Here is a 144,179-nt window from a genome sequence, read left to right on the forward strand (position 1 = left end):
TGATTATGTATGTATGTCACGGTTTTAAACAAGGGAAAAGAAGAGAGAAATATGTAGTGAACCGAACTTTTCCATGTTTATATATATATATTAAATGAAATTGTTATTTACATGATTAAGTGTTTCCAACATGTTAAGCAATCAAACTTGTTAAGACTTGATTAATTGAAATAGGTTTCATATAGACAATTGACCACCCAAGTTGACCGGTGATTCATGAACGTTAAAACTTGTAAAAACTATACGATGACATATATATGGTTATATATATAGTTAACATGATTTTATTATAAGTATGTATCTCATTAGGTATTTTAACAATGAGTTATATACATAAAAATGAGACTATTAATTTAAGAAACTCGAAAACGATATATATAACGATTATCGTTATAACAACGTCTTACTAGGTACATATGAATCATATTAAGATATTGATACACTTGGTTAATTATGTTAAATGATAAGTAAATATATTATTAAGTGTATTAACAATGAAATACATATGTAAAAATAAGACTACTAACTTAATGATTTCGAAACGAGACATATATGTAACGATTATCGTTGTAACGACATTTAACTGTATATATATCATACTAAGATATATTATATATCATAATATCATGATAATATAAAAATTTAACATCTCATTTGTTATAATAAACAATGGGTTAACAACATTCAACAAGATCGTTAACCTAAAGGTTTCAAAACAACATTTACATGTAACGACTAACGATGACTTAACGACTCAGTTAAAATGTATATACATGTAGTGTTTTAATATGTATTCATACAATTTTGAAAGACTTCAAGACACTTATCAAAATACTTCTACTTAACAAAAATGCTTACAATTACATCCTCGTTCAGTTTCATCAACAATTCTACTCGTATGCACCCGTATTTGTACTCGTACAATACACAGCTTTTAGATGTATGTACTATTAGTATATACACTCCAATGATCAGCTCTTAGCAGCCCATGTGAGTCACCTAACACATGTGGGAACCATCATTTGGCAACTAGCATGAAATATCTCATAAAATTACAAAAATATGAGTAATCATTCATGACTTATTTACATGAAAACAAAATTACATATCCTTTATATCTAATGCATACACCAACGACCAAAAACACCTACAAACACTTTCATTCTTCAATTTTCTTCATCTAATTAATCTCTCTCAAGTTCTATCTTCAAGTTCTAAGTGTTCTTCATAAATTCCAAAAGTTCTAGTTTCATAAAATCAAGAATACTTCCAAGATTGCAAGTTTACTTCCAAGTTTTCTAAATCCATTCCAAGTAATCATCCAAGATCAAGAAACCTTTGTTACTTACAGTAGGTTATCTTTCCAATACAAGGTAATAATCATATTCAAACTTTAATTCAATTTCTATAACTATAACAATCTTATTTCGAGTGGAAATCTTACTTGAAATTGTTTTCGTGTCATGATTCTGCTTCAAGAACTTTCAAGCCATCCAAGGATCCTTTGAAGCTAGATCCATTTTTCTCATTTCCAGTAGGTTTATCCAAGGAACTTGAGGTAGTAATGATATTCATAACATCATTCGATTCATACATAAAAAGCTGTCTTATTCAACGTTATAAACTTGTAATCACTAGAACATAATTTAGTTAATTCTAAACTTGTTCGCAAATAAAGTTAATTCTTCTAACTAGACTTTTAAAATCAACTAAACACATGTTCTATATCTATATGATATGCTAACTTAATGATTTAAAACCCGGAAACACGATAAACACCATAAAACTGGATATACGCCGTCGTAGTAAAACCGCGGGATGTTTTGGTTGGGATAATTAAAAGCTAAGAAGAACTTTGATTTAAAAGCTATACTTCTGGAAAAATGATTTTTCTTATGAACATGAAACTATATCCAAAAATCATGGTTAAACTCAAAGTGAAAGTATGTTTTTCAAAATGGTCATCAAGATGTCGTTCTTTCGACTGACATGACTACCTCTACAAAAATGACTTGTAACTTATTTTTCCGACTATAAACCTATACCTTTTCTGTTTAGATTCATAAAGTTAAGTTCAATACGAAACCGTGGCCACTGGAATCACTCAAAACGGATTAGAAACGAAGAAATGGCGAGTAAAACAAGATTGATAAAAACTACTCATTTTACCTACGTGAAAGTTAGTAATAAATCTATTCCAACCATAACCTAATCAACTTATATTGTATATTATGTAATCTTGAGATACCATAGACACGTATACAATGTTTCGACCTATCATGTTGACCCATCTATATATATATTGCGGAACAACCATAGACACTCTATATGTGAATGTTGGAGTTAGCTATACAGGGTTGAGGTTGATTCCAAAATATATATATAGTTTGAGTTGTGATCAATACTGAGATACGTATACACTAGGTCGTGGATTGATTCAAGATAATATTTATCGATTTATTTCTGTACATCTAACTGTGGACAACTAGTTGTAGGTTACTAACGAGGACAACTGACTTAATAAACTTAAAACATCAAAATGTATTAAAAGTTTTGTAAATATATTTGGAACATACATTGATATATATGTATATATTGTTATAGGTTTGTGAATCAACCAGTGGCCAAGTCTTACTTCCCGACGAAGTAAAAATCTGTGAAAGTAGGTTACAGTCCCACTTTTAAAATCTAATATTTTTGGGATGAGAATACATGCAGGTTTTATAAATGATTTACAAAATAGACACAAGTACGTGAAACTACATTCTATGGTTGAATTATCGAAATCGAATATGCCCCTTTTTATTAAGTCTGGTAATCTAAGAATTAGGGAACAGACAACCTAATTGACGCGAATCCTAAAGATAGATCTATTGGGCCTAACAAACCCCATCCAAAGTACCGGATGCTTTAGTACTTTGAAATTTATATCATATCCGAAGGGTGTCCCGGAATGATGGGGATATTCTTATATATGCATCTTGTTAATGTCGGTTACCAGGTGTTCACCATATGAATGATTTTTATCTCTATGTTTGGGATGTGTATTGAAATATGAAATCTTGTGGTCTATTTTTACGATTTGATATATATAGGTTAAACCTATAACTCACCAACATTTTTGTTGACGTTTAAAGCATGTTTATTCTCAGGTGAATACTAAGAGCTTCCGCTGTTGTATACTAAAATAAGGACAAGATTTAGAGTCCATGTTTGTATGATATTGTGTAAAAACTGCATTCAAGAAACTGATTTCGTTGTAACATATTTGTATTGTAAACCATTATGTAATGGTCGTGTGTAAACAGGATATTTTAGATTATCATTATTTGATAATCTACGTAAAGCTTTTTAAACCTTTATTTATGAAATAAAGGTTATGGTTTGTTTTAAAAATGAATGCAGTCTTTGAAAAATGTCTCATATAGAGGTCAAAACCTCGCAACGAAATCAATTAATATGGAACGTTTTTAATCAATAAGAACGGGACATTTCAGTTCGTATCCGAGCGTTGGTCTTAGAGAACCAGAAAATTTGCATTAGTGTGTCTTATCGAGTTTGTTAGGATGCATTAGTGAGTCTGGACTTCGACCGTGTTTTCTTTAAAAATAATTGCTTAACATTTTTGTTGGAAACTATATATTATTAACATGTATATATTATGTGATATATTAATCTCTTAACATGTTTGATATTGTGTGATAGATGTCTACCTCTAGAACAAATCCTATTGACTCACCTAATAATAACGAAGAGTCGAATATATATTGGACTGATTCACAAGTTCCCGAAGAAGAACCGGAAGAAGAATCAGAACCGGAAGAGGAGGAACCGGAGGAGGAAAATAGAACCGGTGGGGGAAATAATAAAACGGTTAAGTAAAATAAAATCCTAAACCAACCGACCAGGGTTAATTATGGTCAATGGTGTTTCCGCCAAGGAAGCAAAATATTGGGAGGATTACCAATTCTCCGATGAATCGGATTCCGACTAGAATTTCGATGATGTTATAGAAATTACCCCAACTGAATTTAAAAAGGCAAAAGAAAATAATAAGGGAAAGGGCATAAAAATAGAGAAATCTAATTCCAACCCCGATGAACTTTATATGTATCGTCAACCCCCGAAGTCCTTAAGTTGTAACAATGACCCGGGAACCTCTAAACCACCAGGTTTTTCTAAACCGTTGTGGAAAACGACAGCTCGTATTAGGGGAACATCATATATCCCTAGAAACTTGGCAAAACGAACCAAAACCGTAGAAGAAGAAACGAGCGAGTCAGAATAAGATAGTTGTATTTGTGTGGTGTAATATATGTAATATAGTGTGCTTATGCTTTATGATATATGTAAAAATTGCTTGTATTAATAAGTATTTTTTTTATGAATCTAACTCTTGTCTATTTTACAGTATAAAAACACAAAATGGATAGACAACCCAATATTTTAAGAGACCTACCCGGAGACATGATTGATGAAATCTTGTCTAGAGTCGGTCAGAATTCTTCGGCACAACTATTTACGGCGAAATCAGTTTGTAAGACATTCGAAGAACGTTCCAAGAATGTCTTGGTTTATAAGAGACTTTCGTTTGAAAGATGGGGGATATCACATTGGGAAACCCATAAGTTACGATGTGTTTACTTTGACGCATATATTGCGGGGAACCCAAATGCTATTTTACGCAACGGGTTAAGAAATTATTTTGACTCAATGTATCTGAATATAGGACTTCATGATTTAGAAAAAGCGGCTAACATGCAACATAAAGAAGCATGTTATGCTTATGGGTTAGTAATGTTCGCTTCTCACCAAAGTGAGAAAAAGAACATCGGGCTACAACTATTAAATAAAACGTTCCCACAAGTGACGGAGTCAGTAATTGGGGTAAGAAATGAGGTTTTTAGGTTATTACGAGACTGTTGGTCATTACGTAACCTTTGCCCTTTTGACGACGTTACAACACGTTGTCATACTATCGGTCTCAACGGTTACGTTCCGCAAGACCAAGGATGGGAAGTGGTATTAGTAAAACCAGAATGCATGACTTGTTTCTGGACGTATGAATTACGTGTCTTTGTTGCCTTTGCTGAACGCCTTATTTATTAACTAGAATTATCTTCGCAACTACTTTGTATCAAAGTTTTATGTGCTATATTTCATGCTATATGTAAAATAGCGGTATTGTAAGTTTGCAAGTTATTGTATAAAGGTTTGAATATGATATTTTTTTGTTGTTGTTGTGATTAGTTTTTCATATAGAATTGTAGTAGTTGAAATGGTATGTTAGCTACTAAGTATGAACTTAACGGGCAGGTACTACCCGAATTAAAGAGTAAAAAATGCTAATATGAAGAAAGAGCTTTTATAAATAAGTTCATATTACGCTACGAAATACTATTGACTACTCTTGATATTCTATATGATTAACTCATTTTATTTGACTATTTTGAAGGAAATGGCACTGACTACTCGACACACCTTGAATATGAGTGAAGAGGAATTTCGTGCCTTTCTTGCTTCAAACATAGCCGCAGTACAGGCTGCGCTACATACCAAAAATAACCTGGGATCTAGCAATACAGGAAATCGTGTAGGATGTACCTACAAAGAATTCACTGCCTGCAAACCTTTAGAATTTGATGGAACCGAAAGACCGATCGGATTGAAACGGTGGACCGAGAAGGTCGAATCGGTGTTTGCCATAAGTAAGTGTACTGAAGAGGACAAAGTGAAGTACGCTACGCATACCTTCACAGGTTCTGCGTTAACATGGTGGAATACCTATCTAGAGCAAGTGGGACAAGATGATGCTTACGCACTACCGTGGTCAGCATTCAAGCACTTGATGAACGAGAAGTACTGTCCCAGAACCGAGGTCAATAAGCTCAAGACAGAACTTAGAGGGTTACGAACCCAAGGATTTGATATTACCACGTACGAAAGACGATTCACAGAATTGTGCTTATTGTGCCCGGGAGCATTCGAATATGAGGAAGAGAAGATCGACGCGTTTGTGAAAGGATTACCGGAAAGAATCCAAGAAGATATAAGTTCACATGAGCTCGCCTCCATACAACAGGCATGTAGAATGGCTCACAAACTAGTGAACCAGATTAAGGAAAGAATTAAAGAACAGACGGCTGAAGAGGCCAATGTGAAGCAAGTCAAAAGAAAGTGGGAGGAAAACGGTGATAAGAATCACCAATACAACAACAACAGCAATTACAATAATAATCGCAACAATTATCCCAACAATCGCAACATCAATCGCAACGACAACAAACAGCCCAACAACAACAACAACAACAACAACAACAACAACAACAACAACAACAACAACTACAATAATCATCCCAACAACAATAACAACCGCAACAACAACAACAATCAGAAGCAGCTATGCCAAAGGTGTGAAAAGTATCACTCGGGGTTCTGAACCAAATTTTGCAACAAGTGTAAAAGAAATGGTCATAGCGCGGTGAAGTGTGAGGTCTACGGACCAGGGGTTAATAGAACGAAAGGAACAAAAGGTGTCGGAATGAGTAATGGCGGAGCAAGTAGTGTCGGAGCAAGTTATGCCAATGTAGTTTGTTATAAATGTGGAAAATTGGGCCACATTATTAGAAATTGCCAGAACCAGGAGAACACGAATGGACATGGTCGCGGAAGAGTTTTCAATATTAATGCGGCAGAGGTACAGGAAGACCCGGAGCTTGTTACGGGTACGTTTCTTATTGACAATAAATCTGTTTACGTTTTATTTGATTCGGGTGCGGATAGAAGCTATATGAGTAGAGATTTTTGTGCTAAATTAAGTTGTCCAATGACGCCGTTGGATAGTAAATTTTTACTCGAATTAGTAAACGGTAAATTAATTTCAGCAGATAATATATGCCGGAATCGAGAAAATTAAACTGGGTAGCGAAATATTTAAGATTGATTTGATACCAGTAGAGTTAGGGAGTTTTGATGTAATAGTTGGCATGGACTGGCTGAAGAAGGTGAAAGCAGAGATCGTATGTTATAAAAATGCAATTCGCATTGTACGAGAAGAAGGAGAACCGTTAATGGTGTACGGAGAAAAGGGCAACATGAAGCTACATCTTATTAGTAATTTGAAGGCACAAAAACTAATAAGAAAAGGTTGCTATGCTGTTCTAGCACACGTCGAGAAAGTACAAACTGAAGAAAAGAGCATCAATGATGTTCCCGTCGCAAAAGAATTTCCCGATGTATTTCCGAAAGAATTACCGGGACTACCTCCACATCGATCTGTTGAATTTCAAATAGATCTTGTACCAGGAGCTGCACCAATAGCTCGTGCTCCTTATAGACTCGCACCCAGCGAGATGAAAGAACTGCAAAGCCAACTGCAAGAACTATTAGAACGTGGTTTCATTCGACCAAGCACATCACCATGGGGAGCTCCTGTTTTGTTTGTCAAGAAGAAGGATGGTACATTTAGGTTGTGTATTGACTACAGAGAGTTGAACAAACTTACCATCAAAAACCGTTATCTACTGCCGAGAATTGACGACTTATTTGATCAACTACAAGGCTCACCGGTTTATTCGAAGATCAATTTACGTTCTGGATATCATCAAATGCGAGTAAAGGAGGATGATATTCCAAAAACTGCTTTTAGGACGCGTTATGGTCATTACGAGTTTATGGTTATGCCGTTTGGATTGACTAATGCACCAGCTGTGTTCATGGACCTTATGAACCGAGTGTGTGGGCCATATCTTGACAAGTTTGTCATTGTTTTCATCGATGACATACTTATTTACTCAAAGAATGATCAAGAGCACGAAGAACATTTGAGAAAAGTGCTAGAAGTATTGAGGAAAGAAAAACTGTACGCTAAGTTTTCAAAGTGTGCATTTTGGTTGGAAGAAGTTCAATTCCTCGGTCACATAGTGAAGAAAGAAGGTATCCAGGTGGACCGGCAAAGATCGAAACCGTTGAAAACTGGGAAACCCCAAAAACTCCGAAGCATATACGTCAATTTTTAGGATTGGCTGGTTACTACAGAAGATTCATCCAGGATTTCTCCAAAATAGCAAAACCCTTGACTACATTAATGCATAAAGGGAAGAAATTTGAATGGAAGGATGAACAAGAGAAGGCGTTTCAATTATTGAAGAAAAAGCTAACTACGGCACCTATATTGTCATTGCCTGAAGGGAATGATGATTTTGTGATTTATTGTGACGCATCAAAGCAAGGTCTCGGTTGTGTATTAATGCAACGGACGAAGGTGATTACTTATGCTTCTAGACAATTGAAGATTCACGAGCAAAATTATACGACGCATGATTTGGAATTAGGCGCGGTTGTTTTTGCATTAAAGACTTGGAGGCACTACTTATATGGGGTCAAAAGTATTATATATACCGACCACAAAAGTCTTCAACACATATTTAATCAGAAACAACTGAATATGAGGCAGCGTAGGTGGATTGAATTGTTGAATGATTACGACTTTGAGATTCGTTACCACCCGGGGAAGGCAAATGTGGTAGCCGACGCCTTGAGCAGAAAGGACAGAGAACCCATTCGAGTAAAATCTATGAATATAATGATTCACACTAACCTTACTACTCAAATAAAGGAGGCGCAACAAGGAGTTTTAAAAGAGGGAAATTTAAAGGATGAAATACCCAAAGGATCGGAGAATCATCTTAATATTCGGGAAGATGGAACCCGGTATAGGGCTGAAAGAATTTGGGTACCAAAATTTGGAGATATGAGAGAAATGGTACTTAGAGAAGCTCATAAAACCAGATACTCAATACATCCTGGAACGGGGAAGATGTACAAGGATCTTAAGAAACATTTTTGGTGGCCAGGTATGAAAGCCGATATTGCTAAATATGTAGGAGAATGTTTGACGTGTTCTAAGGTCAAAGCTGAACATCAGAAACCATCAGGTCTACTACAACAACCTGAAATCCCGGAATGGAAATGGGAAAACATTACCATGTATTTCATTACTAAATTGCCAAGGACTGCAAGTGGTTATGATACTATTTGGGTAATAGTTGATCGTCTCACCAAGTCAGCACACTTCCTGCCAATAAGAGAAGATGACAAGATGGAGAAGTTAGCACGACTGTATTTGAAGGAAGTAGTCTCCAGACATGGAATACCAATCTCTATTATCTCTGATAGGGATGGCAGATTTATTTCAAGATTCTGGCAGACATTACAGCAAGCATTGGGAACTCGTCTAGACATGAGTACTACCTATCATCCACAAACTGATAGGCAGAGCGAAAGGACGATACAAACGCTTGAAGACATGCTACGAGCTTGTGTTATTGATTTTGGAAATAGTTGGGATCGACATCTACCGTTAGCAGAATTTTCCTACAACAACAGCTACCTTTCAAGCATTGAGATGGCGCCGTTTGAAGCACTTTATGGTAGAAAGTGCAGGTCTCCGATTTGTTGGAGTGAAGTGGGGGATAGACAGATTACGGGTCCGGAGATAATACAAGAAACTACCGAGAAGATCATCCAAATTCAACAACGGTTGAAAACCGCCCAAAGTCGACAAAAGAGCTACGCTGACATTAAAAGAAAAGACATAGAATTTGAAATTGGAGAGATGGTCATGCTTAAAGTTGCACCTTGGAAAGGAGTTGTTCGATTTGGTAAACGAGGGAAATTAAATCCAAGGTATATTGGACCATTCAAGATTATTGATCGTGTCGGACCAGAAGCTTACCGACTTGAGTTACCTCAACAACTCGCGGCTGTACATAACACTTTCCGCGTCTCGAATTTTAAGAAATGTTTTGCTAAAGAAAATCTCACTATTCCGTTAGATGAAATACAAATCAATGAAAAACTTCAATTTATCGAAGAACCCGTCGAAATAATGGATCGTGAGGTTAAAAGACTTAAGCAAAACAAGATACCAATTGTTAAAGTTCGATGGAATGCTCGTAGAGGACCTGAGTTCACCTGGGAACGATAAGATCAGATGAAGAAGAAATACCCGCATTTATTTCCAGAAGATACGTCAACACCTCCAACTGCTTAAAATTTCGGGACGAAATTTATTTAACGGGTAGGTACTGTAGTGACCCGAACTTTTCCATGTTTATATATATATTAAATGAAATTGTTATTTACATGATTAAGTGTTTCTAACATGTTAAGCAATCAAACTTGTTATGACTTGATTAATTGAAATAGGTTTCATATAGACAATTGACCACCCAAGTTGACCGGTGATTCACGAACGTTAAAACTTGTAAAAACTATACGATGACATATATATATGGTTATATATATAGTTAACATGATTTTATTATAATTATGTATCTCATTAGGTATTTTAACAATGAGTTATATACATAAAAATGAGACTATTAACGATTATCGTTATAACAACGTCTTACTAGGTACATAAGAATCATATTAAGATATTGATACACTTAGTTAATTATGTTAAATGATAAGTAAATATATTATTAAGTGTATTAACAATGAAATACATATGTAAAAATAAGACTACTAACTTAATGATTTCGAAACGAGACATATATGTAACGATTATCGTTGTAACGACATTTAACTGTATATATATCATACTAAGATATATTATATATCATAATATCATGATAATATAACAATTTAAAATCTCATTTGTTATAATAAACAATGGGTTAACAACATTCAACAAGATCGTTAACCTAAAGGTTTCAAAACAACATTTACATGTAACGACTAACGATGACTTAATGACTCAGTTAAAATGTATATACATGTAGTGTTTTAATATGTATTCATACACTTTTGAAAGACTTCAAGACACTTCTCAAAATACTTCTACTTAACAAAAATGCTTACAATTACATCCTCGTTCAGTTTCATCAACAATTCTACTCGTATGCACCCGTATTCGTACTCGTACAATACACAGATTTTAGATGTATGTACTATTGGTATATACACTCCAATGATCAGCTCTTAGCAGCCCATGTGAGTCACCTAACACATGTGGGAACCATCATTTGGCAACTAGCATGAAATATCTCATAAAATTACAAAAATATGAGTAATCATTCATGACTTATTTACATGAAAACAAAATTACATATCCTTTATATCTAATCCATACACCAACGACCAAAAACACCTACAAACACTTTCATTCTTCAATTTTCTTCATCTAATTGATCTCTCTCAAGTTCTATCTTCAAGTTCTAAGTGTTCTTCATAAATTCCAAAAGTTCTAGTTTCATAAAATCAAGAATACTTCCAAGATTGCAAGTTTACTTCCAAGTTTTCTAAATCCATTCCAAGTAATCATCCAAGATCAAGAAACCTTTGTTACTTACAGTAGGTTATCTTTCTAATACAAGGTAATAATCATATTCAAACTTTAATTCAATTTCTATAACTATAACAATCTTATTTAGAGTGGAAATCTTACTTGAAATTGTTTTCGTGTCATGATTCTGCTTCAAGAACTTTCAAGCCATCCAAGGATCATTTGAAGCTAGATTCATTTTTCTCATTTCCAGTAGGTTTATCCAAGGAACTTGAGGTAGTAATGATGTTCATAACATCATTTGATTCATACATAAAAAGCTGTCTTATTCAACGTTATAAACTTGTAATCACTAGAACATAGTTTAGTTAATTCTAAACTTGTTCGCAAATAAAGTTAATTCTTCTAACTAGACTTTTAAAATCAACTAAACACATGTTCTATATCTATATGATATGCTAACTTAATGATTTAAAACCCGGAAACACGATAAACACCATAAAACTGGATATACGCCGTCGTAGTAAAACCGCGGGCTGTTTTGGTTGGGATAATTAAAAGCTAAGAAGAACTTTGATTTAAAAGCTATACTTCTGGAAAAATTATTTTTCTTATGAACATGAAACTATATCAAAAAATCATGGTTAAACTCAAAGTGAAAGTATGTTTTTCAAAATGGTCATCAAGATGTCGTTCTTTCGACTGAAATGACTACCTTTACAAAAACGACTTGTAACTTATTTTTCCGATTATAAACCTATACTTTTTCTGTTTAGATTCATAAAGTTAAGTTCAATACGAAACCGTGGCCACTGGAATCACTCAAAACGGATTAGAAACGAAGAAATGGCGAGTAAAACAAGATTGATAAAAACTACTCATTTTACCTACGTGAAAGTTAGTAATAAATCTATTCCAACCATAACCTAGTCAACTTATATTGTATATTATGTAATCTTGAGATACCATAGACACGTATACAATGTTTCGATCTATCATGTCGACCCATCTATATATATATTGCGGAACAACCATAGACACTCTATATGTGAATGTTGGAGTTAGCTATACATGGTTGAGGTTGATTCCAAAATATATATATAGTTTGAGTTGTGATCAATAATGAGATACGTATACACTGGGTCGTGGATTGATTCAAGATAATATTTATCGATTTATTTCTGTACATCTAACTGTGGACAACTAGTTGTAGGTTACTAACGAGGATAGCTGACTTAATAAACTTAAAACATCAAAATGTATTAAAAGTTTTGTAAATATATTTGGAACATACTTTGATATATATGTATATATTGTTATAGGTTTGTGAATCAACCAGTGGCCAAGTCTTACTTTCCGACGAAGTAAAAATCTGTGAAAATCAGTTATAGTCCCACTTTTAAAATCTAATATTTTTGGGATGAGAATACATGCAGGTTTTATAAATGATTTACAAAATAGACACAAGTACGTGAAACTACATTCTATGGTTGAATTATCGAAATCGAATATGCCCCTTTTTATTAAGTCTGGTAATCTAAGAATTAGGGAACAGACACCCTAATTGACGCGAATCCTAAAGATAGATCTATTGGGCCTAACAAACCCCATCCAAAGTACCAGATGCTTTAGTACTTTGAAATTTATATCATATCCGAAGGGTGTCCCGGAATGATGGGGATATTCTTATATATGCATCTTGTTAATGTCGGTTACCAGGTGTTCACCATATGAATGATTTTTATCTCTATGTATGGGATGTGTATTGAAATATGAAATCTTGTGGTCTATTGTTACGATTTGATATATATAGGTTAAACCTATAACTCACCAACATTTTTGTTAACGTTTAAAGCATGTTTATTCTCAGGTGAATACTAAGAGCTTCCGCTGTTCTATACTAAAATAAGGACAAGATTTGGAGTCCATGTTTGTATGATATTGTGTAAAAACTGCATTCAAGAAACTGATTTCGATGTAACATATTTGTATTGTAAACCATTATGTAATGGTCGTGTGTAAACAGGATATTTTAGATTATCATTATTTGATAATCTACGTAAAGCTTTTTAAACCTTTATTTATGAAATAAAGGTTATGGTTTGTTTTAAAAATGAATGCAGTCTTTGAAAAATGTCTCATATAGAGGTCAAAACCTCGCAACGAAATCAATTAATATGGAACATTTTTGATCAATAAGAACGGGACATTTCAAAATAAACTTTGTTACTCACAAGTCTTGAGAGAAAAAGGAGAGAAAATGAGATGCAAGTTTGAAGTGTGTGAAAAGAAATGAGAGAATGCAAGAGAGTAAGTAAAAAAAAAAAGTTTGAACCCTCCCTTGTAGCATCCAAAACCGACGGCTCCAAAGGGGATCAAGAGGAAGGAAAGTGTCCACAAGGTTCTTGCATGTTTATGGCTCAAAAGTTGGTTACAAGGAGTGTTTTCATGGGAAAGATGTGCAAGTAACAAGTAACTAGATTCTTTACTAAGTTAATCTATCTAGTTTCATCTAAATGTAATACTTACATGAGTGATGGGCTAATAAGTCCATTAAGGTGAGTAGAGTGGGCTTCTAAGTCCACTAACACTAATGAAAGCCCAAGTTCAAGTGATTAACAATTTAAATTCAACAAGGCCCAAGTAATTAACTAGTAACCATAATTAATTAAAACTGATTAATAAAAATTAATCATGAATGTAAATAATATCTGAAAATATTATTCGTGTAATGTACGTGTGTCACAAAGACGTTTCGGGGTATTTAAAAGTCATTCGCGGTAACAAGTAAATGTATATAAACAATACATTCATTAAAACACAAGTATTAATAATAATTATTAATAAATAAACGTTGGAAAATACAGGGTCGTTACATTACCTACCTATTAAAGAAAATTTCGTCCCGAAATTTTAAGCTGAAGTAGATGGAGGAGTTGGGAAAAGGTGTGGATACTTCTGCATCATTTGATCCTCTCGCTCCCAAGTAAACTCAGGTCCTCGTTTGGCATTCCATCGTACTCGGACAGTCAGAATTTTGTTTCGTTTCAAAGTTTTGACCTCACGGTCCATGATTTCAATTGGCTCTTCCACAAAGTGGAGTTTGTCATCTATTGTAAGTTCTTCCAGTGGTATGATAAGTTCGGGTGCAGCAAGACACTTCTTCAAGTTTGACACGTGGAAGGTAGGATGAACTGAGCTCAACTGTGTTGGAAGATCTAAACGGTAAGCAACGGGTCCAACACGCTCCAAAATTTTGAAAGGACCAATGTATCGTGGGTTCAACTTTCCACGTTTTCCAAAACGAATCACACCTTTCCAAGGTGCAACCTTCAACATTACACGGTCACCAACGTTGAATTCAAAGTCTTTACGTTTAAGGTCGGCATAACTCTTTTGACGATCACGGGCCGTCTTAAATCTAGCTTGAATCTGAGCAATCTTCTCTGTTGTTTCATGGACTACCTCGGGTCCGGTGATTTGCTTTTCGCCTACTTTGGCCCAACAAATAGGAGATTGGCACTTGCGGCCATACAACGCTTCAAAAGGTACGGCATTAATACTCGAGTGATAACTGTTGTTGTACGAGAATTCGGCTAACGGCAAATGCCTTTCCCATGCCTTTCCGAAATCGATAACACATGCACGCAACATGTCTTCCAAGGTCTGGATCGTTCGTTCACTTTGCCCGTCGGTCTGTGGGTGATAAGCAGTACTCATGTCGAGACGAGTTCCCATGGCTTCTTGCAAAGAACGCCAAAATCTAGAAGCAAAACGAGGATCACGATCTGAGATGATCGATAAAGGTACACCATGACGAGATACAACCTCTTTGATGTATAGTTGAGTGAGTCTCTCCATCGTATCTGTTTCCTTCATAGCTAGGAAGTGTGCAGATTTGGTAAGGCGGTCAACGATAACCCAGATGGTATCGTATCCGCCCACCGTCTTTGGTAGCTTGGTGATGAAATCCATTATGATCCTTTCCCACTTCCGTTGTGGGATTTCCGGTTGTTGAAGCAATCCAGAGGGCCTCTGATGTTCAGCCTTAACTTTCGAACAAGTCAAACACTTACCAACATAAGTTGCAATGTCTTTCTTAAGATTCGGCCACCAATACTGCTCCTTAAGATCGTGGTACATTTTGCCCGCTCCGGGATGAATCGAATATCTCGACTTGTAGGCTTCATCAAGTATAAAGTTCCGTAGATCACCATAATAAGGTGCCCAAATTCTTCCGGCATAGCATCGGAGTCAAGTCTCCCTAACCTCGAATTTAGAGACAAGAATGTTCAAATGTTCATGAGATATATTCTCCTCCTTGAGAGCCTCATCTTGGGCTACTCGAATCTGGCTGTTGAGATTTGAATGGATGGTGATGTTCAGAGCCCGTACACGGAGAGGTGTCATCCTCTCCTTTCGGCTCAAAGCGTCAGCTATAACATTGGCCTTGCCAGGATGATAACGAAGTTCACAATCATAGTCGTTTAGCATCTCGATCCATCGACGCTGTCTCATATTCAGTTGCTTCTGATCAAAAATGTGCTGGAGGCTTTTATGATCGGTGAAAATAGTGCTCTTAGTTCCATAAAGATAGTGTCTCCACAATTTGAGCGCAAAGACAACGGCTCCAAGTTCGAGATCGTGAGTAGTGTAGTTCCGCTCGTGAATCTTCAATTGTCGGGAGGCATAAGCGATAACCTTTGATCTTTACATTAGTACACAACCAAAACCACTTTTTGATACATCGCAATAAACGACGAAATCGTCACTGCCTTCAGGAAGATATAAGATAGGTGCGGTGGTCAACTTTTTCTTCAAAGTTTGAAATGCTGATTCGTGTGCGGGTTCCCATATGAACTTCTTCCCTTTGTGAGTCAGTGTGGTCAAAGGACGCGTAATCAGAGAAAATCCTTCAATAAACCTTCGGTAGTAACCGGCGAGACCTAGGAATTGGCGAATGTGCATCGGAGTAGTGGGGGTTTCCCACTTGCTGATAGCTTCAATCTTGGCAGGGTCAACTTTGATACCCTGGTCGCTCACAACATGACCCAGAAATTGGACTTCCTTCAACCAAAATTCACACTTGGAGAATTTGGCGTAAAGTTGCTCTTGCCTCAAGAGTTCAAGCACTAATCAGAGGTGTTGCTTATGTTCTTCTTCACTCTTGGAGTAGATGAGGATATCATCTATGAAGACGATAACGAACTTATCCAGGTACGGCTTGCAGACACGATTCATGAGGTCCATGAACATGGCAGGTGCGTTGGTTAATCCGAATGGCATCACGAGAAACTCATTATGACCATATCGGGTTCTGAATGCAGTTTTCATCACGTCACTTTCCTTCACCCTCAACTGGTGATAACCGGATCGCAAATCAATCTTTGAGTAAACGCTCGATCCTTGTAGTTGATCAAAAAGATCGTCAATACGGGGAAGAGGATACCAATTCTTGATTGTCAATTTGTTGAGTTCACGATAGTTGATACACATACGGAAGGATCCGTCCTTCTTCTTCACAAATAAAAAGGTGCGCCCCAAGGCGAGAAACTTGGTTGGATAAATCCACGGTCAAGTAGTTCTTGTAATTGGCTCTGTAATTCTTGCATCTCGGAAGGTGCAAGTCGATAAGGTGCAAGTCGATAAGGTGCGTGAGCTACAGGTGCAGCTCCTGGCACTAAATCGATCTGAAACTCTACTGCTCCAGGTGGCGGTAATCTAGGCAACTCTTCGGGAAAGACATCAGAAAACTCGTTCACAATACGTACGTCGTTCACACTCTTCACCTCGGTTTCTATGGTTTTCACATGTGCTAGTACAGCAAGATGTCCTTTCTTCATGATCTTTTGCACCTTCACGCAACTAATGAGGTTCAGCTTTGAGGTACATCTCTCTCCGTAAATAACCAGTGGCTCGCCCTCTTCGTGTGGTATACGAAGAGCTTTATCTCCACAGATAATGTCAGCCTTTATCCTGGTCAACCAATCCATACCGACAATAAAATCAAAGCTTCCTAACTTAATGGGTATCAAGTCAATTTTGAAATCTACACCAGCTATGTTGATAATAGCTCCTCGACTAATATGGTCAACTTTCTCAAGATTTTCATTGGCGACCTCGACAAGCATACTCTCTTTTAAAGGGACTAACGACCAATTAATCTTATCGTAAATGTTTCTACATACATAACTTCTATCGGCACCAGTATCAAATAAGACAGAAGCTAATAGATTGTTGATAGTGAATATACCTGTCACCAAGTCGGGATTCTCGCGTGCATCCCTTGCATTAACGTTGAAAGCTCTACCACGGGGTAGTCCGCCGTCCTTTCTTTTGTTGGGGCACGCATTTCTGAAATGGCCCGTTTGTCCGCATTCGTAGCACTTTTTTGGTCCATTGGTGTTTGGCTTCCCATTCAAAGTGGTGACCTTGCAGTCCTTACCGATATGTCCAGTCCGTTAGCACTTTTCACAAACAACGTTACAATACCCAGTATGGTGCTTGTAGCACCTCTTGCATTGTGGTAGGGTACCCTTGTAGTTGGGGTTTGAGTTGGTGTTCGGATTGGGGTTTCCACCGTTGTTGTTTCCTCTGAAACCCTCATGTCGTTTCGTCGGGTTTTGATCATAGGTCCTTCCCCTGTTGTTATCCCATTTGCGCTTCTCACTACTACCCGCTTCAGACTTAGCCTTCTCCGGTTCATCGATGATAATTTGGTTCATTAAAGTATGCGCCATGCGCATTGCCTCCGGGACATTAGGTGGCTTAGACGAGGTGACATTTCCCTTAATGGACTTAGGAAGTCCCCACAAGTATCTCTCTATATGCTTGAATTCCGGGGTGACCATGGTAGGACACATCAGGGCTAGTTCCAAATACCTACGATTGTAACCATCGAGGTCGTTTCCCGCAACCTTCAACTGCATAAACTCAATCTCCATCTTCTGGATCTCGGTCCTGGGGCAATATTCCTCAATCAGGGCCCCTTTGAATTCCTCCCATGGGGTAGCAAACGCCTCATCAATACCCTTTGCTTGAGCCAACGTGTTCCACCATGTTAGTGCGCCGTCAGACAGCGTGCATGAAGCAAACTTGGTTTTATTCGCTTCTGAGTAGTTACTAACTCGAAACACAGATTCTAATTTCTCAAACCATCTAGTGAGACCAACCGGCCCCTCCGTTCCACTGAAGTTGTGGGGTTTGCAGCTTTGAAACTCTTTGTATGTGCATCCATTACGAATGGGCTGGATAACTGGTGGCAGTGGCGGTGGAGCTTGGAGGTTCCTTTCTGCTAAAGCTGCAATGACTCGTTCGTTGATCATCTCCTCGATTTGGGCTGCGGTAGGTGTTGATCGTCCGTTGGCCATGATGTTCTAAACAGAAATTTTGACTCAAGTCAAAATCCAGTATTCAAATAGTAATAATACAGTATATGGTAACCAACATGGAATCAACACATCACATGTTTATTAAGTAATGCAATCCAGGTACAAATACCACAGAATCATACAGTAACGTAAATAGAACATCGTGCAAGAATTAAATAACGCAAAGTTCCATTCATTAATAATAATAAGTTGCATACATTCGCATAAATTCGTACAATACATAAGTAATACATAAAACTACCACCAGATTACATAATGAAATCTACTACAAAGGTCCTTCGGTGAAGGTGGGTGTAGGATGTCCAATACATGAGATATCTGGTCCTCGAGCTCAGCTACCCGAGCACGGAGGATCTCCACCTCCCTTGTCAGTTCCTCGACAGTGGGAGATGGTGGGGCAGGTGGTGCTGTCGGTACGGGTGGTGGTGATGGAGCTGGTGGTGCAGACGGTCCGGCTCCAGAAGTAGAGGCTGCGAAGCGGTAAGGCTTACGGATGAAGGGATCAGCAGGATACGGCACAAGCCGCTTACGGGCGGTAACCCTACGACGCCGACCATATGTGTCAGTGAATGCTCGACCTCCATTAATCCCTGGAATGACGGTACCATCGAAACGGTACCGCTTCTTCGGCGGGGTGGAGGGTGGCTGTACAGGTGCATCATCAGGGTCCTCCTCGTCAGAGTCATCATCACTAGAGTCGTCTGTGGATGAGTCGTCGGATAACGGGTCATCTGGATCATGTGGAGGTGGCTGCACGGGTGGCTGTACTGGCTCTCCTCGGGCGGCCATCATCTGTCGGTATCGGGCGGGTCCGATCGGCACGAGACGTCCATCAGGAGCGCGTCGGCACCAATGACGATACTGATTACAGAATGGACCTTCCCCAAATTCCGCGGGAATCACAACACCACCAGGATGGTGCTGTGGATCCTGAGGTACCTGGGCAAGTGGAGCTGGAATCTCCGGGAGGTCCTGGGCTCCGTCTGCAGTACCCACTGAGGCAGGCGCATGACTAATAGCTCCGGAGGACGAAGCGCCTGGGTCACTAGAGTGTATCGCCGACGGGATCGAGGGATCAGCAACAGTGGCAGGTGAAGTGGCTGAAGTGTCTGAATCGCTGCCAAAAATGATAGCAGGTGGAATATCCGACATCTGAACAAGGAAAAATAAATTTTCCATGTCAGTAAGTCATAAAGCAAGCACGTATTAGACCAAATAACTATGATAGTCTAAATCATGTATAATAGTAAATAGCATGGCAATAATAACAAATCGTACGGAAGTAGCATGCGGTTAAAAGCAGATAATAGCATGCAGTAGTGAAATCATATAGTAGCATACGGTATATAGCAGTAAAAGTAAGCAGCAGCATGCAGTAAGTTCAGCGGAGACAAGTAAACTAGCAAGTTGTAGATTAGTCCTATTAGTGAATCCTACTTGGTCGGGTCTTGACTCACTAATGCAACCTAATTCCCTACAACCAATGCTCTGATACCAAATGTGATGCCCCGTACAAAATCATCGTGTACGAATCATCAACAACAGGATCATTACAAGGTCAAACACTATATGTTATTTCAAAATACGTTTGCATTCATGGTAAAAGGTGACGTCATAACTAACGTCGAATGTTTTACATCAAAAGTATGCTTCTATGAACAGAAGCAAAGATAATAGTGCGTGACCCTTAGGTCATTACAAATCATAATTTCAAAAGTAAATAAGTTTATGAATGCAAGATAAACGTTCATGCGGTGACATCTCTAAAGCAGCAGGTGTCTACAGCAAGACTAGTACAACAGCGGAAGCAACCTTAAGCACCTGAGAAAAACATGCTTAAAAACATCAACACAAAGGTTGGTGAGCTATAGTTTAAGTATAATAGTAATGTAAGGTAGGCCACGAGGTTTCAGTGCTACAAAGAGCGTTTCAAAACAGTATGATAAAGTATATGTTTAACCGTGGGCACTTGGTAACTAACTTAACGTTTATAACCCCCTGAAAGTATACTTGGTGAGTGCGTATGTTTACGAAGTATTAAACACCCGTTAAATGCTAGCGCTACTAGCCCGAGTGGGGATGTCAAACCCTATGGATCCATATCTAAGATTCGCGTTCACCGGTTCAAAAACCAATGACTAAACGTTACCGAGCTAAAGGGAATGTTTATGCCGTTGTATAACCCACACATATATAAAGTTTAAGTACTCGTGCCTAGTATGTAAAACGTAAAATGCGCAGGTATTCTCAGTTCCCAAAATAGTTAAAGTAAAAAGGGATGCTATAACTCACAGTGGTAAAGTAGTAGTAAAGTCGAGTCGGGAAGTAAGCAAGTACGTAGGTCCCGAAAGTCCTCAACCTAAGTCAAATATTACTAAGTCAGTAAATCGTCCCAATAGGTTTAAAAGTATGTAAATAAGGTCTCAAGGGTCATCATCATTCATCATCAAACAAAAGGTGTAAAGTAAGTTTCGTTCATGAAAAGAGTTTAAAACAAAGGCTGACTTCGATCAGTCACCACGGCCTCTATACCTACTGAAATAAGGTGAGACTAATGGCCATGGCTCCGTATATGAGTTCTTTAGTTGTGGTAAAAATTCTAGAAGCAAACTCGTCTTTGTTTGACCGTGGCGACGGTCTAAGTGCGAGTAGGTCAGAATTTTCAGTACAACGTTAAAAGACATAGTGACACTCGGAGGGACATAAATCCTAAACCGTAGCTCGGATTAAGACGAGTCTTAAATGAAAAGTTATCTACACGACCTGAGAAAAATGAAAATCATATTTACAGCAGCTCAGGTGGTCTGACCAGTTCCAGAAAACAGTGAGCAGTGTGTTCCGATGGGTTCTTGGTGCTTGACGTTCATCACGGTTCTCATCCTTGATGCATATAGCTTCAAGTGTACAACTCGTTGATGTGTTTACATCATCTTTACCAAGTTTTTACCATCATAACACAAGTGTAAGTCTAAGATAAGTAGCACAACTCAATTAAGTGTTGCAAGTAGTTTGATGAACCAAAGTTACATCAAGATCTTAGATCCGACACATACATGAACTATACAAGTAATATTAAACTACAAACTTGAAAGTAAACTAACTAATCAAGATCTTAAGTTGTAGAACATAGTTCTTAGTTAGATCTTGAAGATCCAAGACCCAAAAATTTAGATCTAAAGTTATTAAGTTAAATCCTAAGTAATAACACATGAATCTTTACTTTAATGAAACCATAAGTTACAAAACTTAGATTTTCATCTTGTAAAGTGTATGTAAGCTTACAAGCTTTTGATTATGACCAAATAAGTAGACCATAAGCTATAGAACTTAGGTCCATCACAAGTATATGAAGTTATAACTAAAAAGTTATACTTCCATGTTCTTGAACTTTTAAAGTTAACTTTAGTTCAAGAAAGTATGAGTTCCAGATTAACTTGTAATACTTGACCATTGAAACCATAATCACGAAATTAAACATGAACAAAATGAAGAAATAAATTACATCTACAAGTAAATAAGTCATGTTGTTCATACTTTAAAGATTCAAGCTAAAGTCTTGATCTTTAAGAATGTAAACTTTAAGTTTACAACATGAATTCAAGTAATGATTTTTACAACACATGAACTTTAATCTTTTAACAAGTATTATGGAAGAATCAAAACATAAACTTGATTCTCCTTAGTTTCTTGTTTGTTCTTGAATAACAAGATGGTATGAAGAATAAACTAACAAGTTTGATTCTTAACAACAAGTAAGTAAACAACAACAAAGAACAAAAGATGATGATGATTATGTATGTATGTCACGGTTTTAAACAAGGGAAAAGAAGAGAGAAATAAACTTTGTTACTCACAAGTCTTGAGAGAAAAAGGAGAGAAAATGAGATGCAAGTTTGAAGTGTGTGAAAAGAAATGAGAGAATGCAAGAGAGTAAGTAAAAAAAAAAGTTTGAACCCTCCCTTGTAGCATCCAAAACCGACGGCTCCAAAGGGGATCAAGAGGAAGGAAAGTGTCCACAAGGTTCTTGCATGTTTATGGCTCAAAAGTTGGTTACAAGGAGTATTTTCATGGGAAAGATGTGCAAGTAACAAGTAACTAGATTCTTTACTAAGTTAATCTATCTAGTTTCATCTAAATGTAATACTTACATGAGTGATGGGCTAATAAGTCCATTAAGGTGAGTAGAGTGGGCTTCTAAGTCCACTAACACTAATGAAAGCCCAAGTTCAAGTGATTAACAATTTAAATTCAACAAGGCCCAAGTAATTAACTAGTAACCATAATTAATTAAAAATAATTAATAAAAATTAATCATGAATGTAAATAATATCTGAAAATATTATTCGTGTAATGTACGTGTGTCACAAAGACGTTTCGGGGTATTTAAAAGTCATTCGCGGTAACAAGTAAATGTATATAAACAATACATTCATTAAAACACAAGTATTAATAATAATTATTAATAAATAAACGTTGGAAAATCCAGGGTCGTTACAATTTGACGATAAATTCTCGTTCCCCGTAACATAATGCAACATCTAAGGTTCCCTTGATGTATCTTAAGATCCTCTTAACTGCATCCCAATGCTCTCTACTACGATTCACCATGTACCGACTAACTACTCCCACTGCATGTGTAACGTCTGGTCTTGTACATATCATTGCAAACATTAAACTTTCCACTGCCGATGCATACGGTACTCGAGACATCTCCTTCCTCTCAATTTCACTGCTAGGACTCATAACGGAGGATAACTTGAGATTAGTAGGAAGCGGGGTTGAGATTGGCATACTATATTGCATATTGAAGCGCTGCAAGATTTTACTCAAGTAATTCTTTTGAGAAAGCCAAATCTTCCTATTATCTATGTCTCGATGAGTTTGCATCCCTAGAATCTGGTTTGCGGCACCTAAGTCTTTTATTTCAAACTCCCTAGCCAACCGAGCCTTCAACTTATTGATACGATCTTTGTTAGGGCCTGCAACCAACATGTCATCTACATATAATAGCAAAATAACAAAATCATTGTCCTTAAACCTCTTGAAATATGCACAAGGGTCTGAATGAATTCTGCTATATTCAAGGCTCATTATGAAAGAATCAAATCTCTTGTACCAACATCTCGGCACCTGTTTGAGACCATACAGAGATTTCTTTAACCTGTAAACCAAGTTCTCTTGTAGTTCAAAACCTTTGGGTTGAAGCATGTAAATTTCTTTCTTCAAGGTTCCCATGAAGAAATGCAGTTTTCACATCTAGCGGCTCTAGATGCAAATCAAATGTAGCACAATCGCTAGAACTACACGAACTATTGTAAGTCGAACCACGGGGGCGAAGATTTCATTAAAGTCTATTCCTTCTTTATGAGCATATTCTTTGACCACCAGTCTTGCACGATACTGCTCCACTTGGTCATCGTCATTTTGCTTGATCTTATACACCCATTTATTTCCAATAGGTTTTCTACCTTCCGGTAATGGCACAAGTTCAGATGTTTTATTTTTATGAAGAGTTTCACTTTCTTCCTGCATAGCTGCCATCCACTGAGATGCATCTGAGTGATTCAGTGCTTCACGAAGAGTTAATGGCTCTCCTTCATCTGTTAGAAGATAACATGCAACATTGCTTTCCCTAATATAATCTGAGTGCCACCCCGGACGTTTCCTTTCCCGATTAGAAATACGAGTCGCTGGAGCTTCATCAACGACTACTTGATTTTCATTTTGCTATGGTACTGCTTCAGAAGAATCTCTATGAAATTCATTTCCCACCTGTATCGGTGTAGTTTCTTTTGAAGTGCTGACATCTTCAATATATTTGTCTTCCGTGAAGACAACATCCCTGCTGACGACTACTTTGTGGGTAGTGGGGTCCCACAAGCGATATCCCTTAACTCCGTCAGCATACCCCAAGAACAAACATTTTCTAGACTTCGGATCCAAATTTATCGTTTCTTGAGAGTTGTACATTGCGTACACATGACTTCCGAATACATGAAGGTCTGAATAATCAACTGGATTTCCATTCCACATCTCCGTCGGTGACTTAAACTCAATTGCAGTTGACGATGATCGATTTATCACATAACATGCATTACTGTCCGCTTCTGCCCATAATGATTTCTCCAAGCTTGCAGTTGCCAACATTGCCATTGTTCTATCGAACAAGGTTCTGTTCATCCGCTCTGCCACTCCATTTTTTTGAGGAGTGTATGCCGTCTTGAATTATCTTTTAATACCTTCGTGTTTGCAGAACTTATCAAATTTATCACCAGGGTATTTTCCTCCATTATCTGTCCTCAAACACTTGATGATTTTACCAGATTCAAGTTCAACCCGCGCTTTATAAACTTTGAAAACATCAAACACATCCGCCTTCCTCTTGATTGGGCACACCCAACATCTCCTAGTGTAATCATCAGTAAATGATACAAAATACTTTGCTCCTCCTTGGGATTTAATTGGTGCTTGCCACACATCAGAGTGAACTAGTTCTAGAACCAATTTACTTCTAGAATTCGATGCGTTAAACTTCAGACGATGCTCCTTTCTGATTACACAATGCTCACAGAAAGGTAGCGATACCTTTGTAAGATCAGGAATAAGATTTTTATCAACAAGAATCTTCATACCTTGTTCAGACATGTGTCCAAGCTTTTGATGCCATGTTATAGCAGATTTATCACTTGAACTATTCAAAGCAACAGATGCTTCCGCTTCTCGTAGCGTCTCACCTTTCAGAATGTATAGATTAGCTCCCACCTTTTCTCCTTTCATAAGTACAACTGTGCCTTTCATGATTTTCACGATCTTGTCTTGTATCTCCATTATATAACCAAGATCATCTAATTGTCTTAAAGACAATAAGTTCTTCTTCAAACCCTCCACGTGTTATACTCCTTGAATAGTACGAACTCTACCAGCGTGCGTCTTCAGAATGATATCTCCAATTTCAATGATCTTTAGTTTATGATCACTGCAACTGTATACAAATCCTCCTGAGATACGTTCATAATGTCTGAACCACTCTCTTCTAGGGGTCTTGTGAAAAGTAGCTCCTGAGTGAAATAACCAGACATCAACAAATGTCTTTTTGCCTTCATTTGCTACCATTGCCTCACTAACCAAAGCAGTCCCATCTTCTGAAGTGCTTGCAATATTTCCTTGAGGATTAGAGTTATTTAAACTCTGAAAATCCTTCTCCAGGTGACCTTTCTTTCCACAATTGTAGCATGTGTAAGTTGATGATACGCCTATTTAGGCATTAGGCGCTCATGCATATCATGTGCTTGCACGCATGTATTGATTAAAGTTCTGCACTATCCTTAGGGTGCGCCCAGATAGAGTGCGCCTAGAATGGGTTGCACCTAGAAAGGGGGCGCCCAGAAAGGAGTGCGCCGTGCGCCCAGACGGGTGCACCGGACGACCAAAAGGGTGCACACAGCTTTGCTTAGTGCATAAGAAACAATCATATCCTTAATTAACTGTGATCCTTTCCTAACTATAATTCCTTTATTTATAGCTATTATTTGGGAAGGATCTAGAATGAATTAAGGGGCTTTTAGGGTTAGGGTTTCACTATAAATATAACCCTAACCTCATTCATTAATTCATCCTACAACATGTGATAACGATTTAACAATCACATCCTTTACGGATAAACCATCCTCTACGGAATAAGATCATAACAATTTAATTATCTTCCACAATTCATGAGGTATTGCCTGAAGCCCCTCACCTAGGTTTTTTCCTACACCTCGTGTAGGGTTTTTCCCTCGCCAACGATCAGCCATAACCGCCCTTTCGTAGATCATCATCGCAATAAGGGTTATCCACGGTAACTGATGACCGGAGTGTTAACGCCACTGACATCTAAAAACCCCTCTCTTGCACTCGGACGTATCTTTGACCTAGCCGCAGATTTATGTTCGATCAAATGGCGCCATCCGTGGGACGCACAGTAAGCCTCATATTCTCGCAAACTGAGGTATAGCAATAACTCGTACTGTAAGACTCTTCACATCTCATTATTATTTTCAAATATGCAAGATACGATTTTATATATAATATATCTGTCACAACTGAGAATAATAAGCAATCGGATAAACATTAACATGTGTGCCAACTATTATTCATTTACATTTACAATAAGTATATTAGCCGGCAGGTAGGAATAGTACCCGGCAGACAGCAATTTCGTCCTGTAGGTTTTTTGTTTTTTTTATTTTTTTTTTTATAGTAATTTTGGGGTTGCTGTCTTTCTTTTAAAAGTGTATTCAACATTAGCAGGATTGGGCCATGGCCCATTATGGCCTAATTACTAGTTGTTATTAATTATTGATTACTTAAAGATTGGCGAATATGGCATATGTATTTTGCCTCATATAAAGTGAGCCAATTAATTTTCAATAACACAATTGCGGAGAAACCACAAACATCGATTGAAAAGGTATGTTTAATTTCTATTTTGACCGGAGGTTAGATTCAGAATCGAGTTCGTAAATCTATTTTGCAATAAATCTACGTTTAGATCATTTAACTGAAAATTGGTGAACCAATAAATATGGGTTGGTAATATGCAGGGGCGGAGCCAGGATTTCCTAATGGGGGAGGCTCACGCACAGTGGCAGAACTAGGATATTTTTTCACCGGTGCCAAAAAAATTTTTAAAACTTAGCAAATTTTTTTTGGGTAAAATATGGAGGTTTTGGGGGTAAAATATGGAGGCTTTGGGACAAAAAATGGAGGTTTTTAGGCAAATTATGGAGGTTTTGGGACAAAATTTGGAGATTTTTGGGTAAATTTGAAGGTTTTTGGGGCAAAAAATGTTTGTTTGGGCAAGAAAAAAAAAAAAATATTCCACCGGGAGCAAAGGTAGCTTCTATATTTAAATAAATTAAACAGAATCATATTGCATGTACCGGAATGTATATGATTAATAATTTCATAGGCTTGAATAAGGGAGGCTAATTAAATTTATGAGCTTGAATGAGGGAGGTTTGTTAATTTTATGGGCTTGAATAACAAATACCAAGTATATATATTGGGTTGAACAATCCTGTTGGGGGTGGCACAGCCTACCTTGGCTACCCCACTCCCTCCGCCCCTACTAATATGTGAGACTGATCTAATGTATAAAGATGCTTTGCATTCTTGTTGAACCTTTTCACAAAACCTTCAATATTCTTTTACGAATGTTACGGTAAATAAGATCTTCTAAAAGTCTTGACTTTACAAAAGTATGGGGATATTTTTTTATATTTATCTCACGTATTGTTGTATGGGATTTAGTCTCCATCAAATTATGTACGAAATAGATTTTTTCCTTTTTGTTCTCGTGGGTTTACGAGATTTATATTATCAATCGGAGATCCAAGTTGACCTCCCGGTGATTTTGCAATATAATGTACATTCCGTTTATGCACAATATATTAATCTCACCTTTGTGGCTTTGTGAGATCCGATATCATTAATCTTACCTTTGTGAGATACGGACTATGAGCTACAGAGAAATACGTGATGATTATGGTTACCCGCAGTATATTAGGTAACCAAATAATGTGTGGATTTTGTTGATATCCTATATTAATTATTGCAATAGAAAGATCGCTGAGTGATTTTATTTCCAGTCAATGGCGATTCGATTTTCATAAGTTATATTTTTGCCTTGACGCGTTAGCTTGAATTACGAAGCTTATTATGAGATACTATTTCGCGCAAGCTTATTTGTGAAATTTAATTCGTGCAAAGTCGGTGTATCTTGCGCAATCCATTAATGTAATAGATGTATATATTAAATTTCAACACAGCTAAATACGGATTTAGTTATATTGAAATGGAGGCTAGCATGATACTAGGGTATAAGTAATAAGAAAGACGTGTTTTCCAACATTTTAAGCAGCTAGTCAAATCTCTTTATAGGTTGAGATGTGATCTTATGCCCGCGATATCACCATTCGCGCAGATCCCCCACCTTTATTGTGCTTCGCGTTTCTTGCTTAAGTCCATGGCGTGTACCGTAAGCCCCATGGCCGCATCACTTCGCGTTTTTTGCTTTAAGTCCATGACATATGACTGTAAGCCCATGGACACACATTATTTGTGTGCTCATTCTGTTGCGCGCACTTTGCTTTAAGTCCATGGCATATGACTGTAAGCCCATGGACACGCATCATTTGTGCGCTCATTCTGTTGCGCTCACTTTGCTTAAGTCCATGGCATATGACTGTAAGCCCATGAACACGCATTATTTGTGCGCTCATTCTGTTGCTCGTACTTTGCTTAAGTCCATGGCATATGACTGTAAGCCCATGGACACGCATTATTTGTGCGCCCATTCTATTGCACGCACTTTTCTTTGGCGTATGACTGTAAGTCCATGGACACACACATTATTTGTGCGCACCGTTGCGTTTGGTGCGTGTTGGTTAAAGTCCATGGCATATGACTGTAACCCATGGCCACACTTTATTATCGTTCTGCAAATATCGCTTAAGTCCATGGTGTACGGTTGTAAGCCCATGGCCGCACTTTATTATTATTTCGCGTTTATTGTTTAATTCCATGGCATACGACTGTAAGCCCATGGTCACATTTACGATTGCTTCGCAAATTGGGAGAGTCCATGGCATACGACTGTAAGCCCATGATCTCATTTACAACTGCTTTGTATTTATCGTTTAAATCTATGGCGTGCACTGTAAGCCCATGGCCGATCACTTCATGTTTAATGCTTAAGGTCCATGGCGTATGACTGTAAACCCATGGACACTCATTACATGTGCGCACCATTATATTTAGCATACATCGTTTAAGTCCATGGCATGCACTGTAAGTCCATGGCCATGCATTTTATATAATAATTACTGTGCTTTGGACACTTTGCTTTAAGTCCATGTTGTATGACTGTAAGCCCATGGACACACATTCTTTGTGCACCCATTTTGTTGCGCGCACTTTGCTTTAAGTTGATGTCGTACGACTGTAAGCTCACGGACAAGCAATATTTGTCTGCACCTCACTATTTTTTCGCGTGAAATTGTTTAAATCGGTGGTGTCTGACTATAAGCCTATTGATGCACCTTGATTGAGACTCGTGCATAGTCACTAAATTCATGGCATACGACTGTAAGCCCTTGATCGCACTTTATGTACACTTCGTACAAAGTACTTTATCTAATAGTTGCACCTCACGCGCACCTAAGTCGCATTTCCCGAGACCATGACAGCTTATGTAAGTTCATGGCTGCACGTATGTGGCTGCAAATGTATTTTTGCATTGCCATGCAGGATGGTGTTAACTTCATGCTTAACTTCAACACCACTAAATACTTGTATTGAAATGGGGGCTACCATGATATGAGTGTAACTAGTTAGAAGAAATATTTTCCTTTTTTGACGAAAAATCGCTCGCCTTAATACCCTTTTGCGGGTTGGATTTTTTACGAGACATTTCTACTTTACGATATATATATATATATATACACACTCTTTTTCCATATCGGTTATGCTCGTGGATATAACAACACAACCATTACGCCCATATGGAATTGATCCACCCTGTACGCGGTTTGTATTGAATATAGGTGTTTGGTTACACTTTGACGCACATTGTTGCGTGCTCCTGCCTTTTAAGGGATGATCTCTAGCTCCCGCGTGGCTGAATCCTGTTTGTTTACAAGGCTAGATTTTAAGGTGGGTAACAGACATTGGTTTGTTATCACACCCCTAGTTAGGGCCTGGGCGAAATGTGACTTAATATCAAAATATACCAACATATTATAATAACGAGAACAATACTAAATGAGAAAATTATCTTTATTGAGAGTACGCAGCGGAAAATGAAATGTCGTTACAAAGGAATAAAGTAAATGTTTAAATGCAATAGTAATATATGCGATGTCTCTTGATCCTATGTCCAAGTAGCATCACATAAGCAGTAGATAAATAACTTGATCAAACAGCACCTGAGACAAAACATGCTAAAGAGTCAACCAAAAAGGTTGAGTGAAGTTCATAGGTTTAACAAATATGTTTGACCGTTGTTTTAGACCACAATATTTGGTTTGTAAAGTTGATCTCCCGCAGGATCAAAAAGTTATGCCAAGGCGTGATATTTAGACTAAACGTTCAAGTTTGCCCCAATGACAAGTTGTGTCTGTCCTTGTCGGTTTAATTTTATTATCAAGTAATACAAAGACTTAGTCAAATGTATCGGGGACGTTACTCTCGATAGGCCTACCCCCAATAATTAAGCATGCAATCAACGAGCAATTAAAAATATCACTGTAGGGACTTAGTCGGACATAGCTGGGTATAGCATAGTTTTAGCAGTTGTTACTTGTGTTTAAAGTGTAAAATGTAAAAACAGCATGTGTCTCACCCCAATAAAAGTAAGTAAGTTTGCTAGCAATAAAGAGTGGGGCTATGAGTTCACCTTAGTAAGCAGAGAGAGATGACGATTATTCCTTGGAATAGAAAGTTGGAACGAACAGAAAGTCAACCTATTGACATTCAAGAGTAGTAAGTGTTTTTGCCCATGTTTAAGTAAATGTTTAAGTATGATAGTGTTTTAAGTATAGTTCGTTTTCCTTTTCTAGAAAATTTCTATTTTTAGTAGGTTCCTCATTTTAGTAAGTTTCTATAACTAGAAAGTTTCTACATTTAAGAGTGTTTTTCATTTTAGGATACGTGCCGTATTAGATAAGCTTCCAATCACCCCTTTCCATTCGAATGGCCATTTCAGGTCTAGGGACTTGAGCTATAGGACCCTTTAAATTAGAAAATCCAAACCCTTCCGCCTAGAGTTTCGTAGAAACCATTCGTCAAAAAAGTTCAAAGATCTATATATCTCTAATACATATCCCAAAATGTTTTTATAAGTAGTAGGTTATAGGTGTTAGTAATAGTAATAGTGTATACATGTTAATTAATAATATATGTAGTATTAGGGTTTCATTAATTAGGGTTAGTTAATTAAAGTAGTATTTAATAACTAGGGTTTAGTAATTAATGTCCTAGGGTTTAATAAATTAGGGTTTAGTAAATTAGGATTTTATTTAATGTAGTAATGATTAAGTAATGATTAGAGTTTTAGTAATTAAAGTGGTATTAAATAATTAGGGTTATGTTTAATGAATTAGGGTTTAATAATTAATTAGGTTTAGGGTTTAAGTAATTTGTGACGACCCGGAAATTTCCGACTAAATTTAAACTTAATCTTTATATGATTTCGATACTATAAGCAAAGTATGTATTGTTGAGTCTAGAAAATTTTGAAACGATGTTCATATATTCAATTGACCTTCGACTGCTCTCAACGATTCACGAACAATTAATTGTAAATAGATAATAATTATTTTAAAGTAGTATATATATAACATATAAGTTAAGATATAATAAATATAAATGAAGTATATGTTTTTAGTAGAATTTAGTATAAAATTTATATAAAGTACAAACACATAAATAATATATAATTAATAAAGGAAATTATGTGATTTCCATTATATGTTTTAATAGATATACAATTGATATAGGTTCGTGAATCCGAGGCCAACCCTGCATTGTTCAGTTGTTCAATATAGTCTTATGTATTTTTACTACAAAATACATTAGGTGAGTTTCATTTGCCTTTTTACCCTTTATATTTTTGGGCTGAGAATACATGCGCAATTTTTATAAATTTTTTACGAAATAGACACAAGTAATCGAAACTACATTATATGGTTGAATGATCGAAGCCGAATATGCCCCTTTTTGCTTGGTAGCCTAAGAATTAGGAACATCACTAATTTTGAGAATTAGTGCACGCCTAAGTGACGCGAATCCTAAAGATAGATCTATTGGGCCTAACGAACCCCATCCAAAGTACCGGATGCTTTAGTACTTCGAATTCGTTTTTATCATGTCCGAAGTATTTCCCGGAATGATAGGGGATATTCTTATATGCATCTTGTTAATGTCGGTTACCAGGTGTTCAATCCATATGAATGATATTTTTGTCTCTATGCATGGGACGTATATTGAAATATGAAAATCTTGTGGTCTATTAAAATGATGGAAATGATTATTTATGTTAAACTAATGAACTCACTAACCTTTTGGTTGACACTTTAAAGCATGTTTATTCACAGGTATTAAAGAAATCTTTCGCTGTGCATTTGCTCATTTTAGAGATATTACTTGGAGTTATTCATGGCATGTTTCAAAAGACGTTGCATTCGAGTCGTTGAGTTCATCAAGATTATTATTTAGTCATTTATAATTTAGATATATTATGAAATGGTATGCATGCCGTCAACTTTCGATGTAATGAAAGTTTGTCTTTTTAAAAACGAATGCAATGTTTGTAAAATGTATCATATAGAGGTCAAGTACCTCGCGATGTAACCAAATGTAATGTATTCATCCAGATGGATTAGGACGGGTCCATTAGAGTTGGTATCAGAGCGGTGGTCTTAGCGAACCAGGTCTTGCATTAGTGTGTCTAACTGATAGTTGTTTAAATGCATTAATGACTCTGGACTTCGACCGTGTCTGCATGTCAAAAGTTTTGCTTATAATTTCGTGTCGAAAATTACCTGCTTATCATTCTTAGTCTAGACACATCTTACTGCATTGACTGCATGAATAGTGTATAAACAAAATTCATATCTTAGCGTATCTACTACTGTAGACTTTGCCTGACAGCTTTCGTAGATTCCTCCGTAACTTATGGGATTTTAGTATTATATATGCATATGTAAAATTATGTATTGCAGGGTACTAATCTACATTCTATAATATATTTCTTATCGAAAATCCTTCATCTGATCGTACGAGATGAATTCCTCAACCAATTCGAGTCCCTCAGATTCCGATAGCTATTCCGATAGTTATTCCAACAGCTATTCCGATATGGATTTCCACTCGAACTTCTAAAGCAGTGTGACCGGAACGGATCAACCAATCAGCCATTCCCAATTCATCTGATGGGTTCGTAGTCTACTAAATCATTGGAGACAAAAAGAAGGTGATCCTTTCCACCAACCGAATTCACCTCTTGACGATGAACCTGAAGCACTTACCGGCAAACCTGTTCGTAATACCATTTTCTCTCTTATTTACAGAGTATCTCGTCACAATTATATTCTATCCACAATTCTAAACCTTATTCATCCACTCGTTCCGACCGACAATCATCCCTGAGTAATACAAGAAGTCAGCGAACTTCGTGCTCGAGTAATAGTTTTGAAAAATATGGTGCAAACTTACCAGCTTCAGCAACATCACCGACATCAACATGACCACCAGCAATAGCACCCATACCATCAACAATCCATGCCTCAACATCTCATTCTGTACCTCGAGTATAATCATCGTTCTACGTATCGTTCTACATCATTTATCTTCGTTCTACATGACGATTATATAATTTCTAATGTTTTAGAGATTATGTACTCTAGTTCTAACCGAAAAATCAAATGAGATTAATATCATATTAACTCATTAAATCTATATTACATCTGAAGAAAATATATATATGTAAGTACATTTTCATAAAGATTGTAATTAAAAATTCTTTTGTACAAACTGTTAATGGTGAAAATATTTTATCGGGTAGGTAACACCCGAGGAATATTTCGATTTCACATTAATAAGTTACATTGTACATTCTTCGAATCTGATTCAACAGTCATTTACTATCCTACTTACTTCCAAAAGATATACTAATCCGTTCACCACAAAATAACCCTTTTCATTCAATTTCATATTTGGATTTTGATCTATCAGAATCCAACAAGTGGCATAATGAAGAAAACATTGGACAAAAATAAAATTTGTTAGAAACAAACAAATTAACTATGAGAAATTTTGTTAATAATCCACGCTAACTGTTCCTAGCTAACTGTTAATTCCGTATTACATTTTATTTATCGCAATTTATTTATCACAATTTAATTATCGCAATTTAAATTCTCGCAATTTTATTTATCGTCATTTAATTTCTGTTATTTATTTTACGCACTTTATTTATTGTCATTTAAATACTGTTATTTACGTACTTTAAATATCGGGACACGTATACAAGGTTTTGACATATCATATCGATGCATCTATATATATTATCTGGAATCACCATAGACACTCTATATGCAGTAATGCTGAAGTTAGCTATACAGGGTTGAGGTTGATTCTCAAATAATATATATACTTTGAGTTGTGATCGAGTATGAGACATGTACACGGGTCACGAGACGTATTAATTAATTCGAATATTATATATTACCTATATATATGAATTATTGGATTGTTAACTGTGGACTATCGACTGTGGACTAATAGTATTGGACAATTAAAATGAATTAAAATATTGATCATAACATATGAAACTAAACAATTCTTCAAGTTTACCACTTGATTTCATCCTAAACTTCATTTGTATCTTCACGATTACGATCTGCGTTCAAACCTTTCATGATTCTTGAAAACACCTCAAGCAAGAGAATGAACTAACCGTACTTCATCTACAGAAGGAAAGATTTATGCATATAGTTATGCACCTGAAAACTCCCGGAACCAAAGTAGAAGCTTAACACGTATCTGTGCTAGCTCCTTTGGCATTGCTATTACCGAAAATAACATTGCAATTCTTTTTCAAATTAGCCAATTTTGTCACAGCTCCAACAAATCAACTTCAATTTTTCATTCAGATAAGCCTTATTACAACAATTATCCCTTCATCATCGTTACCGGAGAACCGTTTATATTCCACCGCATTAGCAGTAAAATTATCAGCAACTTCATTACTCATTGGCTTAAGTCTCTCCGAAAAACCATTATGTATGTCCATTAAAACCCTATCATATACTTATCCGCATCTTATAACGAGAGTTGCCATATCAATTACCGAGAATCAGCAATCAGTATTTCGAATCTCGCAACATTTCTACATCAACAGTTATATGTATACATATAACCTTTATCTCTTAGAATTATAGTCTTCCATTCTGAAATTCTGAAAAGTACCCAGTCTACAAATCAATACTTCAAATTTTAAAAAAGCTGAATACAGCAGCAAAAACTGTAAACGACCTTAACAGTCGAAAGTGATGATAAAGAATAGTATGTTGACAAAGCTCAGAAAAAGAAAAGATCAGGAACTGGAAAACAGAATGAGCAAACTATGAAGAAGGCTGTGGACAAATCACAAAGACTAAATCTGTCTTCAAAGAATCCTGATGATTCTGTTTCTGATGAATTCTTTAGAGAATATCTTGCTCCGTAATCACTCTAAATCATCGTGAATAAATTTGTTCATCACAATTTGATTCAAAAAAAATTCTAAGATATTATGGTATCCTCTATTATAAATATCCTCAATATTTCTGAAGATATCTTCATAAATATTCTCGTCCGATATTAATTATCTCTCCGCGCTATCTGTGTTATTTCGTAAAAAGAAATTGTTTTAGTTTCTATATTCTGTAAACCTTCGAATTTAAAGTATGAATGTTTTGAAGTAGTGTTGGAAATTGATGCATGAGTTAGTATAATATAATGACACTTGATCAACGTGATTATATTACAGTAAGTCATGCTGAGTTTCTAATGGAAAATGATGATTCACAGATCATAACGTCATCATGTGTCATGTTACATAACTCTTTCATTCTGCTTAACTTCTGAACATATCAAGAAAACAGATTCTTAATAGTTCTATTCTCAGTGATTCTGGTAATTTGACAAATCAATTTTGTGCCAATACAATTTCCTTCTTAGAACATCAACTATGTTCATTCCAAATTTCATATCTACAAATTCTGTACCATTACTCACTTTACTAGAGGTCGAGAAGATAATAAAAAGGTAAAGAGCTCCAAAATATAAGAGACAATATAAAGCCCAATAACAACACGGAGATTACAAACCGTGTACGTCAATGTTTATCGCAACATAAAGACACGGGAGAATTAAAAACACTATAACCCCAAGGGCGAAGTAGAAGAAAACAGATTCCTCTGGTGGAAGTTGGAAAAGCAGAATGATTGCTGCGATAGTAAGGATAAGGACAAGGATCAGTATTGGATTAAGCATTTTCACAATCTTTTGGATGTATGAATTAAGAAAGAAAGTATAGGAATGGTGAGAATAATGGAACGGAATAGTTTAATTTATAATGAAAATATCAGATAGAGTAAGCGAGGCAGATCACCGTATTTAATTATAGAGATCTTAATTTCCTTATTTACCGAAGAATCAAATCTTTTAGATCTCGAAGATTTTCTTTAAATCCCTTGAATTTCGGAATTCAACCAAGGCAACGTCATAAGTTAAGATGCACCTTATTTTCTAAATTCAACCATGACTATGTTAAAAGTTATGATACATCTTATTTTAAAAAATCAACCATGATTACGTCATTGGTTAAGACGAACCTGCTTTTACTCATTTCATTCTTTTGTTAGCTTCATTCGTACTCTTCGAATAATCGAATCGTTTTATCTTCATTACTCAATAATGATAAAACTTTATTTATCAACTTATATTCGTCATGAAAATATTTTTATTGTTTACCATGACCACCTCACTCAAATTTCGGGACGAAATTTCTTTAACGGGTAGGTACTGTGACGACCCGGGAATTTCCGACTAAATTTAAACTTAATCTTTATATGATTTTGATACAATAAGCAAAGTATGTATTGTTGAGTCTAGAAAATTTTGAAACGATGTTCATATATTCAATTGACCTTCGACTGCTCCCGACGATTCATGAACAGTTAATTGTAAATAGATAATAATTATTTTAAAGTAGTATATATATAACATATAAGTTAAGATATAATAAATATAAATGAAGTATATGTTTTTAATAGAATTTAGTATAAAATTTATATAAAGTACAAACACATAAATAATATATAATTAATAAAGGAAATTATGTGATTTCCATTATATGTTTTAATAGATATACAATTGATATAGGTTCGTGAATCCGAGGCCAACCCTGCATTGTTCAGTTATTCAATATAGTCATATGTATTTTTAATACAAAATACATTAGGTGAGTTTCATTTGCCTTTTTATCCTTTATATTTTTGGGCTGAGAATACATGCGCAATTTTTATAAATGTTTTACGAAATAGATACAAGTAATCGAAACTACATTATATGGTTGAATGATCGAAGCCGAATATGCCCCTTTTTGCTTGGTAGCCTAAGAATTAGGGAACATCACTAATTTTGAGAATTAGTGCACGCCTAATTGACGCGAATCCTAAAGATAGATCTATTGGGCCTAACGAACCCCATCCAAAGTACCGGATGCTTTAGAACTTCGAATTTGTTTTTATCATGTCCGAAGGATTTCCCGGAATGATAGGGGATATTCTTATATGCATCTTGTTAATGTCGGTTACCAGGTGTTCAATCCATATGAATGATATTTTTGTCTCTATGCATGGGACGTATATTGAAATATGAAAATCTTGTGGTCTATTAAAATGATGGGAATGATTATTTATGTTAAACTAATGAACTCACCAACCTTTTGATTGACACTTTAAAGCATGTTTATTCTCAGGTATTAAAAAATCTTCCGCTGTGCATTTGCTCATTTTAGAGATATTACTTGGAGTCATTCGTGGCATGTTTCAAAAGACGTTGCATTCGAGTCGTTGAGTTCATCAAGATTATTATTAAGTCATTTATAGTTTGGATATATTATGAAATGATATGCATGCCGTCAACTTTCGATGTAATGAAAGTTTGTCCTTTTAAAAATGAATGCAATGTTTGTAAAATGTATCATGCAGAGGTCAAGTACCTCGCGATGTAACCAAATGTAATGTATTCGTCCAGATGGATTAGGACGGGTACTTTCATAATTAGGGTTTAGTATATATATATGTATATTTTCGTGTGTATATATATATATATAATATATATATATATATATATAATAAAAATATTTTTTTACATGTATATATATGTATATGTCGATATATATGTATATGTATATATATTTATTTTGTTTCCTAAATTAACCATAAACAAATCTTTATCTAATCTCCTAGCTTTTAAAGATCAAACTTCCTTTTCCCCTTTTTTTTTAAAAGTCGACATGTATGTATGTATATGTATATTTATTTTTTTACATGATCAATATAAATGTATATGATCTAGGTGTGTTTATGTATATACTTATGAATAAACAAGTTTATAACATGAATTAAAGATAAAAGATTATGTAAACAAGTTAGGGTTTATGGTATACCTTTGAAGATTCAAGGTGACTAACAAAGAAGTGATGAACACTATGAAGATTGAAGATCAATGTAGTGACCCGAACTTTTCCAAGTTTATATATATATTAAATGAAATTGTTATTTACATGATTAAGTGTTTCCAACATGTTAAGCAATCAAACTTGTTAAGACTTGATTAATTGAAATAGGTTTCATATAGACAATTGACCACCCAAGTTGACCGGTGATTCACGAACGTTAAAACTTGTAAAAACTATACGATGACATATATATGGTTATATATATAGTTAACATGATTTTATTATAAGTATGTATCTCATTAGGTATTTTAACAATGAGTTATATACATAAAAATGAGACTATTAATTTAAGAAACTCGAAAACGATATATATAACGATTATCGTTATAACAACGTCTTACTAGGTACATATGAATCATATTAAGATATTGATACACTTGGTTAATTATGTTAAATGATAAGTAAATATATTATTAAGTGTATTAACAATGAAATACATATGTAAAAAATAAGACTACTAACTTAATGATTTTTAAACGAGACATATATGTAACGATTATCGTTGTAAAGACATTTAATGTATATATATCATATTAAGAGATATTCATACATGATAATATCATGATAATATAATAATTTAAAATCTCATTTGATATTATAAACATTGGGTTAACAACATTTAACAAGATCGTTAACCTAAAGGTTTCAAAACAACACTTACATGTAACGACTAACGATGACTTAATGACTCAGTTAAAATGTATATACATGTAGTGTTTTAATATGTATTTATACACTTTTGAAAGACTTCAATACACTTATCAAAATACTTCAACTTAACAAAAATGCTTACAATTACATCCTCGTTCAGTTTCATCAACAATTCTACTCGTATGCACCCATATTCGTACTCATACAATACACAGCTTTTAGATGTATGTACTATTGGTATATACACTCCAATGATCAGCTCTTAGCAGCCCATGTGAGTCACCTAACACATGTGGGAACCATCATTTGGCAACTAGCATGAAATATCTCATAAAATTACAAAAATATGAGTAATCATTCATGACTTATTTACATGAAAACAAAATTACATATCCTTTATATCTAATCCATACACCAATGACCAAAAACACCTAAAAACACTTTCATTCTTCAATTTTGTTCATCTAATTGATCTCTCTCAAGTTCTATCTTCAAGTTCTAAGTGTTCTTCATAAATTCTACAAGTTCTAGTTACATAAAATCAAGAATACTTTCAAGTTTGCTAGCTCACTTTCAATCTTGTAAGGTGATCATCCAACCTCAAGAAATCTTTGTTTCTTACAGTAGGTTATCTTTCTAATACAAGGTAATAATAATATTCAAACTATGGTTCAATTTCTATAACTATAACAATCTTATTTCAAGTGATGATCTTACTTGAACTTGTTTTCGTGTCATGATTCTGCTTCAAGAACTTCGAGCCATCCAAGGATCCGTTGAAGCTAGATCCATTTTTTTCTTTTCCAGTAGGTTTATCCAAGGAACTTAAGGTAGTAATGATGTTCATAACATCATTCGATTCATACATATAAAGCTATCTTATTCGAAGGTTTAAACTTGTAATCACTAGAACCTAGTTTAGTTAATTCTAAACTTGTTCGCAAACAAAAGTTAATCCTTCTAACTTGACTTTTAAAATCAACTAAACACATGTTCTATATCTATATGATATGCTAACTTAATGATTTAAAACCTGAAAACACGAAAAACACTGTAAAACCGAATTTACGCCGTCGTAGTAACACCGCGGGCTGTTTTGGGTTAGTTAATTAAAAACTATGATAATCTTTGATTTAAAAGTTGTTATTCTGAGAAAATGATTTTTATTATGAACATGAAACTATATCCAAAAATTATGGTTAAACTCAAAGTGGAAGTATGTTTTCTAAAATGGTCATCTAGACGTCGTTCTTTCGACTGAAATGACTACCTTTACAAAAACGACTTGTAACTTATTTTTCCGACTATAAACCTATACTTTTTCTGTTTAGATTCATAAAATAGAGTTCAATATGAAACCATAGCAATTTGATTCACTCAAAACGGATTTAAAATGAAGAAGTTATGGGTAAAACAAGATTGGATAATTTTTCTCATTTTAGCTACGTGAAAATTGGTAACAAATCTATTCCAACCATAACTTAATCAACTTGTATTGTATATTATGTAATCTTGAGATACCATAGACACGTATACAATGTTTCGACCTATCATGTCGACACATCTATATATATTTCGGAACAATCATAGACACTCTATATGTGAATGTTGGAGTTAGCTATACAGGGTTGAGGTTGATTCCAAAATATATATAGTTTGAGTTGTGATCAATACTGAGATACGTATACACTGGGTCGTGGATTGATTCAAGATAATATTTATCGATTTATTTCTGTACATCTAACTGTGGACAACTAGTTGTAGGTTACTAACGAGGACAGCTGACTTAATAAACTTAAAACATCAAAATATATTAAAAGTGTTGTAAATATATTTTGAACATACTTTGATATATATGTATATATTGTTATAGGTTCGTGAATCAACCAGTGGCCAAGTCTTACTTCCCGACGAAGTAAAAATCTGTGAAAGTGAGTTATAGTCCCACTTTTAAAATCTAACATTTTTGGGATGAGAATACATGCAGGTTTTATAAATGATTTACAAAATAGACACAAGTACGTGAAACTACATTCTATGGTTGAATTTTTGAAATCAAATATGCCCCTTTTTATTAAGTCTGGTAATCTAAGAATTAGGGAACAGACACCCTAATTGACGCGAATCCTAAAGATAGATCTATTGGGCCTAACAAACCCCATCCAAAGTACCGGATGCTTTAGTACTTCGAAATTTATATCATATCCGAAGGGTGTCCCGGAATGATAGGGATATTCTTATATATGCATCTTGTTAATGTCGGTTACCAGGTGTTCACCATATGAATGATTTTTATCTCTATGTATGGGATGTGTATTGAAATATGAAATCTTGTGGTCTATTATTACGATTTGATATATATAGGTTAAACCTATAACTCACCAACATTTTTGTTGACGTTTAAAGCATGTTTATTCTCAGGTGAATACTAAGAGCTTCCGCTGTTGCATACTAAAATAAGGACAAGATTTGGAGTCCATGTTTGTATGATATTGTGTAAAAACTACATTCAAGAAACTGATTTCGATGTAACATATTTGTATTGTAAACCATTATGTAATGGTCGTGTGTAAACAGGATATTTTAGATTATCATTATTTGATAATCTACGTAAAGCTTTTTAAACCTTTATTGATGAAATAAAGGTTATGATTTGTTTTAAAATGAATGCAGTCTTTGAAAAACGTCTCATATAGATGTCAAAACCTCGCAACGAAATCAATTAATATGGAACGTTTTTAATCAATAAGAACGGGACATTTCAATCAAAACCTTGAAAAACTTGAATAACTCCTTGAAGATTTTTGAAGAATACGAAGAATGCGAAGAACACTTGAAGATCACATGGAAATCCCTTGAAGATTTCGATGGTGATAATGGTGTTGGGGTTCGGTTTTGGCAGAAAACAAGAGAGGGGAGAGAGATTTTTGGGAGAGAGTTGTAATTGTGATTTGGTACATAGAATGGGTTAGGTTAGGTCTCTATTTATAGGGAGGATAGGATTATTCTAGAATTAGGGTTTAATTAGGAATTACTTAGGGAACAAGTTGGCTTGGAAAAGGGGTTAGGGTTGGTCATGGGAGCCGAAATTTTGAGGGGTAGAAGGGGTATTTTACCCTTCCAAAATCGGCTAGGGTTTATGGGGCTATGGTTTATGATTTTTTACTTTAATCCTTGTACTTAAATTTAGCTTAAATAATTCCTTAATTATCCAAGTTTAATTATTTTAATCACACAAGTTTTAATGTTATTTATTTATTCACAAAAGTTAATAAGCTTATTATTTTTATCTTGTATTAACTTGTCGTTTACAAAGTTAATTATTTTTATTCTTAACAATCGTTAAATAAAGTCTTAATTGTTAAGTTTAATTATTTAGTTGGGCATTTAATAAGGAAAAGTATTGAATGGAAAAATGAGAAATATGAAAGGACCCGTCCTAATCCATCCGGACGAAGTCCATATCGATTATAAACAATTCACAATAGTTGATTACATCGTGAGGTACTTGACCTCTATATGATACTTTTTACAAACATTGCATTCGTTTTGAAATGACAATCTTTCATTACATCTAAAGTTGACAGACATGCATACCATTTCATAATATATCCAACTATAATTGACTTAATAATGATCTTGATAAACTCAACGACTCGAATGCAACGTTTTTTGAAATATGTCATGAATGACTCCAAGTAATATCTTTAAAATGATCAAATGCACAGCGGAAGATTTCTTTCGTACCTGAGAATAAATATGCTTTCAAGTGTCAACCAAAAGGTTGGTGAGTTCATTAGTTTAACATAAATAATCATTTCATAATTTTAATAGACCACAAGATTTCATATTTCCATTTCTCATAAACATACGTCCCATGCATAGAGACAAAAATATCATTCATATGGATTGAACACCTGGTAACCGACATTCACAATATGTATATAAGAATTACCCCATCATTCCGGGATCCTCCTTCGGACATGATATAAATTTCGAAGTACTAAAGCATCCGGTACTTTGGATGGGGCTTGTTGGGCCCGATAGATCTATCTTTAGAGTTCGCGTCAATTAGGGTGTCTGTTCCCTAATTCTTAGATTACCAGACTTAATAAAAAGGGGCATATTCGATTTCGATCATTCAACCACATAATGTAGTTTCGATTACTTGTGTTTATTTCGTAAAACATTTATAAAAACAGCGCATGTATTCTCAATCCCAAAAATATATATTGCAAAAGCATTTAAAAAGGGATTAATGAAACTCACCTAATGTATTTTGTAGTAAAAATACATATGACGATATTGAACAATGCAGGGTTGGCCTCGGATTCACGAACCTATATCATTTATATACTTATTAACACATATAATTGTAATCAAATAAATTCATATAATATATCTTAAATTATATATATCTTATATATATTTAATTTGTATATATTTAAAATAGTTAATATTTATATAGTTTATTATTATATTTAAAATCAATAATTTGTTATATGTAAATATTTATATAAATAATCTTAATATATATAGTTATATGTAATATTATGTTAGTTGTAATATATATATTTTTATATAGAGAATTATTTATTTGTTATAATAATGTTGTTAATATAAAAGTAGTAATAATAATATTAATAATAATAATAAAATAATAATAATAATGATACTAATATTAAAAATGATACTTTTAATAAAAATGACAATTTTAATACAATTGATTATAATAATACTTATAATAATAATAATAATATTAATATTAATAGTAATAATACTGATTTTAGTAATAATAAAAATAATAATAATAATAATAATAATAAAAATAATGATATACCTATCAAGTCCTTTAAGGTTTTAAAGGAACCCATTTATTAGCCCATGTTGAAGTCTGGCCCAACTAACCCATCTAACATTAGTCCATGTACCCAATTAGGTTTAATAGTTTAAATGGTACTCCTCCATCTGTAATTCTGGTGTCGACTCAAAAGGGGATCGGGAATGGCAGGGTTACGAACACAAGAAGATCACGGTTCAAGGGCTTTGGTTATTCAATCAATCAAACCACGATCATCGAGGTGTAATCAGGTCATCGATTTATCGTCATCATCATTCAATCATCCTTATCGGTCTTCATCATCATTGTTAACAGAGGAATCGAAGCAATTGTTGATGTTTGTTCAACTTAGGAAGAAGTAAATAATCATGGCAGCGTAGATTCAGGTACTGTATCGATTATCATTAATTATTGTCATCACCGATTACCAACAGAGAACTGAAATAGTAATTCGTGTTATTTTTATTTAATTACATTTTTATTTATATAAATAATCGTTAGCCGTCCTTGTTCATCATAAGTTCAATTCAACCAACCTTATTGTGATTTAATCTATCTGTTTGATTTGAATATGAAAGATTGGAATATTTGGTTTTCTTTTCTTAAACTGTAATCAGGTTCGATTTATGTGAAAATTTTGATGGTGTTGTGAGCTGATTTGTAGCGTAGTATCAGAAATTGAAAGGTGTTCTAGCTTGAGGGTTTTGCAGGTGTAGCAGCAGTACTGTAATTGAAAGCAGAAAAGTATTACAGTCAGGGTTTGGTGGTGGTTTACTAGTGTTAATCCACTAAACAGAATGAAGGACTTAAACAGGATGAAGGGCTGTATAAGTTGTGGTAGAAGTAATAAAGGAGGTAAGTAGCAGGGCAACAAGGTTGCAAATTTGGTAATGGCTTGGTTGAACAGTAGTGTTTTCAATTTGTGATGTATGTATCTAATCATATATGTGTTGGTTTTAAGATGTTGGTTTGTATATAAAATGATTTAAGGTGATATGGTTGTTCTAGGCTGTCAATACAGTAGTAAAACAGCATCAGTAATTGTTTTGAATATGTGCAGGTAACTTACTCGTGTTTTATCGTAGATATAGCAGTAGAAGAAGGTTGTCTGGTGGTGGTTTTATTGGTGTTCTCTTACAAGCATCAGTTTGATCTAATAAAAGATGGGGAAACGAATGGTGGTAGTTTGGACGTTGGTTTGGTGAGCTTTCTCGATCTCAAATAGAGAATAAAGGCTGCAGTGATTTATAAGTGATGTTGTAGTGGTGGTCGTACTAAGGTAGTGTTTCAAGGGTGGTGGTTGCAGAGTGGTGTGCACAGTCGTGCTCCTTCTGGTTTCAGTTGTCAAGTGAATTGGAAGAAGGAAGTATAATTGGTATTGGAAATGGGTTTTTGCATCTTAATGCGTCTATAGCTAAGTATATAACATTACTCTTTTTTTTAGTTGATTGAAAGGAGACAAGAGGCAACTAATCTCACCAGATATTCTACTCACACAATAATTAAGCAAGTGGGGATGTTTGTTATATTTTAAATCATTGATATGTATGTGTTTGTATGTATATGAGAAAGTGGATAGATGGAATCACAACACTTTCTTAACTTTAATGATAATACAGTTGTGTATGTATTAACAATCATTTATGGACAAATGATCTTAACTTTTAACAATAATGCAGTTAAGTATTGATTCGAAAGACAATCAATTAAGAGCAGTGATAATTAAACACAGTATTCTTATCAATCATATAAAGTTTAAAGGTAATTGGGATAGTGCATAGAAAATGAAAGGAAACTTACACACTGACTAATTTTGATAAATTTGCTCACTTGCTTCTCGGACATGATTTAGGGACAGGATAACAACTTATGAAAGGAATGGAAAACATATTTAGATTTCTTTGATTACAGACTATAGAAAGAAAATAATAAATAAAATAAATAAATAAATAAAATTAAAAGTTGCTTTAGATGACTAGCAATATCGTACCATTTATTTAGCTTTTTAATCCATCTTAATAATAATGATTATTAATAATACTACTACTAATAATAATAATAATAATAATAATAATAATAATAATAATAATAATAATAATAATAATAATAATAATAATAATAATAATAATAATATTCTCAGTGATAATAATAATTAATTTGTGTTATCTTCTAATATCTATAATAATGGTAGTAATAGTAATTTATAATTTCAATAATATTGATAATACAGATATTAATCACAATAACTAAAATTAAAATTTCATTATTAGTTATATTAGTAATAATATAACAAATTAAGTACATATCGATTATATATTTATAAGATTAACATAACCATATTATTAATATTTATATTAATACTAGTGATAAAGTAATAATAATTATAATATAATAATTACATATAACAAACTTCATATTATAACTTTTAATGCTACTAATAGTAATAATAATATAACAACTATAATTAAACTTGTAATATATTAATATTACAATTTTTAAATTATAAAATTTTATATTATATAATAACATTTATTTAATAGTTACATATTTTATATATATACATACCAATAATTATTAATATAATTCCCATATATAATTATATTTATATATTTATTTATTTATTTACATACAATTGTTCGTGAATCATCGGACATAGTCAAAGGTCAGATATATACATGAACATAGTTCAAAAGTTTTGAGACTCAACATAACAGACTTTGCTTATCGTGTCGGAATCACATAAAGATTAAGTTTAAATTTGGTTGGAAATTCTCGGGTCATCACAGTACCTACCCGTTAAAGAAATTTCGTCCCGAAATTTGAGTGAAGTCGTCATGGCTAACAATAAGAATGTTTTTCTGACGAATATGAGCTGATAAAAAGAGTCTTATTATTATTGGTTAATATAGATAAAACGATAAAATGATTTGAGTACTCGAGTGAAGATGTCACAACAGATCGAAAATAGAGATTTAACTTTTGACGTAGCCACGGTGGATTTCCGAAATTCAAGGGGTTAAAGAAAATCTTCGAAATCTAAAAGATTTGATTCTTCGGCGAATAAGAAAATTAAGATCTCTATAATTAAATACGGTGATCCGCCTCGATTACTCTGTCTAATATTTTCACTATAAACTTTACCTTTTCCGTTCCATTAATCTTCACCATTTCAATACTCAATTTCCAAATTCAAAAGATCGTGAAATGCTTAATCCAGTTCTAATCCTTGTCCTTATCCTGATTATCGCAACAATCATTCTCCTTTTCCAACTTCCATCGGAGGAATCTGTTTTCTTTTACTTCGCCCTTGGGGTTATAATGTTTTTAATTCTCCCGTGTCTTTTTGTTGCGATAACCATTGATATACACGGTTTGTAATTCCTGTGTTTGTGATCCGCTTTATATTTTCCTTTATTTTTCGGAGCTCCATGCTCTTGTTTTTCTCTTTCCGACTCCAAATCAAGCGAATAATGGTCCAGAATTCGTAGTTATAGAGTTTTGAATGATTATAATGTTCTAAGCAGGGTGGAACGTGATAGCACGATTTGATTTTCAAATTTATCAAAATTATAGAAGATAGAACTATCAAGAATACATTTTCTTGATATGTTCAGAAGTTAAGCATAATGAAAGAGTTATGTAACATGGCACATGATGACGTTATGATATATGAATCATCACATCCCATTAGAAACTCAGCATGACTTACTGTAGTATAATCACGTTGATCAAGTGTCATTATATTATACTAATTCATGCATCAGTTCTCCAACATTACTTCAATAACATTCGTATTTTAATCTCGAAAGTTTACAGAATATAGAAACTAACAGTTTCTATATGATGTAACGCTGATAGCACGAAGAGATTAATGATTTCAGATAAGAATAGTTATAAAAATATCTTCAGAAATATGGAGGGTATTTATAATGAAAGATACGATGATATCTTGGAATTTCTAATATCGAAGGATGATAGAGACTATTGTCTGCAAGGGTTTAGAGTAAGGAGCAAGATATTTACTAAAGACTTTAGCAGACATTGAATCATTTGGATTCCTTGAAGTCAAACTTATTCTTTGTGATTTGTCCACGACTTTCTTCATAGTTTCGCATAAGCTGCTTTTCGGTACTAAATTTTCTATTGAATGTTTCCAATATAATGATACACAGAAAGCACGAAGAAGTATATAATTTCGGACGAGAATATTTATAAAAATATCTTCAGAAATATCGAAGATATTTATGATGATATTTTGGAATTTCTAAGTTCGATGGTTGATGAAGAAAGATTTTTTCGCAAGATTTTAATATGTATACAGAGTAAAATATTCATTGAAGATTTCATCGGATCAAGAATTACTTGGGTTCTTTGAATATATGGTATGGTCCTTGTATTTGTCCTTGGTCTCCTTCGTGGTTAGCTCAATCCGCTTTACAGTTCCAACTTTTCTAAGCTTTTCCAACATACTATTCTTTATCATCAAACTTTCGATGATTAAGGTCGTTTACGGTTGTCGATGGTTTCTGTTGCTTCATTCAGCTTTTTCAAAGTTCAATGTATTGATTTGTAGGCTGGGTGCTTTTCAAAATTTTAGAATTTAGGATCGTAATTCTAGGAGATAATTGTTATATGTATACATATAACTGTTGATATAGACATGCTGCGAGATTTCAAAATACTGCTTGCTAAACCCTGGTAATTGGTATGGCAATTTTCGTTACAAGATACGGATGAGTATATGATAGGGTTTCAATGAACATAATGATTTATCGTAGCGATTTAAACCCAGAAGCAACGAGGTTGCTGGTACATCTGTTGGTAATATAGTAGAACATGAAAGGTTCCCCGGTAACAATAAAAGAGCACGCATATATATCAAGGTTATAATAAGATTGTTTCGAGCGAAAAGTCGAAGTTGACTTGATGGAGCTGTGACAAAATTGGCTAATTTGGAAAGAGATTGAAAAGTTATTTTCGGTAATAATAACGCTAAAGGGATTAGCACAGCTACGCGTTAAATGTTTTCTCAGTTTCCGAGAGTTTCAGGTGCATATCTATGCGCATCAGTCTTTTCTTCCGTAGATAAAGTGTGGTTGGTACATCTTCCCGATTGAGGTGTTTTCAATAATCATGCAAGGTTTGAACGCAGATTGTAATTGTCAAGATACAAATGAGGTTTAAGATGAAAATCAAGTGGCAAATTTGAGGAAGTATTTAACTGTAGTAGATGTAATTTATTTCCAATCTTTTAAGTCGAAATGTGTTGTATTTAATATTTCCTACTCTTTTAATACTTTTCAATGGTTCATGATAGTAGTCCAATAGCCCAATAGTTCCACCAAAGCTAGTATATTATAAGGAAATAGTGAGATAGGAACAGTTAGCTAGGAACAGTTAGCTAAGATTCGGTTAATATAATTTTAAAGTTTTACGTAGTTAATTAATTGATTACTAATAAATTTTATTTTGTTCATTATTTTCTTCATTATGCCACTTGTCAAATCTTGACTTGGATTTTGATCGGTCAAAATTCGAATAGGAAATTGAACTTGGATGAAAAATAGTTGTTCTTTGGTGAACGGATATGTATATGTGTGGTTGTATGTAGGATAGTAAATGACTGTTGAAACAGATTCGAAGAACGTACAATGTAACTTATTAATGTGAAATTTAAATATTCCTCAGGTATTACCTACCCGTTAAAATATTTTCACCATTAATAGTTTGTACAAGAGAATTTTTAATTACAATCTTTATGAAAACATATATACATATATATTTTCTTCAGATGTATTCATGGATTTAATGAGTTAATATGATATTAAACTCATTTGCTTTTCGGTTGAAATTAGAATAAATAATTTCTAAAACTTTAGAGATTACATATTCGCCATGTCGAACGAAGATAAATGAGGTGGAACGATACGTAGAACGAAGATCATACTCAAAGTACAGATGATGATATTGAAACATGGATTGTTGATGGTACTGGTGCTGTTATTGATTGTATTATTGGTGCCAGTGATGTTGCTGAAGCTGGTACATTTTGCACCATATTCTCCGAATTGATTATTCGAGCGCGAAGTTCGTTGACTCATTACTCCAGGATGATTGTCGGTCGGAACGAGCGGATGAATAAGGTTCAGAATTATGGATAGAATATAATCTTGTCGAGTTACCCTGGAAATGAGACTGAAAATGGTGTCTCGAACCGGTTCGCCGGTAAACGCTTCAGGTTCATTGTCAAGAGGTGAATTTGGTTGGTGGAAGGGATTGCCTTCTGCGCGTTTCCATTAATTAAGTCGACTACGAACCCATCAGATGAATTGATAATGGCTGATTGGTTGATTCATGCCGATGACGCTGTTTTCGGAGCTTAGGTGAACATCTATGTCGGAATAGCTGTCGGAATAACTATCGGAATAGCTATCGGAATCTGAGGGACTCGAACTGGTTGCAGGATTCATCTCGTACGATCAGATGAAGGATTTTCAATAAGAAATAGATTATAGGATGTAGATTAGTACTCTGCAATACATAATTTACATATGCACATATAATACTAAAATCCCATAAGTTACGGAGGAATCTACGGAAGTTGTCAGGCAAAGTTACAGTAACAGATACGTTAAGATATGAAGTAGCAGATACGCTAAGATATAAATTTTTGTCTATACACTATTCATGCAGTCAATGCAGTAAAACGTGTCTAGACTAAGAATGATAAGCAAGTGATTCTCTAAGAATGATAAGCAGGTAATTTTTGACATAAAATGATAAGCAAAACTTTTGACATGCAGACACGGTCGAAGTCCAGACTCACTAATGCATCCTAACGACTTATCAGTTAGACACACTAATGCAGGCATGGTTCGCTAAGACCACCGATCTGATACCAAATGAAAGTACAGTGGAGACAACTACCGTCCCACCCAGTGCCTTCCCAGCTAACCTCCTAGTGACCACCGAGTGTATCTCAGATACTGATTTTAGGGCCTGCCTCTCGGCTACTGCCAACCCTCGTAAGGGATTTCAAGTAGTAAGAACCAATGCTTCGTCACAGGTAACACTGTGAGAACCTCCTTTACGACTAACCCGCCACACATGGACGGCGTTATACCAGCTCTGATACCAACTGAAAGGACCCGACCTAATCCATTCGGACGAAGTCCATATTGATTATAAACGATTCACAACAGTTGATTACATCGCGAGGTACTTGACCTCTATATGATACTTTTTACAAACATTGCATTCGTTTTGAAATGACAATCTTTCATTACATCTAAAGTTGACAGACATGCATACCATTTCATAATATATCCAACTATAATTGACTTAATAATGATCTTGATAAACTCAACGACTCGAATGCAACGTTTTTTGAAATATGTCATGAATGACTCCAAGTAATATCTTTAAAATGATCAAATGCACAGCGGGAGATTTCTTTCGTACCTGAGAATAAATATGCTTTCAAGTGTCAACCAAAAGGTTGGTGAGTTCATTAGTTTAACATAAATAATCATTTCATAATTTTAATAGACCACAAGATTTCATATTTCCATTTCTCATAAACATACGTCCCATGCATAGAGACAAAAATATCATTCATATGGATTGAACACCTGGTAACCGACATTCACAATATGTATATAAGAATATCCCCATCATTCCGGGATCCTCCTTCGGACATGATATAAATTTCGAAGTACTAAAGCATCCGGTACTTTGAATGGGGCTTGTTGGGCCCGATAGATCTATTTTTAGAGTTCGCGTCAATTAGGGTGTCTGTTCCCTAATTCTTAGATTACCAGACTTAATAAAAAGGGGCATATTCGATTTCGATCATTCAACCACATAATGTAGTTTCGATTACTTGTGTCTATTTCGTAAAACATTTATAAAAACAGCGCATGTATTCTCAGTCCCAAAAATATATATTGCAAAAGCATTTAAAAAGGGATTAATGAAACTCACCTAATGTATTTTGTAGTAAAAATACATATGACGATATTGAACAATGCAGGGTTGGCCTCGAATTCACGAACCTATATCATTTATATACTTATTAACACATATAATTGTAATCAAATAAATTCATATAATATATCTTAAATTATATATATCTTATATATATTTAATTTGTATATATTTAATATAGTTAATATTTATATAGTTTATTATTATATTTAAAATCAATAATTTGTTATATGTAAATATTTATATAAATAATCTTAATATATATAGTTATATGTAATATTATGTTAGTTGTAATATATATATTTTTATATAGAGAATTATTTATTTGTTATAATAATGTTGTTAATATAAAAGTAGTAATAATAATATTAATAATAATAATAAAATAATAATAATAATGATACTAATATTAAAAATGATACTTTTAATAAAAATGACAATTTTAATACAATTGATAATAATAATACTTATATTAATAATAATAATAATAATAATAATATTAATATTAATAGTAATAATACTGATTTTAGTAATAATAAAAATAATAATAATAATAATAATAAAAATAATGATATACCTATCAAGTCCTTTAAGGTTTTAAAGGAACCCATTTATTAGCCCATGTTGAAGTCTGGCCCAACTAACCCATCTAACATTAGTCCATGTACCCAATTAGGTTTAATAGTTTAAATGGTACTCCTCCATCTGTAATTCTGGTGTCGACTCAAAAGGGGATCGGGAATGGCAGGGTTACGAACACAAGAAGATCACGGTTCAAGGGCTTTGGTTATTCAATCGATCAAACCACGATCATCGAGGTGTAATCAGGTCATCGATTTATCGTCATCATCATTCAATCATCCTTATCGGTCTTCATCATCATTGTTAACAGAGGAATTGAAGCAATTGTTGATGTTTGTTCAACTTAGGAAGAAGTAAATAATCATGGCAGCGTAGATTCAGGTACTGTATCGATTATCATTAATTATTGTCATCACCGAGTACCAACAGAGAACTGAAATAGTAATTCGTGTTCTTTTTATTTAATTACATTTTTATTTATATAAATAATCATTAGCCGTCCTTGTTCATCATAAGTTCAATTCAACCAACCTTATTGTGATTTAATCTATCTGTTTGATTTGAATATGAAAGATTGGAATAATTGGTTTTCTTTTCTTAAACTGTAACCAGGTCCGATTTATGTGAAAATTTTGATGGTGTTGTGAGCTGATTTGTAGCGTAGTATCAGAAATCGAAAGGTGTTCTAGCTTGAGGGTTTTGCAGGTGTAGCAGCAGTACTATAATTGAAAGCAGAAAAGTATTACAGTCAGGGTTTGGTGGTGGTTTACTAGTGTTAATCCACTAAACAGAATGAAGGACTTAAACAGGATGAAGGGATGTATAAGTTGTGGTAGAAGTAATAAAGGAGGTAAGTAGCAGGGCAACAAGGTTGCAAATTTGGTAATGGCTTGGTTGAACAGTAGTGTTTTCAATTTGTGATGTATGTATCTAATCATATATGTGTTGGTTTTAAGATGTTGGTTTGTATATAAAATGATTTAAGGTGATATGGTTGTTCTAGGCTGTCAATACAGCAGTAAAACAGCATCAGTAATTGTTTTGAATATGTGCAGGTAACTTACTCGTGTTTTATCGTAGATATAGCAGTAGAAGAAGGTTGTCTGGTGGTGGTTTTGTTGGTGTTCTCTTACAAGCATGAGTTTGATCTAATAAAAGATGGGGAAACGAATGGTGGCAGTTTGGAGGTTGGTTTGGTGAGCTTTCTCGATCTCAAATAGAGAATAAAGGCTGCAGTGATTTATAAGTGATGTTGTAGTGGTGGTCGTACTAAGGTAGTGTTTCAAGGGTGGTGGTTGCAGAGTGGTGTGCACAGTCGTGCTCCTTCTGGTTTCAGTTGTCAAGTGAATTGGAAGAAGGAAGTGTAATTGGTATTGGAAATGGGTTTTTGCATCTTAATGCGTCTATAGCTAAGTATATAACATTACTCTCTTTTTTTAGTTGATTGAAAGGAGACAAGAGGCAACTAATCTCACCAGATATTCTACTCACACAATAATTAAGCAAGTGGGGATGTTTGTTATATTTTAAATCATTGATATGTATGTGTTTGTATGTATATGAGAAAGTGGATAGATGGAATCACAACACTTTCTTAACTTTAATGATAATACAGTTGTGTATGTATTAACAATCATTTATGGACAAATGATCTTAACTTTTAACAATAATGCAGTTAAGTATTGATTCGAAAGACAATCAATTAAGAGCAGTGATAATTAAACACAGTATTCTTATCAATCATATAAAGTTTAAAGGTAATTGGGATAGTGCATAGAAAATGAAAGGAAACTAACACACTGACTAATTTCGATAAATTTGCTCACTTGCTTCTCGGACATGATTTAGGGACAGGATAACAACTTATGAAAGGAATGGAAAACATATTTAGATTTCTTTGATTACAGACTATAGAAAGAAAATAATAAATAAAATAAATAAATAAATAAAATTAAAAGTTGCTTTAGATGACTAGCAATATCGTACCATTTATTTAGCTTTTTAATCCATCTTAATAATAATGATTATTAATAATACTATTAATAATAATAATAATTATAATAATAATAATAATAATAATAATAATAATAATATTCTCAGTGATAATAATAATTAATTTGTGTTATCTTCTAATATCTATAATAATGGTAGTAATAGTAATTTATAATTTCAATAATATTGATAATACAGATATTAATCACAATAACTAAAATTAAAATTTCATTATTAGTTATATTAGTAATAATATAACAAATTAAGTACATATCGATTATATATTTATAAGATTAACATAACCATATTATTAATATTTATATTAATACTAGTGATAAAGTAATAATAATTATAATATAATAATTACATATAACAAACTTCATATTATAACTTTTAATGCTACTAATACTAATAATAATATAACAACTATAATTAAACTTGTAATATATTAATATTACAATTTTTAAATTATAAAATTTTATATTATATAATAACATTTATTTAATAGTTACATATTTTATATATATACATACCAATAATTATTAATATAATTCCCATATATAATTATATTTATATATTTATTTATTTATTTATTTATTTACATACAATTGTTCGTGAATCATCGGACATAGTCAAAGGTCAGATATATACATGAACATAGTTCAAAAGTTTTGAGACTCAACATAACAGACTTTGCTTATCGTGTCGGAATCACATAAAGATTAAGTTTAAATTTGGTTGGAAATTCTCGGGTCATCACAAAATATAGAATGGAAAAATGAGGGTCATTATAGTACCTCCCCGTTATTGAAAACTTCGTCCCGAAGTTTTTAGGTAGATTCCTCGTTTGCATCAGCAGTTGAGAAGAGATGTGGATATTTCCGTTTCATGCGGTCTTTGCTTTCCCAGGTATATTCGGGGCCTCTACACGAATTCCAACAGACTTTAACGATAGGAATGTTGCTTTTACGCATTTGTTTGACCTCTCCTTCCATAATTTCTATAGGTTCTTCAACGAAGTGCATTTGCTCATCAATGCGGACATCATCCAAAGGAATAACCAGTGTGTCATCAGCAAGACACCGTTTAAGATTTGAGACATGAAACACATCATGTACTTGACTGGGTTTGGTTTTTAGTTATAATCGGTACGCCACGGGACTGACTCTTTGAGTGACTGTGAAAGGTCCTACATATCGTGAACTGAGTTTACTTCGTTTACCAAAACGGACAACACCCTTCCAAGGGGATACTTTCAACATGACTTTATCTCCAACTTGGAATTCTATATCCTTTCGTTTCTTATCGGCATAGCTCGTTTGTCGACTACGGGTAGTTTTTAAACGTTGCTTAATCTGAACGATCTTTTCGGTAGTTTCGTGGATAATTTCAGGACCAGTTAAATGTCTGTCCTCGAGTTCATACCAACACAGAGGGGATCTACACTTCCATCCATATAAAGCTTCAAAAGGTGCAGCTTTAATGCTAGAGTGATAACTGTTATTGTAGAAAAATTCCACCAAAGGTAGATGTCTATCCCATCCTTTGCCGAAATCGATTGCATAAGCACGTAGCATATCTTCCATGGTTTGGATAGTTCGTTCACTTTGACCATCAGTTTGCGGATGATATGCTGTACTCATGTCGAGTTGAGTTTCAAGAGCAGATTGTAAAGTTTTCCAGAATCTGGATACGAATCGACTGTCGCGATCAGAAATAATCGAGATAGGAACACCATGATGTGAGACAATTTCTTTAATATAAAGCTGTGATAATCTCTCCATCTTGTCAGTTTCCTTGATCGGTATGAAATGCGCAGATTTAGTAAGGCGATCAACTACGACCCAAATAGTATCGTTACCATTTGCAGTCTTAGGTAACTTAGTAACGAAGCCCGTAGTGATACATTCCCACTTCCACTGTAGAATATCGGGTTGTGTCAACAGACCAGAAGGCTTTTGGTGTTCGGCCTTGACCTTCAAACAAGTGAGACACTTACTAACATAAGTAGCAATGTCGGCTTTCATGTTAGGCCACCAGTAGAATTGCTTCACATCGTGATACATCTTACTGGAACCAGGATGAATAGAATATCTAGTCTTATGTGCTTCATCCAAGACTAGTTCACGGAGATTACCGAAGGAAGGGACCCAAATTCTGTTGCCAAAGTACCGTGTACCATTAGCTTTCACTTGAAGTTGGTTCTCAAAACCAATAGGTCCTTCACCTTCGATAAGTGTCGGTTTAATAGCTTCCAGTTGAGCTTCACAGATTCGTGATATAAGATTCGATTTAATTTTTAGAGCACGAACACGTTTAACATCGTCTTTTCGACTAAGGGCATCGGCAACTACATTCGCCTTGCCAGGATGATATTTTAGCTCACAGTGATAATCATTCAATGTCTCGAGCCATCGGCTTTGCCTCATATTCAGCCGTTTTTGATCAAAGATGTGTCGAAGACTTTTATGATCAGTGTACACTGTAAAATGGGTACCATACAAATAATGTCTCCATATCTTTAATGCAAATACCACGGCACCTAACTCAAGGTCATGTGTGGTATAGTTCTCTTCATGTTTCTTTAACTGTCTAGATGCGTAGGCAATAACCTTTTCTCGTTGCATTAAAACACAACCAAAGCCTTGCTTTGAGGCATCACAGTAAAGAACAAAGTCGTCTGTACCTTCGGGTAAAGATAGAATCGGGGCTGTGGTCAATTTCTCCTTCAGAATCTTGAAAGCAGATTCCTGTTCTTTGAATCACTCAAACTTCTTTCCTTTTTGATTTAGCTTTGTAAGAGGTTTAGCAAGTAGGGAAAAATCTTTTATAAACCTTCGATAGTAATCGGCAAGTCCCAAAAATTGACGAATATGCTTCGCAGTCTTTGGTATCTCCCAATTCTGAATAGCAGTAATCTTAGCTGGATTGACATGTATTCCGTCTCTATCGACAACATGTCCCAGGAATTGTACGGTTTTGTGCCAAAACTCGCACTTAGAAAATTTAGCATAGAGTTGTTCCTTTCGTAAGAGTTCAAGAATCATGCGCAAATGTTGCTCATTTTCTTCCTCACTCTTGGAGTAGATCAAGATGTCATCAATCAAAACAATGACGAATTTATCGAGATAAGGTTTGCAAACACGGTTCATAAGATCCATGAATACGGCAGGAGCATTGGTTAAACCAAAAGGCATAATACAGAATTCATAGTGCCCATAACGAGTGCGAAAAGCAATCTTAGGAATATCGGATTCCTTGACTTGGAGTTGGTGATAACCAGATCTCAAATCAATCCTTGAATAGACACTTAACCCTTGGAGTTGGTCAAATAAATCATCAATACGTGGCAACGGATAACACTTCTTGATAGTAAGCTTGTTAAGTTCGCGATAATCAATGCACATCCTTAACGTACTGTCATAACCCGTCCTTAACCATAAGAACGAGTTAGATAACGTATGATTTCATTGCGAGGTATTGACCTCTATATGCGACATTTTTAAAAGAACAACTGCATTTATTTTACATTACAAACCATAACTCTTATGTTAATACAAGCTTTAGACAATATAAAGATGATTATCGTTTAGCGATAATCTTAGACTTACAAACTTTACATGTGATGATAACAATACGATTTCTAGCATATTTTACATTACAATTCCTCGGATATGCAGTTTTATTTTTGACACAAATATGCATACTCAAGATCTTGCTTAAATTCAACATGTTGCAGCGGAAGCTTTTAGTTATCACCTGAGAATAGACATGTTTAAAACGTCAACATAAAGTTGGTGAGATATAGGTTTAATGCCGGCAGCGATATAAATATAGACCACAAGATTTCATATGTAAACATTTTAATAAAAATATTCTAAGTGGTTGAGCACTTGGTAACCATACTTAACATTTAATCACGTCGCATATTCCCTTTATTATGAAATCTTACTACACCGTACCAAGTGTAGTCACGAAACGAAGTACTGTGCAACCGTTGAATACTGGTCGTCCAGTCCGGTTGGGGTTGTCAGGCCCGATAGATCTATCAACAGGATTCGCGTTTACAATACCACTGTAAATAGTAGTTACCAAGCTACAGGGAAGTATGCCAGTGGTACAACTCAACGTAGAATATATTTTTCAGTTACTTGTGTCCATAACGTAAAACATAAAATACATGTATTCTCATCCCGAAATACTTAGAGTTTAAAAGTGGGACTATATACTCACTTTTGCCTTGAAGATATATATATTTTGACTTGGTCTCCGGTTGATATCACGAACCTATCCATATATAGTTTATCAATATATTTCCATTTTAAACAATCGTCACATATATATACTTATTATACTTTTAATAGTTTTAATAATTTCTTAGTCCGTAGTTAGCAGTCCGATGTTAGTAATTCAATTTTAATGGTTCATATTTAGGTGTTTAATAAATAAATAAAACCCCCATCGAAATAAATAAAACCCCATCGTATTTGTATTGGTCGGGATTAATCTTGACCCACGGTACCGGTGTTGTCAAATGACGTGTTGCGTACATAAAGTACCGGTGTTGTCAAATGACGTGTTGCGTACAATCATGGGATCTTACGATTAATCTTCTCGTATTATTTACGGGTGATCCTGAAATATATAAAATTAAATTATGAGTACATATATATAAAATATCATGTTATTTTAAAAAGATGTGATTTATTTAATTTTTCTCCAATTATTTTCGTGGCTAAACTAGTTTTGGATATCCGATTTTGTTTTGGTCATAGTTTCTTCGTTACAACTCCGTTTTCGTTGGTTCAACTTGCCACTTCCTTGGATCGAGTCCCTCTTTAAGAATATGAACTGCAAATACCTTAGTTTGTATTTGAAATCACAGGTCACAGGTCAAACTTTGGTGAAACTTATGAAGTTGATCATTTTCCATCATGTAAACAACCTTAAATGATTATTTTTCTAAAAATACTTGTACTTTGAGTTAAATCATGAAATTTTTATGTGTTATCATATTCATAGTAAATATCAATTTTCCAGAGAATAAACCTACAATTCAAAGTTCAAGATGGTTTTTAATTATCCAACCCAAAACAGCCCCCGGTTGCACTCCGACGTCGTAAATTCAGTTTTTAAGGTGTTCTTTGAAAAACCAAGTTATACCTTGTTAAATTAGCATATATTTTGATATATTACAGGTCTTGAAGTATTTTAAAAGTTAAGTTAGAAGGATCTATTTAGTTTGCAAACAAGTTTGAAATCATTCAAACTATGTTCTTGTTGTTAAAATTGTATACCATAAAATAAGATAACTATATATATATGAATCGAATAAGGTTATGAACAAAGTTACTACCTCAAGTTACTTGGACAAGGTTGCTGTAAAAGAGAAGTAAAAACCTAGAATCAAAAGAGTGGTGGAGTTGGATGAAAGATTGGAAATAAACTTGTATTCTTGAAAGGATTATTGAAGTGTTCTTGGAAGGTTTTTCTTATGATGATTAAGGGTTGTTTTTGAGCTAGATCTTCATGGTAACTTGCTGAATTGTTGAAGGTGTTTAAGGGTTATGGAAGAGTGTGTGTTTAACTAAGAAATGATGTAGAAATTTGAATCAAAATGAAGTGCCCATGAAGCTTATAAAAAACGTGGAACTAAGGTGTTCATGACAAGATTTTAGTTTGTTATCTTATGTAATTAGTCAATAAGCTTCCAAATTCCAATTACCTTATACCTAGGGCATGAACAAGGGCTGGTTGGTGGTGATTTGATGTGTATATACCAATAGTAAATACGTATAGAAGCTAGGTATGATACGGGTACATATACTCCAGATATACGTATAGAAATCTTGTGAAAACGGAATGAGGATTCAAATATAGCTATCTTTTGTGAATATACTTATATGGTTTTATGTATTTAAGTCCTTAAAAAGTGATTAAATACATTATATATACGATATATGTATAAACATTATAAGTCATAAGTATTTATGTCAAATGACGTTACGTATGGTTATCGTTTTGAAAACTTAAATTAGTAGTTTCAAAATATACTTATAACTTATTGTTATTAATACAAAATGAGGTATTAAAACATTCTTAGATCATGTTAAATATGTATATATATATATATATACACAAACGTATAATTATCATATGTTATATAGTTCGTGATATCATCGGTCAACTAGACGGTCAAATGTTGTGTAAAACTCTTTTCAAAAACATAAATCTCAACAATTTGGATTGCTTATCATGTTGGTAAGGTTTAATTTATGTAAATATTAATCTTATAAGTATAGATCAATCGTAAAAGTCCGGGTCATTACAGTACCTACCCGTTAAATAAATTTCGTCCCGAAATTTTAAAATTGTACCTATTTTGCGTCGTCGGGAAACAAGTGTGGATACTTTTGTTTCATCTGATCCTCTCGTTCCCAAGTAAACTCAGGACCTCTTCGAGCATTCCAACGAACCTTAACGATCGGTATGTTGCTCTGCTTGAGCCGTTTAACTTCACGGTCCATGATTTCGACTGGTTCTTCTACGAATTGTAATTTCTCGTCAACTTGGATTTCTTCAAGAGGAATGGTGAGGTCTTTCTTTGCAAGACACTTCTTAAGGTTTGAGACGTGAAAGGTATTATGTACTCCGGCGAGTTGTTGCGGTAACTCGAGTCGATAAGCTACCGGTCCAATGCGTTCGATGATCTTGAACGGGCCTACATATCTTGGGTTCAGTTTACCCCTTTTTCCGAAGCGTATTACACCTTTCCACGGTGACACCTTTAACATAACCATGTCCCCGATCTGAAACTCTAATGGTTTCCTTCGGACATCGGCGTAGCTCTTTTGGCGACTACGGGCTGTTTTCAATCTCTCCTTGATTTGTACTATCTTCTCAGTCGTTTCGTGTATGATCTCGGGACCAGTTAATTGTCGATCTCCTACTTCATTCCAACAAATAGGAGATCTACACTTCCTTCCGTACAATGCTTCGAATGGCGCAGCTTTAATGCTCGCATGATAACTATTATTATACGAGAATTCTGCTAATGGTAGATATTTATCCCATCCGTTTCCAAAATCGATCACACATGCCCTGAGCATGTCTTCAAGAGTCTGAATTGTTCTTTCACTCTGCCCGTCGGTTTGCGGATGATATGCGGTACTCATATCCAAACGAGTTCCTAGTGCCTCCTGTAGTGATTGCTAGAACTTTGAGGTAAATCTACTATCACGATCAGATATAATAGAAATAGGTATTCCATGCCTTGAAACTATTTCCTTTATATATAATCGTAATAATTTCTCCATTCTATCCATTTCCTTTATAGGCAAGAAATGTGCAGATTTGGTGAGACGATCAACAATCACCCAAATGGTGTCGTATCCCCAGGCAGTCTTTGGTAACTTCGTGATGAAATCCATGGTAATACCATCCCATTTCCATTCTGGGATTTCTGGTTGTTGAAGTAACCCTGACGGCTTCTGGTGTTCTGCTTTGACTTTGGAACAAGTTAAACACTCCCCAACATATGTTGCAACGTCTGTCTTTAAATTAGGCCACCAATAATGTGTCTTAAGATCTTGGTACATCTTTCCAACTCCAGGATGTATCGAGTATCTTGTCTTATGTGCCTCATTCAATATCAACTTCCTTAATCCACCCAACTTCGGTACCCAAATACGGTTTGCAAAATATCGAATTCCGTCTTCCCGTATAATGAGTTGCTTCTCATACTTCTTCATTATTTCATTTCTTATGTTTTCTTTAGTAAGTGCTTCTCGTTGAACTTCTTTGATTTGTGAGTTGAGATTCATGTGAATTTTTATGTTCATTGCTCGTAATCGAATTGGTTCTCGTTCCTTTCTGCTTAGAGCATCGGCCACCACGTTCGCCTTCCCGGGATGATAACGAATTTCACAATCATAGTCGTTTATCAGCTCGACCCACCTACGTTGCCTCATGTTCAGCTGTTGCTGATCAAAAATATGTTGAAGACTTTTATGATCAGTGAACACAGTGCATTTAACCCCATACAAGTAGTGTCTCCATATCTTCAATGCAAACACGACTGCTCCCAGTTCTAAATCATGCGTCGTATAATTCCGCTCGTGAATCTTCAATTGTCGGGATGCGTATGCAATAACTTTCTTCCGTTGCATAAGAACGCAACCAAAACCTTGTCGTGAAGCGTCACAATATATTTCAAAATCATCGTTCTCTTCTGGTAACGATAAAATAGGCACCGTAGTTAACTTCTTCTTTAGTAATTGAAATGCACTCTCCTGCTCAGATGTCCATTCATATTTCTTCCCTTTTTGCGTTAACGCTGTCAACGGCTTAGCTATTCGGGAAAAATCTTGAATAAACCTTCTATAATAACCGGCTAAACCCAAAAATTGGCGTATCTGCGTTGGTGTCTTAGGAGTCTCCTATTTTTCAATGGCTTCAATTTTTGCTGGATCAACCTGAATTCCTTTGCTACTAACAACGTGGCCAAGAAATTGCACTTCTTTCAACCAGAAAGCACATTTAGAAAATTTAGCATATAGCTGTTCTTTTCTCAACAACTCTAATATCAACCTTAAATGCTGCTCATGCTCTTGCTCACTCTTGGAATAGATAAGAATATCATCAATGAAAACGATAACAAACTTATCTAAATATGGACTACAAACTCGATTCATGAGGTCCATGAATACAGCTGGCGCATTTGTCAACCCAAACGGCATGACCAAAAATTCGTAATGACCATAACGTGTCCGAAAAGCAGTTTTCGGTATATCTTCTTCTTTGACGCGTAATTGATGATAGCCCGATCTTAGGTCAATTTTCGAGTACACACATGATCCTTGGAGTTGATCAAATAAGTCGTCAATTCTCGGTAGTGGATACCGATTCTTGATAGTTAACTTATTTAATTCACGATAATCTATACACATCCTAAAAGATCCATCTTTCTTTTTAACAAATAGAATCGGAGCTCCCCACGGTGAAGTACTTGGTCGTATGAATCCACGATCCAGTAATTCTTTTAACTGACTCTGAAGTTCTTTTAACTCGGACGGTGCAAGTCTATATGGAGCACGGGCAACTGGTGCAACTCCTGGTACTAAATCTATTTGAAATTCTACAGATCTAAATGGAGGTAATCCCGGCAACTCTTCCGGAAAAACTTCAGGAAAATCTCTTGCCACATGCACGTCGTTGATGCACTTCTCTTTTTCTTTCTTTTCAACTTTTTTAACATGTGCTAGAATAGCATAACATCCCTTTTCTAAACACTTCTTGGCTTTCAAACAGCTAATGAGTTTTAGCTTTGAGTTACCCTTCTCTCCATAAATCATCACCGGCATTTTATCCTTACAAGGAATGCGAATTGCCTTCTTGGCACACACAACTTCAGCTCTTACTTTGGACATCCAGTCCATGCCGACTATTACATCAAAACTTCCTAATTCTACGGGTATTAAGTCAATTTTAAATGTTTCTCCGGCTAAATTTATTTTACAATCACGGCAAATTTTATCGGCTTTAATTAGTTTACCATTAGCTAACTCAATCATGTACTTAGCATCTAGAGGTAATGATGAACAATTCAATTTAGCATAAAAGCCTCTACTCACGTAACTTCTATTGGCACCAGTATCAAATATAATAGATGCGGATAAGTTATTAATGGTAAACGTACCCGTAACAAGCTCCGGGTCTTCACACGCCTCTCTAGCATTAATAACAAATGCTCTTCCACGTGCAGATCCATTATTCTTCTCTGGATTCGGACACTGGATCTTATAGTGACCTTGTTTTCCACACCCATAACAAGTAATGGTAGCCAAAGCAGTTCTATTTGCATTGGTGGCAGGAGTCTTGGTACCATTTGTATTTGTAACGAGAGCCCTACAATCTTCAGCAAGATGACCCTTTCGATTACATTTGTTGCATACCACATTACAGTAGCCAGAGTGATGTTTGTGGCATCGGTTACATAAAGGATTTTGTCCTTTGTAACCAAAGCTTAAACCACTACCCGCACCTTGCGTGATTTCTTGTTTCTTAAAAGATTGTTGTTGGTTACCTCGATCATAATTTCCATTCCACTTTCTTTTGTTACCTGATACCTTCACATCAGTATTGGATACTTTCTTATCCTTGATGACCTGATCCATTAGCTCGTTTGCCATGGTTATAGCTTCATGAATTGTCTTAGGTTTCGATGCTGTAACATTTGCCTTGACCTTTTTGGGCAAACCATCTTTGTACATTTCAATCTTCCGTTCTTCGGTTGGAACCAATTCAGGACATAGCAAAACTAATTCCATGAATCGCTGATTGTAGTTGGTGATTTCAGTATCAACAACCTTCAGGCTTCGTAATTCATCTTCCAACTTCCTAACCTCGTTCCTTGGACAATACTCATTGATTAACATTATTTTGAATTCTTCCCATGGGGTATCATAAGCTACATCTCCTCCTACAGCCTTCACATAATTTTTCCACCACGTGAGTGCACTATCTTGTAAAGTGCACGATGCATACTTGGTCATGTCCTTTTCAACACAACCACTGATTTTAAACACAGTCTCCATCTTTTCTATCCACCGGGTTAAACCGATCGGTCCTTCCGTTCCACTGAATGATGAGGGCTTGCAAGCTTGAAAAGTCTTGTAGGTACATCCTACACGAGGATTTGGGTTAACTGCAGCAGCTCTTGCAGCTTCGACCCATAACATTCTGTCGTTCACTCGCTGGTTGATGAATTCCTCGACTTCTTGTTCCGTCATTCGATTCAATCGCGCCATTTCCTAATGAAAGAAAATAATTATTCACATGGAATATTATAGATGTAGTGTGTATTTATAGTACATTATAGCTTGTTAACAATATGAACCAGGTATTATTATAAAAGCCTTTTCTTCTTATTAGCATTTTATAATTATATCTAGGGTAGTACCTACCCGTTAATGTTCATACTTAATAGCTTAGTACAGAACCAATTACTACAATCTAAATAATACTTAATCATGGAAAATTATTGCATTTCATACTTCACTATTTTACATATGCTTATCTTACATCGAACATTAAGCAAACCACACTAATAATATTATACAAAACATTATATGATCCCATGGTTTAATACGGTAGCGCATCGTTTGGTCTATTTTCTAGGACGTTTAAGTTCAAGGAATGGCCTAACGCTTATCCTAGCTGTCTGCCTATATTTTGGCTGTAGGGCTGAAGAACTAGATGCCGGGATAGAACGAATAGGAATAGCGGGAATAGGGGTGGTAGTGTCTAGTGGAGTTGGTTCCACATCATCCTTACTAAACTCAGGATTTGAATTTTCTAATTCATTAGCCTTTCGTTTCTTTCCTAGTTCGAACTTGTCTTTCGTAATTTCTTGTATTTCTTCCTCGGGTTCACTTTCCTCCTCGGGTTCACTTTCCGGGTTCTCTATAGTCGGTTCATCCGAAATTTGTGAGTCTTCCCCAAAGATATTATTTTCGTCATCGGATAGGTTAATGACTGGAACACCATCTGAAGATTCTGGTTCGGAGTCGCTGAATGTGATAACAAGTTTTGAGCCCGATATCTATCACACAACAACTAACCCATTAGTACTACATAATATTTACATATAAATTTTAACCAACAATGATAAGCAATGGTTTTTAAATCAGACCCGGTCAAAGTCCAGACTTACTAATGTATCCTAACGACTTATCAGTTAGACACACTAATGCAAACCTGGTTCGCTAAGACCACCGCTCTGATACCACATGTCATAACCCGTCCTTAACCATAAGAACGAGTTAGATAACGTATGATTTCATTGCGAGGTATTGACCTCTATATGCGACATTTTTAAAAGAACAGCTGCATTTATTTTACATTACAAACCATAACTCTTATGTTAATACATGCTTTAGACAATATAAAGATGATTATCATTTAGCGATAATCTTAGACTTACAAACTTTACATGTGATGATAACAATACGATTTCTAGCATATTTTACATTACAATTCCTCGGATATGCAGTTTTATTTTTGACACAAATATGCATACTCAAGATCTTGCTTAAATTCAACATGTTGTAGCGGAAGCTTTTAGTTATCACCTGAGAATAGACATGTTTAAAACGTCAACATAAAGTTGGTGAGATATAGGTTTAATGCCGGCAGCGATATAAATATAGACCACAAGATTTCATATGTAAACATTTTAATAAAAATATTCTAAGTGGTTGAGCACTTGGTAACCATACTTAACATTTAATCACGTCGCATATTCCCTTTATTATGAAATCTTACTACACCGTACCAAGTGTAGTCACGAAACGAAGTACTGTGCAACCGTTGAATACTGGTCGTCCAGTCCGGTTGGGGTTGTCAGGCCTGATAGATCTATCAACAGGATTCGCGTTTACAATACCACTGTAAATAGTAGTTACCAAGCTACAGGGAAGTATGCCAGTGGTACAACTCAACGTAGAATATATTTTTCAGTTACTTGTGTCCATAACGTAAAACATAAAATACATGTATTCTCATCCCGAAATACTTAGAGTTTAAAAGTGGAACTATATACTCACTTTTGCCTTGAAGATATATATATTTTGACTTGGTCTCCGGTTGATATCACGAACCTATCCATATATAGTTTATCAATATATTTCCATTTTAAACAATCATCACATATATATACTTATTATACTTTTAATAGTTTTAATAATTTCTTAGTCCGTAGTTAGCAGTCCGATGTTAGTAATTCAATTTTAATGGTTCATATTTAGGTGTTTAATAAATAAATAAAACCCCCATCGAAATAAATAAAAACCCATCGTATTTGTATTGGTCGGGATTAATCTTGGCCCACGGTACCGGTGTTGTCAAATGACGTGTTGCGTACATAAAGTACCGGTGTTGTCAAATGACGTGTTGCGTACAATCATGGGATCTTACGATTAATCTTCTCGTATTGTTTACGGGTGATCCTGAAATATATAAAATTAAATTATGAGTACATATATATAAAATATCATGTTATTTTAAAAAGATGTGATTTATTTAATTTTTCTCCAATTATTTTCGTGGCTAAACTAGTTTTGGATATCCGATTTTGTTTTGGTCATAGTTTCTTCGTTACAACTCCGTTTTCGTTGGTTCAACTTGCCACTTCCTTGGATCGAGTCCCTCTTTAAGAATATGAACTGCAAATACCTTAGTTTGTATTCGAAATCACAGGTCATAGGTCAAACTTTGGTGAAACTTATGAAGTTGATCATTTTCCATCATGTAAACAACCTTAAATGATTATTTTTCTAAAAATACTTATACTTTGAGTTAAATCATGAAATTTTTATGTGTTATCATATTCATAGTAAATATCAATTTTCCAGAGAATAAACCTCCAATTCAAAGTTCAAGATGGTTTTTAATTATCCAACCCAAAACAGCCCCCGGTTGCACTCCGACGTCGTAAATTCAGTTTTTAAGGTGTTCTTTGAAAAACCAAGTTATACCTTGTTAAATTAGCATATATTTTGATATATTACAGGTCTTGAAGTATTTTAAAAGTTAAGTTAGAAGGATCTATTTAGTTTGCAAACAAGTTTGAAATCATTCAAACTATGTTCTTGTTGTTAAAATTGTATACCATAAAATAAGATAACTATATATATATGAATCGAATAAGGTTATGAACAAAGTTACTACCTCAAGTTACTTGGACAAGGTTGCTGTAAAAGAGAAGTAAAAACCTAGAATCAAAAGAGTGGTGGAGTTGGATGAAAGATTGGAAATAAACTTGTATTCTTGAAAGGATTATTGAAGTGTTCTTGGAAGGTTTTTCTTATGATGATTAAGGGTTGTTTTTGAGCTAGATCTTCATGGTAACTTGCTGAATTGTTGAAGGTGTTTAAGGGTTATGGAAGAGTGTGTGTTTAACTAAGAAATGATGTAGAAATTTGAATCAAAATGAAGTGCCCATGAAGCTTATAAAAAACGTGGAACTAAGGTGTTCATGACAAGATTTTAGTTTGTTATCTTATGTAATTAGTCAATAAGCTTCCAAATTCCAATTACCTTATACCTAGGGCATGAACAAGGGCTGGTTGGTGGTGATTTGATGTGTATATACCAATAGTAAATACGTATAGAAGCTAGGTATGATACGGGTACATATACTCCAGATATACGTATAGAAATCTTGTGAAAACGGAATGAGGATTCAAATATAGCTATCTTTTGTGAGTATACTTATATGGTTTTATGTATTTAAGTCCTTAAAAAGTGATTAAATACATTATATATACGATATATGTATAAACATTATAAGTCATAAGTATTTATGTCAAATGACGTTACGTATGGTTATCGTTTTGAAAACTTAAATTAGTAGTTTCAAAATATACTTATAACTTATTGTTATTAATACAAAATGAGGTATTACAACATTCTTAGATCATGTTAAATATGTATATATATATATACACAAACGTATAATTATCATATGTTATATAGTTCGTGATATCATCGGTCCCAACGGAATTTGGACAGTTTTATCATAACACAGGATGGCAGCATGTAATAGACGTAACCAATCCATTCTAACTACGACGTCAAAACTTCCGAGCTCGACTGGCAAAAGGTCTATCTTAAATTCTTTATCGACTAAGATTAGGTTGCATTTTTTATAGATTTTATCGACTTGCATGACTTTTCCATTGGCTACTTCTACTAATCGTTTAGTTTCTAAGGGTTGAGGCTTTTCGGTAAATAGGGTGCAAAAATCACTAGACACATAACTTCGGTCGGCACCAGTATCGAATAAAATAGTTGCATAACAATTATTGACAAGATATGTACCCATGATGACCTCATCCTCATCTCGGGCTTCAGCAATAGTAATAACAAACACACGACCCTTCGCAGCAGTAGCATTAGCTCCAGTAGCATGATTATCCTTTTTCTTAGGACAATTTGGACTAATGTGTCCCTTTTCTCCACAAGTATAACAGGTTGGAGGAGCTTTGGCTGGAACAATAGACTTATCCTTTGGAGGAGTCTTACATGTCTTAGCAACGTGTCCCACTTTCTTACACAATGCACAAACCACAGTACACTTCCTCAGGTGATGCCTCTCACAACGAATACAGAAAGGATAAGTACCCTTATAATTCGACCTTGTACCATCCGCAGGCTTCTTATTATCATTCTGAGCCAAACCTTGAGACGGGTCAAACTTCCTTTTACCATCATTACCCTTGGTTTCAACCTGCTTATTGGCCGACGCTCTCCTTCTCTTGGCCAACATCAGATTTTGTGCCATAAGAATCACAGTATCCAGAGTAACCTTCTCGGAAGCTATAACATTCCCTTGAACATCCTCGGGAAGACCGTCGATATACCTTTCAATTCTCCTAGCTTCGGTAGGAAACATTTCAGGAAATAGAGTAGAAAGCTCAAGATAACGGTTGGTGTAGCTTTCAATATCCGTTCCCTTCACCTTGAGTTCCCAGAACTCAGCTTCATGTTTCTGAACTTGACTTCGAGGGCAGAATTTATTAATCATCACGCTTTTGAGTTCCTCCCATGGAATTGCCTTAGCATTATCAATTCCTACGGACTTGGCATGAGCAGACCACCAAGTTAAAGCATTACCACCTCATGAGCTAGTGGCATACTTTACTCGCTCGTCATCACCACAGTTACAAATACGGAAAATAGATTCCATCTTCTCGAACCAACGGACTAGTTCGACATCTTCCTCAGTTCCCTTAAATGCAGGAGGATGACAGTTTGAAAAATCCTTGTAGGAACAAGGTTTCGGTTGAGGATTAACATTGTTAGCTTGATTGTTGCCTTGTGTGGCAGTGAGTAGTTATTGGAATTGCTCGGTAGTCAAAACGATATTGTTAACAGTAGGTGCAGCTAGACGAACCATGATGTCGCTACATAAGTGAACATAAGTCGGATAAGTTAGCAAATTATAGGGTTGAGCAATTACAAGTAGGAATAAGATAAAGTATTAATATCACATGATATAAATAAAACACTTTATTTTATTAAGGAACGAGGCCTTAAATAAGCCTTAATACACGATTCGGAATTAGAAATAGTTTTAAGGCATAGCCTTTATATAGATGGAAAAATAGGAAAGATAATTAAAGAATATTAAGATTGAAATAATCTTCATATTTCTTCTTCTCGTCCTCAAACTGCTTCATCACTTTTTCCATGTTATCCTTCACAAGTTTCTCTAGCCTTTCGGTTTGAGATTCGAGGGATTCTTTGATGAACTTCTCGTATCACTTGTTCTTTGCTTTTTGCTCTTCGTAGAGGTACTCGAGATTGTCATAAAGGTTGGTAACACGATTGTTAATGGTATTGGTGTCGTATTCCCTTAAGGTAAGTTGTTTATCGACTCGGCTTCTCTCCATTTTCATTCTGAAGTTAACATCCTCCTGGAGATGAGCAAGTGATTGCTTCCCCCAACGAGTGTTGCGTTCTTCCTCGTACTTTAGGAGCCTTAATTCTTTTCTTAGTTCAACATTTTCCTCCACCAACTTCTTAATTTCGCGGTCCTTCTCATCCATACGGACCTCCACTCTCGCCATGTGGCGAAGCAAACCCTCATACTTAGCAGCATCATTATAAGAAGGAGTCCGAGCTCTCTTCCTTGATGGACCGGCTTCTTCATGATGTTTTCCTTTATCTTCGATTCTCGGAGTTGGATAATATTGAATAGACCTTTGTGAATTTCGCAGAGTATTTGGACTATAGATTGGTGACGGTGAGGCAGGACTGTAGGAAGGACTTCGAATAGGTCTTGATGTTTCAGAGTGTCCAACACCTACTTCGGTAGTAGGGTTGTGAGTTGCCTTATTGGGCTTGTTAACGCTTGAGCTTGACATCCTATCATTAGGAAAGAGACTTTGATTAGAATCTTTTAGTCAAGTTTTGGAAAACATAAATGTTAAGATTATAGGTCAATCCTAAGTGCTTTAAAGTCTAGGGCAGGAAAGGTTATAGTTTCCTAGATTGCTAAGGCACGCTAGCTAGCAAATAAGGCACACATAAAGATGCAATCCTGGTTCTCTATAACAGCCTGGTTATGCTCTGATACCAATCTATCACACCCCTAGTTAGGGCCTGGGCGAAATGTGACTTAATATCAAAATATACCAACATATTATAATAACGAGAATAATAATAAATGAGAAAATTATCTTTATTGAGAGTACGCAGCGGAAAATGAAATGTCGTTACAAAGGAATAAAGTAAATTTTTAAATGCAATAGTAATATATGCAATATCTCTTGATCCTATGTCCAAGTAGCATCACATAAGCAGTAGATAAATAACTTGATCAAACAACACCTGAGACAAAACATGCTAAAGTGTCAACCAAAAAGGTTGAGTGAAGTTCATAGCTTTAACAAATATGTTTGACCGTTGTTTTAAACCACAAGATTTAGTTTGTAAAGTTGATCTCCCGCGGGATCAAAAAGTTATGCCAAGGTGTGATATTTAGACTAAACGTTCAAGTTTGCCCCAACGACAAGTTGTGTCTGTCCTTGTCGGTTTAATTTCATTATCAAGCAATATAAAGACTTAGTCAAATGTATCGGGGACATTACTCTCGATAGGCCTACCCCCAATAATTAAGCATGCAATCAACGAGCAATTGAAAATATCACTGTAGGGACTTAGTCGGACATAGCCGGGTATAGCATAGTTTTAGCAGTTGGTACTTGTGTCTAAAGTGTAAAATGTAAAAACATCATGTGTCTCACCCCAATAAAAGTAAGTAAGTTTGCTAGCAATAAAGAGTGTGGTTATGAGTTCACCTTAGTAAGAAGAGAGAGATGACGATTATTCCTTGGAATAGAAAGTCGGAACGAACAGAAAGTCAACCTATTGACATTCAAGAGTAGTAAGTGTTTTTGCCCATGTTTAAGTAAATGTTTAAGTATGATAGTGTTTTAAGTATAGTTCGTTTTCCTTTTCTGGAAATTTTCTATTTTTAGTAGGTTCCTTATTTTAGTTAGTTTCTATAACTAGAAAGTTTCTACTTTTAAGAGTGTTTTCCATTTTAGGATACTTGCCGTATTAGATAAGCTTCCAATCACCCCTTTCCCTTCGAATGGCCATTTCAGGTCTAGGGGCTTGAGCTATAGGACCCTTTAAATCAGAAAATCCAAACCCTTCCGCCTAGAGTTTCGTAGAAACCATTCGTCAAGAAAGTTCGAAGATCCATACATCTCTAATACATATCCCAAAATATTTTTATAAGTAGCAGGTTATAGGTGTTAGTAATAGTAATAGTGTATACATGTTAATTAATAATATATGTAATATTAGGATTTCATTAATTAGGGTTAGTTAATTAAAGTAGTATTTAATAACTAGAGTTTAGTAATTAATGTCCTAGGGCTAATAAATTAGGGTTTAGTAAATTAGGGTTTTATTTAATGTAGTAATGATTAGGTAATGATTAGGGTTTTAGTAATTAAAGTGGTATTAAATAATTAGGGTTAGGTTTAATGAATTAGGGTTTAATAAGTAATTAGGCTTAGGGTTTAAGTAATTAGGGTTTAGTATATATATATATATATATATATATATATATATATATATATTTTCGTGTGTATATATATATATAATAAAAATATTTTTTTTACATGTATATATATGTATATGTCGATATATATGTATATGTATATATATTTATTTTGTTTCCTAAATTAAGCATAAACAAATCTTTATCTAATCTCCTAGCTTTTAAAGATCAAACTTCCTTTTCCCCTTTTTTTTAAAAGTCGACATGTATGTATGTATATGTATATTTATTTTTTTTACATGATCAATATAAATGTATATGATCTAGGTGTGTTTATGTATATACTTATGAATAAATAAGTTTATAACATGAATTAAAGATCAAAGATTATGTAAACAAGTTAGGGTTTATGGTATACCTTTGAAGATTCAAGGTGACTAACAAAGAAGTGATAAACACGATGAAGATTGTAGATCAAAACCTTGAAAAACGTGAAGAACTCCTTGAATATTTTTGAAGAACACGAAGAACGCGAAGAACATTTGAAGATCACTTGGAAATCCCTTGAAGATTTCGATGGTGATAATGGTGTTGGGGTTCGGTTTTGGCCGAAAACAAGATAGGGGAGAGAGATTTTTGGGAGAGAGTTGTAATTGTGATTTGGTACATAGAATGGGTTAGGTTAGGTCTCTATTTATAGGGAGGATAGGATTATTCTAGAATTAGGTTTTAATTAGGAATTACTTAGGGAACAAGTTGGCTTGGAAAAGGGGTTAGGGTTGGTCATGGGAGCCGAAATTTTGAGGGGTAGAAGGGGTATTTTACCCTTCTAAAATTGGCTAGGGTTTATGGGGCTAGGGTTTAGGATTTTTCACTTTAGTCCTTGTACTTAAATTTAGCTTAAATAATTCCTTAATTATCCAAGTTTAATTATTTTAATCATACAAATTTTAATGTTATTTATTTATTCACAAAAGTTAATAAGCTTATTATTTTTATCTTGTATTAACTTGTTGTTTACAAAGTTAGTTATTATTATTCTTAACAATCGTTAAATAAATTCTTAATTGTTAAGTTTAATTATTTAGTTGGGCATTTAATAAGGAAAAGTATTGAATGGAAAAATGAGAAATATAGAATGGAAAAATGAGGGTCGTTATATTTGTCTAGACCAACACACTCTCGCAGACTAGAAGACTGCAAATCGACTATAAAGAACCTGGCATTGGTTTGCTCGTCCTAAGCATTGTTAGCCCCAATTCTTGCTAAGGTCGATCGATTTAGTAAGTGTAAGTGGGTTTAGATGTTAAGAACAAGTAATATGAAGATAAGGTTGAGAGAAAGATACTTGCAAATGGTGAAATGTGTAATAACTCAACTAGTTACAAATGGGTGTGGGAGGTTGCTTTTATACTAGCAACCTCCAAGTGGTAACTTAATATGGTAAGTTACATTTGCCATGGTAAACTAGCTAAAATACATTAATAAGTAAACTAACTATTACATCAATACATATCTAAAACCGCATGCCACAAATAATAGACAATATTCATTGTCAACAATCTCCCCTTGGCATGGGGTTTTCAAAACAAGGTTGGTTGTCAATAGTCTTCCATTTGGTTATCAACCATCAGTCCTTGGCGTGGGGTTTTCAAAAGATGTAACCCTCCCTTGATCATTCTCTTTCAGTTTCTTTTACATCCTTCTTCTGGGCATTGATTTCGGTTTGAAGCAATGAAGCTTTTGATGCTATCAGCTTTGAACACGAACCTTTACACATAGGATGAGTTGATCTGGGAGTGTTATGGTTGATTTGTTATGTCTTCTTCTTTAGTTCGGGCGGGCGATGAGGTTTTGATCTTTGACTTTCGACTATCTTTATGAATTAAAAGTAGCTTGATATGATCTTGTGTAAACCTCTTTTGCTCCCCCTCAAATGTTGAGTCGTCTTTTTCGTGACCGTGATTGGTTTGTTTTTGACTCGTGTGTCATTCTCTCCGCATGATGAATATGGTGTACCGTGTTCAGCATGTGTAGCACGAATATGGCATCCCGTGTTCATCACAAAATAGCAGAGAGAGCATATATGATTATCATTAGAGAGGGAATGTGTACCTGCTGAGAAGAGACAAAGAGGTTAAGGTAAAAGTTTGATCCTCAGGAAAAACAGGATCTTCAGAAACCATTTTTGGTTTTATAAAAATCAAGCTAGTTGTTATACTAGACAGGTTTAAATCAGGCATGCTAGTTGTTACACTAGACAAGTTTTCTGTAACCAAACTGTTTTCGGATTTCGGGACCTCACCGGTATTGGTAGGTCCAAGTTTAACCTCGGTGGATGTTGAGGATGACTGGTCATCGAAGTTCCAGTCGGCGTTAGCAAGCTATCCACTTCCATGATTAAAGTATCATGGGACTTTTATGCGACTATGCCGTTCTTGGTTATACCAAGTCTTCCAACTGTACCTAACACTGCATGGTGTCGGTCGAAATCGATGTAATGTAGGAAGATGTTACATCGTGTCCTGAAGTCATTGATATGTCATGAGGTGACAAATCTCCTTCAGTTGTTGAACTCTCTAAGGAGTGTGTGTGGTCAGACTTAAATGCTGACTGATTGTTGAGGTGATCATCCTTCCGGAGGTCTGATAAATCTACCAAGGTAAGCCTCAGCATTGTCATATTGCCTCTCCATTGAACTAGACAGATCTCCCTTATCAAGATAAGTCTGACCTCTGGACCCTGTTTGAGGTCCCACCTTCTAAAATAAGGTGTTGATAGAGGATTTCCGACCGATATGCAGGGTTCCTATTCATGGTTTTTCGAAACCCCTTCAGCAGTTCGAGACTCCAAACACTTAATTTGTATAAAGGTGTTGGGTCGTTCACATTTGAGGCAGTCATCTAGACACATCCTCTAGAGGCAGTCACTAAGACACATCCTCCGTCATTTAATGACTGTTTTGTTTGAGGCAGTCATCTAGACACATCCTCCTGAGGCAGTCACTAGGACACATCCTCCGTCATTACTAACATTTGAATCTTTAAACTCTCCCTTGATAAATGCACATTTTAGCTTTGGTTTATTGGGAGAGCTACGTGTGTAAATATGGGTTTTACACCGTTGTTTGTGCAAAATCCGTTTTGATATTTAACACCACTTTGAAGTGTGTTTGACACTGCTTTGAGATGCGAGTTCTACACAGAAGTATGTAGAAGCCATTTTGGATGGAACTCATGTTGGTTTTAATCCCTCTTACCCCCCCCCCCCCCCTCAATATATGACGTGTCATGTTTTGATAAAACCTTTATTTTCTTGGACTTTTTCTCCCCCTCAAAATATGATTTATTTGGAATTAAAACATATTTTGACAATTTGCTACACAGAGAACATAGGTTTTGATGAGAAAGGTTGTAAGGCAATTCAGGCGCGGGTCATAGAAGGTTTTGGTGAAAACCTTCTTTGCGGGTGTATTTAAGGTTTTGGATAAAACCTTCTTTGAAGTGCAGATTCCATACAGATCTATATGGGAACCATACAGATCTATATGGGAACCATCATTCCCTCCTTCTCCCCCTAAAATTTTTTTGACATTTCCACTGAAGAGTTTTTAAGAGAAAGAGTGGAAGACAATTGAGGCGTTGGGTATACACGGATATATGAGCATACACTATATAAGGTTTGGGTGAAAACCTTCTTTGTAGTGCGGGTCCCATAGAGATCTATTATGGGAACCATCATGATCTCTATGGGAACCATCATTCCCTCCTTCTCCCCCTAAATTTTTTTTTTGACGTTTCTCCACTGAGATATTTTTAAGAGAAAGAGTGGAAGACATTTGAGACGTGGGGCATACACTGAAATGTGTGCATACACCATATAAGGTTTAGGTGAAAACATTCTTTGATTTGCGGGTCCCTTAGAGATCTATTATGAGAACCATCATTTCTAGGGACTTCTTTAGTTTGCGGGTCCCATAGAGATCTATTATGGGAACTATCATGATCTCTATGGGAACCTTCATTTCCCCCTAAAAAAAATTTGACGTTTCTGCATTGAAATGTTTTTAAGAGAAAGAAAGAAAGAGAGACATTTGAGACTCTGAGCATACACTGAAATGTGTGCATACACCGTATAAGGTTTTGGTGAAAACCTTCTTTGAAGTGCGAGTCCTATACAGATCTATTATGGGAACCATCATGATCTATATGGGAACCCACATTCCCCCTTCTCCCCATAAAAAAATTTGACGTTTCAGATTTTGATAACCGTCATTTCATTGCGGGTCTCATTGCTCTCCCTAGGCACATGCATTACTCCCCCTAGGAATATGCATTGCTCCCCCTAAACACATGCAGTTGTCAAGTTCATCCAGGAGAAGAAACTCAGATGAGTCGTTTTCAACGGATGGTGATTCGCCTACAACTACTGAAGTAGGTGTACCAAAGGATATGGATTCGGGCGGGGATTGGACGAGGTTGGAGGAAAGAAAGGTTCAAGCAACACATCAGGTCATCTAAGGTTGTGAGTGGGTCATGCCTGAGTGTACATTCAGGTGTCAGCGGGTTAAGTCCGGGTCTTGAACCGTTGTGTCCAAGAGCCATCATGAAGTCAAATCATTTTTTGAAAGTCAGATTTGAATACCATTTATAAGCATTGTCGATCTGACTTATGGATGTTGAATTTCACTTGGGTTTGATACACGACGTATCCTTAGAAAGTTGATTTTGTGGAATCAAGGATGGTTGAAAATCTTTTGACATAGCCAGAGAAACGGATCTCGGCTTAAGTTTAAGTAACTTAGACGAAGAGTACTTAATTGGTTTTGAAGAAGAAATGGATCTTGGTGTTGAAAATGGTTTGGTTGTCCATTTCTTATTTGACACTTGTTTAGCAAGATTATTCTTTGAGTGTTTAGAAATAAGGTCAATTTTGGTGCGCGGGGTATTTTTCGGACCTATGGATGGCTTCATAGGTTTGTGTGGAAGCCAACCATATTGATTGCGAAGCCCCGTAATCTCTCCATTTTTCCCATAAGTTGTTTCCAGAAATGGACGGTTGATGTTGGTCTCGTAACCGGAGTAAATCTTTTTGCTTGGGAACTTGGATGCTACGGGTAGGGCAACGTTAGGTTCCTTTGGTTTGGGTTGAGTAACTTTGGGTTCGTTTGGTTTCGAGGATGTTTTTCTCAGAGTCACCATTGACTTTGGAGAACCTCGTTCTTTTAGTTTGGGGTTAGAGGACCTTTTGGGTGGCGTATCCATGTGGACTTTTGGATTCATGGGGGATTTCCTCGTTGTCTATGTAGACTTAGGAGGACTATTGACTTTCGGTTTTGGAGCCTCCAGGGTCTTTGGTTTTTTACGCAAAGCACTATTCGAGTACATTGAGGATTGGTACACTATGGGTTTGGGATTGGTCTTGGCAAAGGTCACCTTCTTTTTCTTAGTCTTGGGTGTAGACGTTGAAGTATTGGACAACGCAGGTCTAGTAACTTGGGAACCAACTGACACTTTTGGTTTTGGAGTGTCAGTGGAGGTTAGCATGGTCTCAGTGCCAGGACAAATCTTGTATGATCCAGGTTTTGAATATATGGTCTTGGTTGCGAAGTCCATACTTTCCAGTGAATCACATTGGTCATGCAAGGTCTCATTCTCTTCCTTAAGTAGATTCACATGAGCTTTTAACTCCTGAATTTTTGAGACAAGGTCATCAATAGAAACTACAACAGAGTCTTTAAAATCATAAGTGGGTTCTACTTTGGGAACTACATGCATCTTCTCAATTGTTGCTAGAGTTTTCTTGTAGGTCTCACATTTAACCTGAAGATCTATGTTTTTTCGTTCTATCCTGTCAACAAATTGCGTAAGGTCAGTCTCAACATCCTGAGCTCCTAAAGAGATAGATTCTTTCTCAGGTTGTGGTTCTACCTTAACTTCTGGAATCTTGGGTTGAGATTCTAAGAGGTGATCTAGAGATTTGGACCTAGATGATTCTAACTTGCGTTCAACAATGTCAAATTTGGTCAAAAGAGAATCACTAAAGTCTTTGAGTTCTTGTGCTAGACCTTCACAATTGATGGAGTCATTCACGGATTTTGGGTTTGAGTCCCGTGATTCAGTGTTCTTTGAAATCAATTCACAAAAATTAACAACTTGATTTGCAATTTGATTTTCAAGTTTATGAACATTAGAGACCAGTTTGTTGTTTTGGGATTCAATGACAAAGATTTGGTGTTGTAAAGCCTTAATGATCATTTGAAATTGGAGTTCGTTGTCAAAATATTTGATTTTGTTTTGATCAAGTTCATCCTCCAGACTGATGATGTATCTTTCTAAAACCAAGGTTGGTAAATAGATTATACGCCTTTTAGGACTATTTTGAGCATTCAAACTTTCAAAATCATTGAATAAATCGAGAGGTGTGTTATGATATGAACCATCTTTTCTCATGTAATTTGCATTTATTTTGTCATAAATTAACGACACTTCACGTTTCATTTTTGTTGATCGATTGGCTATTCTCTCCTCAATCTCACTTTCATTGGCAAAAGTGAGTCTCTCTGGCAAACCTATCTTAATGTATCTACCATCATATAAACAAGGTTCGACTTTGGAGATATTGGACTGTATTTGAGGATTTTCAAACCCTAACCCCTGGTGTTTTTGGTAGGAGTTTTTGGGTCGATTCAAGAACAGAGCTTGTTTAGAAATGTGGCCATCTAAGACTACTTTAGCTTGATCAGTTCTGTAAAGTTTTTCTTCAAGTAAACTTAGTTGGGTTTTCAAGTCTAAGTTTTCTGTAACTAACTTAGAGCATTCAGAAGTCTTCTCGACCAGGTCATTCAAATGCTTTCTAGTTTTCTGTTCTACAGTCTCTAGAAAAAGTATCCTAGAATCATTAAGCTTCTTAAGTTCTTTTTCAGCGTTGTTCACTTTTTCCGTGAGAACTGCATTCCTCAGTTTAAAATCCGTCCTCTCTATCCGTAGGGGTTTCACACTACTTTCTAGCTCTCTTAATTCAGTTACTTTGTCAGCTAGATCTTGTTTTAGTTTCAAATAAGTATGATTTGACACTTTCATTTCCAATTCAGATTTCAACATAGAGTTCTCATTTTTCAGTTCGCTAATTTGAGTAGCAAATGATCTAAGGTCTCTATTCATCTTGGCAAAGTTGTCTACATACATATCAGGTAGTATAGGAAACACACATTTGTCATTAAAAGGCACAGATTCAGATATGATTGGTAGTTTCATTTGGACAGGTGGGACAGGGGTATGACAAGCAGAGCTACATGCAATTGTATCATTTTGATCAAGAGGTGTTTCAGGACAAGTTTGCAATACATCAGATATAAGCACAGAATTATTATGCACAGAGTTGTAATATTCATGAGTAATATCAGTGTATAATTGTACCTCTTCCTCAACATTAGAGGACACGTGATCATCACGATTTGCCATGTTAACAGGACGAGTGTTCAACAAAGGGGTTAAGACAGACAAGGTTTACGAGCAAACCACTAAACAACAAATAAACTTAAGAAATATCACTTTTCTCCCCCTTAAAATATGATTCACATGAATCAAATTTTGAAAATGAGGTTTCGTTGGTTTTCGTTAACTTTTCCGTTAAGTGTCCGTTAAGTGTCAGATATGAATTTCCCTCCAAAATTTATCGACAAAAAATTATGTCGTCAACTTTTGAGAAATGAACGTATGAGTGTTCAGGAGGTTGAGAAAAAATTTTGAAATTTTCGAAAAATTTCGTGAAATTTCTTTCAAAATAGTGCGTTTTTGGGTGATTTTCGGGGCCGAAAAATATTCTGTCGTAAAAATTTAAATCTCGCGTAAAAATGAGCTTTTTAATCCAAGGAAAAATTTAAATTTTACTCACGTTTTCCCGCCTTTTTACTTTTTTTTTCCGAACTTTATAAGGGTTTTCGGGCAGGATGTATTCGTGCAATGATTTTCGAGCAGGAGTGTGTAAAGTTTTCGAGTAGATGGTTTCAAACAAGTTTTCGAGCAAGAAGGTTTTCGAGCATGATTTTCAAGCAAAGTTTTCGAGCACTAGTTTTAGGCACTGATTTTCGAGCACTGGTTTTCGAGCAGTTAAACACAGAATAGTTCTAAGTCAAGTTTTTCGAGCAGTAAGGTTTTGACCAAGTTTTAGAGCACTCTTCAGTCAACTTTTCGAGCACCAATAACTGACCAATTTTTCAAAATATTTTAAGGATAAGTTTTGACTTTTGTTCACTTGCTTTATGACTTTTTCTGACAAATCACATGCACCTTACACAATTCTTACACAACACTTTGTACTTTTATGGATATCCAAAAAATATTGTGTTTTTCGGTGGGTTTTATCCGATGGATAAAGTTTTGGAGCCAAAAACAAGTCAATCTTTAATTTTCGAGCAGGCAAAATTAGGCACAAGTCCAATTTTCGAGCATGAATATCACAGTTTTCTGGCACAAAGTTAAGTTTTCGGATACCAAATTGCACAAAAGCTATGTTTCGAGCACAACAACAGAGGTTTTCGAGCAGGTTATTTTTGATGGAAACACACCTTTTGAGTCTAAAAATCTAATTTCAATGTGTTCTACAGCAGTTTTATGCACTAGAACAAGAAATCCTAACAGTTTAACTTTTTCACAAGCTAAAATTTAAGTCAATTTCAGCATGTATATGAACAAAATGATCAAAATATGAAATTTAACATGTAGTAGCAGTTTAAGCTTAAGAGTGATACTATTTCAAACACACAAGTTCGACTTTAATTTTGCATACAACAAGATTAAGCAACAGTGAGCACATATGTGTATGTATTAATGAAATTTTCTAGTTTTAGAGGTTAGATAAACATACAACAAGTTATATGAATTTAAACCAACAAAAACACGGAGTTGAGTTATAAAGGTACCTAAACCGAAATCAAACACAAACACTTCAAAAACGAGATAGAGACCTTTGAGCAACGGATCTTCTATGCAAAGAGCTTAGACCCGCTCTGATACTAATTGTTAGCCCCAATTCTTGCTAAGGTCGATCGATTTAGTAAGTGTAAGTGGGTTTAGATGTTAAGAACAAGTAATATGAAGATAAGGTTGAGAGAAAGATACTTGCAAATGGTGAAATGTGTAATAACTCAACTAGTTACAAATGGGTGTGGGAGGTTGCTTTTATACTAGCAACCTCCAAGTGGTAACTTAATATGGTAAGTTACATTTACCATGGTAAACTAGCTAAAATACATTAATAAGTAAACTAACTATTACATCAATACATAACTAAAACCGCATGCCACAAATAATAGACAATATTCATTGTCAGCAATTGACGTGACTTAGATGACTCTTGATACAATAAGCATTGGTTTGCTATTAAAAACGTCCCGCAGCCACACAGTACGCGAATACGTTTACGTATATCTTGAGTATAAATGGATACGCATTGGCTTGCCTGTGACATGCACCTATGGATGGTGCACGCATGTACGATTACCTTCGCGTTACAACAAGGATTGCTCAATATGACCAAGTACGGAGATCGCGAGTCAGAGATGCCTTGAATGCAACTACGATATCCGATTTATCGTATTGTTGCTTCAAGATTCCTCCAACGCGTATAGCTGGAGATGCCTCTACATGACCTTGAGAGTCGGAACCCAAAGTCGCTAACGAGATGTCTTGAATGCAAACTGAGAATTCCGTACACCATTTGCTTCAGGAAAGCCTCACTTTACAAGAGTACGATTTATGAGTAGACAATGGCTGTGTGCTATGGCCCACTCTTCACTAAGTCCATGGTCGCGTACTGCCCATGGCATCTCTTTACTAAGTTCATGGTCACATAGTTCCATGGCATTTCCTCATGAGTCCATGGTCACGTAATGCCCATGGCCTATTTTTAAAGTCCATGGATGCATGACAATTCTTTGTAATTCCATGGATGCATGGCAGTACTTTATAAATTCATGGCCGCAAAATGCCCATGGATGTTCTTTGTAAGTCTATGACCGCGTAATGCTCATGGCCATTCTTGCAATAGTTCGACATGACATGTTTCACTATGTCATACCGAACTGGGGGAGTGGTATTATATTATATTAGTATACTGTTTTTTTGGTAATGCGCATGTAGCATCTTTGTATTGCGCATATGGTGAAGATCTTTTTTGGGATACTCGAAGACTGACTAAATCCTGAACTACGATGACAAACTACGCCAACGTTTTCTGTATTACTCGATTACCAATTGCATCTAGAAAACTAATTATGGTAACAGGTTTGTTCTTCGAACACAAACCCTACGAATACCATCAGCCATCGTTACGGTCAAGCCAACGATAGTGGACTAATTTAACCACTCTATTGAGATCATCATCTCAATGAGGGTATTCACGGCAACCGGACCAGAGAGTTAAATTCGTAGAGTCCTTAAATGCTTATTCATTGCAATTAACATGAACTCAGTCTTCGTGATGTTTAGGCGCATTACGTGTTATCACATAGTGCATGAAATACTCATTACGTATCAGTGTTACGTACAAAACGTGTATTAAACATGTATGCTTGGCACATAAGATGCGCACAACGATTCTTGTGATGCCCCATACAAAATTAACATGTACGGATCATCAACAATAGGATCATTACAAGGTCAAACACTATATGCTGTTTTAAAATAAGTTTGCATTCATAAGAAAATGTGACGTCATAACCAACGTCAAATGTTTAACATACGATAGTGTGCTTCTACGAATAGAAGGCAATAATAATAGTACGTGACCTAATGGTCGTTACAAATTCATTGTTTCAAAAGTAACATAGTTTGAATGCAAAATAAATGTTTCATGCGGAGACATCTCTAACAGAAGCAGCAGGTGTGTACACAACAGTACTACAACAGCGGAAGCAATCAAACCTCTAAGCACCTGAGAAAACATGCTTAAAAATGTCAACACGAATTTTAGTGAGCTATAGTTTAAGTATAACAGTAATGTAAGGTAGGCCACGAGATTTCAGTGTTTCAAAACAGTATGAAAAGTATATGTTCAACCGTGGGCACTTGGTAACTACTTAACGTAATATCACCCCCTAAAAGTACACTTGGCGAGTGCGTAAATTTACGAAGTATTAAACACCCGTTAAATGCTAGCGCTACTAGCCCGAGTGGGGATGTCAAACCCTATGGATCCATATCTAAGATTCGCGTTCACCGGTTCAAAGACCAATGACTAAACGTTACCGAGCTAAGGGGAAAGTTTATGCCGTTGTATAACCCATACATATATAAAATTTAAGTACTCTTGCCTAGTATGTAAAACGTAAAAAGCACATGTACTCTCAGTTCTCAAAATAGTTAAAGTAAAAAGGGATGTTATAACTCACAGTGAAAAGTAGTAAATTCGGTACGAGATAAGTAAGCAAGTAGTTGGTCTGAAAGGTCCTCAACCTAAATCAAAAGTTACTAAGTCAGTAAATCGTTCCCAAAGGTTTAAAAGTATGTAAATTAGGTCTTAAGTATCATCATCATTCAACAACATAAGTAAAAAGTAAAGTAAGTTTTCAACCAAGAATAGAGATCGAAACAAAGGCTGATTTCGTTCAGCTGTTACGACCTCTATACAAACTGAAATGAGGTGAGACCAGTGGCCATGGCTCCGTATATGAGTCCCCTAGTTGCTGACCAATTTCCAGAACCAAACTCATCTTCGTTTGACCGTGGAGACGGTTTAAGTGTGAGTAGGTCAGAAATTTCAGCACAGCATTAAAAGGGCGTAGTGACTTTCGGAAGGCTATAAATCCTAAACCGTAAGTCGGTTTAAGACGAGTCTTAAATGAAAAGTCATCTACTCGAACCGAAAATTCTGGAAATTAACTTTTACAGTAGCCTAGGTTATTGATCAGATGCCAAAAACAGTAAGCAAAGTGTTCCGGTGGGTTCTTGGTGCTTGATGCTCATCACGGTTCTCATCCTTGATGCTTGTAGCTTCAAGTGTACAAGTTGAACTCGTTGATTTGTTTGCATCATCTTAACCAAGTTTTGACCATCATAACACTAGTGTATGTCTAAGATAAGTAGCACAACTCATTTAAGGGTTGTAAGTAGGTGGATGAATCAAAGTTACATCAAGATCTTAGATCCGACACATACATGAGTTCTAATAATAATATTAAGTTATAAACTTGAAAGTAAACTAAGTAACCAAGATCTTAAGTTATAGAACTTAGATATTAGTTAGATCTTAAAGATCCTAGACTAAAAAGTCTAGATCTAGTGTTCTTAAGTTAAATCCTAAGTTATAGAACTTGGATCTTTACTTTAATAAAACCATAAGTTATGAAACTTAGATTTTTATCTTGTAAAATGTATGTAAGCTTATAAGCTTTTGTTTATAACAAAATTGGAAGACCATAAGCTATAGAAACTTAGATCTAACATAAGTGTATGAAGTTATAACTAGAAAGTTTAACTTCCATGTTCTTGAACTTACAAAGTTTAACTTTAGTTCCAAGAAAAATGAGATCAAGTTTAACTAGTAATACTTGACCAAAAATAAATAGATCACTAATTGAAATACTTACAAAAGAAAGAAGTAAACCAAAGTTACAAGTAATAAGTTCATGTTTGTTTCAAACTTAAGAAGATTCAAGCTAAAACTTGGATCTTTAAGAAAATAAACCTTAAGTTTACAAAACATGAACACAAGTAAGATCTCAAAGCTTATGAGCTTTAGATCTTTATAACATCTTAAGTGTAGAACTATAAGTTATAGAAACTTAGATCCTTGTTCTTGGTTTCTCATCAAACAAAGATGGAAGAAAGAAGATCCATGAAGATACAAACTATAAAGTTTGATCTTGAACAACAAACAACAAACTAGTAAATTGATGATGAACTTGGTGATTTTTAAAGAAAAAAGAAGAAAGAAAAGTAAAGTTGTTACTTACAATATAGAGAGAAAAAGTTGAGAGAAAATAAAATGTAAGTATGATGTGTGTGTGAAATGGAGTAAGGACTAGTAAATAAGTAACAAACAAAGTTTGAACTCCCTCCTTGATGCTTATGGCCGACGGTTTTGGGAGGCTCAAAGGGGAAGTCAAAGTGCAACTTTCAAGTGTGAGAAGATGGTGTATGCTAGAATGAGGTATAAGGCCAAGTACATGGGAAAGAGGTGCAAGCATGCTTGAGACAACTTTGTCTCCAACACTTAACTTAATTAACCTTGTTTAGTCTAAATGAATCATTAGCATAATGATGGGCTTACTAGTAGTCCATTAAGAAAAGTAGGGTGGGCTTCCAAGTCCATTAACATAAGCCCAAGTTCAAGTATGCAACAAATAAATAAAAAGCCCAAGTAATTAACTACTTACATTAGTTAATTAAAAATGATTAATAATAATTAATCATGAACGTAAATAATATTCTAAATATTATTCAAGAAAAGCACGTGTCGAAAAGACGAGTCGGGACATTTAAAGTCAAATACGGTAACAAGTAAAATGTATAAGAATACATTTAGTATAACGCAAGTATTAATAATAAATATTAATAAATATAAGTCGGAAAATCCAGGGTCGTTACATTACCCACATGTTAAAGAAAATTTCGTCCCGAAATTTTAAGCTGAGGTAGATGGAGGAGTTGAAAAAATGTGAGGATACTTCTGCATCATTTGATCCTCTCGTTCCCAGGTAAACTCGGGTCCTCGTTTGGCATTCCATCAGACTCGGACGATCGGAATCTTGTTGCGTTTCAAAGTTTTGACCTCACGGTCCATGATTTTGACAGGTTCTTCCACGAAGTGGAGTTTATCATCAATCGTAAGTTCTTCCAGTGGTATGACAAGTTCTGGTTCAGCAAGACACTTCTTCAAATTTGATACGTGAAAGGTAGGATGAACTGAGCTCAATTGAGTCGGAAGATCCAGGCGGTAAGCAACGGGTCCAACACGCTCCAAGATTTCAAAAGGACCAATGTATCGCGGGTTGAGCTTCCCACGCTTTCCAAAACGGATCACACCTTTCCAAGGTGCGAACTTCAACATTACACGGTCACCCACGTTGAATTCGAAGTCTTTACGTTTAAGGTCGGCATAACTCTTTTGGCGATCACGGGCCGTCTTGAGTCTCGCTTGAATTTGGACAATCTTCTCGGTTGTTTCATGGACTATCTTGGGTCCGGTGATTTGCTTTTCACCTACTTCGGCCCAACAAATAGGTGAACGGCATTTGCAGCCATACAATGCTTCGAAAGGTGCGGCATTAATACTCGAATGATAACTGTTGTTGTAAGAGAATTCGGATAGCGGCAAATGCCTTTCCCAAGCCTTTTCGAAATCAATAACACAAGCACGCAACATGTCCTCCAAAGTCTGAATCGTGCGTTCGCTTTGTCCGTCGGTCTGTGGGTGATACGCAGTACTCATGTCGAGACGAGTCCCCAAGGCTTCTTGCAAAGAACGCCAAAATCTAGAAGCAAAACGGGCACCTCGGTTTGAAATAATCGATAAGGGCACACCATGACGAGATACAATTTCCTTTACGTATAGTTGAGCGAGTTTTTCCATCGTATCCGTTTCTTTCATGGCTAAGAAGTGTGCAGATTTGGTAAGACGGTCAACGATAACCCAGATGGTATCGTATCCGCCCACCGTCTTTGGTAGTTTCGTGATGAAGTCCATTGTTATCCTTTCCCACTTCCATTGCGGGATTTCTGGTTGCTGAAGTAACCCAGATGGCCTTTGATGTTCGGCCTTAACCTTCGAGCAAGTCAAACACTTCCCAACATAAGTTGCAACATCCTTCTTAAGATTAGGCCACCAATACAGTTCCTTGAGATCGTGGTACATTTTACCGGCTCCGGGATGAATCGAATATCTTGACTTGTGGGCTTCGTCCAGAATGAGGCTTCGCAAATCCCCATAACTAGGCATCCAAATCCTTTCGGCGAAGTATCGGAGTCCAGTCTCATTAACCTCGAATCGAGAGACGAGAATGTTCAAGTGTTCATGAGAAATATTTTCCTCCTTGAGAGCCTTATCTTGGGCTACTCGGATCTGGCTGTTGAGATTCGAATGAATGGTGATGTTCAGTGGCCGAACACGAAGAGGTGCCACCCTCTCCTTTCGGCTTAAAGCGTCGGCTACAACATTGGCCTTTCCAGGGTGGTAACGAACTTCACAATCATAGTCGTTCAGCATCTCAATCCATCATCGCTGTCTCATGTTCAGTTGTTTCTGATCGAATATGTGTTGGAGGCTTTTGTGGTCAGTGAAAATAGTACTTTTAGTTCCATAAAGATAGTGTCTCCATAATTTAAGTGCAAAAACAACGGCTCCAAGTTCGAGATCGTGAGTAGTGTAGTTTTTCTCGTGAATCTTCAGTTGACGAGAAGCATAAGCAATGACCTTTGTTCTTTGCATCAATACGCAACTAAAACTATTTTTTGAGGCATCGCAATATACGACGAAATCATCACTGCCTTCAGGGAGTGATAAGATAGGCGCGGTGGTCAATTTCTGCTTCAAGGGTTGAAATGCTAATTCGTGTTCGGTTTCCCAAACGAACTTTTTCCCTTTGTGAGTCAGTGCGGTCAAAGGACGCGCAATCAGAGAGAAACCTTCAATAAATCTTCGGTAGTAACCGGCGAGACCTAAAAATTGGCGGATATGAGTCGGAGTAGTGGGGGTTTCCCACTTGCTGATAGCTTCGATCTTTGTGGGATCAACTTTGATACCTTGATCGCTCACAATATGTCCGAGAAATTGGACTTCCTTCAACCAAAACTCACACTTGGAGAATTTGGCATAAAGTTGCTCTTGTCTCAAGAGTTCCAACACTAGTCGAAGATGTTGCTCATGTTCTTCTTCACTTTTGGAGTAGATGAGGATATCATCAATGAAGACGATAACGAACTTATCCAGGTATGGCTTGCATACACAATTCATGAGATCCATAAACACGGCAGGTGCGTTGGTTAAACCGAATGGCATCACGAGAAACTCATAATGACCATCACGGGTTCTGAACTCAGTTTTCATCACATCACTCTCCTTCACCCTCAACTGGTGACAACCAGATCGTAAATCGATCTTAGAGTAAACGCTTGATCCTTGCAGCTGATCGAAAAGATCATCAATTTGGGGAAGGGGATACCGATTCTTGATCGTCAATTTATTGAGTTCGCGGTAGTCGATACACATGCTGAAAGATCCATCCTTCTTCTTCACAAACAAAACAGGTGCGCCCCAAGGTGATGAACTTGGTTGGATAAATCCACGGTCTATCAGTTCTTGTAGTTGACTCTGCAACTCTTGCATTTCGGAAGGTGCGAGTCGAAAAGGTGCGCGAGCTACAGGTGCAGCTCCTGTCACTAAATCGATCTGAAACTCCACTGCCCTCGTTGACGGTAATCCAGGCAATTCTTCTGGAAGACATCGGGAAACTCGTTCACAATTCGTACATCATCCACACTCTTCATCTCGGGTTTCTAATGTTTTCACATGTGCTAAAACGGCAAGACGTCATTTCTTCATGATCTTTTGTGCTTTCATGCAACTAATGAGGTTTAGCTTCGAGTTACATCTCTCTCCTTAAATAATTAGTGGCTCACCATCTCCGTGTGGTATACGAATAGCTTTATCTCCACAGATAATGTCGGCCCTTACCTTGGTCAACCAGTCCATACCGACAATCACATCAAAACTTCCCAATTTGATGGGTATCAAGTCATTCTCAAAATCCACACCAGCTACGTTGATAATACCTCCTCGGCTAATTTGGTCAACTTTCTCAATTTTTTTATTGGCTACCTCAACAAGCATACTCTCCTTTAAAGGAACTAACGACCAATTTATCTTAGAGCAAAAGTGTCTACATACATAACTCCTATCAGCACCAGTATCAAATAAGAGCTAATAGATTGTTGATAGTGAATATACCTGTAACCAAGTCGGGGTTCTCACGGGCATCCCTTGCGTTTACATTGAAAGCTCTTCCACGAGCTGGCCCGCCGTCCTTTCTCTTGTTGGGACATTCATTCCTGAAGTGGCCCTGTTGTCTACACTCATAGCACTTCCTTGGTCCAGTAGGGTTTGTGTTCACAGTTGAGGTAGTGATCTTGCAGTCTTTGCCAATATGCCCAGTCCTTTTACACTTTTCACAGACCACGTTGCAGTACCTGGTATGAAGCTTGTAGCATCTCTTGCACTGCGGGAGACTACCCTTGTAGTTAGGGTTCGAGCTAGGGTTCGGGTTGGAGTTGTTTCCCTTGAAACTTTCATGCCTCTTGGCTAGATTTTGATCAAAGACCCTTCCCTTGTTGCTGTCCCACTTACATTTCTCATTACTAACTCCCGATTCTGATTTTGCCTTTTCTGGTTCCTTGCTGGTAATTTGGTTCATCATGGTGTGCACCATGCGCATAGCTTCGGGGACATCAGCTAGTTTTGAAAAGGTGACATTTCCTTGGATGGACTTGGGAAGTCCCCACAAATACCGTTCCATTCGCTTAAATTCCGGGGTAACCATCGTGGGGCACATCAGAGCTAATTCTAGGTACCTTCGGTTATAACTGTCAAGATCGATTCCCATAACCTTCAACTCCCAAAACTCAGCTTCCATTTTCTGAATCTCTGTTCTGAGGCAGTACTCCTCGATCATAGCCCCCTTAAATTCCTCCCACGGTGTAGCGTAAGCCTCATCAATACCCTTAGCCTGAGCAAGTGTGTTCCACTAGATTAAAGCGCCGTTCGACAGTGTACAGGAGGCATACTTAGTTTTGATCATTTCTGAGCAGTTGCTCACACGAAACACAGCTTCCAATTTCTCAAACCACCTCGTCAGTCCAACCGGCCCCTCAGTACCACTGAAATTGTGGGGCTTGCAGCTTTAAAATTCCTTATAGGTACACCCGTTATGATTGTGCTGGTTAACCGGTGGAGCTTGGGGGTTGACATTCGCAATTACTGCGGCTATTCATTCAATTATTATCTCTTCAATCTGTACTGCTGTGGGCGTTGATCTTCCGTTTGACATTGATCTTCGAAACAGAAATTTTGACTTAAGTCAAAATTCAGCATTTAATAAATAGTAATACAGTATATGGTAACCAACATGGAATCAACACATCGCATGTTAATTAAGTAATGCAACTAGATACAGATACCACAAAATCATCATATAGTAACGTGAATAGAACACTGTACAGAAATTAAACAACACCAAGTTCTATTCATTAAATAAGAAAGTTGCATACATAAGGTTCGTACAATACATGAGTAAAACATGAAACTACAAACGGGATTTCATAATGAAATCTAATACAATAGCCCTATTGTCATAACCCGTCCTTAACCGTAAGAAAGTGTTAGATAACGTATGATTTCATTGCGAGGTATTGACCTCTATATGCGACATTTTTAAAAGAAAAACTGCATATATTATACATTACAAACCATGATTCTTATTTTTGATACAAGCTTTGGACGAAATAAAGATGATTATCGTTTAGCGATAATCTTCGACTTACAAACTTTACAAATGATGATAACAACACGATTTCTAGCATATTTTACAACACAAGTTCTTGGATATGCAGTCTTATTTTTGACACAAATATGCGTACGCAAGATCCTGCTCAAATTCAACATAATGCAGCGGAAGCTTTTAGAAATCACCTGAGAATAGACATGTTTTAAAAGGTCAACATAAAGTTGGTGAGATATAGGTTTAGTGCCGGCAGCAATATATATATAGACCACAAGATTTCGTATATAAACAGTTTAATAAAAATATTCTAAGTGGTTGAGCACTTGGTAACCATACTTAACAATTAATCACGTCGCATATTCCCTTTAATATGAAATCTTACTACACTGTACCAAGTGTAGTCACGAAATGAAGTACTGTGCAACCGTTGAATACTGGTCGTCCAGTCCGGTTGGGGTTGTCAGGCCCGATAGATCTATCAACAGGATTCGCGTTTACAATACCGCTGTAAATATTAGTTACCAAGCTACAGGGAAGTATGCCAGTGGTACAACTCAACGTAGAATATATTTTTCAGTTACTTGTGTCCATATTGTAAAACATAAAATACATGTATTCTCATCCCGAAATATTTAGAGTTTAAAAGTGGGACTATATACTCACTTTCGTCTTGAAGATATATATATATAATTTGACTTGGTCTCCGGTTGATATCACGAACCTATCCATATATAATATATCAATACCTTTTCTTTTTAAACAAACGTCACATATATATACTTGTTATACTTTTAATACTTTGAATAATTCCTTAGTCCGTAGTTAGCAGTTCGTTGTTAGTAATTCAATTTTAATGGTTCATTTTTAGATGTTTAATATACCCGCAATGAAATAAATAAAACCCCCAACGAAATAAATAAAACCCCATCGTATATGTATTGGTCGAGATTAATCTTGACCCACGGTACCGGTGTTGTCAAATGACGTGTTGCGTACATAAAGTACCGGTGTTGTCAAATGACGTGTTGCGTACAATCATGGGATCTTATGATTAATCTTCTCGTGTTGTTTACGGGTGATCCTGAACCATATAAAATTGAATTATATAAAATATCATGTTATCTTAGAAAGATGTGATTTTATTTAATTTTTCCCAATTAATCCCGAAGTTAAACAAGTCTTGGATAACCAATTTTGTTTCGGTCATAGTTTCTTCGTTACAAATCCGTTTTCGTTGATTCAACTTGCCATCTCCTTGGATCGAGTCCCTCTTTAAGACTATGAACTGAAAATACCTTGGTTTGTATTCAAAATCACACGGCATAGGTGAAACTTTAGTGAAACTTATGAAGTTAAACATTTTCCTTTATGTAAACAACCTTAAATGATTATTTTTCTAAAAATACTTATACTTTGAATTAAATCATGGAATTTTTATGTGTTATCATATCCATAGTAAAAATCATTTTTCCAGAACATAAACCTCCAATTCAAAGTTTAAGATAGTTTTTAATTATCCAACCCAAAACAGTCCCCGGTGGCACTCCGACGTCGTAAAAACAGTTTTTAAGATAATCTTTGAAAAACCAAGTTATACCTTGTTAAATTAGCATATATTTAAGTTATATTACAGGTCTTGGAGTATTTTAAAAGTTAAGTTAGAAGGATCTATTTAGTTTGCAAACAAGTTTGAAAACATTCAAACTATGTTCTTGTTGTTAAAATTTTATACCACAAAATAAGATAGCTATATATATATGAATCGAATAAGGTTATGAACATAGATTCTACCTCAAGTTCCTTGGACAAGGTTGCTGTAAAAGAGGAGTAATAACCTAGAACCAAAAGGGTGATGGAAGTGGATGAAAGATTGGAAGTAAGTTGGTGTTATTGGAAGGTTTTCTTGAAGTATTTTTGTAAGGGTTTTCTTATGATGATTAAGTGATGTTTTGAAGCTAAAAACTTATGAGGACCTTGAAGAACACTTGAAGGTTGAAGATAAGAGAGTTTAGAAGATCATTTAACTTGAAAGAAAATTGTTATGAAAGTGTGCATATGTGTATATAGGCGTATATATGTATATGTATATATAGACTTTATTTTTTTGATTTTTAGCTCAAAAGTCCTCATATATGATCCCACATGTACTGACTAATCAAAGGCTGCTAAGATCATATAATTGAAGTCTAATAATTGGTATTTTTCAATAGTAAAACTTCTAGAAACTACGTATTTATACGGGTACATATACCCTAAGTATACGTATAGAAATCTTGTGAAAACGGAACGAGGATTCAAATATAGCTATCTTTTGTGAATATACTTATATGGTTTTATGTATTTAAGTCCTTAAAAATGATTAAATACATTACTTATACGATATATATATAAACATTATATGTCATAAGTATTTAAGTCAAATAACGTTACGTATGGTTATCGTTTTGAAAACTTAAGTTAGTAGTTTCAAAATATACTTATAACTTATTGTTATTAATACAAAATGAGGTATTAAAACATCCTTAAATCATGTTAAACATGTATATATACATATATATATACAAACGTATAATTATCATATATTGTATAGTTCGTGATATCATCGGTCAAACTAGACGGTCAAACGTTGTGTAAATCTCTTTTCGAAAAACATAAGTCTCGACAATTTGGATTGCTTATCATGTTGGTAAGGTTTAATTTATGTAAATATTAATCTTATAAGTATAGAATGATCGAAAAAGTGCGGGTCGTTACATTACCTCCCCGTTAAATAAATTTCGTCCCGAAATTTTAAAATTGTACCTATTTTGCGTCATCGAGAAACAAGTGTGGATACTTTTGTTTCATCTGATCCTCTCGTTCCCAAGTAAACTCGGGACCTCTTCTAGCATTCCAACGAACCTTAACAATCGGTATGTTGCTCTGTTTGAGCTGTTTAACTTCACGGTCCATGATTTCGATTGGTTCTTCGACGAATTGTAGTTTCTCGTCGATATGGATTTCTTCAAGAGGAATAGTGAGGTCTTCCTTTGCAAGACACTTCTTAAGGTTTGAGACGTGAAAGGTATTATGTACCCCGGCGAGTTGTTGCGGTAACTCAAGTCGATAAGCTACCGGTCCAATGCGTTCAATAATCTTGAACGGGCCTACATATCTTGGGTTCAGCTTACCCCTTTTGCCGAAACATTTTACACCTTTCCAAGGTGACACCTTTAACATAACCATGTCCCCGACCTGAAACTCTAATGGTTTCCTTCGGACATCGGCGTAGCTCTTTTGGCGACTACGGGCTGTTTTCAATCTCTCCTTGATTTGTACTATCTTCTCAGTCGTTTCGTGTATGATCTCGGGACCAGTTAATTGTCGATCTCCTACTTCATTCCAACAGATAGGAGATCTACACTTCCTTCCATACAATGCTTCGAATGGTGCAGCTCCAATGCTCGCATGATAACTATTATTATACGAGAATTCTGCTAACGGTAAATACTTATCCCATCCGTTTCCAAAATCGATCACACATGCCCTGAGCATATCTTCAAGAGTCTGAATTGTTCTTTCACTCTGCCCGTCCGTTTGCGGATGATATGCGGTACTCATATCTAAACGAGTTCCTAGTGCCTCCTGTAGTGCTTGCCAGAACTTTGAGGTAAATCTACTATCACGATCAGATATAATGGAAATAGGTATTCCATGCCTTGAAACAACTTCCTTTATATACAATCATAATAGTTTCTCCATTCTATCCGTTTCCTTTATAGGCAAGAAATGTGCAGACTTGGTGAGATGATCAACAATCACCCAAATGGTGTCGTAACCCCAGGCAGTCTTTGGTAACTTCGTGATGAAATCCATGGTAATACCATCCCATTTCCATTCTGGGATTTCTGGTTGTTGAAGTAACCCTGACGGCTTTTGGTGTTCTGCTTTGACCTTGGAACAAGTTAAACACTCCCCAACATATGTTGCTACGTCTGTCTTTAAATTAGGTCACCAATAACGTGTCTTAAGATCTTGATACATCTTTCCAACTCCAGGATGTATCGAGTATCTTGTCTTATGTGCCTCATTCAATATCAACTTCCTTAATCCACCCAACTTCGGTACCCAAATACGATTTGCAAAATATCGAATTCCGTCTTCCCGTATAACGAGTTGCTTCTCATACTTCTTCATTATTTCATTTCTTATGTTTTCTTTATTGAGTGCTTCTTGTTGAACTTCTTTGATTTGTGAGTTGAGATTCATGCGAATTTTTATGTTCATTGCTCGAACTCGGATTGGTTCTCGTTCCTTTCTGCTTAGAGCATCGGCCACTACGTTCGCTTTCCCGGGATGATAACGAATTTCACAATCATAGTCATTTATTAACTCAACCCACCTACGTTGCCTCATGTTCAACTGTTTCTGATCAAAAATATGTTGAAGGCTTTTATGATCAGTAAATACAGTGCATTTAACCCCATACAAGTAGTGTCTCCATATCTTCAATGCAAACACGACTGCTCCCAGTTCTAGATCATGCATCGTATAATTCCGCTCGTGAATCTTTAATTGTCGGGATGCGTATGCAATAACTTTCTTCCGTTGCATAAGAACGCAACCAAAACCTTGTCGCGAAGCGTCACAATATATTTCAAAATCATCGTTCCCTTCTGGTAACGATAAAACAGGCGCCGTAGTTAACTTCTTCTTTAGTAATTGAAATGCACTCTCCTGCTCAGAAGTCCATTCATATTTCTTCCCTTTTTGTGTTAACGCTGTCAACGGCTTAGCTATTCGGGAAAAATCTTGAATAAACCTTCTATAATAACCGGCTAAACCTAAAAATTGGCGTATCTGCATTGGTGTCTTAGGAGTCTCCCATTTTTCAATGGCTTCAATTTTTGCTGGATCAACCTGAATTCCTTTGCTACTAACAACGTGGCCAAGAAATTGCACTTCTTTCAACCAGAAAGCACATTTAGAAAATTTAGCATATAGCTGTTCTTTTCTTAACAACTCTAATATCAACCTTAAATGCTGCTCATGCTCTTGCTCACTCTTGGAATAGATAAGAATATCATCAATGAAAACGATAACAAACTTATCTAAATATGGACTACAAACTCGATTCATGAGGTCCATGAATACAGCTGGCGCATTCGTCAATCCAAACGGCATGACCAAAAATTCGTAATGACCGTAGCGTGTCCGAAAAGCAGTTTTCGGTATATCTTCTTCTTTGACACGTAATTGATGATAGCCCGATCTTAGGTCAATTTTCGAGTACACACATGATCCTTGGAGTTGATCAAATAAGTCGTCAATTCTCGGTAGTGGATACCGATTCTTGATAGTTAACTTATTTAATTCACGATAATCTATACACATCCGGAAAGATCCGTCTTTCTTCTTGACGAATAAAATTGGAGCTCCCCACGGTGAAGTTCTTGGTCGTATGAATCCACGATCCAGTAATTCTTTTAACTGACTCTGAAGTTCTTTTAACTCGGACGGTGCAAGTCTATATGGAGCACGGGCAACCGGTGCAGCTCCTGGTACAAGATCTATTTGAAATTCTACAGATCTAAATGGAGGTAATCCCGGCAACTCTTCCGGAAATACTTCAGGAAAATCTCTTGCCACAGGCACGTCATTGATGCACTTCTCTTTTTCTTTCTTTTCGACTTTATTAACATGTGCTAAGATAGCATAGCACCCTTTCTTCAAGTACTTTTGAGCTTTCAAATAACTAATGAGTTTTAGCTTTGAGTTACCCTTCTCTCCATAAATCATTACTGGCGTTTTATCCTTACGAGGAATGCGAATTGCCTTCTTGGCGCACACAACTTCAGCTCCTATTTTGGACATCCAGTCCATGCCGATTATTACATCAAAACTTCCTAATTCTACGGGTATCAAATCAATCTTAAATGTTTCTCCGGCTAAATTTATTTTACAATCACGGCAAATTTTATCGGCTTTAATTAGTTTACCATTAGCTAACTCAATCATGTACTTAGCATCTAGAGGTAATGATGAACAATTCAATTTAGCGTGAAAGTCTCTACACACGTAACTTCTATCAGCACCAGTATCAAATATAATAGATGCGGATAAGTTATTAATGGTAAACGTACCCGTAACAAGCTCCGGATCTTCGCGTGCCTCTCTAGCATTAATAACAAATGCTCTCCCACGTGCAGGTCTGACATTCTTCTCTGAATTCGGGCACTGACTCTTATAGTGACCTTGTTTTCCACACCCAAAACAAGTAACGGTAGCCAAAGCAGTTCTATTTGCATTGGTGGCAGGAGTCTTGGTACCATTTGTATTTGTAACGAGAGCCCTACAATCTTCAGCAAGATGACCCTGTCGATTACACTTGGTGCATAACACACTACAGTAACCAAAGTGATGTTTGTGACAACGGTTGCATAAAGGATTTTGTCCTTTGTAACCAAAGCTTGAACCACTACCTGCACCTTGCGTGGTTTCTTGTTTCTTAAAAGATTGTTGTTGGTTACCTCGATCATAATTTCCATTCCACTTTCTTTTGTTACCTGATACCTTCACATCAGTATTGGATGCTTTCTTATCCATGATGACCTGATCCATTAGCTCGTTTTCCATGGTTATAGCTTCATGAATTGTCTTAGGTTTCGATGCTGTAACATTTGCCTTGACCTTTTTGGGCAAACCATCTTTGTACATTTCAATCTTCCGTTCTTCGGTTGGAACCAATTCAGGACATAGCAAAACTAATTCCATGAATCGCTGATTGTAGTTGGTGATTTCAGTACCAACAACCTTCAGGCTTCGTAATTCATCTTCCAACTTTCTAACCTCGTTCCTTGGACAATACTCGTTGATTAGCATTATTTTGAATTCTTCCCATGGAGTATCATAAGCTACATCTCCTCCTACAGCCTTCACATAATTTTTCCACCACGTGAGTGCACTATCTTGTAAAGTGCACGATGCATACTTGGTCATGTCCTTCTCAACACAACCACTGATTTTAAACACAGTCTCCATCTTTTCTATCCACCGGGTTAAACCGATCGGTCCTTCTGTTCCACTGAATGATGAGGGCTTGCAAGCTTGAAAAGTTTTGTAAGTGCACCCCACACGAGGATTTGGGTTAACTGCAGCACCTCTTGCAGCCTCGACCCATAACATTCTGTCGTTCACTCGCTGATTGATGAGTTCCTGGATTTCTTGTTCCGTCATTCGGTTCAATCGCTCCATATTCTTCTATAAGAATGAAAAGAAAATAATTATTCACATGGAATATTATAGATGTAGTGTATATTTACAGTACATTATAGCTTATTAATAATATGAACCAGGTATTATTATAAAAGCCTTTTCTTCTTATTAGCGTTTTATAATTATATCTAGGGTAGTACCTACCCGTTAATGTCCATACTTAATAGCTTAGTACAAAATCAATTACTACCATCTAAATAATACTTAACCATGGAAAATTATTGCATTTCACACTTCACTATTTTACATATGCTTATCTTACATCGAACATTAAGCAAACCACACTAATAATATTATACAAAACATTATATGATCCCATGGTTTAATACGGCAACGCATCGTTTGGTCTATTTTCTAGGACGTTTAGGTTCAAAGAATCGCTTAACGCTTATCCTGGCTGTCTGCCTATATTTTGGCTGTGGGACTGAAGAACTGGATGCCGGGATAGAACGAATAGGAATAGCGGGAATAGGGGTGGTAGTGTCTAGTGGAGTTGGTGATCATCCTTATTAAACTCAGGATTTGAATTTTCTAATTCATTAGCCTTTCATTTCTTTCCTAGTTCGAACTCTTCTTTTGTAATTTCCTGTATTTCTTCCTCGGGTTCACTTTCCTCCTCGGGTTCACTTTCCTCCTCGGGTTCACTTTCCTCCTCGGGTTCACTTTCCTCCTCGGGTTCACTTTCCGGGTTCTCTATAGTCGGTTCATCCGGAATTTGTGAGTCTTCCCCAAAGATATTATTTTCGTCATCAGATAGGTTAATGACTGGAACACCATCTGAAGATTCTGGTTCGGAGTCGCTGAATGTGATAACAAGTTTTGAGCCCGACATCTATCACACAACAACTAACCCATTAGTACTACATAATATTTACATATAAATTTTAACCAACAATGATAAGCAATGGTTTTTAAATCAGACCCGGTCAAAGTCCAGACTTACTAATGTATCCTAACGACTTATCAGTTAGACACACTAATGCAAACCTGGTTCGCTAAGACCACCGCTCTGATACCACATGTCATAACCCGTCCTTAACCGTAAGAACGTGTTAGATAACGTATGATTTCATTGCGAGGTATTGACCTCTATATGCGACATTTTTAAAAGAAAAACTGCATATATTATACATTACAAACCATGATTCTTATTTTTGATACAAGCTTTGGACGAAATAAAGATGATTATCGTTTAGCGATAATCTTCGACTTACAAACTTTACAAATGATGATAACAACACGATTTCTAGCATATTTTACAACAAAAGTCTTGGATATGCAGTCTTATTTTTGACACAAATATGCGTACGCAAGATCCTGCTCAAATTCAACATAATGCAGCGGAAGCTTTTAGAAATCACCTGAGAATAGACATGTTTTAAAAGGTCAACATAAAGTTGGTGAGATATAGGTTTAGTGCCGGCAGCAATATATATATAGACCACAAGATTTCGTATATAAACAGTTTAATAAAAATATTCTAAGTGGTTGAGCACTTGGTAACCATACTTAACAATTAATCACGTCGCATATTCCCTTTAATATGAAATCTTACTACACTGTACCAAGTGTAGTCACGAAACGAAGTACTGTGCAACCGTTGAATACTGGTCGTCCAGTCCGGTTGGGGTTATCAGGCCCGATAGATCTATCAACAGGATTCGCGTTTACAATACCGCTGTAAATATTAGTTACCAAGCTACAGGGAAGTATGCCAGTGGTACAACTCAACGTAGAATATATTTTTCAGTTACTTGTGTCCATATTGTAAAACATAAAATACATGTATTCTCATCCCGAAATATTTAGAGTTTAAAAGTGGGACTATATACTCACTTTCGTCTTGAAGATATATATATATAATTTGACTTGGTCTCCGGTTGATATCACGAACCTATCCATATATAATATATCAATACCTTTTCTTTTTAAACAAACGTCACATATATATACTTGTTATACTTTTAATACTTTGAATAATTCCTTAGTCCGTAGTTAGCAGTTCGTTGTTAGTAATTCAATTTTAATGGTTCATTTTTAGATGTTTAATATACCCGCAATGAAATAAATAAAACCCCCAACGAAATAAATAAAACCCCATCGTATATGTATTGACCCACGGTACCGGTGTTGTCAAATGACGTGTTGCGTACATAAAGTACCGGTGTTGTCAAATGACGTGTTGCGTACAATCATGGGATCTTATGATTAATCTTCTCGTGTTGTTTACGGGTGATCCTGAACCATATAAAATTGAATTATATAAAATATCATGTTATCTTAGAAAGATGTGATTTTATTTAATTTTTCCCAATTAATCCCGAAGTTAAACAAGTCTTGGATAACCAATTTTGTTTCGGTCATAGTTTCTTCGTTACAAATCCGTTTTCGTTGATTCAACTTGCCATCTCCTTGGATCGAGTCCCTCTTTAAGACTATGAACTGAAAATACCTTGGTTTGTATTCAAAATCACACGGCATAGGTGAAACTTTAGTGAAACTTATGAAGTTAAACATTTTCCTTTATGTAAACAACCTTAAATGATTATTTTTCTAAAAATACTTATACTTTGAATTAAATCATGGAATTTTTATGTGTTATCATATCCATAGTAAAAATCATTTTTCCAGAACATAAACCTCCAATTCAAAGTTTAAGATAGTTTTTAATTATCCAACCCAAAACAGTCCCCGGTGGCACTCCGACGTCGTAAAAACAGTTTTTAAGATAATCTTTGAAAAACCAAGTTATACCTTGTTAAATTAGCATATATTTAAGTTATATTACAGGTCTTGGAGTATTTTAAAAGTTAAGTTAGAAGGATCTATTTAGTTTGCAAACAAGTTTGAAAACATTCAAACTATGTTCTTGTTGTTAAAATTTTATACCACAAAATAAGATAGCTATATATATATGAATCGAATAAGGTTATGAACATAGATTCTACCTCAAGTTCCTTGGACAAGGTTGCTGTAAAAGAGGAGTAATAACCTAGAACCAAAAGGGTGATGGAAGTGGATGAAAGATTGGAAGTAAGTTGGTGTTATTGGAAGGTTTTCTTGAAGTATTTTTGTAAGGGTTTTCTTATGATGATTAAGTGATGTTTTGAAGCTAAAAACTTATGAGGACCTTGAAGAACACTTGAAGGTTGAAGATAAGAGAGTTTAGAAGATCATTTAACTTGAAAGAAAATTGTTATGAAAGTGTGCATATGTGTATATAGGCGTATATATGTATATGTATATATAGACTTTATTTTTTTTATTTTTAGCTCAAAAGTCCTCATATATGATCCCACATGTATTGACTAATCAAAGGCTGCTAAGATCATATAATTGAAGTCTAATAATTGGTATTTTTCAATAGTAAAACTTCTAGAAACTACGTATTTATACGGGTATATATACCCTAAGTATACGTATAGAAATCTTGTGAAAACGGAACGAGGATTCAAATATAGCTATCTTTTGTGAATATACTTATATGGTTTTATGTATTTAAGTCCTTAAAAATGATTAAATACATTACTTATACGATATATATATAAACATTATATGTCATAAGTATTTAAGTCAAATAACGTTACGTATGGTTATCGTTTTGAAAACTTAAGTTAGTAGTTTCAAAATATACTTATAACTTATTGTTATTAATACAAAATGAGGTATTAAAACATCCTTAAATCATGTTAAACATGTATATATACATATATATATACAAACGTATAATTATCATATATTGTATAGTTCGTGATATCATCGGTCAAACTAGACGGTCAAACATTGTGTAAATCTCTTTTCGAAAAACATAAGTCTCGACAATTTGGATTGCTTATCATGTTGGTAAGGTTTAATTTATGTAAATATTAATCTTATAAGTATAGAATGATCGAAAAAGTGCGGGTCGTTACACCTATGGTGACAGTTTGTAAAGGATGTCCATCATGTGGGACACCTGGTCCTCGAGCTCAGTTACCCGAGCACAAAGGATATGCACTTCCCTCATCAGTTCCTCGACGACGGGGGATGCTGTGGGGCAGGCAGTGCAGATGGTACAGGTGGAGCTGGTGGTGCAGATGATGCTGGTGGAGCTGGTGGTGCAGACGGTCCAGTACCAGAAGTGGACGGTGCGTAACGGGAAGCCTTACGCACGAATGGATCGGCCGGGTAAGGCACAACCCGCTTGCGAGCGGTGACCCTAACCCTCAGTCCATGTGCGTTAACGAACGACCTACCTCCGTTAACCCCTGGAATAACAGTACCATCGAAACGATACCGCTTCTTCGGCAGGGTAGAGGGCAGCTTCACGGGCGTCTCCTCAGGGTCCTCGTCGGAATCCTCGTCGGAATCCTCCTCGCTGAAGTCATCGGATGAAGTGTCGTCTGAATCATCTGAGGGTGGATCTGCTTGACTGGTGGTCATCAGTCGGTATCTGCAAGGCGGGATCGGCACGACACGTCCATCAGGAAGGCGTCTGGCCCAATGTCCATGCTCATTGCGGAAAGGACCGTCCCCATTTTCCCCATGAATCACAACACCACTGGAATGGTGATGTAGCTCCGGGAGTCCTGGGTTAGGTGGAGCTGGAATCTCCTCTGGCTCCTCGTCTCCGTCGGAGATGATCATCAGGTCAGGTGCGTGACTACTGTCCCCAGAGGATGAATCGCCAGAATCACTGGAGGGTAACAATAACGGGATCTGTGAGTCGGCATCAGTAGCAGGTGAGGCGGCCGATGAATCTGAGTCGCTGTCCAAGTCAATGATGATGGGCGGGATATCCGACATCTGAACAAGGAAAAATAACTTTTTCCATTTTAGTAAGTCATATAGCAAGCACGTATTAGGCAAAGTAACTACGACAGTCTAGATCATCTATAGCAGTAAGTAGCATGGCAAGAATGACAAGTATCATGCAATCGAAAGTAGATAGTAGCATGCAGTAGTGAAAGAAAGTAGCAGTATACGACATATAGCAGTAACAGTAAGCAGCAGCATGCAGCAAGTTCCGCAGAAACAAGTAAACTAGCAAGTTGTAGATTAGTCCTATTAGTGAATCCTACTCGGTCCGGTCTAGACTCACTAATGCAACCTAATTCCCTACAACCAATGCTCTGATACCAAATGTGATGCCCCGTACAAAATTAACATGTACGGATCATCAACAACAGGATCATTACAAGGTCAAACACTATATGATGTTTTAAAATAAGTTTACATTCATAAGAAAAGGTGACGTCATAATCAACATCAAATGTTTAACATACAATAGTGTGCTTCTACGAATAGAAGGCAATAATAATAGTACGTGACCGAATGGTCGTTACAAATTCATTGTTTCAAAAGTAACATAGTTTGAATGCAAAATAAATCTTTCATGCGGAGACATCTCTAACAGAAGCAGCGGGTGTCTACACAGCAGTACTACAACAGCGGAAGCAATCAAACCTCTACCTGAGAAAACATGCTTAAAAACGTCAACACGGATGTTGGTGAGCTATAGTTTAAGTATAACAGTAATGTAAGGTAGGCCACGAGATTTCAGTGTTTCAAAACAGTATGAAAAGTATATGTTCAACCGTGGGCACTTGGTAACTAACTTAACATAATATCACCCCCTAAAAGTACATTTGGCGAGTGCGTAAATTTACGAAGTATTAAACACCCGTTAAATGCTAGCGCTACTAGCCCGAGTGGGGATGTCAAACCCTATGGATCCATATCTAAGATTCGCGTTCACCGGTTCAAAGACCAATGACTAAACATTACCGAGCTAAGGAGAAAGTTTATGCCGTTGTATAACCCACACATATATAAAGTTTAAGTACTCGTGCCTAGTATGTAAAACGTAAAAAGTGCATGTATTCTCAGTTCCCAAAATAGTTAAAGTAAAAAGGGATGCTATAACTCACAGTGAAAAGTAGTAAAGTCGGTACGAGATAAGTAAGCAAGTAGTTGGTCCGAAAGGTCCTCAACCTAAGTCAAAAGTTACTAAGTCAGTAAATCGTTCCCAAAGGTTTAAAAGTATGTAAATTAGGTCTTAAGTAACATCATCATTCAACAACATAAGTAAAAAGTAAAGTAAGTTTTCAATCAAGAATAGAGATCTAAACAAAGTCTGACTTCGTTCAGCTGTTACGACCTCTATACAAACTGAAATGAGGTGAGACCAGTGGCCATGGCTCCGTATATGAGTCCCCTAGTTGCTGACCAATTTCCAGAACCAAACTTCTCTTCGTTTGACCGTGGCGACGGTTTAAGTGCGAGTAGGTCAAAAATTTTAGCACAACGTTAAAAGGGCGTAGTGACTTTCGGAAGGCTATGAATCCTAAACCGTAAGTCGGATTAAGACGAGTCTTAAACGAAAAGTCATCTACTCGAACCGAACATTCTGGAAAATAACTTTTACAGTAGCCCAGGTTACTAATCAGATCCCAAAAACAGTAAGCAAAGTGTTCCGGTGGGTTCTTGGTGCTTTATGCTCATCACGGTTCTCATCCTTGATGCTTGTAGCTTCAAGTGTACAACTCGTTAGGGGTGGGCAAAACCGGATATCTGAAATTTCGGATATCTGAAAATTTGGATAGTGAATACGGCCATCCGAAATCCGAATCCGAAATTTCGGATATCCGAAAATCGGATATCCGAAATTTCGGATTCGGATACCGGATTATCCGAATATCCGAACTATATCTAATAAATGCAAAAAATACAAATGGCAATGCACATATTACATAACAAGTCACATACGCCTAAGTTCAACATTCTATAGTTCGTATTACAAAATGTTCAAAACACGATTAATACATCATCGTCAAATACATAACAACGTTCAAAATATGATTAACACATCATCGTAACACAAACATAACAGTTATATCTGGTTAACTGTTTATATAGAGATATTCATACAAATTATCTGCTTAACATAAATTGCTATATTTCTTATAACTTTTGATTGTGATCTATTTCTTATATAGTGATTTATTCTATATCAAATAATAACTTTATGTTTTCTAGAACGCGAATCAAGTTATAATTAGTATGTCATAATCGTTACAATAAAAATGATACAAATTCATCTTTTAAGTATGAACCAAACAAAAAGTGTATCCAAATATGAATGCAAGTTAGTTTCAACAAGAAAGAGTATTAATAAAAGTTCAAAGGATACTAACTTTACTCTTTGTAACGATTGATTATTTCTATCTGTTATCTTTGTTCTTTTTACTCTTAAAAGTTAAAAGTTTAGTTTACCTTGAAAGCTATAAGGTCCATAACCGCTATCTGTAGGGTTTTTACCTCACCGACGATCATCCATAACCGCCCTTTTGTAGATCATCATCTCAATAAGGGTTATCCATGGTAATCAATGACCGGAGTGTTAACGCCGCTAACATCTAAAAACCCCTCTCTTGCACTCAGACGTATCTTTGACTTAGCTGTAGATTTATGTTCGATCATAAGTCTTCTTTTTCTTAGACTTCAGTTTATCATGATTGTGACTCCCACTTGGGCCATGTTTCGTTGATCTACCTCTTGTCACCACCAAGGCCTCCACTTGTCGTGAACCGGCCTGTCTATCCTCCCTGCTATTACGCCAACCCTCTTCTTCTTGAACAGCAGCAATAACATCATCATAGACTAGATATTCTGAGAAAATATTATTGGTTAGGTTGATAATGAGTTGATCATACGAGTCAGGTAGACTCTGAAGTAGAAGTTCAGTACGTTCTTGTACCTCTATATTGCAACTCAATGAAGCGAGTTGAGAGAATAGAGTATTTAAGCTATAAATGTGCTCATTCACTGAAGTGAATTCACTCATGCGTAAAGCATAGAGTTTCCTTTTTAGGACTATCTTGTTGTGGAGTGATTTGATCTCGTACAATTTTACGAGGTGATCCCAAATCTCTTTCACTATCTCCTTTTCATCAATGCTAGACAAAACGCTATCTGCCAGTGCCAGATGAAGATTTGCGATAGCCTGGCCCTCCATCTCTTCTCATTTTTCATCAGTGACTTCGGCGGACCGTCCACTGATGGCTGTCAAACACTTATCCTTTCTCAGGATAGCTTTCATCTTGAGTTTCCATAACGAGAAATTACTTCCGTTGAACTTTTCAATTTCAAATTTCGTAGACATTGCTATAATTACAATCTTCTTTTCGACAATACTATTTTTACGAGAAATAGTACCCAGAAACTTTTATCGAATGAAAATAATCTTACTTATTTTCTGATGTGGACGATCCACTCCCGTGGCAACCACATAGCATACGATAAGTAGATTAATACGCATTAGATATTCGACCTTAGCTTTGATACCACTTGTTGAAAAAGGGGACACCGAATTATAGAAAACCGCTAGTAATAATTGAAATAACGACAATAATAGGACACCGAGATTTAACGTGGAAAACCACAAATAGGGTAAAAACCACGGGCAAGGAAAGAAAAGCTTCACTAATAAGAATAATAAGAATTACACTTCTCTCTAGTTACAAGGATAAGTACCAATCTATATATCTCTTGTAATTAGGAGATTAACACTCACTAACTCTCTATTTTATCTATTAGTACACAAGACTAATTCTTGAATTTGGGATGTATAAATGAGCATGTATGATGGTCCATTTATACTACTTGAAAATGAAGAAGTTGTATACAAATTGACAACCATATGATAGTTGTAAACAAGTTGTCAACTATATGGTAGTTGTAAACAAATTGATAACTATATGAAAGTTGTAATCAACTTGACAACCATATGAAAGTTGTGATCAAATTAACTTTGTCATGCCACCTTCTAAATTATTACTTCAACATATTCTTGATCCTGTATAAATACACAATGTTTGTTAATGAAGGAATCAATTCAATCCATATTTTTTTATATGGTATCAACAATTGGTTTAACCTAAAAAAATATATCAGGTTTAAACCGTAATAATAATAATAATAATGATAATAATAATGATAATAATAATAATAATTATCCATATTCTTACTTTACGAAGAAGAGAGTGTTGTTCGCTTCGCTGGTAGCCAATTTGGCGTCAGTGGGAAGAACTCCCCTTGGTTTTTGAGGCGTAGACAAAAAGATAAAAGAGGAGGTAGCAGACATCTCAGTTTGGTGGATCAGATCAAGAGTTACACAATTAGTTGGCAACTCACAATTGGACCAAAGTTGCGGAGATGTAAAAGTAATTGAGGCTCGCGTTGAACAAAGAATAAAAGCAAGCACGTGACGAATTTTAGTTTACTTGCTATTTTAATTCATACTTTAATTGTTTAATTTTTTTTTTATTTGAGGGCATCTCGATGTTAGACACGAGCAAGGAAAAATATTGGACCTTTAATATCTGTTGAATAGTTTCCCAAGAATTACTCCTCAAAAAGACCTTATCTGTATGAAAGGTAATGTCGATAGTGATTGGGTAATTGATTCAGGTTCAACGGAACACATTACTTATGATGAAAACATTCTTAAAAACAAAACTACTGGCCACTTCGGAACGCCTGTTGTTATTCCTAATGGGATGCAATTCCAGTCAATGGAAAAGGAGAATGTCTCTTCCCAGGAGGAACTAGAATAGGAGGAGTTTTACATATTCCTAAGTTTAGTTGCAATCTCTTGTCTGTTAGTAGACTATGAAAAGACCTTCGATCCGCTATAACTGAGTATAACCTTTTTTCCAGATTTTTGTGTGATGCACAAACTTTACACGAGGAGAATGATTGGTGCGGGTAAGTGCAAGAATGGTCTATACTGATGAATGGAAATACTTAAGCCTTGATGACGACTATGGGTACTTGGCACAAAAGATTGGGACACGCTTGTGGTAACAAACTCATTCAAATAGACTTTCTTGGTTATAATACTTTTGATCAAGTGTTTGATTCTTGTTCGAAAGCAAAACACACTAGACTTACTTTTCAAGTTAGTAGCATTAAAACTAATGATTGCTTTGAGTTAGTACATTGTGATATTTGGGAAAAGTATCATGTCCCATCTCTATCTGGTGCAAATTATTATTTAATCATAGTCGACGACTTCAGTAGATCCGTTCGGGTTTACCTCTAAAAATTCAAATATGAAGCTAGCAGTTGTTTGATGAACTTTCATAATATGTTAAAAACTCAATTCGGTAAAACCATTAAAAGAATTCGTAGTGACAATGGAAGTGAGTTCACATCTAATGACATGAAAATTTTTTACAATGAAAATGGAATTTTACTTGAAACCTCGTGCCCGCATACTTCACAACAAAATGGAGTCGTGGAAAGAAAGTATCGGCACATACTTGAGACGGCTGGGGCATTAATGTATGAGGCTGGGTTACCTAAAAGATTTTGGGGAGAGTGTGTGTGTTAACTACGACATTCATTATTAATTGCCTACCCTCTAAAGTTATCATGAAGAATGTTAGGACCCCAAAGGTGTATAATGTTAATGTGAAACAAGCTTATTAGACGGTTCCTTAGAAGAGAGCTATATAAGGAACCTAAGTAGTCCTAATTAGATATCCATTGCATTATAAACTAGTTAAAGAAGTTGTGGAATTGTAATATACCAAAACTCTCTAATACCGACTCTGTTAACTGTTCACCTGAATCTCAATCTATCTCTTGTATCTTCGATTCTCATCAGATCTGACCTATCATTTAGTATCAGAGCTTCTAGGAAGTGATACTACATCACTATATCGATCTAGAGATTGAAGATTACAAGATCTGAACTCATTCGGTTAGATTGAATCCATCGAATTTGATAATTTGACGTTCAGATTTGTGTGAGAAGCTCAGCGAAGGTTTATTAGATACTCTCTATTTTTAGAGTTTGTTGCTAAAACTCTCTATTTCGGTTAATTCAAGCTTGTTTCTGTGTTCTAATTGAAGATCAGTGGATTCAGTTAAGTTCATGAGGTGATTAGGAAACTATTTGACGGTTTAATTTCATTGATTCATCAATTTTTGGTGATTTGATCCTCATTCGGTATTTCAACTGACTTACTGAATTTGCTTCATCTCAACAGTTCAGTTAAGGTGTTGTTGATTGTGGTGTTATTGTGATTCAGTCACATTCGGTTTGATAATTCGCAGCTAATTCAAGTGGTTCTAGCAGTGTTTCGATCAAATATCTAATTTTCACATTTAGATTCAGTTTATCAACTGCAACAGTTGACATTCGGTTGAATTGATTTTTACTTTTTACTAACTTGTTTCATTTTGCAGCAAGGTTACTGGATTCAATTCAAGTGTTAAGCATTATATTTCATCTGGTTTGTGATTCTTTGCAAGAATTACATAACCTGGTTACCAAATCAGATACCGAAACCGAATCTCAGATATACTTGATATATTTTAGGGTTTAAGTGTTCTAAGACTTCAAATTCTACACTTACGGAATATGTGTGAGATACTTGTTACTTTTTATCAGAATCTATTACAAAATCTGATATATCGAATCTGCTACAGTACCGAACCAGATACCGAACACGAATCTGCTATAGTACCGAAACCGAATCTGACGTTTTGTTAGATTTTGAATCTAAATCTTGGATTTTGTGATTTACCGAATCTTTAACGAATCTACCTCAGATTTTGTCAAAATGTCTACTCAAGATACATTGATTATTGGATCAGATTCCAGACCTCCTATTTTGTTTGATGGCAAGTATAACCAGTGGCTCCATCGTATCAATTAATACATAGACTACAAGGGTTAGAAGACAAAGTACATTTGGGCTTCTTTGAAAGAAGGACCAGTTACTGCATTTCATCCAGAAACCGGTCTACCAATTCCAGTCTATGAACTTTCTGGTGAGAAGCGTGAGAGAGCTCAGGGTGATATTGAAGCCAAAAATGTCATCATGCAAGCCATCCCGTATGAGTTGTTTGAGAATGTTGACAACAACACTACTGCTAATGACATATGGGATGAGATCAAAAGACAACAAGAAGGTTATGACATGTCTGATGTCACTAAGCTGAATAAGGCTCTAGGACTTTATGAAGATTTCAAGCAGGAACCTGAAGAATTTCCAAGGATTCCTATTGACGTTTCAATGGTGTTTCGAATGAGTTAAAAAGGTGCAAGATTACTAAAGTTAATGCTGAGATTAACATGAATTTTCTCAAAAAGCTCAATTCTGATTGACTTCCTTATGGAACCATCATTCAAACTACCAAAGAGATTGATAAGGTGAATATTCATGAGCTAGTTGGAGTCCTTATGCATTATCAGCCAGCCATGTCTAAACTTCAAGATGAAAGGAAAGAGTCTTCTCTGGATGATCCACTTTCCCTCATTGCTAAAAAGAAGTGCAAATATTACACTACTTCTAAAATCTTATCAAAGAAAGTGCTTGTTGAAGAATCAACTGATTCTGAAGGGCTTAACCTTTCAGATATTGATGATTCTCACCTTGAACTAGTCAAGATGGCTGCTTTGTTCACCAAAGCTTTGAACAAGTACAAGTTTAAAGGCAAATCAAGCAACCAACGCAAGAATTCATCTTCTTCCTCCTACTACAAGAAACCCGATTCCTCAAAATATCAACATGCTGATGATTCCAAGAAGGAAGATTCAATCTGCTATAATTGTGGCAAAGCTGACCATTTCTCCCGTGAATGCAAAATGCTTAAGAAGAAGGATGCAGGCGGTGGTATGGTACACAAGTTCAAGCTACTGCTTCGGTAAAGTAATTCCAGAAAACAAGCGACTATATGGGATCACTCAAGAAGGTTTGGCAAGCATGTGTTTGGGTTGGGGCCTATACAATGTGGCAAAACAGAAACTGAGGGTTATTTCACAATCAATAATGGACGGGACCTATAGCTCTTCATGAAATCCAAACTCGAAGTTATGAATGGATAAACCATCGCTCACAAAAAGGGAAACATGGACTGGCTTCAATGGTTTGCAAATCTAAATTTGATAGTGGATCCCGGCTAATACCAGATGTGCATAAAAGTGTTTGCAACGGTGCTTACTTTAGTTACCCTTTTAAATTTATATTACCTTAATTTATTTATCGCTTTTAACACTCTAACGAGAAATATTACCCGATCAAGGTAGTATAGTAATTAGTAAGTTAGGGATCGTCCCAAGAGATCACGAGTAGCAAATTTAAGTTGTCTTTATCCTTCACTAAGTACAAGTTTAAACTCATTGATATGTGCCGCCAAATGTAGTATCATTTGGCGGCACATAATTTTCGATTTCAAATTGTGCTGAAATTGTTATAATCATCCTAAAAGATAACAATGAGCGAGACCCACTGAAGGTGTCTTGCAATTAGAGTTCCTCTACATGATGAAAATGATATTTTATTCAATTTAAAGTTCTTTTTAGACGTTTTGAATTTCTATCATATTATTATTTTTGTTAAAGCATGACTTAGCATGGTATAAATAGTTTTAAAGCCTATTATTTCTCTCACATTGTAATTATGTATAACGCATTAAATTTTGAAACTAATATCACTTCAGAAAATACAAATTTTAACTCATTAATATGCTCCGCCAAATGTAGTATCATTTGGGGGCGCATAATTTTCGGTTTCAGATTGTGTAGAAATTACTAAGATCATCCTAAATAAGAGCAAGGAGCGAGACTCATTGAAGGTGTCTCGCCATTAGAGTTCATCTGGATGACGAAAATAATATTTTATTCATTTTAATATTCTTTTTAAACGTTTAGAAGTTTTAATATATTTAAAAAATTTTAAAGCATGACTTAGCATGATACAAATAGTTTTAGGCCTGTTATTTCTCTCACATTGTAATTATATATAACGCATATAATTTTGAAACTAATATCACTTCACTAAGTATAAATTTTAACTAATTAATATGCGCCGTCATATATAGTATCATTTGGCGGCGCATAATTTTCGGTTTCAGATTATGATAAAATTTCTAAGATCACCCAAAAAGAGAACAAGGAGCGAGACTCACTGAAGGTGTCTTGTCAATAGAGTTAATCTAGATGACGAAAATGATATTTTATTCATTTTAATGTTCTTTTTAAACGTTTTGAATTTCATTCATATTATTATTTTTGTTAAAGCATGACTTAGCATGGTATAAATAGTTTTAAGGCCTATTTTTTCTCTCACATTGTAATTATGTATAACGCATATAATTTTGAAACTAATATCACTTCACAAAGTACAAATTAAAACTCATTAATAGGCGGCGCATAATTTTCGGTTTCAGATTATGTTGAAATTCCCAAGATCATCCTAAAAGAGAACAAAGAGCAATACTAACTGAAGGTGTCTTGCCATTAGAGTTCATCTAGATATCAAAATTGATATTTTATTGATTTTAATGTTCTTTTTAAATGTTTTGAAATTCTATCATATTATTATTTTTGTTAAAGAATGACTTAGCATGCTATAAATAGTTTTAAGGCCAGTAATTTCTCTCACATTGTAATTATGTATAACGCATATAATTTTGAAACTAATATCACTTCAACAAGTACAAATTTTAACTCATTAATATGCGCCGCCATATGTAGTATCATTTGGCGGCGCATAATTTTCGGTTTCAGATTGTGCTGAAATTCCTAAGATCACCGTAAAAGAGAAGAAGGAGCGAGACACACTGAAGGTGTCTTACCATTAGAGTTCATCTAGATGACGAAAATGATATTTTATTCATTTTAATGTTCCTTTTAAACGTTTTGAATATCTTTCATTTTATTATTTTTGTTAACGCATAACATAGCATGGTATAAATAGTTTTAAAGCCTATTATTTCTCTCACATTGTAATTATATATAACGCATTTAATTTTGAAACTAATATCACTTCAATAAATGCAAATTTTAACTCATTAATATGCGCCATCAAATGAAGTATCATTTTGACGGCGCATAATTTTCGATTTCCGATTGTACTGAAACTCCTAAGATCATCCTAAAAGAGAACAATGAGCGAGACTCACTGAAGGTGTCTCGCCATTAGAGTTCATCTAGATGACGAAAATGATTTTTAATTCATTTTAATGTTATTTTTAAACATTTTGAATTTCTTTAATATTATTATTTTTATTAAAACATAACTTAGCATGGTATAAATAGTTTTAAAGCCTATTATTTCTCTCACATTGTAAATATGTATAACTAGTATAATTTTAAAAATTAATATCACTTCACTAAGTACAAATTTTAACTCATTAATATGGCTCGCCAAATGTAGTATCATTTGGCGTTGCATAATTTTCGGTTTCAGATTGTCCTAAAATTCATATAATCAATCTAAAAGAGAACAAGGAGCGAGACTCACCGAAGGTGTCTTGCCATTAGATTTCATCTTGATGACGAAATGATATTTTATTCCTTTTAATGTTCTTTTTAACCATTATAAATTTGTTTCATATTATTATTTTTGTTAAAGTATGACTTAGCATGGTATAAATAGGTTTAAGGCCTACTATTTCTCTCACATTGTAATTATGTATAACGCATAAAATTTTGAAACAAATATCACTTCATTAAGTAAAAATTTTAACTCATTAATATGTGCCACCAAATGTAGTATCATTTAGAGGCACATAATTTTCGATTTCAGATTTTGCTGAATTTCCTAAGATCATCCTAAAAGAGAACAAGGAGCGAGACTCACAGAAAGTGTCTTGCCATTAGAGTTCATCTAGATGACGAAAATGATATTTATTCATTTTAGTGTTCTTTTTAAAGGTTTTGAATTTCTATCATATTATTATTTTTGTTAAAGCATGACATAGCAGGGTATAAATAGTTTAAAGGCCTATTATTTCTATTACACTGTAATTATGTATAACACATTTAATTTTGAAACTGATATCATTTCACTAAGTACAAATTTTAACTAATTAATAGGCGCAGCATTTGACGGCGCATAATTTTCGGTTTTAAATTGTGCTGAAATTCCTAAGATCACCCTAACAGAGAACAAGGAGCGAGACTCACTGAAGGTGTCTTGCCATTAGTGTTCATCTAGATGACGAAAATGATATTTTATTCATTTTAATGTTCTTTTTAAACGTTTTGAATTTGTTTCATATTATTATTTTTGTTAAAGCGTGACTGAGCAAGGTATAAATAGGTTTAAGGCCTATTATTTCTCTCACATTGTAATTATGTATAGCGCATATAATTTTGAAACTAATATTACTTCACTAAGTACTAATTTTAACTCATTAATATGCGGCACCAAATGTAGTATTATTTTGCGGCGCATAATTTTCGATTTCATTGCGCTCAAATTCCTAAGATCATCCTAAAAGAGAACAAGGAGCGAGACTCACTGAAGGTGTCTTGACATTAGAGTTCATCTATATGATGAAAATGAAATTTTATTCATTTTAATGTTCTTTTTAAACGTTTTGATTTTCTATCATATTATTATTTTTGTTAAAGCATGATTTAGCATGGTATAAATAGTTTTAAGGCCTATTATTTCTCTCACATTGTAATTATATATAATATATAAATTTGAAACTAATATCACTTCACTAAGTACAAATTTTAAATCATTAATATGCGCCGCCAAATGTAGTATCATTTGGCGGCTCATAATTTTCGGTTTTTTAGATTGTGCCAAAATTCCTAAGATAATCCTAATAGAGAACAAGGAGCGAGACTCACCGAAGGTGTCTTTCCATTATAGTTCATCTAGATGACGAAAATGATATTTTATTCATTTTAATGTTCTTTTTAAAGGTTTTGAATTTGTTTCATATTATTATTTTTGTTAAAGCATGACTAAGCATGGTATAAAAAGTTTTAAGACCTATTATTTCTCTCATATTTTAATTATGTATAACGCATATAAATTTGAAAATAACATCACTTCACTAAGTACAACTTTTAACTCATTAATATGCGCCGCCAAATGTATTATCATTTGGCGGCTCATAATTTTCGGTTTCAGATTGTGCTGAAATTCCTAAGATCACCCTAATAGAGAACAAGGAGCGAGACTCACTGAAGGTGTCTTGCCATTAGAGTTCATCTAGATGACGAAAATGATATTTTATTCATTTTAATGTTATCTTTAAACGTTTTGAATTTCTATCATATTATTATTTTTGTCAAAGCATGACTTACCATGGTATAAATAGTTTTATGGCCTATTATTTATCTCACATTGTAATTATGTATAACGCATATAATTTTGAAACTAATATCACTTCCCTAAGTACTAATTTTAACTCATTAATATGCGCCGCCAAATGTAGTATCATTTGACGGCACATAATTTTCGGTTTCAAATTGTGTTGAAATTCCTAAGATCATCCTAAAAGAGAATAAGGAGCGAGACTCACTTAAGGTGTCTTGCCATTAGAGTTTGTCTACATGACCAAAATGAAATTTTATTCATTTTAATATTCTTTTTAAACGATTTGAATTTCTATCATATTATTATTTTTGTTAAAGAATGACTTAGCATGGTAAAAATAGTTATAAGGCCTATTATTTCTCTCACATTGTAATTATATATAACGCTTATAAATTTGAAGCTAATATCACTTCACTCAGCACAAATTTTAACTCATTAACATGCGCCGCCAAATGTAGTATCATTTGGCGGCGCATAATTTTCGGTTTCAGATTGTGATGATATTCATCCTAAAAGAGAACAAAGAGTGTGACTCACTGAAGGTGTCTTGCCATTAGAGTTCATATAGATGATGAAAATAATAATTTATTCATTTTAATGTTCTTTTAAAACGTTTTGAATTTGTTTCATATTATTATTTTTCTTAAAGCATGGCTGAGCATGGTATAAATAGTTTTAAGACCTATTATTTATCTCACATTGTAATTATGTATAACGCATATTAATTTGAAAATAATATCACTTCACTAAGTACTGAAATTCCTAAGATCATCCTAAAAGAGAACAAGGAGCGAGACTCACTGAAGGTGTCTTGACATTAGAATTCATCTAGATGACGAAAATGATATTTTATTCATTTTAATGTTCTTTTGAAATGTTTTGAATTTCTATCATATTATTATTTTTGTTAAATCATGAATTAACATGGTATAAATAGTTTTAAGGCTTATTATTTCTATCACATTGTAATTATATATAATGCATATAATTTTGAAACTAATATCACTTCACTAAATACTAATTTTAACTCATTAATATGCGGCGTCAAATGTAGTATCATTTGGCGGTAGAGATGAGCAAACAACCCGAAAAACCGAAACCGAACCGGTACAGGTTTCGAAAATCGGTACCGATAGAGATTCGGTATCGGTTTCAGTTCTTAGTTTTGGATAAATTCAGTTTCGTTAAATTCGGTATCGGTACCGGTTCGGTATGGGGAAACCGATTTTTAATACCGAATTAAAAATACAAGATTTTTTAGGCCCATATATGTTGAAAAAAAAAACATTCAAGTGGATGATACGACTTTAATTGATTGGGTTTTCTTTAATCTATACGAATATTAGCCACAAGTAACATATACATATATACTTTTCAGTGATATAATAATCGATTCGAATTATATGTTGTGTGACTGGTAATACTATAAGTTCAGGTAACAACCATTATTTAGTAACATACATCTACCGAATTGGTCTTACTCCACATGCATTTATCTGCATTATCATTATTATACCCACAATCAATATACTAAAACGTAATAGATATATAATACATATGAAGATAATAATGTATGGTGTTTGGTAATCAAAATGAATAATATTTCCCTTTTACATAAAGATTGTAATTGTAATTTCAAGATCAATATCATCGATGATAATCAACAAAGTGACAGAATGAACTATATTGTAAAGAACCTATACGTTAATTATTTTTGAACTATATATAAAAAAGAGTATAAAATCAGTTCCATTAGGTTTAGTACTGAAATTTTTTTGTCAAGCTGGAATGTTGGATCATCTAAAATTAGAACTCTTGAGCTGGAATGTAAAATCATACACGAATGTTGAAAAACATATGAAAAATCCATTTTTCGGTACCATAAGGTACAATACCGAAATACCGGTACCGATACCGGTACCGTACCGGTACCATTTTTAATATTCGGTACGGTATTCGGTTCTCTTTTTTCCTTATTTTCGGTATCAGGATTTTTGGTTTCAGTACGGTACGGTACCTGTACCGTTCTCATCCCTATTTGGCGGCGCATAATTTTTGGTTTCAGATTGTGCTGAAATTCTTAAGATCACCCTAAAAGAGAACAAGGAGCGAGACTCACTGAAGGTGTCTTGCCATTAGAGTTCATCTAGATGACGAAAATGATATTTTATTCATTTTAATGTTCTTTTTAAACGTTTTGAATTTGTTTCATATTATTATTTTTGTTATAGCGTGACTGAGCAAGGTACAAAAAGGTTTAAGGCCTATTATTTCTTTCACATTGTAATTATGTATAACGCATATAATTTTGAAACTAATATCACTTCACTAAGTACTAATTTTAACTCATTAATATGCGGCGCCAAATGTAGTATTATTTTGTGGCGCATAATTTTCGGTTTCATTGTGCTCAAATTCCTAAGATCATCCTAAAAGAGAACAAGGAGCGAGACTCACTGAAGGTGTCTTGACATTAGAGTTCATCTATATGACGAAAATGAAATTTTATTCATTTTAATGTTCTTTTTAAACGTTTTGATTTTCTATCATATTATTATTTTTGTTAAAGCATGATTTAGCATGGTATAAATAGTTTTAAGGCCTATTATTTCTCTCACATTGTAATTATATATAACGCATATAAATTTCAAACTAATATCACTTCACTAAGTACAAATTTTAACTCATTAATATGCGCCGCCAAATGTAGTATCATTTGGCGGCTCATAATTTTCGATTTCAGATTGTGCCAAAATTCCTAAGATCACCCTAATAGAGAACAAGGAGCAAGACTCACCGAAGGTGTCTTGCCATTAGAGTTCATCTAGATGACGAAAATGATATTTTATTCATTTTAATGTTCTTTTTAAAGGTTTTGAATTTGTTTCATATTATTATTTTTGTTAAAGTATGACTTAGCATGATATAAAAAGTTTTATGGCATATTATTTCTCTCACATTGTAATTATGTATAACGCATATAAATTTGAAAATAACATCACTTCACTAAGTACAAATTTTAACTCATTAATATGCGCGCCAAATGTAGTATCATTTGGCGGCTCATGATTTTCGATTTTAAATTGTGCTGAAATTCCTAAGATCACCCTAATAGAGAACAAGGAGCGAGACTCACTGAAGGTGTCTTGCCATTAGTGTTCATCTAGATGACGAAAATGATATTTTATTCATTTTAATGTTCTTTTTAAACGTTTTGAATTTGTTACATATTATTATTTTTGTTAAAGCGTGACTGAGCAAGGTATAAATAGGTTTAAGGCCTATTATTTCTCTCACATTGTAATTATATATATAACATATAAATTTGAAACTAATATCACTTCACTAAGTACAAATTTTAACTCATTAATATGCGCCGCCAAATGTAGTATCATTTGGCGGCTCATAATTTTCGGTTTTTTAGATTGTGCCAAAATTCCTAAGATAATCCTAATAGAGAATAAGGAGCGAGACTCACTGAAGGTGTCTTTCCATTAGAGTTCATCTAGATGACAAAAATGATATTTTATTCATTTTAATGTTCTTTTTAAAGGTTTTGAATTTGTTTCATATTATTATTTTTGTTAAAGCATGACTGAGTGTGATGACCCGAAATTTTTTGACTTATTTAAACCAATTCTCTATACGATTTATTATTTTAACACGCTAAACAAAGTCTGTTAGATTGAGTCTCAAAATTTTAGAACTGTTACATATATACAATTACCTTTGACTACTCTCGACGATTCATGAACAATTATATGTATGTATATATATATGTACAAGTAAAAACGACTTTCCTACAGTAAAACCCTATTTGCTACAGTAAAAATTACTTTGCTACAGTAAAACACAATTTGCTACAGTAAAACACTATTTGCTACAGTGAAATCGTATTTTTCTACAGTACCCATTACCGAGGATTGATGATTTGTTTGATCAATTGCAAGGATCAAGTGTTTATTCTAAGATTAATCTACGCTCCGGATATCATCAGCTGAGAGTGAAGGAAGAAGATGTTCCTAAAACCGCGTTCAGAACCCGTTACGGTCACTATGAGTTTCTAGTCATGCCTTTTGGATTAACTAATGCTCCAGCAGTATTCATGGATCTAATGAATCGCATCTGTAGACCGTATTTAGACAAATTTGTCATTGTTTTTATCGACGACATATTGATTTACTCGAAGAACAAGGAAGAACATGAGCAACACTTAAGACAGGTACTGGAGATACTCAAGAAAGAAGAATTGTACGCAAAATTTTCGAAGTGTGATTTCTGGTTACAAGAAGTACAATTTTTGGGCCATGTTGTCAGTAAACATGGAATTAAAGTTGACCCCGCCAAGATCGAAGCCATTAGTAAATGGGAAACCCCGAAGACTCCAACACAAATTCGCCAATTCTTAGGTCTTGCTGGTTACTACCGAAGATTCATTCAAGATTTCTCTAGAATCGCCAAACCCTTAACTGCATTGACTCAAAAGGGAAATAAGTATGATTGGTCCACGGAACAGGAATCCTCATTCCAGTTATTAAAGAAGAAGTTATCGTCTGCACCCATTTTGTCATTACCGGAAGGAAATGATGATTTCGTGATCTATTGTGACGCTTCGCGCCAAGGTTTAGGATGTGTATTAATGCAACGCACAAAAGTCATCGCATATGCCTCACGACAACTAAAAATTCATGAAAAGAACTATACGACGCACGATTTAGAACTTGGAGCAGTAGTTTTTGCACTCAAAATATGGAGACACTATCTATATGGCACCAAGTGTACAGTGTACACCGACCATAAGAGTCTTCAGCATATTTTTGATCAAAAACAACTCAATATGAGGCAACGTCGCTGGGTAGAGTTGTTAAACGATTACGATTGTGAAATCCGTTACCACCCCGGAAAGGCTAATGTTGTAGCTGATGCCCTAAGTCGAAAAGAAAGAGTAAAACCTCTTAGGGTCCGAGCTTTGAATATTACAATTCGTACTGATCTCACAAAGCAAATTCAAGCAGCACAGTTAGAGGCTTTAAAAGAAGAAAACGAAAAAGGCGAAATAAGCAAAGGGTTAGAAAAACAACTTGAAGAAAAAGCCGATGGAACCCTGTATTTTGCTGGTAGGATATGGGTACCAAAACATGGTAACCTAAGGCAACTAGTACAGGATGAAGCACACAAAACGAGGTACTCAATTCACCCAGGAAACGGAAAAATGTACCACGATCTCAAGAAGTTTTATTGGTGGCCTAATATGAAAACAGAAATTGCTACTTATGTAAGCAAATGTTTAACGTGTGCAAAGGTCAAAGCTGAGCACCAAAAGCCGTCAGGATTACTGCAACAACCAGAAATTCCGCAGTGGAAATGGGAAAGAATAACCATGGATTTCATTACGAAATTGCCAAGGACTGCAAGTAGTCATGATACTATTTGGGTGATAGTTGATCGTCTAACTAAATCAGCTCACTTTCTACCAATAAAGGAGACCGACAGTATGGAGAAATTAGCACGCCTATATTTGAAGGAAGTAGTTTCCAGGCATGGTGTACCCATCTCTTCATATCTGATCGCGACACCCGATTCACATCACGTTTCTGGCAGTCATTACAAAAAGCATTGGGAACTCGATTAGATATGAGCACCGCTTATCACCCACAGACAGATGGTCAAAGTGAAAGAACAATACAAACATTGGAAGACATGTTACGGGCATGCGTGATTGACTTTGGAACCAGTTGGAATGGACACTTACCGTTGGCAGAATTTTCATACAATAACAGCTATCATACGAGCATCAACGCAGCGCCATTTGAAGCACTTTACGGTAGAAAGTGCAGATCTCCTATCTGTTGGAGTGAAGTAGGAGAAAGACAACTTACTGGACCAGAAATTATTCATGAAACCACCGAAAAGATCATTCAAATACAACAGCGATTGAAAACGGCCATGAGTCGCCAAAAGAGTTATGCTGATGTAAGAAGAAAACCGCTAGAATTTCAAGTGGGCGACAAAGTCATGTTGAAAGTGTCACCCTGGAAAGGCGTTGTACGATTCGGTAAATGAGGAAAGCTAAGTCCTAGGTACGTAGGACCCTTTGAAATCACCTAAAGAATTGGAACAGTTGCTTATCGATTAAAGCTACCGCAAGAACTTAGTAGTGTTCACAACACATTTCATGTGTCAAATTTAAAGAAATGTTTAGCTGAAGAGGATGTCGTAATTCCTCTTGACGAAATACGAATCAATGATAAACTCCATTTTATCGAAGAACCTGTTGAAATCATGGACCGTGAGGTCAAACAACTAAAACAAAGCAAAATACCGATAGTTAGGGTTCGTTGGAATGCAAGACGAGGACCCGAGTTTACTTGGGAACGTGAAGATCAGATGAAGCAAAAGTATCCACATTTGTTCACTGATATCGCTCATGAAACAGTTACTACTCAAAATTTCGGGACGAAATTTTCTTTAAGGGGGAGGTACTGTGATGACCCGAAATTTTTTGACTTATTTAAACCAATTCTCTATACGATTTATTATTTTAACACGCTAAACAAAGTCTGTTAGATTGAGTCTCAAAATTTTAGAACTGTTACATATATACAATTACCTTTGACTACTCTCGACGATTCATGAACAATTATATGTATGTATATATATATGTACAATTAAAAACGACTTTCCTACAGTAAAACCCTATTTGCTACAGTAAAAATTACTTTGCTACAGTAAAACACAATTTGCTACAGTAAAACACTATTTGCTACAGTACACTATTTGATGTCGACAAACTAGCAAACAAAAACAGAAAAGGCGGCCATGCGATCGCATGGCAAAAACACTGAAAACTCATGCGATCGCATGAGCTACAGTAAATCGAAAAGTACTATAAAATGTCAGTTTTGCTCGACGAAATTCTTCATAATTATTTATGTACGTAAATTTTAATTTATAATTATAATTATAATTTTAATTTAAGTTAATAATAATAAAGTATATTCGAGGGTGTTTTAATTCGGGTTTCAAACCGCTTTAAGCTAAGGAAATATTGGGTATTGTTTGGGGTATTGTTCTTGAATCCAAGGCCAACCAGACAGTCGTCTACCGTCATTACGTCTACGCAATTTGCCTACAATATTGAGTCTCAATATTGAACTGTGAGTTATAGTCTCCCTTTTTAAATGCTTTAAATATTTTTGGGCTGAGAATACATGCAATTTATTTTAAACGCAATAAGACACAAGTACATACAAAATTCTACACTGAGTTAAACCAAAAATCCCTTAGCTTTGGTAACTAGTAGCTGCCAGTACATAGGATATGGACTGGTGGGCGCGAATAATTGTATATGGATCCATAGGGCTTGACATCCCCGTCCGAGCTAGAGCGCTAGCCTTTTAACGGACGTATGTTATTTGAGTTTAAGACACGTTGGTTTGCGTGTATTAAAACGAATGGGGTAATTATCACTATAGAGTTAAGTTTAGGTACCAGGGTGCTCTGTTACGTAGAATCTATTGATAAACTTTTGATGAAATCTTGTGGTCTATCTTTATATATGTTTATGACTCGAGCAATTAAACCTATAACTCACCAACATTCGTGTTGACTTTTTAGCATGTTTTATTCTCAGGTCCTTAGAATGCTTCCGCTGTGATGTGCTTGTTGCCTGCATGGAGTCTCTCATGCTTTGTACAAAGTTTATTGCATTCAAAATAAAACTGCGTTGTGTAATAAATAATTGGACTGTGATGTCAACCTGTAAATTAAAGACTTATGTATTTCGGGATTTTGCTTATACCTAAGCACTCGCCCACATGTTTATAACTTTCTATGTTTAGAAAGTCACTTATTTTAATGAATGCAATATTTTATCAAAACGTATCATATAGAGGTCAAAACCTCACTGTGGAATCAATGATTAACGTGCCGCATCAATAGCGATTTTGACGGGTCGTTACAGTTGGTATCCGAGCTTGAGGTCATAGGGAACCAGAAATTACATTATTGTGTTTAACTGGTATTTTTTAGGATGCATTAGTGAGTCTGGACTATGACCATATCTGTTTTTACTGATTTTTGCTTATTATTTGGTCAAAAACATTATATGTGATATATTTATATGCTAACGTAATTGTTGTTTCAATTATGTGATAGATGACTTCCTCTAATCCTATCATTTTGTACGACTCGGAATCGGACACTGAATCTATTCTATCCACAACTGAAAAGGGCGTTCCAATACCTATTAAAGAAGAAATTGTGTTAGCCGGGGAATCTCAACTCCCGGTAAACCCAGAGGAGGTTCCAGCTCCACCCAGCTTTAGTTTTCCGGAGCCACAGTATCGTTGGCATGGACCCATGATCCCTGGAGTAAACGAGGATCGTCCATTTCTAAACAAATATGGACATTGGTCCAGATATACCGCCGACGGGCGGGTTGTGCCGATTACGCCTGGCAGATTTCGGTTCATGACCACCGGTACATATTCTTGCAGTTCGTCATCATATTCTCCTACACATGACTCAGACAGTTCATCATCAGACGAGATCAGTAAGGAGGAGGATTTTGCTAATGAAATAAAAGAGATCACTAAGGAGAAATTCCAACTTGCTATAGATAATAAAAACAACCACAATAATAAAATGTCCTTAATTATTAAAAAAGAACAGGACCATTCGATCCGTAACCACCCTTATTGTATTAAACCCACTGAGGCAACGGGTACCTCAAAACCCCAACTAAAAATAAAATACACTGCCAGAATGTCTGTCGGACCATGTGCACACAAACAATTAGCAGAGAGAACCAAATGGGAAGAAGTTTCTGATAGTTCTGAATGAACGACCTCGCAATCATAAATCTTTCATGCGCTATTTTATTGCTTATGTGTGCTACTCTATCTTGTTATGTAAAATAAGCATATGTAAAATATCAGTATTGTATGGTATTGTATTATTTTGGTTTATTAATAATAAATGCATGGAATGATTATTTGTATTATTACAACATCTTATTATTATTATTACATAATAATGTAGTAACTCGCTATAAAAATTTTATAGTGGAATATTATTAGGATTTTAGTAGTTAATTCCTGGTACTAGCTATTATGTATGAACTTAACGGGTAGGTAATACCCTAGAAATAATTATAAAATGCTAATAAGAAGAAAAAGCTTTTATAATAATCGGTTCATATTATTAATATGCTACGATTAACTATTGACAACTCATTTTACCTATAATATTCTATATGATTAAATTATATCTGTTGTGTTTATTGAAGAAACATGTCTCAAATGTCGGATGCTGAGTTTGAGCAACTAGTCGAGAAACGTGTGAATGAAAGAATTGCTGCAACCGAAGCAGCAAAAGCAACAGCCGAAGCAGCAGCCAAAGCAGCAGCCGTAAACACAAATTCACGAAACGGATGCTCATACAAAACTTTTCAGGGATGCAAACCACAGACGTTTAGTGGAACTGAGGGACCAGTCGGTCTAACCTGATGGTTTGAAAAGATGGAGTCCGTTTTCAAAATCAGTAATTGTGCGAATGGAGACAAGTCAAAGTATGCTTCGTGCACGTTGCAAGATGGTGCACTTACTTGGTGGAACAATTATGCTAAAGCAGAAGGAATAGATACGGCATATGATATCTCTTGGGAAGAACTGAAAAAGATGCTAATCGAGGAGTACTGTCCGCGAAACGAGATCAGAAAAATGGAATCTGAGTTACGTAATCTGAAGGTTATCGGCACGAATCTCAATAACTATGAAAAGCGTTTCATGGAACTAGCCTTGTTGTGTCCCGAATTGGTGCCAAATGAGAAACGAAAGATAGAAATGTATATTGACGGTTTATCGATCAATATCAAAGGAAATGTTACATCGTCCAAACCGAATACGATGCAGGAAGCCATGACAATGGCACACCAACTCATGGACCAGATCACAGAGAGTTCGATTAAGGCACCAATTACCGAAGTCAAGACAACTGAAGGAAAGAGGAAATGGGAAGACTATAAGGGAAAAAGTACTCACCTGAAGAAACAAGAAACTTTTAAAGGTAAACAAGATGGGGCAACTGCAAGTCCTAACTATAAGGGACCCCATCTGTTCTGCAAAAGATGTTATACACATCATGCAGGTTATTGTCAAGTGGTCTGTGATAAGTGCAACAAGAAAGGACATGTGGCGAAAGATTGTTATGCCACCGTTTCTGAAGTAAAGACAAAACTGACCGATGTCAAGAAATGTTTTGGATGCGGGAAGTCTGGTCACTTTATAAATCAATGCCCTGATAAGGAGAAGAACAAAGAACCCGCACGTGGGAGGGCATTTAATGTTAGTGCCAGTAAAGCACGTGAGGATCCTAATCTTGTCACGGGTACGTTTACCGTTAATAATCAACTAGCTTCTATTATGTTTGATACGGGTGCTGATAGAAGTTATATGTGTAAAGACTTTAGTTTTAAACTAAAATGTGCATCATTACCTCTAGACGATAAATATACTATTGAATTAGCTAATGGTAAACTGATAAAAGCCGATAAAATTTGCCATGGTTGCGAAATGAATCTCGCTGGTGAAACCTTCAATATCGATTTGATACCCGTAGAATTAGGAAGTTTTGACGTAATCGTTGGCATGGACTGGATGTCCAAAACAAGAGCGGAAGTTGTTTGCGCTGAGAAAGCAATCTGCATCCCTCGTAAGGATGAAACGTCATTAATGATTTATGGGGAGAAGAGCAACTCAAAGCTGAACTTTATCAGCTGTATGAAGGCCCAGAAACTTATAAGAAAAGGTTGTTATGCTATTCTGGCACATGCAAAGAAGATCGATACTGAAGAAAGAAGCATTAATGACATGCCGGTTGTAAGAGAATATCTCGGAGTATTTCCAGAAGAATTACCGGGGCTACCTCCACACAGATGTGTAGAATTCCAGATTGATCTCATACCAGGAGCTGCACCTGTAGCCCGATCTCCATATAGACTTGCACCTTCAGAAATGCAAGAATTACAAGACCAGTTGCAAGAATTATCGGACCGTGGATTTATTCGTCCTAGTTTTTCACCTTGGGGTGCTCCTATTCTGTTCGTCAAGAAGAAGGATGGATCTATGAGAATGTGCATAGATTACCGAGAATTAAACAAATTAACGATCAAGAATCGGTACCCATTACCGAGGATTGATGATTTGTTTGATCAATTGCAAGGATCAAGTGTTTATTCTAAGATTGATCTACGCTCCGGATATCATCAGCTGAGAGTGAAGGAAGAAGATGTTCCTAAAACCGCGTTCAGAACCCGTTACGGTCACTATGAGTTTCTAGTCATGCCTTTTGGATTAACTAATGCTCCAGCAGTATTCATGGATCTAATGAATCGCATCTGTAGACCGTATTTAGACAAATTTGTCATTGTTTTTATCGACGACATATTGATTTACTCGAAGAACAAGGAAGAACATGAGCAACACTTAAGACTGGTACTGGAGATACTCAAGAAAGAAGAATTGTACGCAAAATTTTCGAAGTGTGATTTCTGGTTACAAGAAGTACAATTTTTGGGCCATGTTGTCAGTAAACATGGAATTAAAGTTGACCCCGCCAAGATCGAAGCCATTAGTAAATGGGAAACCCCGAAGACTCCAACACAAATTCGCCAATTCTTAGGTCTTGCTGGTTACTACCGAAGATTCATTCAAGATTTCTCTAGAATCGCCAAACCCTTAACTGCATTGACTCAAAAGGGAAAGAAGTATGATTGGTCCACGGAACAGGAATCCTCATTCCAGTTATTAAAGAAGAAGTTAACGTCTGCACCCATTTTGTCATTACCGGAAGGAAATGATGATTTCGTAGGTTTAGGATGTGTATTAATACAACGCACAAAAGTCATCGTATATGCCTCACGACAACTAAAAATTCATGAAAAGAACTATACGACGCACGATTTAGAACTTGGAGCAGTAGTTTTTGCACTCAAAATATGGAGACACTATCTATATGGCACCAAGTGTACAGTGTACACCGACCATAAGAGTCTTCAGCATATTTTTGATCAAAAACAACTCAATATGAGGCAACGTCGCTGGGTAGAGTTGTTAAACGATTACGATTGTGAAATCCGTTACCACCCCGGAAAGGCTAATGTTGTAGCTGATGCCCTAAGTCGAAAAGAAAGAGTAAAACCTCTTAGGGTCCGAGCTTTGAATATTACAATTCGTACTGATCTCACAAAGCAAATTCAAGCAGCACAGTTAGAGGCTTTAAAAGAAGAAAACGAAAAAGGCAAAATAAGCAAAGGGTTAGAAAAACAACTTGAAGAAAAAGCCGATGGAACCCTGTATTTTGCTGGTAGGAGATGGGTACCAAAACATGGTAACCTAAGGCAACTAGTACTGGATGAAGCACACAAAACGAGGTACTCAATTCACCCAGGAAACGGAAAAATGTACCACGATCTCAAGAAGTTTTATTGGTGGCCTAATATGAAAACAGAAATTGCTACTTATGTAAGCAAATGTTTAACGTGTGCAAAGGTCAAAGCTGAGCACCAAAAGCCGTTAGGATTACTGCAACAACCAGAAATTCCGCAGTGGAAATGGGAAAGAATAACCATGGATTTCATTACGAAATTGCCAAGGACTGCAAGTAGTCATGATACTATTTGGGTGATAGTTGATCGTCTAACTAAATCAGCTCACTTTCTACCAATAAAGGAGACAGACAGTATGGAGAAATTAGCACGCCTATATTTGAAGGAAGTAGTTTCCAGGCATGGTGTACCCATCTCTATCATATCTGATCGCGACACCCGATTCACATCACGTTTCTGGCAGTCATTACAAAAAGCATTGGGAACTCGATTAGATATGAGCACCGCTTATCACCCACAGACAGATGGTCAAAGTGAAAGAACAATACAAACATTGGAAGACATGTTACGGGCATGCGTGATTGACTTTGGAACCAGTTGGGATGGACACTTACCGTTGGCAGAATTTTCATACAATAACAGCTATCATACGAGCATCAACGCAGCGCCATTTGAAGCACTTTACGGTAGAAAGTGCAGATCTCCTATCTGTTGGAGTGAAGTAGGAGAAAGATAACTTACTGGACCAGAAATTATTCATGAAACCACCGAAAAGATCATTCAAATACAACAGCGATTGAAAACAGCCATGAGTCGCCAAAAGAGTTATGCTGATGTAAGAAGAAAACTGCTAGAATTTCAAGTGGACGACAAAGTCATGTTGAAAGTGTCACCCTGGAAAGGCGTTGTACGATTCGGTAAACGAGGAAAGCTAAGTCCTAGGTACGTAGGACCCTTTGAAATCACCGAAAGAATTGGAACAGTTGCTTATCGATTAAAGCTACCGCAAGAACTTAGTAATGTTCACAACACATTTCATGTGTCAAATTTAAAGAAATGTTTAGCTGAAGAGGATGTCGTAATTCCTCTTGACGAAATACGAATCAATGATAAACTCCATTTTATCGAAGAACCTGTTGAAATCATGGACCGTGAGGTCAAACAACTAAAACAAAGCAAAATACCGATAGTTAGGGTTCGTTGGAACGCAAGACGAGGACCCGAGTTTACTTGGGAACGTGAAGATCAGATGAAGCAAAAGTATCCACATTTGTTCACTGATATCGCTCATGAAACAGGTACTACTCAAAATTTCGGGACGAAATTTTCTTTAAGGGGGAGGTACTGTGATGACCCGAAATTTTTTGACTTATTTAAACCAATTCTCTATACGATTTATTATTTTAACATGCTAAACAAAGTCTGTTAGATTGAGTCTCAAAATTTTAGAACTGTTACATATATACAATTCCCTTTGACTACTCTCGACGATTCATGAACAATTATATGTATGTATATATATATGTACAAGTAAAAACTACTTTCCTACAGTAAAACCCTATTTGCTACAGTAAAAATTACTTTGCTACATTAAAACACAATTTGCTACAGTAAAACACTATTTGCTACAGTGAAATCGTATTTTGCTACAGTGCTACAGTGAAACGAGTTTGCTACAGTGATTTGCTACAGTAAAACACTATTTGCTACAGTAAACACTATTTGCTACAGTACACTATTTGATGTCGACAAACTAGCAAACAAAAACAGAAAAGGCGGCCATGCGATCGCATGGCAAAAACACTGAAAACTCATGCGATCGCATGAGCTACAGTAAATCGAAAAGTACTATAAAATGTCAGTTTTGCTCGACGAAATTCTTCATAATTATTTATGTACGTAAATTTTAATTTATAATTATAATTATAATTTTAATTTAAGTTAATAATAATAAAGTATATTCGAGGGTGTTTTAATTCGGGTTTCAAACCGCTTTAAGCTAAGGAAATATTGGGTATTGTTTGGGGTATTGTTCTTGAATCCAAGGCCAACCAGACAGTCGTCTACCGTCATTACGTCTACGCAATTTGCCTACAATATTGAGTCTCAATATTGAACTGTGAGTTATAGTCTCCCTTTTTAAATGCTTTAAATATTTTTGGGCTGAGAATACATGCAATTTATTTTAAACGCAATAAGACACAAGTACATACAAAATTCTACACTGAGTTAAACCGAAAATCCCTTAGCTTTGGTAACTAGTAGCTGCCAGTACATAGGATATGGACTGGTGGGCGCGAATAATTGTATATGGATCCATAGGGCTTGACATCCCCGTCCGAGCTAGAGCGCTAGCCTTTTAACGGACGTATGTTATTTGAGTTTAAGACACGTTGGTTTGCGTGTATTAAAACGAATGGAGTAATTATCACTATAGAGTTAAGTTTAGTTACCAGGGTGCTCTGTTACGTAGAATCTATTGATAAACTTTTGATGAAATCTTGTGGTCTATCTTTATATATGTTTATGACTCGAGCAATTAAACCTATAACTCACCAACATTCGTGTTGACTTTTTAGCATGTTTTATTCTCAGGTCCTTAGAATGCTTCCGCTGTGATGTGCTTGTTGCCTGCATGGAGTCTCTCATGCTTTGTACAAAGTTTATTGCATTCAAAATAAAACTGCGTTGTGTAATAAATAATTGGACTGTGATGTCAACCTGTAAATTAAAGACTTATGTATTTCGGGGTTTTGCTTATACCTAAGCACTCGCCCACATGTTTATAACTTTCTATGTTTAGAAAGTCACTTATTTTAATGAATGCAATATTTTATCAAAACGTATCATATAGAGGTCAAAACCTCACTGTGGAATCAATGATTAACGTGCCGCGTCAATAGCGATTTTGACGGGTCGTTACACTGAGCATGGTATAAATAGTTTTAAGACCTGTTATTTCTCTCTTATTTTAATTATGTATAACGCATATAAATTTGAAAATAACATCACTTCACTAAGTACAAATTTTAACTCATTAATATGCGCCGCCAAATGTATTATCATTTGGCGGCTCATAATTTTCGGTTTCAGATTGTGCTGAAATTCCTAAGATCACCCTAATAGAGAACAAGGAGCGAGACTCACTGAAGGTGTCTTGCCATTAAAGTTCATCTAGATGACGAAAATGATATTTTATTCATTTTAATGTTAACTTTAAACGTTTTGAATTTCTATCATATTATTAATTTTGTTAAAGCATGACTTACCATGGTATAAATAGTTTTATAGCCTATTATTTATCTCACATTGTAATTATGTATAACGCATATAATTTTGAAACTAATATCACTTCCCTAAGCACTAATTTTAACTCATTAATATGCGCCGCCAAATGTAGTATCATTTGACGGCGCATAATTTTCGGTTTCAAATTGTGTTGAAATTCCTAAGATCATCCTAAAAGAGAATAAGGAGCGAGACTCACTGAAGGTGTCTTGCCATTAGAGTTTGTCTACATGACAAAAATGAAATTTTATTCATTTTAATGTTCTTTTTAAACGATTTGAATTTCTATCATATTATTATTTTTGTTAAAGAATGACTTAGCATGGTAAAAATAGTTATAAGACCTATTATTTCTCTCACATTGTAATTATATATAACGCTTATAAATTTGAAGCTAATATCACTTCACTCAATACAAATTTTAACTCATTAACATGCGCCGCCAAATGTAGTATCATTTGGCGGCGCATAATTTTCGGTTTCAGATTGTGATGATATTCCTAAGATCATCCAAAAAGAGAACAAAGAGTGTGACTCACTGAAGGTGTCTTGCCATTAGAGTTCATATAGATGATGAAAATAATAATTTATTCATTTTAATGTTCTTTTAAAACGTTTTGAATTTGTTTCATATTATTATTTTTCTTAAAGCATGGCTGAGCATGGTATAAATAGTTTTAAGACCTATTATTTATCTCACATTGTAATTATGTATAAAGCATATTAATTTGAAAACAATATCACTTCACTAAGTACAAATTTTAACTTATTAATATGCGTCTCCAAATGTAGTATCATTTGGCGGCGCCTAATTTTTTGGTTTCAGATTGTGCTGAAATTCCTAAGATCATCCTAAAAGAGAACAAGGAGCGAGACTCACTGAAGGTGTCTTGACATTAGAATTCATCTAGATGACGAAAATGACATTTTATTCATTTTAATGTTCTATTGAAATATTTTGAATTTCTATCATATTATTATATTTGTTAAATCATGAATTAACATGGTATAAATAGTTTTAAGGCCTATTATTTCTATCACATTGTAATTATATATAATGCATATAATTTTGAAACTAATATCACTTCACTAAATACTAATTTTAACTCATTAATATGCGGCGTCAAATGTAGTATCATTTGGCGGTAGAGATGAGCAAACAACCCGAAAAACCGAAACCGAACCGGTACCGGTATCGAAAATCGGTACCGATAGAGATTCGGTATCGGTTTCAGTTCTTAGTTTTGGATAAATTCGGTTTCGTTAAATTCGGTATCGGTACCGGTTCGGTATGGGGAAACCGATTTTTAATACCGAATTAAAAATACAAGATTTTTTTAGGCCCATATATGTTGAAAAAAAAAACATTCAAGTGGATGATACGACTTTAATTGATTGGGTTTTCTCTAATCTATGCGAATATTAGCCACAAGTAACATATACATATATACTTTTCAGTGATATAATAATCGATTCGAATTATATGTTGTGTGACTGGTAATACTATAAGTTCAGGTAACAACCATTATTTAGTAACATACATCTACCGAATTGGTCTTACTCCACATGCATTAATCTGCATTATCATTATTATACCCACAATCAATATACTAAAACGTAATAGATATATAATACATACGAAGATAATAATGTATGGTGTTTGGTAATCAAAATGAATAATATTTCCCTTTTACATAAAGATTGTAATTGTAATTTCAAGATCAATATCATCGATGATAATCAACAAAGTGACAGAATGAACTATATTGTAAAGAACCTATACGTTAATTATTTTTGAACTATATATAAAAAAGAGTATAAAATCAGTTCCATTAGGTTTAGTACTGAAATTTTTTTGTCAAGCTGGAATGTTGGATCATCTAAAATTAGAACTCTTGAGCTGGAATGTAAAATCATACACGAATGTTGAAAAACATATGAAAAATCCATTTTTCGGTACCATAAGGTACAATACCGAAATACCGGTACCGATACCGGTACCGTACCGGTACCATTTTTAATATTCGGTACGGTATTCGGTTCTCTTTTTTCCTTATTTTCGGTATCAGGATTTTTGGTTTCGGTACGGTACCTGTACCGTTCTCATCCCTATTTGGCGGCGCATAATTTTTGGTTTCAGATTGTGCTGAAATTCTTAATATCACCCTAAAAGAGAACAAGGAGCGAGACTCACTGAAGATGTCTTACCATTAGAGTTCATCTAGAAGACGAAAATTATATTTTATTCATTTTAATGTTCTTTTTAAACGTTTTGAATTTGTTTCATATTATTATTTTTGTTATAGCGTGACTGAGCAAGGTACAAAAAGGTTTAAGGCCTATTATTACTCTCACATTGTAATTATGTATAACGCATATAATTTTGAAACTAATATCACTTCACTAAGTACTAATTTTAACTCATTAATATGCGGCGCCAAATGTAGTATTATTTTGTGGCGCATAATTTTTGGTTTCATTGTGCTCAAATTCCTAAGATCATCCTAAAAGAGAACAAGGAGCGAGACTCACTGAAGGTGTCTTGACATTAGAGTTCATCTATATGACGAAAATAAAATTTTATTCATTTTAATGTTCTTTTTAAACGTTTTGATTTTCTATCATATTATTATTTTTGTTAAGGCATGATTTAGCATGGTATAAATAGTTTTAAGGCCTATTATTTCTCTCACATTGTAATTATATATAACGCATATAAATTTCAAACTAATATCACTTCACTAAGTACAAATTTTAACTCATTAATATGCACCGCCAAATGTAGTATCATTTGGCGGCTCATAATTTTCGGTTTTAAATTGTGCTGAAATTCCTAAGATCACCCTAATAGAGAACAAGGAGCGAGACTCACTGAAGGTGTCTTGCCATTAGTGTTCATCTAGATGACGAAAATGATATTTTATTCATTTTAATGTTCTTTTTAAACTTTTTGAATTTGTTTCATATTATTATTTTTGTTAAAGCGTGACTAAGCAAGGTATAAATAGGTTTAAGTCCTATTATTTCTCTCACATTGTAATTATGTATAGCGCATATAATTTTGAAACTAATATTACTTCACTAAGTACTAATTTTAACTCATTAATATGCGGCACAAATGTAGTATTATTTTACGGCGCATAATTTTCGGTTTCATTGCGCTCAAATTCCTAAGATCATCCTAAAAGAGAACAAGGAGCGAGACTCACTGAAGGTGTCTTGACATTAGAGTTCATCTATATGATGAAAATGAAATTTTATTCATTATAATGTTCTTTATAAACGTTTTGATTTTCTATCATATTATTATTTTTGTTAAAGCATGATTTAGCATGGTATAAATAGTTTTAAGGCCTATTATTTCTCTCACATTGTAATTATATATATAACATATAAATTTGAAACTAATATCACTTCACTAAGTACAAATTTTAACTCATTAATATGCGTCGCCAAATGTAGTATCATTTGGCGGCTCATAATTTTCGGTTTTTTAGATTGTGCGAAAATTCCTAAGATAATCCTAATAGAGAACAAAGAGCGAGACTCGCCGAAGGTGTCTTGCCATTAGAGTTCATCTAGATGACGAAAATGATATTTTATTCATTTTAATGTTCTTTTTAAAGGTTTTGAATTTGTCTCATATTATTATTTTTGTTAAAGCATGACTGAGCATGGTATAAAAAGTTTTAAGACCTATTATTTCTCTCATATTTTAATTATGTATAACGCATATAAATTTGAAAATAACATCACTTCACTAAGTACAAATTTTAACTCATTAATATGCGCCGCCAAATGTATTATCATTTGGCGGCTCATAATTTTCGGTTTCAGATTGTGCTGAAATTCCTAAGATCACCCTAATAGAGAACAAGGAGCGAGACTCACTGAAGGTGTCTTGCCATTAGAGTTCATCTAGATGACGAAAATGATATTTTATTCATTTCAATGTTATTTTTAAACGTTTTGAATTTCTATCATATTATTATTTTTGTTAAAGCATGACTTACCATGGTATAAATAGTTTTATGGCCTATTATTTATCTCACATTGTAATTATGTATCACGCATATACTTTTGAAACTAATATCACTTCCCTAAGTACTAATTTTAACTCATTAATATGCGTCGCCAATTGTATTATCATTTGTGTAACGATCCGACTTTTTCGACTTGCTTTTGTGCTTGTTACTCTCTGCGAAACTGCGTATTTGTGCGTACTGAGCTATATTATATTCTGTGATCTTATTTCATGATTAATTACCTTCGTTTATACCATACAAGGTGCCATTAAGTACTTAGTTACGTAACTTGATCCTCGAATGCTTTTACGACCGTTAGTGTCACTTGACGTTGAGAACTAGCTATATGTATTTTGGTACACGTTTAACTTTGGTCGTAATTGGAATATTATGACTACGAAATACTAATTGTTATTTTATAATAACAATTACTTGGGCTTTTGGTTGCTTAATTACGCTTAGTAATTTATTTATGCTCACTAGTTAGTTTTGTTGGACTTTCTACCTTGTTGGACTCAAGCCCACCCTACTCTAGCTAATGGACTATTTAATTAGTCCAATTTTAATAAGTTTATGACCCATATAAATGTAAGACAAATGCCCATTTATTATAGGGAACATACTAGCATTTTTGTTAACCATAATCACAACTGTTGCATGAGATCCCAACATAAGCACCAAATTTAGACAACCATTAACCAAAAAGCAAAAGTTTATCTCACTTGTCCCCCCAAACCCCACGGCCACCACCACCATACCCCCCCATCACCTCCTATAAATACCATGCTAATTCCTCACATTACACACTTGATTTCATTCACAAATTACACACACTTACTCTCTAATTCTCTCTCTAGTCTTTCTCACTCTAAAAAGTGTAAGTTTTAAATTTTCTTTCTCTTCTTCTTCTTTTCATATCCACGACATCATCATCATCATCATTTAAAGGATCTAGCTTTTTAGCTTTTGATCTTGTTATATCTTGTAGATTCAAACTTGGGTTTGAATCATTCAAGAACATGAAAGATTCAAGCTTTCTAGCTTTGAATCTTCATTTACTTGTTAGATCTAGCTTATGATTTCTTTATTTGGTTATAAAGATCAAAACTTGTGTTTATGATCTTCATGTAACTTGAAGATCTAGTCTTTTGCTTTAAGGATCTTCAAGAACACTAAAGATCCAAGATTTCTAGCTTAGGGTTTCATTATTTTGTTAAATATCTTAGCTTTTTAGCTTATGGTCTCATTACTTTCATTAGATCTTAGCTTTCTAGCTTATGGTCTCATTAATCTTGTAAAGATCCAAGCTTTCTAGCTTAGGTTTTTCTTAATACTTGAGATCTAAGTTATTATTGTAGATCTCACTTACTTGGAACCTTTTTGTGTTTGTTGTGATGATAAAGATCAAGTCTTCATCATCACATATGATGGAGATGCATAAACTTGTGTAAAAAGGACAAAGGTTGAAGCTTTATTGGATTTATGCAATAATTAGGTAATCTTGATGTTCAAAACTTGTAGAATGATAGATTTTACTCTTAGTTGTGTATTGATGGTTCAAACTTGGTCAAAGTGATGCTAAAACATCAAAGAGTTGTACACTTGAAGCTTACACGCATCAAGGATGAGAACCGTGATGAGCATCAAGCACCAAGAAACCCACCGGAGCACTTGTTTGCTGTTTTTTGGGTTCTGATCCGACTCCTGGACTTCTGGAAAATTGATTTTTAGATAACTCGTTTCGAGTAGATGACTTTTCTTTTAGGCCTCGCCTAAATCCGATATACGGTTTAGGATTTATAGCCTTCCGAAAGTCACTACGCCTTTGTAACGACGTGCTGAAAATTCTGACCTACTCGCACTTAAACCGTCGCCACGGTTAAACGAAGACGAGTTAGGTTTTGAAAATTGGATATCAGTTAGAGGACTCACATACAGAGCCTTGGACACTGACCACGTGTCTTTTCGTTTTGCATAGAGGTCGTAGCAGCTGTCCGAATTCAGCCTTTTGTTTCGATCTCTATATTTGATGAGAACTTAGTTTATCTTTTACGAATGATGATGACGATGATGATGTCTAGGACTTTACTTATGTACTTTTAAACCTTTTGGAACAACATACTGACTTAGTGACCTTTTACTTAGGTTGACGACCTTTCGGACCGACTTACTACCTGCATACTTTTCATATCGACTTTTACTGCTTATTCACTTTGAGTTATAGCTTCCATTTTTACTTTATTATTTTTGGGACTGAGAATACATGCGCTTTTTATGTTTTACATATTAGACACGAGTACTTAAACTTTATATATGTGTGGGTGATATAACGGTACAAAGATTCCCCTTAGCACGGTAACGTTTAATAATTGGTTTTTGAACCGGTGAACGCGAATATTAGATATGGATCCATAGGGTTTGACATCCCCACTCGGGCTAGTCGCGCTAGCATTTAACGGGTGTTTGATACTTCGAGGACATACGCACTCGCCAAGTGTACTTTTAGGGGGTATTACTATTACGTTAAGTTAGTTACCGGGTGCCCACGGATAAGCATATACTTTTCATACTGTTTTGGAATACGAAATCTCGTGGTCTACATTACATTACTGAATACAAACTATAGCTCACCAACATTCGTGTTGACTTTTAAGCCTGTATTTCTCAGGTGCTTAGACGTTGTTGCTTCCGCTGTTAGACTTGCTATCTTGGTGTTTTACACTTGCTGTTACAGACTCGCTGTGTTAGACTTCTGCTGCATTACTTAAAGATGTCTCAATCATGGAACTTTTATCTTGTATTCACAACTTATGTTATTTGAATAATGAATTGTAAATGACCTTTTTGTCACGTAATCTTTTGTAAAACATTATCCTTTTTGAATGCAAAACTTGTTTTAAAACAGCATGTAGTATTGTACCGTGTAATGGACCTGTTGTTGACGATTCGTACATGATGGTTTTGTACGGGGCATCACATTTGGTATCAGATCATCAGTTGTAGGGAATTAGGTTGCATTAGTGAGTCTTGACTGAGCCGAGTAGGATTCGCTAATAGAACTAATCTACAACTTGCTCGTTTACTTGCTACTGCTTACTACTACTGCATGCTAATGCTTACCCTTACTGCTATGTGAACTTGCTGTATGCTGCTACTTTCTCGCTACTACCTGCAACTATCTGCCTTTGATTACATGTTACTTTTGTTTAATACTGTTACGATTGCCATGCTATGTACAGCTAGGATGCTATAGTGCCTGATTACGTGCTTGCTATATGTCTTACTGACATGGAAAAAGTTATTTTTCCTTGTTTAGATGTCAGACATGCTACCCATGACCTTTGACTTCGAGTACCTAGCCTACTATTGTTGTTGACTCACCGCTACCCTCCGACGAATCTGGCGATTCGTCTTCTGGAGATAGTAGGCACGTGCTTGACCTGATGGACGTCTCAGATGGAGACGAGGATCCCGAGGAGATTCCAGCACCACCCAGCCCTAGACTCCCGGGGCCACATCACTATTTCGGTAGTACTGTGATCCCTGGGGGAAACAGAGATGGTCCCTTCTGTAACGAGCATGGACATTGGGCTAGACGCACCACTGACGGACGTGTCGTACCGATTACACCTGGCAGATATTGACTCATGACCACCGGCCAGACACATCCACCCGTACGTGATGTACCTGCACTACCTTCCGACGATTCAGATGAATCATCATCCGATGACACCAGCGAGGAGGATTTCGAGGAGGATTCTGAGGAGGACTTCGAGGAGGAGCCCGTGCAGCCACCCTCTACCCCGCTGAAGAAGCGGTACCATTTCGATGGTACTGTTATTCCAGGGGTTAATGGTGGAAAGTCGTTCGTGAACGCACATGGACAGTTGCTTAGGGTCACCGACCGTAAAAGGGTTGTACCATATCCTGCCGATCTATTTGTGCGTAAGGTCACCCACTCAGAGCCGTCTACTTCTAGTACTACATCTGCATTATCTGGACCATCTGCACCACCTGCTCCACCAGCATCCCCTATCGTCGAGGAATTGACGAGGGAAGTGCATGCCCTTCGTGCTCGGGTAACTGAGCTCGAGGACCAGATGTCCCACCTGATGGATATCATTTACCCACCCTCGCCCTAGGAACATTGTATTTGATTTCTTTATGTATTTCGTTTGTAGTTTCCTGTTTTTTATTTATGTATTATACGAACCTTATGCTATTGTATGCGATTTTCTTATTATGAATGGAACTACTGTTGTTGATTTATTGCACGGCATTTTATTACATGTTAGCTTTTGTGCTACCTGCTGCTTGTTGCCATGCTTAGTTATCGTGTACTGTGTTGCTTCCATGTTGTTTACCTTATGCCGTGACGTTGTTGGTTGATGAATTTTGACTTAAGTCGAAACTTTTGTTTGGAAGATCGATGGCTAACGGAAGAGGTCCAAGAGAAATTCCCACCACAGCACAGCTTGAGGAGATGATAGCCGCTCGAGTGGCCGCAGCTTTGGCGAATGCCAACCCCCAAGCTCCACCAGCTAACCCGAACTTCCAGAATGGGTGTACTTTCAAGGAATTTCAGAGCTGCAAGCCCCATAATTTCAGTGGAATAGAAGGGCCAGTTGGGCTGACGAGATGGTTTGAAAAGTTGGAAGCTGTGTTCCGTGTGAGTAACTGCTCCGAAGGGAATAAGACTAAGTACGCATCCTGCACTTTGTCGGATGGTGCTTTGACTTGGTGGAACACGATAGCCCATGCGCGAGGAATCGACGAAGCTTACGCTACACCATGGGAGGAGTTTAAGAGGGCTATGATCGAGGAGTACTGCCCCAGATCCGAAATTCAGAAAATGGAAGCGGAGTTTTGGGAACTGAAAGTTGTAGGAACTGATCTTGATGGCTATAACCGAAGGTACTTGGAGTTAGCTTTGATGTACCCCACGATGGTTACTCCGGAGTACAAGCGGATGGAGAGGTATCTATGAGTACTCCCCAAGGACATTCAAGGAAATGTCACTTCATCGAAACTACCGAATGTCCCAGAAGCTATGCGCATGGCGCACACCCTGATGAATCAAATTACCAGCCAAGAGCAAGAGAAGGCGAAGTCAGAATCAGGAGCTAGTAATGGGAAATGTAAGTGGGACGGAAGTAAGGGAAAAGGTTTTGACCAAAACCCGACTAAGAAGTATGAGAATTTTAAGGGAAACTGTGACGACCCAGAAATTTCTGACCAAATTTAAACTTAATATTTATATATTTCTGACACGATAATCAAAGTCCGTTATGTTAAGTCTCAAAAAGTTTGAACTGTTTCATATATTCAATTGACCTTCGACTGCTCTCGACGATTCACGAACAATTAATTGTAAATCGATATGTATGTATGTAAATATGAATAATAGTTCTAAATATAATTTGAAGTATTATATGTTGTTGTTATTAAAAATTAATAAAATAAAAATAGGATATTATAATAATTATATATATATATATATATATATATATATATATATATATATATATATATATATATATATATATATATATATATATATATATATATATATATATATATATATATATATATATAAGTATATTAAAAATAAATATTAAATGATTGTAATACTCGTTTGATGTTCCGATTGATATTAAGCAAGTTAAATTCAAACTTATGTAATCTTAAAATAAACGGTGATACGAAAATGAGTTCTATAAATTTTAGGCTTATTAAAAATGTATTTAGGAACTATTTGTTAAGTTTTAACACTTTTTATATTTTACCCAGAATTGGGAGGGACAGTTGATGTAATTTTTATTTAATAAATTAATGATCAAATTTTGTACCATAATGACCAAAATAAATAAAGCTATTTAATTTAAAAATATGAGATTTTTCCGAAGACTTTTATCCGCCACTGATTATCAACGGAGTACGAAATTTAGCCCGTGAAAGGTGACGGCTAACAATTCACACGTTTTAATTTCAATAGATTATTATAATTAATACTTTATATCGGTTACTGTTTCTGATTGATTAAATATCAATCTATAATATGCATATAGATATAGAATTATAAATATATACACTGCAACGTTACATATCCTTACCTACTACCCACTTGACAAACCACAATTTCTTCACCTTTTAATTTCCTGCACCCATGATCACTTATTGATGTTAAAGCAGAGGTGTAAGAAATATACTATTATTTTTATTACGAAATACGATACAATTTACACAAGTTTTATTTATTTATATAGATGTGATATACTTAAACCTTGCTACAACACTTATAGGCAGTGTACCTAATCGTAGAGAAGTGTAGTTTTTAGTAAGTCCGGTTCGTTCCACAGGGAGCTAGCCAAGTTTAACGCTATATTTTTAACAACTATATTTATATAAAAAATATATAATTATATAAGTAATATTATTATTATTATAAAAAGGGGGTTTTACCGTTTAATGACCGGTTTGTCGATTTTAAAACTTAAGTCACAATTAAAACCTAATGTAAAATATTAAAAATAAATATAACTTAATTTAAAGCGTAAAGTAAATGACGATAAATAAAATTGCTATAAATAAAAGTGCGATAAATAAAATGACAGTAAATAAAATTGCGATAATTAAAAAGTACGATAATTAAAAGTGCGATAAGATATAAAATAAAGGAATTATTCTTATTTAAACTTCCGTAATCATGATGTTTGACGTGTTGATTTTAATTTATTACCATGGGTTAATTGTCATTTGTCCTGGATTATTCGATATGTCCATACGGTTTTTGTCCATAACAATCCATCAGTCGTAAATATAAAGTGCGAGTGTCCTTGTCAAATTATCCTTATACCCGAAGTCAAATATTCTAACTAATTGGAGACTTAAACTGTAACAAGGTTTTAATACTTTGTTAACAATTACGCCAAGTGTCCTTGTACATAATTCACCCCTGTTTTAATTAGTCCATTGACTATTAATCCATTCTCGTGTCCGGTTAAATGAACGATTATTAGTATTTATAAATATCCCGCCCATCGTGTCCGATCGAGTGTATATGGTTATTTATAGATACGTCAAATTGTAAATCTCTATATTAAATTAACGAACTATCATTCAGTTAAACAAATATAAAGCCCATTAATAGTCCATAGTCCAATTTCCACAAGTGTCGATCTTTTGTCCAAACCCCAATTATGGTACAAAGCCCAATAACCCCGTCTTTAATATTTAGCCCAACATCACGATTACTTCGATTTAAATAAGCATAATAATAACTTAGCTACTAGACATTAATTTAAAAAGGTTGAACATAACTTACAATGAGTATTAATCGCGTAGCGTTACACGGACAGAATTTCGACTTACAAACTTAAAACATTCGCCACTATAACTTTATTATTATTAAACTTAAATTAAAATTAAAATTATAAAATATAAATATATATATATATATCGTATATGATATGAGAAAGGAAAAGAAAAAGATGTTGAAATCGATCAGAATGCGCGGCCTTTTATAGGCCCACGTTTCACTGTTGAGCTCCGCGAGTGCAGAGGTTTTCTTCATCAAAGCTCCGCGAGTGCGGAGGTCTGGAATCCAGCTCATAGATCAAATTCAAAACGTGGGCTGCGTATAATTATAATATATAATAATATATATAATTAATTATATATTATATTATATTCTTGTGCATAGTTGACTTGTAATTTTTGGTCCGTTGCGTCGCACGCTGAAAGTTAGTTCATGTCTTGGTTCCGGATTTTCGAACGCCATTTCGTACGATTTAATATCTTGTACATTGTGTTTCACGGCTTGTACTCTTGTAATTTTTAGACGTTTCTCATCAATAATTTGAACCACTTGGATTGTACTTTGTACTTTTTAGCTTTTTGGTCATTTGCATCTTCAATTCGTCGAATCTGTCTTTTGTCTGCACCTTTTATTATTTAAACGAATATAACTT

The sequence above is a fragment of the Rutidosis leptorrhynchoides genome, chromosome 10 (assembly GCF_046630445.1).
Source record: "Rutidosis leptorrhynchoides isolate AG116_Rl617_1_P2 chromosome 10, CSIRO_AGI_Rlap_v1, whole genome shotgun sequence".
NCBI classification, from domain to species: Eukaryota; Viridiplantae; Streptophyta; class Magnoliopsida; order Asterales; family Asteraceae; genus Rutidosis; species Rutidosis leptorrhynchoides.